The 122,640-nt window shown below is 37.5% G+C and overlaps 4 protein-coding genes across 7 annotated transcripts in view; all 4 read right to left on the bottom strand.

Annotated features, from left to right (window-relative positions):
• LOC133524329 (ATP-binding cassette sub-family F member 2) overlaps positions 1–17,061 on the bottom strand; it is a 19,980-nt gene extending 2,919 nt beyond the window's left edge. The window contains exons 1-11 of one of the 2 annotated variants that reach the window (XM_061860328.1): positions 16,937–17,061; positions 16,545–16,718; positions 10,443–10,649; positions 6,039–6,227; positions 5,461–5,604; positions 4,581–4,704; positions 3,188–3,386; positions 2,500–2,679; positions 2,158–2,298; positions 1,286–1,477; positions 342–545 (exon numbers count right to left, since the gene is read on the bottom strand). In XM_061860328.1, the coding sequence (XP_061716312.1) occupies positions 342–545; positions 1,286–1,477; positions 2,158–2,298; positions 2,500–2,679; positions 3,188–3,386; positions 4,581–4,704; positions 5,461–5,604; positions 6,039–6,227; positions 10,443–10,649; positions 16,545–16,701 (1,737 nt within the window). In that variant the 5' untranslated portion in view covers positions 16,702–16,718; positions 16,937–17,061. Of the gene's footprint in view, positions 1–341; positions 546–1,285; positions 1,478–2,157; positions 2,299–2,499; positions 2,680–3,187; positions 3,387–4,580; positions 4,705–5,460; positions 5,605–6,038; positions 6,228–7,899; positions 8,220–10,442; positions 10,650–16,544; positions 16,719–16,936 lie in introns of those variants that run through there. The other variant, XM_061860404.1, reaches the window with a different exon arrangement.
• A 6,619-nt stretch (positions 17,062–23,680) lies between these two features.
• Positions 23,681–95,046, bottom strand: LOC133522254 (calcium-binding mitochondrial carrier protein SCaMC-2). 3 transcript variants are annotated; one of them, XM_061857561.1, is made up of 7 exons: positions 94,664–95,046; positions 87,418–87,544; positions 84,911–84,998; positions 80,506–80,617; positions 26,062–26,220; positions 25,202–25,775; positions 23,681–24,079 (listed from the first exon to the last, which is right to left on the bottom strand). In XM_061857561.1, exons 1-7 carry the CDS (start codon positions 94,832–94,834, stop codon positions 23,895–23,897), a joined length of 1,416 nt encoding a protein of 471 aa, XP_061713545.1. In that variant the 5' UTR covers positions 94,835–95,046; the 3' UTR covers positions 23,681–23,894. The 3 variants fall into 3 exon arrangements, with proteins under 3 accessions (XP_061713545.1, XP_061713634.1, XP_061713692.1); XM_061857650.1 differs by lacking the exons at positions 80,506–80,617; positions 84,911–84,998; positions 87,418–87,544; positions 94,664–95,046 and adding an exon at positions 50,934–51,199; XM_061857708.1 differs by lacking the exons at positions 80,506–80,617; positions 84,911–84,998; positions 87,418–87,544; positions 94,664–95,046 and adding an exon at positions 50,758–50,894.
• Positions 36,304–40,681, bottom strand: LOC133529183 (uncharacterized). Its single transcript, XM_061866839.1, has 5 exons — positions 40,595–40,681; positions 39,447–40,022; positions 39,238–39,365; positions 38,222–38,322; positions 36,304–36,320 (listed from the first exon to the last, which is right to left on the bottom strand). The coding sequence occupies exons 1-5, from the start codon at positions 40,679–40,681 to the stop codon at positions 36,304–36,306; spliced, it is 909 nt and encodes a 302-aa protein (XP_061722823.1).
• A 5,692-nt stretch (positions 95,047–100,738) lies between the features above and the next one.
• On the bottom strand, positions 100,739–106,863 carry LOC133529418 (nuclear receptor subfamily 2 group E member 1). Its single transcript, XM_061867131.1, has 4 exons — positions 106,855–106,863; positions 104,756–105,044; positions 103,811–104,484; positions 100,739–103,489 (listed from the first exon to the last, which is right to left on the bottom strand). The coding sequence occupies exons 1-4, from the start codon at positions 106,861–106,863 to the stop codon at positions 103,307–103,309; spliced, it is 1,155 nt and encodes a 384-aa protein (XP_061723115.1). The 3' UTR covers positions 100,739–103,306.
• Between the last annotated feature and the right edge of the window lie 15,777 nt (positions 106,864–122,640).

Here is a 122,640-nt window from a genome sequence, read left to right as displayed (position 1 = left end):
ATTTATGCTTTCAAATATCGGATTCAATACTACGGCAGCTACCTACTTACGACACAATAGATAAATGACTATTAAATAAAATAAAACATTAAAAAACCTGCTTTAACCCAAAAATGCCTTACATCATTTTGGAAGAGAGCTGATTTCTAACTGCTATGAAACATAGCTAAGAAACACCGCAAGAAAACTAGCTTGCAAGAGAGCTGCGATGTCACAGACAGGCAGACAGAAAGACAGACAGACATCGGCGTCAATCATGTTACACCCCTCTTTTTCGACACAAAAAGTGCCATAAGTACGTTAATGAAGTGCAGTCAATGTAGTCCATAACGAGCACTCACCTGGTTGATGAGCCGGAAGTCGTGGCTGACGAGCACCAGCCCGCCCTCGAAGTCGTTGACAGCGTCGGCGAGCGCATCGATGGTCTCCATGTCCAAGTGGTTCGTCGGCTCGTCCATCAGCAGCAGGTGCGGGGTCTGCCACGCGAGCCACGCGAATACTACTCGGCACCGCTGCCCGTCTGACAGCTGACGCATTGGGCACACCTGGGAACGACGGGATGAAATTTTTAGACAACCTTCAAAGCGTTCTGCTCCTCGACGTCACCCTTCCCCGAAGCTTCCGCCTCCGTGCAGAATGATATCAAGCGTAAAACTGTAATGGCCAATTTTAATCCTTTGACCACCAAATATGTCATCTGATGCTCGCTACTGCAGCCCAATATCAACGTTCGTGCATACCGACAAGGTTGACGCACACAATAGGCGTGACATTCAAAGGGTTAAATGCTTCAAAAATAAAAACACTTGTTGCTTAACACTACTCAAAGAATTATGTGAGATAACAAGCTGGGAGCGTATCGTAAGAGAAGATATTCTTTCAAGTCCTTTGGACGCCAATACTGCCAGGATCACTCTTGGCCTAGAGACGTAGTGGCGTACGCTGTCAATGAAATGCTTATGTTTTTGAGTAAAGTTAAAAGGAAAATAGTACCTGCTGCCTGCCAGTGAGGCCGTAACGGCCGATCATCTTCCTCATCTCCTCTCGCTCGCGCACGTCGAGGAACTCCATCATGTAGTGGAGAGGCAAGTCCAGGTCCAGGTGCTGGTGGGAGCGACAGATGCTTACCCGGTATTACCTGCTGCCGGACAGTGCGGCCATATCTCCTGATAATCTTCCTCATCTTCTCTCGCTCGCGCAGGTCGGAGAACTCCTTCATGATGTAGTCGAGCGGCAGGTCCAGGTCCAGGTGCTGTGGGAGTGGCCAAACCTAAGCCGATATTACCTGCTGCCGGCCAGTTAGGCCATATCGCCCGATGATCTTCCTCATCTCCTCTCGCTCGCGCACGTCGGGGAACTCCTTCATCATGTAGTCGAGCGGCGACAGGTCCAGGTCCAGAAGTTCGTGCAGGTGCTGGTGGTAGCGGCCGATGCGCAAGTGGGAGTTCTTGCGGATCATGCCCGTTGTTGGTACCAGCTGGAATACCAAAGGTTATTTAGTATTAGCTTATGTAGTAAACCTAAGGATTAGGAAAGGCGCGAATCGCCATAACTGGAAATGAGAGCGGGACTTAATCGCGTATAGTTAAGTTTTATAATTACCCCCGACGCTTCGAGAACGGCATTGTTTCAGTGATCTCGGAAAATACTGGCTAAAGTTGACATCAACATCTACTAGGTGCACGACTTTTTCGAATTCCAGCACCTGGTATTGTTTTGCTATCTTGAATGTTCGAGACCACAGGGACAATGCAGTCCTCGCAACGTTTGGTATTTTTGTGTGGCAACGTACAGACTGGTATTTAGTCCTAAAAATTGGCCTAAAACATTTTGTAGACCTAATGGTTCCCTAACAATATTTTATTTTAGTTTTACCTTGGAAAAGGTAAAAAAACCGTCCAAGAGCATATCGAGTCATGCTCAGTGTAGGGTTTCGTAGATACCCGTCCGTTTAGAAGCAATTTTCATGTTAATAACTTTTGTGCAAAAATAGTTACAAATTTGTAATGGTGCTTTTTAGCCTTATGTTTGTGATTTATTTCTATCGAGCGAAAGTTTTATACTAGTTTTTGGGAATCGTATCGTGATCTAAAAAAGTGCTACGATTTTTCCAAAAGGCTTAAGGATGATATTTGCTTTTCGTTACTCAGTACTCACATCTCCATACAGCAGCTTGAGCAGCGTGGATTTGCCCGCGCCGTTGGGGCCCACCAGCGCCAGCCGCGTGTCCAGGTCTATGCCGAACTCGAGGTTCTTGTAGATCCACGGCGTGTTCTCGTTATAGCGGAATGACACGTTCTGAAATAGAATACTAGTTATAAAAACAATAAAAGGAAAATACATAAAACTTAGAAATACAAACTACTGGTCTATCACATGTATCTACCGACCAACAATTAACTAATTTAATAAATAATTTTTTTACGAAGCTCTATTTTGGCCAGGGTCTTTGGACTCCAAGCTACAGACCGTCTTTATAGAGCATGCTACATGACCCACCTGGACCATGATGACGGGCGGCGGCACCTTGCCGCATGAGGGGAAGTAGAAGTTCAGCGTCTTGTCGTCGATGACCTTCTCTGTGAGCCCCTGGGCGACCATCTTGGCCAGCGTCTTCTCTTTGGACTGCGCCTGGCGCGCGAGCTTGGCCGAACCGTGACCGAAGCGGGCGATATAGTTCTGTGAATAATAAAAAAAAATAATCATCTTCTGAAAAAGAAAATCTCAATCGAATTGAATTAAAACTATGTATTAAAAGTGTTTTAATTAGATAGACCATCTTTGACCTAATTAAATTGACAGATTAGATAATTTAATTCAATATTCATACTGGTAAAGAGCACATTATATATTTCGGCAGTTATGCGTTCATATATGCGTTCTGGTTTCTGCTGGCGGCAATAAGCTGCATTTAGCCAATTTAGGTTGATTCACGAAAGCTGGCTCGGAATTTATATCAGTATTTTAACAGACCAATACAAATCTCGCCGTAGCTCTGATGAATCAACCTAGAATGGAGGGGCATTTAGATTAGACTAAAGCGCCGCCAGTCGCTGTATGTCTGTTTGAAATAGGAATCCTAAACGTGAGACCTGGAAACAGTACCGTCGTTGTGTAATTCTTGAGGCGCATGATTGTGTCCCAATTACGCCCGTAGCAAGTCCCGCGAGTGCGAGAGAGACAGTACCTTCATGTGCGCAATCTGGTCCTGCTCCCAGTTGTACTGCTTCATCTGGTTCTCGAGCAGTTCCATTCTCGTCCGCACGAAGGCCTCGTAGTTGCCCGTGTAGTATTTGAGGCGCCGTTTGCTCATATGCACTATGTTGGTGCAGACTCCGTTTAAGAAGTCCTGGGAGTGTGAGATGAGCACCAGAATACGTTTGTAGCTAAAAAATAAAATAAAGTTTGTAAATGAATTCTAAGAAACATTATTTTGGAATTTCTTCACTTCACCACTGAAGGTTCAATTTTACTTGTAGAATTCTAGGCCGCGAGCAGACCACTAAATTACATTAAACACCTATTTATATTGTATTAAATATGAGCAGCCAGTAGGTGTCACAAAAAGCACGGATGGCTGTGCATAGAGGGGTGTTGGACTGTTGGTGCCGACACTTATGTATGGGTAGCGAAAGTTGGGTATGGCAGAAGAGGCATCAGAGCCAAGTGAATGAAGTGAAAATGAGTGTTGAGAAGTGTATGTGGTGTGAGATTACGAGATAGAATTAGGAACATTGTGATAAAGGAAAAGTGTGAACTGAACGAAAGATTAAAGATGTAGTGACAAAAATTGAGAAAGGTATGTTGCGATGGTTTGGACACGTGGAAAGAATGTATGATAGAAGGCTAACAAAGAGTGTATAAGGGAGAATTGGGGTAGACCTCTGTGGACTTTCTCTGATCAAATCGGAGAAATCCTGAAGAAAGGCAAGACCAAGAGCACCCTAAACCGACGAGTGTGCATGAGGAATGTTATGAAAGTGAAGCAAGCGAAAGAGCAATGTCAGGATCGTAGTAAGTGGGAAATCCGTGGTCTCTGCCTACCCCTCCGGGAAATAGGCGTGATTATATGTACGGTCACGTCTGAAAATATCAATTCCGACAAAGTGCCTAAAATATGTATACACTACCCTAATATATGGGCCATAAGGTCGTGTATACATATTATTGGCACTTCGATTGTGTCGATGTTTTCAGACGTGACTGTATTATAGTGTATCATCCCATAATTTGTTCATCTGTGGACACAAATAAGTAATCTAGCACTGCTATAATATTTATCAAACACCTTGTACGTTGACAGATTTCATCTTAATACAATTTTGCAAGAATTAGCGTTTTAAGGTTATATGGGAATGCTTATATGTTAGTGACCGTGAGGCCCAGCCAAAATGACAATCGTAATTTTAACAATGTATGAAAAAAAGTCACGTGACTTATCGTAGCATTTGTCATCCTCATTTTTTTTTTATCGATGTACGGTTATCATGTTGGCTAAGCCCTCTAGTGACCGCGACTTGTCTTCCGTGGGTTGTACGCTACATTTTGCAGTAGAGGTTAACCGTGACGAAGGCACTTACTGTTTGAGCTCCTCCTCGAGCCACACGCACGCGTCCAGGTCCAGGTGGTTGGTGGGCTCGTCCAGCAGTAGCAAGTGTGGCTTCACGTACAGCGCGCGTGCTAACGCTATACGCATACGCCACCCTGTTTACAAAATGATACGTTATAGTTAGAGTTAGAACCCACATTCGAACCTCGAAATCTCTCGAGTTGAAAATGACTTGATCTTACTCGCAGTGCATCAGTAATCAGTATATAAATTTAAGGTAGAGTTAGAAATTTCAAGTTGATATCAACACACAACACATTTTTTTTTACCACGACGATGGCACACAAGCATACGGCTCGCCTTTATAAATCTGTACACTCCTTTTTAGGGTGCCGTACCCAAAGGGTAAAACGGGACCCTATTACTAAGACTTCGCTGTCCGTCCGTCTGTCTGTCACCAGGTTGTATCTCATGAACCGTGGTAGCTAGACAGTTGAAATTTTCACAGATGATGTATTTCTGTTGCCGCTATAACAACAAATACTAAAAAGTACGGAACCCTCGGTGGGCGAGTCCGATTCACACTTGTCCGGTTTTTTGCAGAAACTCATACTGTAGACCCTAGAGAAAATCTCGGCAGGTAGCATATTCCACAGCCTTGGAGGAACTTGATATTTAAAGTGTGAAAACAGCTCGAGTAAATATGAAAATGTGTTGTTACAATAATAGTTTGACCAAGCCGAAAGAAGTGAAGAATGCTCGCGCTTTTCCAAAGCATAATCTTAACTTTGTGCATGTTTGTGATATTACGTAAGAACTATCAACCTGTCCCACTCTCTTGTAAGAAAAAATAAGACACCGTCGACTAAATCGGCTTATGTAATAAATGAATGGCGCCTTAAAAGTGTTACCTCCGGAGAAGTCTTTGGTGGCCTTCTGCTGCATCTCCTTGGTGAAGCCGAGACCGTTCAGGATGTTGGCCGCGCGGGCTTGCGCCGTGTCCGCGCTCAGCTCGTCCAGGCGCTCGTACACGTCCATTAGCTGGTCTTGAGACTCTGCACAACAAATTATCAATGGGTTAAGGTTTAGTCGCGAGAGTTGCATTAACATTTCGGGTACGCAGGCGCCTTCAAAACGTTAAATGCGCAGTGCTGAGCGACAGAGGCGCATATACAGCATACATTATATTACGATGCTCAGCGGTCAAGTCTCGATTAACCAATAAGCAAAGTAAACAGTTGCTTACAGAACCAAACTCTCAAGAATCAATCGAATCTGATGGATGAGGCGGTGGATAGAGGGTACCTTGCCTTCGTGTAAGCCAGTTTAATAAATTTCAGAGGAAGGCCAGAATTGCGGCAAAAATGTAATTTGTTTTAAACCGTTAGTCTAGCTGGCTCCTTTATGCATCTAATATTTTACTTTATACTGCTGGACCGTCTTATTATAATTATATATCGAAAGAAAGGCGGCAGGCCGGATAAAATACCATCGTCCTCGCAGTGCGCCAGCTCCTCGGCCAGCTTCTCCAGTTTGATCCGCTCCTCGTCGACCTCCATGACGCACTGCAGGGCGCTCTTGTCGGACGCGGGCATCTCCCGCGTCAGGTGGAATATGTCGATGTGCTCCGGGATGGGGACCTCGCGGCGGCCGAGAGCGGAGAGAAGCGACGATTTGCCTAGAAACGTTGAAAACGTTAGTTACGATTCAAATACTGACAGGGTATTAACCAAATATGGTTTCGTGCCTATTTATTGCTATTAACCTTTGTTAATCCTATTTAAATTCGTGACGCCCTAAGTCAAAGACGAGTCCATAAATGTTACTCAGAACTCTCAGAAGATACTCGTAGAGTTCCTTTGAAAGTGTGCCATGAAATGCCGTAATACTATTCTAGCTGTAGACTTAAAACATATCCTCACGTCCTTGACTTTGAAAATAAATAATTCATCAGTTTCTGTCCGTTGTAAGTCCACCCTACATCCTTTAACCTTTCATATGTATGTGTGTGGTTGTGGTGTGATGGTCAAAATCCTGGGTTCAATCATCGGTAGAACTGTATGAAGCAGAAAAAATGCAAAAAGATGACCAAAAATTCAATCAGGATCCTTATCCACCATGACGCATGAGTTTTCATCGCACGGTAAGATTATAAGGAGCCATGGAGTCGATATTCTCATTTAAATTAAAGACATACTCATCCTCCTTTGCCTTTATAAACATCCTAAGCATCCGCTTCTAACAAAAAATTACGATTATAAATAAAATGTAATTATTATTAAATTAGAATTTCATAGTTCTTGCTGTATTTCAACTTATTCACGTAGTTGAACATACCTACTATAATGATATATATTTTTGCGATATATATCAGCATGTACATAGTACTATATAGGTATGAAGCTGCGTTTCACGCGAGATAATTATGAACTTATTAAAATTACAATTTACCACAATTTCTATAGGACGATCTTTTCAAAATGATGACATTCCACAAAATCACTGCAGGGCAAAATATGCCAAAATTACTGAATAAGTATCTTACCATGCGGTGTAAACTCCGATGCCTACTTATCATACACAAGAGGGTAGTAAATTCCAGTATTATAAGGCGGTTATGGTTTTTCAGGCACTTGCGTGAAATAGTACCTAACAAACATATACGTTCGAAATATTAATAAGATAAATTCGCTAAGCACAATTAGATTTTTTATCAAGGTTCACTAAACCATATGCAAAGCTTCTCATGCACGCATGTTGGAAAGGACATGGACAATTGAAAATAAATAGCTAAATTACTTAATATTAATATGGTTATCTTAAGTTTGAATTAACAGAGGACGCTTGTTTAACAACAAAAAAACTGCCGTTAATGAAGAGTCAGCAGATGATGAAAGTCATATTTCTGTTATTCTGTAACACTAACAAAACGCCTCTTTACGTAAAACAAGCGGCAGATATTTGTAAAACTATTATTTACAGATTGGCAGAGACTTTTGGCAGTTTAATCTCCCGAGTTATATGGACGGCGCGTCGGGGCCACTGCTGTATTACATGGCACTATAAGTCAAAGAAGTAATTGAAATACAACACGGCTGGCTTGCAATGTTTGTAAACTTTATGAATGGCCTGGCCTCGTTGAAGTTATGTTAATTAATAATTCTTGTACTAGTGCGTGTTACTGATACTAGCTACCAATACAAAAAATCTATAATTGCTTTAATAATGAAACAAGGACGTTTTCGGTACAGACATCTGCGAAATGATAATCTACTTTTCTTTATATACATAAATATTATAGAATTAAATATGACTTTTACGTAGGAAAAAGTTCTTAACATACTGCTTACCATTGTTACTAACTTGAATGAAGGAACTAACTACTTTCTATTCACTGAAAGGTTTTTATACAAGGGTACTCAAAAAAGTTTTCCCCTTCGTCATGGCGTGACGCCGGGCGCGACCTTTGCATTCTACCTGATTTTAAATTGCTGTTGTCCTAATCTGTTTGAAGGAATGACTCAAAATGAAATAGAATAATGAAATTTGGAACGAATACTTTAACTATTTCACAAGGCCATATTGCCTTAGTTTCGCAATGAATTGTCAGAAGGTTTCGTTGTTGACCTTTGGTGTTTTTGAGCAGATTGAAAAAAAAAACACTACAATAATTAAGCAAAAAATTTTTCTCTCGGCCTCTAAGTGGATATTTTGTGAAATACTAACGAAATGGATTTTGAAATAGTAAAAAGTGTTAAAACAACGCGCCGCGCCCGGCGTCAGGCCGGCGCGAAGGCCACTCGATAACTGAACGCAACGCCGTCACGGCCCGCCTTAACTACCCACAAACCAGTGACAAAACAAAATGCATCGCTACTGTACAGTCTTAGCTGCACTGTAGTAGCACACTGTGTATTAGACCTTAAATAGCAAAGCATAGAGCTTAAAATCCAACTATGCAGTTGAATACTTAGGGAAACTTCCACATTGCGATACAGATTTCTAAAAAGTCGCAAGAGCCAAAACATATCACACAAAACTAATCATTATTACCTATCTTGTAAAGTTCTATCTACGTTAAATGTTATTGGAGCATTAGAGATTACAAATACATACATTTGAGAGGAAAATTCCGAAAAATATTGCGATGCCTTACAAGAATGTATTATTCAACATTCGCTATGCATTACGTTCAATATTTAATTGTTTTGGTATAGAGACATCTATTTGCTTGCAAGTGATGACGCGGGACCTAGATACATTTATGTGTTCATACATACATACAAATAATGGACAATAAATAAAGTGAACCAGAATAATTTGAGTTTTACGCAACGTAGCAAACTTAAGGCTGCAAGAGGAGTTAAGAAGGAATTAATGCTATTGGTTATGTTATGTGGGCAAGACTTCTACTTGGTTTATTTTCTTCGTATTACAAGAAGCTGTGGTGGCCGAGTGGATATGACGTCCGACTTTCAATCCGGAGGTCGCGGGTTCAAATCCTGGCTCGTACCAATGAGTTTTTCGGAACTTATGTACGAAATATCATTTGATATTTACCACTAGCTTTTCGGTGAAGGAAAACATCGTGAGGAAACCTGCATACATCTGCGAAGAAATTCAAAGGTGTATGTGAAGTCCCCAATCCGCATTGGGCTAGCGTGGGGACTATAGCCCCAGCCCTCTCGCGCATGAGAGGAGGCCTGTGCCCAGCAGTGGGACGTATATAGGCTGAGTTATTATAGTTATTATTACAATTTTTAGCAAAAAAACTAGTTAGTATGTTAATTAAATGTTCATGTCACATCTCATGTTATTTCAGAATGTCGTTTTAAAATGAGCGCGTAACTTCGATTGATTGACGGCGGCTAGGCTCGTGTGACTTTTAAATGAGTCCTTCGACCGACGAGCCCAAAGTGATGAAGGCGAGTAATAGAAGGTGATGGATATGGCAGTGTCTTACCTGAGCGAAGAACTCGCGAACGCGAAGCGGCGCGGCGCGGCGCGGGTGAATTCAATCCATTGATACCTATGGAAGTGTCCTACGTTGACGATCTCCGAATGCCGTTGGGTCGCCGCGCCGCGCCGCGTCGCATTCGCGAGTCATCGCCCACGTAAACCGCGCTGTACGACGACCTATTTTGTCTACTTATACGTAATTATATATACTGGTATTATACGTAACAAATCCATTAAGTCCGACAAGACAGTGCCGCCGTCCGCAGTTAAGCTTGAGCGTGTCCTATAGCTCCGAGCCACAGAAGGTGATGAAAAACGCAACCTTGAGATCAGCTAGCTAGGATGGTACCGCATGGTACAGTCGCGGATTTTAAATTGTTGAGCCATTTAGGGTTCAAGCTAATTTGGTTGTCAATCCTAACGGTATTTGTACTGTAACGGTATTTATACATTGTACAACATGAATTCAAATAAAGGCCTTACTTAAATGTCCCATGTAAAGTAAACCCTAAATGGCTCAACAATCAAAGCCACCGTCCGCAGTTGAGCTTGAGAAGCGTGTCCTGGAGAAGCCTTAATCCGTAGAAGGCGACGCAAAACACGACCTTAACGTCTGCTAGCTATTATGGTACCGCGTGGTACGTACCAAATCCATTAAGCCCGACAAGGCCATCCCACCGTCCGCAATTGAGCTTGGGAAGCGTGTCCTGGAGAAGCCTTAATCCGTAGAAGGTGACGCAAAACACGACCTTAACGTCTGCTAGCTATTATGGTACCGCGTGGTACGTACCAAACCCATTAAGCCCGACAAGGCCATCCCACCGTCCGCAGTTGAGCTCGAGCAGCGTGTCCTGCAGAAGCTCTGATCCCTAGAAGGTGACGCAAGACGCGACTTTAACGTCTGCTAGCTAATATGGTATCGCGTGGTACGTACCGCATCCATTAAGCCCGACCAGTCCATATCGCCGTCCGCAATTCAGCTCAAGCAGCGTATCCTGGAGCAACTCTGATCCGTAGAAGGTGATGGAGAAGTTCGCGATCTTGATGTCACGAGAGCGAGGGTGGACGGCCAGGGAGCCGGTGCACGAGCGGGCTTCCGAGTTTATCCTCGCTTCCTCCTCCAGCTTGAGACATAGCGCCTCTGTGGACAAAGGACACTGTTTAGTCTGGAGTCAACGAATCGTGAACATACCCCGGTTTGACGGGTGGGTGGAGCAACTTTTTAGTGTCACTCGTTGCTATGGTTTTTTTGTGTGCCTTGGACAACCGCTCTTGATTAACACATTCAGTGCCAGCGCGTGCTACGCGCTACGAGCGTAGCCGATAACATGGAAAAATGCGTATGTAGCGAAAAGCGACTACGAACTGAGCGCCCGCCTGGCGGGTTGCTGGCAGTGAATGCGTTAAAGCAAGAAATATTACTTTGCTAATCCGCGAGAAAATAACGTGTTAGTCAATCAGTGCTAACCCGTAGAGGCGAAACACGTGTCGAGTTTTGTACTTTTGGTGGTGGGTTGTTATATTTATTTGCGTATTTATTTTTGCGGTGGGAGGGTGGGAACATTAATTGCATGTAAAAATACGCAAGTAAGTATAACGGGTTAGCACTGATTGACTAACACGTTATTTTCTCGCGGATTAGCAAAATAATATTTCTTGCTTTAATTAGCATGGATTTCCGCAAAGTAACGCCTGATTCTATTAATTAACCGCTCTTGATTTCTTGATTTTATGGTATTTAATGTATCAAACAAGCATTTTCAACTTCAACTTCAAAAGTCAGTATACAAAAAATAATATACAAATATCTAAATATAACAAACATCCATTGAATTTTGAGCAAGAAATAAAATAAATACAGTTGGTAACAATTAATCAAATATCAGAAAATCAATGTCAAATATCACATACAAACAATTTTAACTGACTATACAAAACTTACTATTAGTGGAAGCCATACGAGCCCAATTTCAAAGAAAAACTGCAAATCTATGTACAGTTTAGCCATTTGGCACACGCATACTAGAAGTCAAAACAAAATTTTTGACCCGCAGTTCCCAAAAAAAATTCCTTAGGAGGGGAGTGCCAAGTCATTTTTTTTTGTATAGATTTTTTTTCACAAACCTATCATGTGTGGTATCCTATGAAAGGGCTTTCTGAGGAGATTCTAGAAATATACCACATTATTACATTTATTAAAAGAAACAGCGCCATCTATTAGCAAATTGTCTAATTAATTTGCGCGATGTTGCACATATGTTGGTTTTTCGAGGATAATTCTCTATCATGTGAACCGATTTCCAAAATTATTCTTATATTTGAAAAAAAGGTGTCTTTGATGTAATCCCATAGAAATTTCAAGTGTTATAAACACACGTAAAGTTGGTTAAATCGCAAACTAAATTTGGAAAATGGTTTTTGTTAATGAAAAAAAAAGTTACCAAGATAGAGGTCTGAAAATATTTTTATAATTAATTGAAATTAAACCATTTTTAAACTGCGTGCACGCACCCCAGTAGGCCTGCGGCCACATTTTAAGTCATCTTATAGAAATAGACGAAACACAATAGTAGTCTCGGCTTTCATTTATTTCGTATGTGGGCATATTTTAGATGTGGCCATGTAAATATTTATGCAGAAATATTTTTTTTATATAGTTTAACACTGATTTACTACTTATAGATACGGGGAACAATTGCCTCTCCATACGTAATCGCATGTGATTTGCAATACATTGCGACATTTGGTCGATCGATTCATTTCGTTGCTATTACTGAGCCAGCAATTTGTTATCTAAAATCGCAAGCCATTTGTTGCAACGTCTGTACAAGCAAACTAGATACGATATTAACAGAGTAAACAGTTAAACACTGTTCAAGTGACGTAAACCAATGAAAAAACTATATAGTTCATAAGATTTTTACAAAGTTCAATGCCCCTATGGGCTATAGAAAGTTTGTCACGGCAGACTGGGCACATGCTGTGCACAGTTGCATTTCTTACAAAAACTACAGACAGCCAACTATCTTGCTTTAGATTTGATAATAGATTGGCTTCAAATGTCATCTTGGTAAATAGTATTTTATACAATCGTGATATAATAGAGAGCTTTTCAGTCGAGTACCGTGTTTTGGCAACGAAACTTGCAGAGTTGCCAAAGTGGGGTACGAGATTGAAAAGCTTGATATAATCAAGCACTATTGTATACAACACTTTTTCTACGAGTCAATAAAAATAATACTTTAAACTGATAAAATCATACATGTAAACAAGCCAAAATAATACAGCTATTTAAGATACGCGAGCAGCCGCGATACCTTCATACTCGTACGCGCCCCGGCCGCCGCGCCGGGACCCGGTGGAGTGGTCAACGACACCTTCTCGTTACTCATGAGGCCCTGGTACTTGCTCCTTGCTAAATTCAATATTTAGACAGTTTTTTCTCGATTTTGGCCACCGTAGCCTATGGAGACTAACAATCAATGGTAAGCGGTTTCCGTAGTCTATGGATGTTGCTATATTAAGGCTGTCACATGTGCGTTTATGACTTATGAAGCAATTGAATCTACTATACAACCTAAAATAATTAATTTGAGCTATCGCTTTGTTTCGTCCTCTTGACCGCGGCGAGCTGTGATTGGTCCATTTCATTATAGTTGACTAAACCTATATTATAGTTGAGTTGGGAGCCCATACATGAAAAGTACCCAATTACAGTTTGGTATACGAAATCATAATTCAACCATTACAGTCGACGAGTACAAAAAACGTTTAACCTTTTAACCGCTTAGAATTTTTCACCGAGCGTGCTCGTGTCGCCGCCGGTACGATGTTTTGTCTTGTTTATCAGACAGCGGCGAAATGAGATGGATATTGTATGTCTTATATGAATATCAGACCTCGGCGGTAAAAACGTTAATGCTATCCGCGTTAAGAGAGAATTATACCATACAAAAAGAGAAAACGTTTTTCTACTTCTAAATATATTCCATTCCTCATGATTGTTTAGTATGACACAATGATAACCTAGGTTTATAGGTTTCCTTTTTTTTCGAAATATACGAAAAAAAAACTTTTTTTTAAAGAGAACCTATAAACCGATAGCTCTAGTGTTGAGTAAATGTAATTAATATCTTCGTGCATATTCAAATTATCTCTAACTATTTATGTTATCAAGTTTTCATACGGAATCGAAATGTCTAAGGAAAAATTTCAGTCTGCCAAGGGAACCCCTACTGCAAGTATCCAATATGTACATTTTTTTTTTTTATAGTTTATTGTTGGTATTTTTTTAAATCAATTAATTTAGCTTACGTTAGAAGATAGTTCTTATTACTTAACTAGGTGCAAGCGAGGAGTTTTTTTTTTTTTACTTTTAATAAAGGGTAAACTGCAACAAAAACATTGCACCTGCACCCGAAACCACGGGGTATGATCATCATACTCTCAGGAATGTAAGGTTAGGCAAATATAAATGCTGGGCAAAACCTGTAGCCGTATTTGCAATAAAATTACCTGTTAGTACCAAAGCCATAAAAAATTTAAAGGACCCCATTAAATTTAAAATCTATATTTATGAACCCCTGCAGCATTGAAAGATCTACTAAGAACTCTTAGATCTACTTTTAAATCAGGTAACAAGTTTCCAAATTTACTGCTGGCATAAAACTGCAGGGGACTTTCATGGACAGGGGACAGGGGGACATGATAAGTTCCGAAGAACTCATTGGTACGAGCCGAGGTTTGAACCCACAACCCGTGTGCAAGTGGCACACTTTTACAGCTAGGCTATCAGCACTCTTACCTCTGTTCCTGTTCCATTTAATAATGATTTCAATTTCATTGGAGGTAATTTGCATGAGTATTAGGACCATGGGATGTGGAGGGACATGACCACAAGCCTCCAATGTTAAAATCTGATTCAAAATAATAAATTAAATTTTATTTAATTATTATTTATTTGCACGAATATTAGGACCACGTGATGTAGGGGGACATGACCACAAACCTCCAATGTTAAAATCTGATTTAAAATAGCTACTGCAATACAATTGCAATGTCAACTGTATGCAGAAGCTTACCATGTCAATAATTCTGTTTGCATCCATTCAGTACTTGATATATAGATTAGTAAAAATATATATATTTTTATTTATTTATTTAAACTTTATTGCACAGTAAAAATATACAGTTACAAAAGGCGGACTTAATGCCTCAAGGCATTCTCTACCAGTCAACCTTTGGGCCAAACAGAGAAGCAAAGTTGGTGCGGGGTATGTAAATAACACTTTAAACTTAATTTACAGTACTTACTAAGTTAATATAGGTACATATATAAATGTAAAATGTAGATAACTATATACAACAATAATATATACATATAATATATACCAATAAATAAATAAGTATATATATACATATACCTGCTACCAAATATACTATGAGTATTCTTAATCTTGAAACTTTTTAGAAAGATGTTTGCGCAGCTTGCGCTTAAACGTGAACTTAGTCTCGGCTTGTCATATGCTGAGAGGCAGGTCATTCCAGAGACGTATCGTTTGCACGGTGAAAGAATTGGATATAGCGCTGGAATGATGATGGGGGACAGCTAGAACGAGTTTACGAGCGGTGCGAAGTTCGCAACCTGGCCGAGCAGTGACAATTTAAATTGTGATCGTAAGTAATCGGGCGCCACTGGGTCATATAAAATGGAGAACAGTGTGCATAAACACTTAAGTCTTCTGCGCTCACGAATGCGTAGCCTGTTGAGTTGTCGGCGAAAGGCGGATACGTGGTCATACTTGCGAAGGCCATAAATGAACCTAATACAGTTGTTCAGTACTCGGTCTAGCTTGTCTAGAAGTCCTTGCGTCACATCAGTGCAGCACACATCACAATAATCAATAACAGGTAATACAAGAGCTTGAATAAGGAGAATTTTAGTATAAATCGGTAGAAAATGCTAAAATCTATACAGTGATCGCAAGGTGTTGGTAACTCTTCGGCACACATCAGACACTTGGGGTTCCCAGGTTAGGCCACAGTCAAATACCAACCCTAGCCACCATTTTTAACTTTTGTGGAAAAAGGTATGATACTGTTTTCAAAGAGAATCAGTGCAATATGCGTGAAATCGGTTTGTAAGACCAGGCATGGATTCCCAATAATGATAGCCTGACACTTGGAAGGATTTACAGCTATTCTGAAGTCTTTAGACCAGGATGAGATGTAATTGAGGTCCTAGTTCAGTCTCGAGATAGCCCCGTCCACGTCATCAAACCTCGCCTGGGTGTACAGTTGTAGGTCATCGGCATATAAATGGTAGGAACACTTCATTTTGGATGTAATCTAATTAATAAAAACAGCAGAGGAGAAAGTATACCACCCTGAGGGACGCCCGAAGTGAGGTCGCACCTTTTTCACTAAACTATAAGAAAAATTTGGTTTCCTAATATTAAGACATAGATTTTGACCGTTTGATCAACCTGTATTATTAAATCCTGTATCATAAACAAGTATTTGTTACAGTCAACATCAAAGAGATGTTTCCCATTTTCACCTTATTACAAAGGAGTACAGTGCAAAAGTGTAAACATATATCTGACGTGAACTGTACAAAAAACACTGCACTTTGCACTCACAATTTCACAAAAACTCACTAACACAATGATTTGCCTCGATTTGCCTCGTCGCCACTATTATATTGCGATATAATCGCCGAAATTCGGGAGAGCACACGGGAATGCCTACCTGACAAATCCAGACTGGTTTTGTAGATGTACCCTCCTATTTCATTACACTATGCATTTCATTTAATAAGTGATCCAAGCTAAGCTGGCAGCATAATGTTAGTATAGTAATTCAACTATACACTTTTAAACTCTTACCTGTATCATGAACTACATTTGACCAAACAAAACAAAATATCGACACGCGATCTAGGAAGTTGAACTGAAGAATGAAAAGCATGTATCATTGTGTCAAGCGTGACCATATATAGAACAAGATATTTAAGAGGGTTATACCACACGCGTACCTTCAGCCGTCAGCTCTCTTGACTCCTCCTTGGCGGTGCCGTTGGTCGCTGTACCGTTCTCTTCGGAGTTCGTCACCCGAGTTACATTCTTTTTGTTCCTATTACTGGCTGCCTCTTTCTTCTTCTGTTGTGCTCGCTTTTTTGCGTCTGAAGGCATCTTGATCCGAACCTAAGCTGAAGGAAAAAAAACATTAATGCGTCACCAACACATGAGTGTAATCATAAAAACGTTAAAATTCACTCCACTGGAATCAAACGTATCACTCCACGGTTTTTTCCATGGGTACCAATTTTCCAGGGTCACTTGGAGGGTATATATTGATTCGTAACTTCACAGACTTTACTTTAGCAACAATTATAGTGTCAAAGGCTTTTAAAAATAATCAATTTACCGAAATTATTCTATAAGATGATAAGCAAGTCGTCCGCGTCTACACGTGCTGCTATGAAAAGGAAGGAAGAGTATTGAAAATTTGAGAGGTGATACCAGTCGTAAATTAAAATGTGTACAAATGACAACGACTCATTTGTCAAATCGCAGCTGTTTTGCTATTGTTAGGATTGTAATGTTGTTGTAACTGATTTCACTAGAAAATAAATTTGGTTGAAAAGTACATACATTTTCGTGTTTTACCTCAGAGTTAATTGAAAGCTTCCCCATTTAGCAAATGCGGCTAAATCTTTCCGAATTTTGCAGATTGTGGCGCAATCCACACAAGCTGATATTAAGCACCACAATCTTTATCACTGAATATTGTCTATGGCACGCAGTTTATTGATATTTACTATACGTATATTATTAATATTATTATACTTTTTCATTGATATAACCACTGACGGAATATTTTGTCGGTTCTTAGTAAAGAATATATAGTCTGCAAAACCATTTCCGTCAATAGAAAGTCTCAAAAAAAAATTCAATTTCTACTGACAAACTTGTATGACCGATTATAACATACTTACTTTACTCTTTGGAATATAATTTCTATGTAACTTTGTACCATCCGTTATATTTTCAGCTATTTTCAGCATGGAATTTGGACACGATGTGGAATTGGAGTATGAAAATTTCGATTATCTGTGGTGAGCTTTTGATTTGGGCCTCCGCACAAAACGTAGTGATTATATGCTCTTTGCTCCGCACTCACCGCATATCTGAGGGCCTACCGCGAACCACGTTCGACGTGTTGCCTCCCTGTCACACTTACGTATGAATTTACAAGTGGGACAGAGAGGCGTGGTTCGCGGTAGGCCTCTTGGGCTGTAAGCGCGAAAATCGAAGTTCGTCAATTGCGGGCATTTTTCTCTGTCACTCTAATTACGTCGTAGTGAGAGTAAAAGAGAAAGATCCCCGCAATTTGCGAATTTCGGTTTTCGCGGTAGGCCCCCTGTCTGTGTCTGCGGATTATGTGGGGAAACTGCAGCGTTCGGGCGTTCTCGGCTCCGTTCGGCTCAGGAGGCTTACCGCGAAAATCGAAGTTCGTCAATTGCGGGCATTTTTCTCTGTCACTCTAATTACGCCTTAGTAAGAGTAAAAGAGAAAGATCCCCGCAATTTGCGAATTTCGATTTTCCCGGTAGGCCCCCTGCATTGCTGCAAGCAATTATTAGGGTTGGCCAACATTGACGTTCCTTTGCGTACACAACCTCTGTATTGACAACCCTAAATAGCTGAAAGATATAAGTCATACATTAGAAAGGGACAACGCTGTCAAACTTCGGTTTTGTAGGAAGTTTCCTTTCTGTACGGTAGTACTAATATTTATTCTGTGGTCTCGCTTACGGCACGGCGAGGGTGTATAATGAATAAAGAGCAAAGCGGCGAACCCTGTAACATAACGCAGGATAAGATGAGGCCATGAAGAATGAAAAACTACACAAGAAATATTTCGAATATGTTTATTAGGATGTTAAATATTAACAGACAATAGTGAATTACAATAAACAACAAATAATTTTCTTCAACGTTACAGAATACAATACGTTGTATTCATTAGGCATACAAATTTTGTCTGCAATTAGTGACCGCATACATGATGATTTTTTAAATTTTAATCCTGTTGAATGTAAAATTTTGACAAATTTAATTACATCTACATACTTAATATTTGTATTAAGGATTAGGTGATCAAGTTTTAACAACAATGAGAGAAAATTTATTTAGGTTATTTATTGCGAATATTTAGTAAGACAATGGACAATAAAGTAGTACTAGTAAAGTTTTTACAGATGCAGTTATTTGAAACAAAAATCAAATATGCCTCAAATTGTTACTCGGGAGCGCTGGAGCTGTATACCGAAGTGATACCGAACGAGAGGTGAATTATGCATATTATATTCCTAGCCCATTTTAGCGGACAGTTAGCCATACGAATTTGCTAAGGTAATTTTAGGAGGTTTTTCATTGCAAAGTTACGTTAAACTCCTCGGCAAACTTCGATTTTCATCGGCTACTAAAATTCAGAGACGTGTCGTTCACCGTGGGTACAACGGATTTCCGTGAGCATCAGTTTGTCAGTAGTTTATTACCTGTCTGAATTAATTCTGGAAGTTCCTTGAAACCTTCCAATGCCAATTTATCTTTCTGTTATTATAAATATCCTATCCGGAATTCCGTTACGTCTGCGGTGAGCTTAACCGCAAACTTTAGCGTAACGAAAAGGTTCTCAAAGTCCTTCGTTTAAATTAGGTACCTACTTTAAGTCCGTAGCAAAGTCACGAGGCTTTCCCTAGTTTGATGGTTAAATTGTTGCTTACATCTGCTATTTCTTACAAGATGAAAATGTTGTCAAAGTAACAGCACGTACGCACATTTAAGCCTAGAGCCTAGCATATCTAATACAAAACGACACATAATTTGTTGACTAGCTACCTAGCTACGAAATAATTACATCAAAAACTTTGACTTGACGTCAAGATTCAAGACTTGCCTAAAATCTCGCTACCTGTCCCTTTTCTTATTTTCAGCGCCTTTAGTCGTTGTTATAATTACCTAATTGTGATCATGGAACATTTTTTTGTAACGAGAAGTACCAGTCTCCATGCTTGCGGAATAAATTCCGATACCTATTGTCGATATAATCTGAGTTCCAAAGACATGTACCATAGACAATATCTGAATTTATTCCGTGACAATTGAGGCTCGAACTGTATTTTGGAATTTCAGCCGATGTGTACATTAAAGCAAGGGAAAAAAATTATAAACTTGTTTGCAATCGTTTTAAAATTATTATGCTTACTCCAATTAGCGTTATTTACCTTAAAATCATATAATTTAAAGCGGCTGTATAATATATATTTAGGTTATTTTTGAAGGCATGCCGTGGACATCCACCACAAATTTTAAAAGTACCCGTTGAGTTTGGTTTGGTTTCTATCTAATCGATATTTTAGGCAAGTCTAGTATGATTATAAGGGACAAATTTATCTTTATTACTCCTTAGCTAAACTAGTAGCACGCAATTACGAATCAGTAGAGTAATTGCGTTTTAATAGCGACGGCGGTTTGTTCATTTAATTTTCAAACATCTATATCATACACAGATCGTAAATGGCGCTTACGCTTTTATTGTAGATTTGGCATGAAGATGGGTATTCGTTCATTCGTAATCGAAATCACATTATTTCGCAATTACCCTGCATTCATTGCAATTTAAGGTAAATCGGGAGAAAACATATTTGCAATATTTTCAAAGGTGAACGTCACACAGGGCCTATTCCACAAAGCTAGAATTTTACAAGTTTCCTTTTATAAACATCCTGGATTTATAAATAGTCAAGAGGCAGGCATCATGGCAGTATTAAAATTTAATAACTATGTATTGAATAACTATAATCTAACATTTATAGCCAAAAAAAATATTGAAAGCCCCAAGAATGCTTTTAAAAACTATTCCTCTCTAGTATAATTCTAAAGTAGTTAATATTGTTGACTGATCATTATCGAAATATATGTAGGTATACTTACTATAAATAGTCGTCGCGGCCTTTGTTTTATAGTTTAATAAAAAATAATTTAAATGATCTGATATCTTAGACACCAGACGCAATTTCGTAACTGCTAGGCAGTATTCCGTCACCACACACATTCCGGCCGGAATCCCGTAGCGTCTGTGGGAAGCCTTAAAAGTCAAATCAAAGTCAATCTACGCTATGCACTATACTCACTATAGGGACCGTACGCGTTGGAGGATCTGCCATCTTGTGGCCTGAATCGGAACAATAAACATGTACATTCACACGTCACGTGTTTTCTTATGCATAGTAGGTTTTGCCATCTCGTGGGCTACATCGGAACAGTAAACATCACATTTACGCCTCGCACCAAAAATCTGACGGCTCCTGTGCTGCCTCCTACAGTTCATGCACGCTCCCTATTTCTTGGGCATTTTATTGAAACTTAAACGCTAAGACATCCGTAATTTAATAGGAATAATAATACTTTAACAAAGTTGAATAACAAATGGAATCAGGATAGGTATAGCCATTTTTCTAAAAACAAATTGACCCATAAATAATATTCCTAGAACTTATTCATCCTGGGGCTTTCATACTTATATGTAAATGCTTAAAAACGATTAAATGTGGAAAATCACTGTATATTATTTGAAAGACTATCTAATATCAGAGACGAGTCAATTATAAAGACTACTTATGTGCACACAAAGTTGCATCCTTCGGAAATGTATAATATCCAGATGACTTCACTTTAGCGATGTCTCTGAGCCATATTCTGACATATTGTTGTTGTAGTACCCGTCTTTGCTTAAATAATAAAGACAGTTTGCTAGGCAAACTCCCACCACGGACTTACTTTAAACATATGTACAGTCGTCATCAGATCACCGTAGCGGCCAAGGTATTCATAAATACGTATTATTAGGACGTTAACACATTGAGTGCTGGGAACTCGCTCGGCGGGTTCTTGTTTGTAGTCGCTTTCCACTACAAATCGGGATAATGCTGGGATCGGCTACAAGCGTAGCGCTACGAAAACGTTGGCAGTGAATGTATTAAAGTGCGTGTTCAGATATTTTTGAGCACCTTATCTGATAGCGACTGTATATGAAGATTATCATTTTACATGGAGTTCTCAAACAAAACATGTATTGTAAATTTTAGTAAATAGGTAAATCGAGTCTCCCCTTTATGCAGAGAGACTTAAGATATAGGTACAGATGTAACAGAAAGACTTCAGAGCTAGAGATAAATATTATAATACTTTAGTTTAAATAAGAAGGATGCATTCTAACATGGAATCTGGGACTCTAGATAATTATTTTTTAGTATTTTATTTTAAGTTTAGTATTATTTATTTTTAGATTTAGGTTTTAAGTTTTATAGTGTATTCTACAAATTGTATTTTCATGGATTAAATTTAAAGTTTCCATATCTATAAGTAGGTAATATATGTCGTTTTTCTTAGGCAACCTAACACTTACACTTTTGAAAATGGTTCGATAAATAATCGAATAAAAAGTTACTTTACTCAATGCCTATCTAAAGTTTCAAATGCCTATGAGGCACATTAACATTTAAACGAAAGTTGAAATGATAAATTGTGAACATAATACATTGTTAGGTCCATTGAATGGAGTTGTTTATGTACTGTAATTGTTATTAAGAACTAGTATTATTAAGATCGTTTAAACAACTGAGACGGATCGAATCTTGTGACATATCCTACGCGCCTTAGGGCGACCGCTTGCTGACGCGGTTGCACGAAGCGGGTGAGCGGGTTAACGAAAAATAATATGCACAACGCCAACTGGCGCGGACCCATGCGGCGGATATTACCTACAATGGTGCCCGCTCCGTGCACCCGCGCCAGCTAGCGGACGCTCATAGGTCCCTACAGCCTCTAGTCTACGAGCAGTTTCTAAGCTTTTCCATGTGGAGATTTTTCAAATTTGGAAACCTTCTAACGGCACATTAGTACGAGTTGTTTATGCTCGGTGAGGCATTATAGGTCCTTGTATTTAACTTGTCTCTACCGAATTCACAGCTAGATTTTAGGGATTTTTGAGCTTTTGCAGCTCCGTAATTGTAAATTCCTTAAATCCTTCATACCTTACCCTAATCACAGCTCACACATTTGACATGATATTTCGTCTTGTGATTACTTATATTATATGGACATTGAATAGCTGGTACGTATGTAGTTATTTTTTTTTTTGTGTATTTTCGACGATTTTCTACAGTTACTTATGTTTCTGTATGAGAAAATGTTCGAACGCCATTTCTGTACTTCTATATGCGCATTCAGAATATTAGAAGATTTATATTTGTTATATTTTTTTATTAATAAATATCCTGATAGAATAGCAGGTTAGAATAATCGGGTGCTTTCTCAAACATCCAAGTAAATTATTGTGAAGATAACTTTCCGACGACTTGGCAAGCGAGTGTGGAGGCGTCACTATAAGAGCGTAGTCGCATCGACGTGTTGCCTCTCTGTCGCACTTGTAAATTCGTACGTAAGCGTGATAGGGAGGTAACACGTCGAACGTGGTTCGCGGTACCCTCTGATATTGGATGTAGGGTCAGCATAGTCAGCACACTACAACAAACATTATGCCTGCACATACGAACACAAACAAATATTATCGGTCCAACTGGGCAAAAATCATCGGAAGCGCCTTTCCGATATCGGATGGCGCCCATGAGAAAAATAGCTTCAGTGCTATATGACATTAAGTACGCGTTTTTGCGTTATTTTATCGTTTTCCTTCCGTGCGATATCCGATATAGGATCGGGCAATGTAAAAACGCTCTAAAGGTAAAATTCGTTTGAAAATACATTCATAGTGGCGTAGCCACACTTTGCCGCTGTCAAGTTTGCGCAACTTAGCTGGGGGTTTATCTCCAATCATATTATTTGAATATAACACTTCTTTCGCATGCTCCGTTATACTTGAACAATTCTATAGTCAGTTCCTATAGAATAGAAAGCTTGGAACAGAACCTCTAGTGTAAATTTATTCGATAGCGTGACGTGACGTACGCGTTTGTGTGTACTAGCATTAGGAGGGCGGGACGCTAGAGGTTCAATAAGCAACACAATAATAAAAATGAAGAAGAGACTGTAAAAAGCCCTAGTTACGCCAAACAAAAAAGGAACTAAAAAAAAATCAAAAGTAAAAAAAATTACGTTATTTATTATAATCACAGATGCTACCCAACCGGGCCGGACAAAATGCAATCATTAACTCATCATAGCACGATGCGTACTCAAAAATGGAATATGTCACATACATAGAATAAATAAGACTTACATACAGCTATATACAATCAAATGCAAAATTTGCTAATATGCTTAAGTGATAACTCAATAATAACGTTCCATGCGTGATCACGTCATATTGACGCCTAGGGATCGACTGGCGTACTCGTAAACGACGTAGGAGATGGAGACGGCTGGGATGACCTTGATGAAGTTAGGGGTGATACCGCGGTACAGCCCGCGGACGCCTTCCCGTTGGACGATGTCTTTGAACACGCCGCGCATCGTGCCTTCGGCTACTTTTGCTGCTTTTTCTGAAACAAGGATTAGTTATTTGTTTTACAAGGGGGCAAAGTTGTTGTTTAACCGCTCGTGCTAATATTGATACCCGAGCAAGCGAAAGATTCTAAAATTGAACCACGAGCGTAGCGAATTGTTTGACAAGTGGAATCTTGAGCGTTGCGAGTGTTTCAAAGCACGAGGGTTAAACAAACTTTGCCTCCGAGTGAAACACAACATTTTTCACCACACCAACGCGAGGAAAATACTAACTATGAAATACCAAAAACAATCAATACAAATCAAATCCAAATGAACTTAATTAAAAATGTATCATCCAAAATCATCATTTGAAAGTCAATTCTACCAGCTAACATAAGGAAACGACTCAAAATTGCATCTGATTACTTTGCCCCACATGTGGATAATATGCAACTTTCTCATTCGATTTTGAACAATCAATAGGGCTTTACCAGTTGGTGTGGTGAAAAATCATTGGTTAATTTTGTAGAATTTTGTCTCGCGACAACTGTGGCGTTCCACAAAACGATCCGTTCTGTAATGAGAAACATTGTTGCTCGAGAAGAGATCGTAGAATATACTAAGATATTGTTGCCTTCAATCTTCCTTCGGTGTTAACACTGACAAGGGTGGTTGTGTGATAGTAGAGCTATTCTAATTTCTATGGATACTTATTCGAACTGATCAGGCCGCGTAGCCAACGTTACAATCGTTAACGCTCCGTAGCGTAGCGTAGTCATCTCTCTCTATCACTCTTCCATATTAGTGCGACTGTGACAGTTACGTTTCGTTCGCCACGGAGCGTGAACGATAGGGACGTTGGCTACGCGGGCAGCCCGGCTACCACGAGCCAGCGTTTGATATTTACGTTAGCGTCTGCGTGAACTCGATCGCAATCTATATCGCACCAATGCATTAGTGCGAGCGAGATGGACTGTGATCGAGTTTACGCAGTCGCTAACGTAAACGTCAAGTTTCGACTCGTGGTACGGCCATACCGCTACCTAGTGAAAACAACGCTCTCAGTAAACTTTAGCAGTATGCATTTGTTTTTGTAAATTTGTGAGCTCATCAGCGTCAATTTTACAATGCATTATTTCAATCAAATTTTAATTAATAATTTTCTGTATATATACCTTGCGCCTGCAACCTAGTCCTCACGAGCGCCAGGGGGTACGAGCACACCTGCCCCAGCGTGCACGACGCACTGCCGCACGCCAGCAACAGCAGCATTCCCGGCTGCCCGTTGTGATGATACTTATTTATGTACTTCTTCTTCAACGTCTCGTAGACCGCCAAGTCTATCCCGGCGTACGGCACGATCCCCAGGATATTTGGAATGTAGCCTTTATAGAAGCATCTGAGCCCCTCGCGAGCGTATATTTTGCGCGCGGCGTCCATAATGCCGCTGTACTGGCCGGTTTTTCTCAGCGCTAGTCGCGTTTTGAGGACCTCTAGTGGGTAAATGACTGTTTGGCTGATTGCCCCGGCTGTAGCGCCGGCGGCGAATCGCTCATATATCTCTAGAGGCTGGTTCTTTCTGTCGCCGAGTATTAGACGCTTGACTTGCTCGTAGGCGGCGAACTTGATTGCGGATTCTGGCGCTATTTTAATGACGTTGATGCCGTTTCCCCGCCAAAGACCGGTGATGCCGCCCTCGCTTATCATTCGCGCTAAGCACTTGCTCATGCCTTCTCTTGTTGGATTCACCTGGAAAATAAGATTCGGAGTGAACAGTGGTTGAAATCCAGTTGGATTTGATATCGGCCGTCCAAACCCACTATTATTATAAATTCTGAGCTTTAAATGCTATTAATTATTCTGTAATATCTGTGAATTATGGGTTAAAGAGAAAAGTAAACTCAATTTTGACTTTGAAAAAGTTTAATCATTTTAACGTTACAAGTATTTCTTCAGAATAACGTTCACAATTACGTCCCAATGAGCATGTCCCGTCTTACATCTCAATAACATACAGAAGCGAGCTGTTAGTTACCTGCAGGAAAACTTTAAGTCGGTCCAGAGGCGCCGTACAGGTCCGACTGAACGCTCCGGCGATGCCACCCGCCAGCAGATGGCGCCACCACTTGCCCGTCTGGAGTTCGCTTTGTGTGAAGTCGTCGGGTACGTTCATGTCCTCCCCGATGTCCAGATACTGAAAGCAGAAGGGTCTATTTAGTTTATGGTTGCCTGGTAACATGGACTATTTTAAAGATACAACCCGCTCAATTTACAAATATTGAAATGATCTTGCTACCGAGAGGAGCTTCGTAAGAAGTCTTCACAAGTAGGTACTGTAAATACCTTATGTTATGCTTGTCTAGGACATCTGGTTGAACTTTTAATGTCCTGCAGTGACGTGTAGTCTTGTATAAAATACTCTAGAAGGAACAAGTTTTCATGGGTAATTATCTGCAGCTGATCGTGCAAATTTTAATGATATGAGCGAACAATGACACTCTTCGTATAACTCGCGCGTTTGCCAAAACGTTAAAAGTACTCTATCCGTTCTACGCTCATGAGAGAATGTGGAGTGAAGAGAGAATGTACATATTTTACTAATTATTATATTACTTAATCTACTAGTAGTGACAGCTAAGAAGCCTAAATCTACCTATGCCTACATCTTATTACCGTAACATGTTGTGCAGTTATACCAAAATGTTGTGTGCTGAGATGGACTGATTTCGTGATTTGCTCTTTATTTTATTTTCCTGATATGGTTCGGCTTTCGACAAGGATATGCGTTAATATTCCATTATTATTACGAGTATAAAGCCTGACCAGTAATATATGATCACGCGCCATATTGCCGAATTTCATTGGAACTAAATTTTTAATACTAAACTAATCTGTCACCCTATACATGAGAATAACAGCGCCCTCTCGATAATGATCATAAATTTCTGGTCGGGCTTTACCTATGTAGGTATAGGAGAATTACCAGTAACTGGCCACTTAACGAAATATTTAGTTAGTAGCCAACAATTTCATAGACAAACATGGTCTAAAGAATCTGTACGCATAGCCCGTGTGCGTGGCAACATCGTTTCGGACGTGAAATAGACTGTTTACCTCGCGCGCGACATGGTGTCGCAACGCACAAGTGCTAATACCTAGTGTCGCTGTTGTTCTAACCTTTCATATGCGTGTGGCGGTTGTGGTATTACGGTCACGTCGAAAATACCATTACGAAAAATGTGCCTAAAATATGTATACACTACCTTAATGAATGGGCAATAAAGTCGTGTATACATATTTTTGGCACTTTTTTCGTATCGATATTTTCAGAAGTGACTGTACATATCTAATCACAATCCTTACCAAACACAGACAAAGGGTTAATGTAACCGCACTGTAAGATTTTTTTATTTGTGAAGTGGCCAGCTATTGGTAGGTAGTGATTATTATTTTACCCTAATACAAAGGTCTACATGTTGTTCATACTCTACATCGTTATCATCATCTTCCTCGACAACGTAAGGCTCGTCCACTTCGGGTCTGACGTATTTCATTTGTTTGAATTTAATATTGAAATTAGTCCACGCGTGGTACAGAAGCCGCTCCGCCTGTGAGAAACTAGGGTCAGATCCTCGGCAAAATTACTTAAGGCCAGAGCGCGACCGGCTGCGTGTTCGTAGACGTGCCATGGACCCGTGCACGCACACGTCATGCAAGCGGTGTGCTGTCTCTGATAAGGCTCTGTGTTTTAAAACGCGCACGTGCACATGCATGATTACGCACACGCATCCAGTGTGCACGGGCCTTTAACTGGATACCCAAGCGATAAAGAAGTAGTTTTGTCAACTGTGAAAAAACTTATAAAGCGTCACTTCTTTAAGTAGTCGTGAATATACGCTCACGCACGAAAAGTGATAAAGAGAGATGACGCTACGCTGCGGAACGTTAGCTATTGGTATGTTAGCTAAGCACCCTGAAATCGAATCTAAGTCGTAACTCAAATACTAACTGATAAGTCCTGTATAGAAACTTGTTGTTGTTAAGTTTTTGAGTTTATAGCTTTTTCTCATGGTACATGCAAATTATACAAAATAAAAGACGAATAAACCATTTTATTGGAAAAGTTTTCTAGATACTAGTATAATAATATTTTCTGAGTATAGTATTTATGATTCGCATAAAGCAAGTCAACGACCGAGCTACTCGTACAGCAAGTATCTGCTACATTTCAAAGTGCTTTACCCAATATTGACACTGCAAGCTAGCGAACCAAACAATGCAGCAAAATTTTATAGTTCTCTGTCAATATTGACGATTGAAACGACTAGCTAAAGAAGTGACTGATTCTACATATTGAATTCACATTGAACTTCATTTACGTCTCTGGAGAAATGTGTTATTACCGCAGTCTCCTTTAATTTGTATTGACCCATGATCGTATGTTCCAAGTCAACGGTGAGAGTCAGCAAAGCAACGTAGGTCTGCCAAACCATGGCTTCGTGGTATCCTGTATAAACGATAATTTTTAACACTAATTTTCCCTTGCTAATCATTATTTTTAATTTTGCCCACCAATGTGCGATGCCTGAGCATGTTTTCAAGACTGTTACTTTGACAGATGTCAATTTACAGCTGGCATGAAAAAGGAGCTGGGAGTTTGTATATGTGATATCTACTAGAGTCGGACCACTTTTAAGTTTTCATGATTTTTTTTTCATGTCAAGTGACAATCCCCTCCAGTGAATCGTATAGGGATATGTATATGGAAGGTAGAGGTAAGGAATGAAATATCCATGTTGTACCAAAGTGTCCGTAAAAAAACCTTAAATACGTGGCGCTACAATACCTAGAATATTTGAAAAAAAAAAAAAAACATAGACAGCGCACTTCACTCCCGTCAATAACGCCTAGGTTCTTAGCTACTCTGCAGAGTTTTGGAACTATTATTTAAAGCTGACAGCTGGACACTTTTGCAACAGTCCTGCCTATGGAGATTTCATTCATTACCTCTACCTTCCATAGATATGTACTTGGAGGATTTAACAACTTGAAACGCCTTGTCTGTAATTTTCTGTACAAAATAGTCTGCCGATTTTTGCGGGAGAGGGGCACGTCAAATGAGATAAACGGCAGTCCATACAATACCTATGACCATTGGCCGAGGTTTTCGACAGAAAGGGAAGCTCTTAAATGCGACTCCAGCTAAAATATGTATGCATTCTCACTGCCAAGATTGTACAAAGTTATAGTTCCTTTTTTAGCATTAGAAAGAAGGTTTTGACTTGACGTTATCCTACCACCGGTTTGGGAATATTTAAGTACCCAGTTAAAATATCATTTGTATTATTACGTCACTCCTTCGTCAGATTATTAATTGATTTTCAAGATATAATATAATTTCGAATCATTAGACACAACACAAAGTTACGTATCCGCACTTAACCGTATTATGTATGTATGCCATTAGTCATTAACGAAACATCCGGAACGTCGATCTAGCGCGAACCGGTTCCATCCAGAAATGGAAAGTGGACGCCAGACATTGGCGAAATTCTTTCTTTCGTGTTAAGTAATTAGAAAGTTATGAGAAACGTTTCGACGTTAGGTACGTGCAGAGGGCCTACCGCGAACCACGTTTGACGTGTTGCCTTCCTGTCACACGTGCCAATTTACAAGTGTGCGTGTGTTGTGGCAAACGCAGAATGTTAATGTACTGAAGTGCACGCTAGACTTGGACCACGTTGAAGTTTCACACAGTGCTACGTCAAGTACGAAGTTGAAAGTACATATATTATACCCCACCTAGCGGAATGGCACAAACATTAAACCGATATGATGTGTGGAGTCGGACACTATATGTCCTATCTTTAGTACTCGTCTTGAAAACAGCATGGTCCGACTTCACACATCATATCGGTTTAATGTTTGTGCCATTCCGCTAGGTGGGGTATAATATATGTACTTTCAACTTCGTACTTGACGTAGCACTGTATGAAACTTCAACATGGTCCAACTCTAGCGTGCACTTCAGTACATTAACATTCTGCGTTTGCCACAACACTATTATTTTCCAAGTAGTCATATTGCGCTTATGAACGTCAAATAAAGCTACTACGTCAACTATGGAGTTTATAGGGTTGTGTACGAATTTTTACTGCCAACTTTGTGCAAAGTAAGCGTGGCCTGAGTCTAAAACTACATTAAGACTAGCTGGCATCTTGGTTCGGCATATCTGATTTACTAGCAAGTACAGTCATCATAAGAGTTCGAAATATTCCTGGCTGGCACACCTGTGATTTCTCAAATATTGTGAGGTGAGAACAAAAAGATAGTCTAGTCAAAAAATTTGACCTCTCGGTGTGCCTTGTAGCTTAATGCTATCACACTGAGTAAAGCTAAAGCCAAGAAGGTGTGAGTACTAAAAAAATGTTTTTAAATCATTCTAGTCTAGTGGTTGATTGCGTAAGTACATCATTCAGTTCCTTACTAAAATAACGTCTGTCATTAATGTACACGAACATCTAGTCCACAAAAAAAACGGTTTAATAATAATTTTACGTGGTCCGTAAAAAGTCCCTGTCAGAATTAGGTAGTTATTTGCTAGTATTATATAAAATATTTATAAAATGATGGAATCAGAACAATTGAACATTAATCAGCTCTGCGCCACAAAAGGCGGACTTTGCACAGTGTCACACATGCGGATGTAACGGTACCTACCTAAATGACATGGTTTGATATATCTACGTTAAACGAGCATGTAAAAGTATTTGGTATTATTTAAATTTTTCACAATTTTAATTGACATTTCAAAAATGTTTCAAATAATGATTTTATGGACCAAATTTAATGAACATCTTCACAATTGTAAAAATATGTAACATATTTATACTGTCCTTAACTGTATTAATAATCCATCTAATGTAATTTAAATTTTGACGTGTAATATGTAATTGAGTATGAGTATTTTTCCTTGGATTTAAGACTAATACTTAATGCTTAGGCTTTACGCTTTCACCCATTCTTTTCTAACTTAGTTCGGGCCTGTCTGGACGGAGATTAAAATGCTCGAGTAATAAGTCAGTTTTCAGGTGACTGAAGCAAACTTGATAAAAGGTCCGAGAGTATGGTACTCTCTCTCTCTCTCTCTCTCTCTCTCTCGTTTTTGGTAAGTTTTGACAACGGTAACAACTAATATGATAATTTGAAAAAAAAAAAAAAAACTGCGTAATTTCATACATACGTCTAGTATCAGTCAGTACTATACTCAAATGCACCTTTTGGCTTTGAAAAAATAATAATCCAGGTACAAACAAACTCGACATTTCAAGACGAAAACCGTAAAACTCAAATGTTCTAAGAATTCTGAAATCACAATGAACGGCTCTTTGGCTTTCCTAAATTTGGTAATTTTTACTGTGGGCGGTTCGTCATCTCAACATATTGGCGACCTCTCTGTTTGTTGTTTTCTATATCATCATCATCACTTTAGTCTCCTGTGTTAGCATCGGCCTCTCTTCTTGTACGCCAGTTATCCCGGACCTGGGCTAGTCTCTTAGCTAGTCCACCCATCGACTTAACGGACGCCACGCCAGGCAATTCTTTGGTCTGAAAGCGGCCACCAATCCGATAACACTTAGGTCTACCTGCCATCACTCTGCCTGGCAACATGTCCTGCCTAATTCCATTTAAGCTTGTTAATGACGTTTTCTATGTAGAGACTATGGAGTGTGGAATAAAAGGAGGAACATCTTTATGTATGAAAAGTGTCCATCAAAAAACATTAAATAGGTGGCGCCACAATACATCGAGAACAAATTTGTGTCGGTCTCGTAGCCTTGTCGTTAGTGACCCCGACTATGAAGCAGGAGGTTCCGGGTTCGAATCCTGATAAGAGCATTTATTTGTTTTTTATTTTTCTAATATTAGTTCTTGAGTTATGGATGTTGTCTTTGTGTATAATTATTTATATATCAATATATTATTATATATATCATCATCTAGTGCCGACAACGGGTTCGCTTATCGAGCCTACCGTGAGAGTACATCGATCTGTGTAAAATGATTGTATAATATTTTTCTTTTATTTGTTACTTAGAACTTTTTAACAATTATATATTTTGTTATAAAACTTATCTAACAATAAATAAAGCACCAACGTTAGTTTAAGATTTTATTACATGAATATAAAACTTAAATATAAAAACAGTTACAAAACAATACTCACAAAGTACATATAAAAACATGTGGGAGTAGTAAATAGAGGCAGATATTGTGCCTGGAGACCGAAGAGTTGATTAGAATAGAATAATTTTTATTCGTAAACAAAAACAAGACACATTAAATTACATGATATAACAAGAAAAAAGAAAGTATAAAGTGCCACGAAATGGCCGCATCTAAGCATGTTGCTGGTGGCTTCCAGCGCTGATCTTCCGATTAGGAGTTGTATATAATAATCGAAACTTCGTATACGATTATAAGCATAATGTAGAACATGCTAATGCATGCCGTCTGTGAGAAAATTGTGGCACGACTTTGTCTGCGACAAAGGAGACGACACATACATAATAAATAAATTAATAGCTTAAAAACACTAGAAAATCACGCTTTTATAAATGCACGTAAAAACAAAAAAGGCTTCATCATCAGACCTTGAAACCTAATCCTGGTCAAAGTTTTCAACAAGACTTTTCTAACAAATCCAAACACAGCTATGATACGATGTTCCATCATGAAGTTCCAGTTCATATCTTCCGGCTCCATCATCAGATCAGTTCGACAGTACCATATTATTGTATTGTCAACAGAACTGCATACAGCTGCCAATTTTCATGACGCTACGATCCTTGGAAGATGGTTAAATTAGTTACCTTAGATTCCATTACATAGTTACATTCAGGTCGACCTAATAAAAGCGTATTAAAAACGTAGCCTTAGGGTGCGTGTTAAGAGCAATAAGCATGTCCAGGGCCGCAGAGAGAGAGAGAGAGAGAGCAACTGACATACTATACGCTCCGCATGTCCAAGACTACCGCCTTCTGCATCTGACCCTTGATCCAGCCACCTAGCGAGAGTCTCTGTAGGTGTTGCTCGAGACTCTTCGCTATTAGACCGCTCGCTGACACGACTATATCGGAACAATGAACGTTGAATCAACATCCCACATAGCGGTTAGCTCGTGCTGAGCCAAGTCTAGGTACTTGTTGAACGGATTCTCATCATGGGAGATGGTGACGTCGACGAGCACGACCCGACGCTGCGATCGGTCTATCAGCATGATGCCGGCTTATTGGCTACAGTACTGTTTGTAATGATAGATCGATCCCAATAGAGCGTGGCACGATTATTTTAGAGAACTGGCGTAGGTGAATACTTGTAGTATGGCACTTCGCGGTTTACAAGAATAAAAGAAAAACACAAAGAATGACAAATTATTGTCTTAATAGCCATTGTGTTATCGAACGAGCAAGCGAAGCGAAGTTCTTAAATTTGACGTGAGACCGCTGGCTAGGGGCACGTCCCGTCCCAGCATTCAATTCAATTCAAATAGTTTAATACGGTATAAACGTACAAGTCAATTAATAAAAAAAAGCAATAAACTTTACACACTATTAATAATATATTTTTTTAAATTTTCGATAGACTTAACATGAGCCATCAGACGATTGTCTATCACGCAAGAACTTAAGTTAATTAGTTCCAATTTAAATGAAATTAGGACAACGTGTAGTTGAGGGCATTATTTTACAGTCATTAAATTATGAGCTGGCTCGATCAAAGGGTAGGGTAGTAAAGCTAGAAGGCCTAAAAGCTAATTGTGAGGGGTCTTGGTATACTGATCAACTCCTTTGCAAGAAAGTAAGCGTGGTCATAGTGTAAGTACATATTAGGTAGGGTAGATGAACTGTTGTCTGGTCAATTGTGGTGGGTCGGTACGCGGAAAACTAGGCGTCATCAATGGTTAGATTGAGTTGGAAATCAAAACATGAGTGTGCGCGGTAGTTTTCAGCGAATGCGAGGTCTCAGTTCGGGGCTACTAGTAATTAAGACAATAATTTGGCATTTTTTCTGTTCGTTTTCGTTTTGATTTTGGCTGCATCGTAACGCTTATTTTCATATTTTGCCAGAAAGTGAGCCCGCATAACTACATACATATCGATAATTTTTTTTGTTAAATGTTTAGAATGGTTGACACATCCAACTTTTATCAATGATTCCTTTTGTAGTTCTAGAGTAATCCCACTGATCGTCTCCATATTTGTTAAAGCTTTGCTTATTGCTCTTAACACACATTTTTCTACCAGTTTGGTGAGATTGAATAAATCTTCACTAGCAAAAATTAACCCGCCGTATAGATCCATTTTGTTGATTACATCGTTCCGCAGTAGGAGTTTTCCCTCATTAGGACTCATCTGTATTAGTTTTAAACAAATATTACATTTGACGTTCTTTCGCAACTTGCGCACAATGTAACCCGCAATATATGACTGAACGGCGTCACTGGTTACAGCTTCATTGTAGTCGTGGTCTTGATCTATTGAGGAACCATCAAGCACTGGCTCAGCATTATCCACTATATTGTCGAGACTTTCAAGCCATGCTTGTTTATCCTCGTTTGAATAAGTTACAACATCCTTAGCTCCTAGTAAGTTCTTCAGCAAATCCTCGCCGGAAACATTACAACCTTTTGGAGGCCGTATTAGGGAAAAACAAGACGCCAATCGGTAAACTTGTGCAAACATTTTAGGATCAGGGTGATCGTTCCCTCCACACGAATATCTCATGACGGAAAAAAATCTCTGAAAACAAGTCAAAATTAGTATTCAATCAAAATAGTACCCTACATACCCTACCCTGTAGGACCTCGGGCCTCAGACTATCTCCATACCAAATATCATCTAAATCGGATCCGCGGTTTAAGCGTGAAGAGGTAACAGACAGACAGACTCACTTTTGTATTTATAATATTAGTATGGATATGTTGCTCCAAAAAATATTTAGCATTACAGTAAGTACTACACAGTGCATACTGTGAAATTCATAGGTATCATTAACTAGTAAAAAATACAAAAAAATAAAAATATTAACAGAAGATTCCCGTTTATCCTTCGCCTCACAGAGACTCATACACTCTCACACAATTTCACCCAACTGTTTACAATTACATCGCATTTCAGTTTTAGGAACCGCGACGTGTTGATGTCTTCTTGATCAGGAATTAAATGTAGCTTTAGACATTGACGCGACGAACAGGCGTATATAAGCTGGGCAATTCGTTAAGGGCACTCCGAGTTTCCTCGCAAATTGAAACAAGCATGCAGTAAGTTAGTCCACAGCCCAAAGTTACCTGCGCCACACTTCTAATCTAAAGAATTAAACCCATAAGCACCGATACATATACGGACTGCATTTAACCATAGATATATTCTCATATTTTTATTCTATATTTTTGTACAAGAATCGCAAAACAGCTTTCTGAACTTTCTCCAAAAGTAAGGCAGCATACATGATGCGGATTCCATACGACACATTATCATATTTATTGGATAATTTACCTCCAACGGATCTTGAGATAGGGTTGCTGTCATCAAATACTTGTAATCACATGTGACATTTAGCATATCCAAAATTTCAAGTGTTGCGCGCAATGTAACTTTCAAGCCTATTAAAGTACTCCTCGACACAGGTATTTTTTTTTCTAGCTTTTCCCAATCTCCAAGAAATTGTAAAAAATTCCAGGATTGCCTGAAAAAAGTATTTCTTCATTGAGTAAAAAAGCTTCAAAGCTATACAATGAAACATTAAGAGAAAAAGGGACGGCCGCTTCTCCACACAAACGTAGTCAGTAGTAGAAATACACGGTGTAACACGAGGAACCCGAAGTGTATTCCTGGGGGCCTACGCCGAAAATCGAAATTCGCAAATTGAGGGGGTCTTTCTCTTTTACTCTCACTAAGAGGTAATTAGGGTGACAGAGAAAAATGCCCGCAATTGACGAATTTCGATTTTCGCGGTTATAGCCCTGATCACATTTAAAGACTAAATGTTGTTAAAAAACATCTTCGTACACATTCCATACACATTTTAAAATGCTCCTAACTTTTATACTAACTAAAAAGCTGTGTTTGATACAAATAAAATTGTTTCAAAATATTTTCATAGAGTAAAATGCGACTACGTTTGTATGGTAGGGCGGTATCGAGGCGGCGGCCGTTCACTTCCATTTTAATAAAACATTATAATTTTTTCACTGCTGTAAAACTGTTACAAGTAATTATTTATCTTTGAAACCTACAAATTCAAATTCGTAATCATATACTTTGATCGACAACCATTTCTTACCTTTCTTCGACTGCATTTTTCATTCACGTACAGAGCATCTCTTGGTATACGCGAAGACATAGCTTGTATCAAATTAAATACAAGACCAATAAATTTTTGTGTTGGAGTTGAATCTTTCAATTCCTCGCAATAGGGTTGATAGTGAGCCATGGCAACCGAAATTTCGTGACCAAACACCTGTTATTATAAGTTATAAGATAAGTTTTGATGAGCCGAAAGTCCTATGTAACAATTCGGACAGTCACGTCTGTTTCAGGATTGTTTGGGACCGGACATTTTTTATGACAATAAAATGTCTGATCCCAAGTGATCCTGGAACGCAGTGAATCTTAGTCCCATTTTATCGATGTAAATTTATAATTATATTTATATTTATTACTTCTGTTGCAAGAGGAACATTCATTACTTGAAAACCTTTCGGTTTCAAATGCGCTGGTGTTAACTTGTAAGCAATTTTCAAGTTAGGCTGACAATAATTCTCTTCTTCTAATACGGCTTCCCAATGTCTTTTTTTCACAGTTCCGTAAGGGGTCTAAAAAATCATTAGAATGAATTACTTTTGTCATACCTATTATATATTTTTAAAATTATCATTACTCTTAATTAACCTTGAACTCTTGTAGCTTATCATCCAAAGTAGATGTTCGAAAGCATTTCACTAAATGATTAAAATCAGAAATCATCCATAATCGTCGTGAGCAGTCACTAGGGTGTTCACAGCTAACAGTGTCTTCATTTACACCGAATATTTTCCATACTCCACGGTTCCAAGGTGCACCGTCCATTACGACAGCATCAACACAAATTCCACTGTTTTCCATGAGTACAATACATTCTAAAATTAATTTATGCAGCGGATCGCTTTTGCAGGAATTCTTGGACAGAAAGCAACCTAAGGCTTGAACCCATCTACCTCGAAAAGGCACAAACTTGAAAACCAAAGCATGGTCCGCTGTTGTATTTTTTAAATTATCGGGAGTGTGTTGCCCCAGGTCAACAAAACCATTAAATTTCATGGTTTGAGAATCAAAATAAACGCCTTCACTTAATTTCATTTCATCCACTAAAATAACCCCTCGCTTTTCCTCTTTCTTCATCGCCTCACATCTTTCTTTTAAACTAAAGAAAGTAGAGGATTGGAATCCATATGCAGAGCAGCTGATTTTCCTGATGAATTTATTTAATGTTGGTGTCGAAGGAAGCGGTAAAATATTTCTTTTACGTATAAATTCATACGTATTCCTGCTTTTTATACGTATCAACATACACTCATAAATCCATTCTAATGTATATCTACGTCCTTTTAAATTTTTCTTCTTCGCGGCTTCAAAACATGCTCTCACAGCATTATGAAAAGGTTCTGGTAATTTTAAAATAGCTGCCTGCACTGCGGTATCCGATTTCTTAGCACACTCTGATTTGGCCAAATAAATTTTCTCTCTTAGTCGGATATTCTACAAATAATTATAAAAATAAATAAAACTAGCCGTTAGCGATCCTGCCTACGAAGCCGATGGCCCTGGGTTCGAATCCTGGTAAGGGCGTTTATTTGTGTGATGAACACAGATATCTGTTCCTGAGTCATGAGTGTTTTATGTGTATATAAGTATGTATTTATCTATATAAGTAATTAAGTATGTATATATCATCGTCTAGTAGCCATAGTACAGGCTTTGCTTAGTTTGGAGCTAGGTTGCTCTGTGTAAGATTTCCCCTAATATTTATTTATTTATTTTATATGTTTTTGATAAGACTTACCATCCTCTTCAGACGTTTACATTTTTGTACTAGATTTGAAGCGCGCCGTTTCACAGCTGACATTTTTTCTAAAAGAGTTGAAGTGTAATTACGGTTCTGCAAACGATTTCGTAACATGCGACAAGATTTACATCTTGGGTACTGTTGATTTCTTTCGTAAGTATCATCACCAACAATCACACCTTTACAAAATCTGAAAATGGGTGTTATTAGATAAATTAATTTGTACCCTGTATTATTCTTCTCTACCATTGTTTATGTAAAATAGTGGTTTGAGCAACAGGTACATAATAAGGGTTCTTAAAATACAAGGGCAGTATCAAAATGAGACATAGACGAGTTTTAATAGGATAGGCACAATAATGAAGACCTAGTTAATACACCTCTGCACACAATTTTTTTACTAAGAAAATAATGACAAATAAAAACAAAGTTTGGCCTAGAAGTTAGCCTTTTATTTTAAATACAAATGTTATATTATGGAATATATTTTGAAAAGCGCTGGTGGCCGAGTGGATATGACGTTCCACTTTCAATCCGGAGGTCAAATCCTGGCTCGTACCAATGAGTTTTTCGGAACTTATGTACGAAATGTCATTTGATATTTACCACCAGCTTTTCGGTGAAGGAAACCTGCAGAAGGATAACATCGTGAGGAAACCTGCATACCTACATCTGTGCCCGCATTATGTGTATGTGTAGCCCGCATTGGGCTTGAGAGGAGGCCTGTGCGCAGTAGTGGGACGTATATAGGCTGAATTATTATTATTATTCATATTATGGTTTGAATAAGACTACTGCAAAGCTGTTTTATTATGAATATTATGACCTTAAGGCCAATTAGATCCACACTTGCGAACGGGCCCGAGCAAAAGTCGTTTTCCGTTTCACGAAATACATTGTTAAATATGTTCTGGTATTTCGTGTAACGGAAAATATCCCTTGCACGTATCATCGGGCCCGACTTCGGCTCCCGATAGAAAGTAGCCGGCGGTCGGGTGAAGGCGTTCAAATGAAGTTGAGTTAGATATCACTATCAGTCATTTCGTAGGCAGATTGAAGTGGTTCTGGTCTGGACTTCTGGAGTAGAAAAATAAATTAAAATTACTTATTGTCGTCAATCTGAGTGCCAACGCACAAAGGCCATCTTTCAACAGATTTTAAGTAATCATAGGTGTTGTCATATGAATTAATTTTCTCCTTTATTGGCAATTCTTCTTTATTAGTAAAAATGACCTGCATTCAAATAGTAATTATGTTACGTTATAAATTAAAATCATGCCAATTGAATTTTTTGTTACATTAATAAACACTTACAGTGATTGATAGATCATCGTTTAAACGTATGTGATGTTTAATCTGCTGAGTTGTTGGATCCATTCGCATAAATTCCAGCCCATTTGAATTTTCTGCATGTAGCCAAAAAGGCGGCAACAACGAAAATGCCCGAAACTTTATTTTAAAAATCTCTATTGGGTTTATTGTTATATCAGTATCCTGATATTGACTGGTTGGTTCTGCAAAGTCATGTTGTATCATTTCACAATCCATTAAATCATTAGAAGATTTTTGATCGTCTGATAATTCCTGTTGCTCGACATTGATTTGTTGTTGCTTCTCCTTAGATTGATTGGGGTATAATTCTACAGATTCCTGTACATGAATAATATTAGCTTGGAATTCTGGTATGGGAATAAACTGATGCTCCATCGTGGGCAAAGCTTCTTCCTTAAGCGTTTTTCTTTGTGTAGGAATATATTTGAGCTCTCCTTTAATATTAAACTTTTCGTACATATTGATATTTTCTTCTTTAAAATGAAGATGACAAATATAATCAGTTGCTTTTAATGCAATTCCTAGCGACTTTTTCCAATTTTCTAATCGTGCCGGAGTCTGTGAATTAATATAAATATGAAGAATTGTTTGACGTAAAAATGTTAATTGATTAAGAAAAATTATAAAAGTAACCAATGTTTTTATACGGTAGATGAAGTGTTTAATGTTGTTTAAGTCTTAAGTATTGTTTCTCTTGTTATTATTTAGTATTTAAATGTTGCCGTATTTTTAGACTGATATTTATTTGTTTACTTGTAGGTTCTTTGTTGTTGTTTTTCTCATGTTTTTCACTTTATATACATATATTCAAACACAATTCTGTATTGTTCATGAATAAAGATACTATGACTATGTCTATGACATTAAAAATACTTTATTAAAAAGTATTTTACAGTACATATGGTGCTACTTACCTGCACACGTGCAAGAATGAGCACTTTCCGTGCATATGTCGAAACTTTAAAGAGCCATATCATATGTACTGTAAACCGTTGTACGATACACGTGCGAATAGGTAATTCGCAACTCGTCTCGATTTAAAACACTACCTTCGGTCGTGTTTTAATTTATCACCACTCGTTGTAAATTTCCTATTTTCTGCACTTGTATCGTAAATAACTATCACATACCGTTGGTCGGAAAAATGATACGGACTTCATAACATTTTTCGTCTTACGCCCACTTTGGCAACTGTTTACGACGCAAACTTTTCCCATTTTTATTTTAACGAATTATATCCTATGTGACCGGTGACTTTGCCCCAAGGCCTGGTAAGCCCCGGCCCGGGCGGCTAGATAACAGTGGTACGATGGGTACTGAAAAGGAGCGGCTGGTTTTACTGCACCGGAGCTAGCACATAGGCCCTAGGAGGGTGGGCAAGACTTCAAATCCACCAAAAAAGAAATCCTTAAAATAAATATTTTAAACTTTGTTATTCAATTTCTAATCACTGACAGCGCACTTCACTCCGTCAATAACGTCTAAGTTCATGTCATGTCCTTGTGTCTCCCTAGCGCCACCGGAGAGATTTCGAACTATTATTTATAGCTGACAGCTGGACACTTTTGCAACAGTTCTGCCTATGGAGATTACCTTCCTTATCTCTACCTTCCGTAGTAGAGACAATTAACCTTGCTGCAGCCTTCTTAGCACATTCGTTACATTGAATCTGTCACTATCACTATGGTCATTTCGTGGGTGTTCTTGAAATGTCAATGTCAGTTCTACGAGTATAGAATGCGGGACGTTGATGTGACTTGAAATTCACAAAATGGAGATGGAAACTACTAACAGAAGTTGAAAGTAGTTGAGAGTAGATGGACCACACAGAATAAAGTATAAACTCTTGTTTAACAATTATTTTTCAAAAGAAATAGATATGTTTTTGACCGATTTAAAGAAACCATGACACCTAACTTCTCGCCAGCTCTTAAATTAGTGTATAAGTAGGTAGTTTCGATTTAGAGAGGTAGCGTTCATAGAAGTATATAAGGAAAGGACGGAAATATAAAAAGATCCAATAATCTAGGCTCTGACTACGCTAACTTTGCACAAATTTGGCAATAAGAATGCATACACATTCCTATAAGCTCCATACTCAACGTAGTACTTAGCATGAAAACTTAGCATGATCCAACTCCTCGGCAATATTGGTTAATGTATGTGCCATTCCGCTAGGTGGGATAAGTAACTATGTATCAAAGTACATAATTGGGTCGCTATTGCTCATAACCTCGTTTGTGGAGTTCTAGCCGACCAAATTCGACACTGACCCCAATAGACAACCTTCGCAATGCCGGCGTTATGAAACTATTGCTTCAATACAGCTTGATAAAAGTTACGTGATCGATGATAAAACAGTTTAGTAAACAGTTTTGTTACAAATGGTTTTGGTTCTGGTCTAATTCGGTTACCCGGTTTTTTTATTCAAACTGGAACAATAATACAATCAAGATAGGAGGGATCGGACTTTAGTTAAGTCTCAATTAACAAGCCATCGTCTTAACAAAATATTAACCTTTTGAACGGCGTATGTCATAATCAAATAGTTACAAGCCAAGGTCATGGGCGTAAGCGGGACAACATAAACCTTAAGGACTTGAACCTGACCTGACAAAGTTATTGACATCGAACGCCATAATACTTGAGTTCTTGTGTTCTTGGCGCTGTGGGCACAAATATTTTAGGCGTTTTATCGTCCGAAGATTTGAGAAAATATTTGAAAATTTGAAATAAAGTATAAGTTTATGAACCTGACAATGGCAAATGATACCTACAGTTTCGAACGCAACAAGTGCTTCTCAATTAGTTAAATATACCTAAGACTCAATATATACATCTTAATAGTTCTGTGAATTGGCAACGCGTTCGGTTGATACATGAGTCATTGCGTCATTGCACGAGACACACTCGTGACATAACTTACGAATAAAAAGTACATGTAGGTATAGCAGTGGACATCCCCAGCGTTCTTAGAGTAAAACATCAGTAGGTATTATTAAATGATATTTAGAAGTACATTATTTATATTTATGACGTTTAGATCGATTGTTCTCGCCTGTTAAGTTTGCTGACGATTAAGATATAAGCGAGATGTTGTTCTGTCTCTGTAATGATATTGAAATGTCACCGCCGGTAACGTAGTACGCGTGCCAAGAGTTGATAGGATCAGTAAGAGTAATAAATCCATTGCGATCTAGAATGAACGATGTACGCTCATTGTGGCGTTACCGTTGTCTAAAATTAATTGTCGTACGTAGTTAGAGCACGAATCGATATCAGTAGACTGTTCATACAAATCCATCGGTCGGCCTGTCAGTTATTTGCAAAAGCTGAAAATCGCGAATAACTGACAGGCCGATATCGTCCGGCGAACTGGTAATCAGTGGGTCCTTTTACACCAATATTTCGAATAACAGTGTATGGCGTGAAAGGTTCTTATAGGAGGTCAAACTTTGCACGATTTCATTCTAAATCTACTTAACCCTTTGACCGCCAAACTCGCCCAAGACCTCAACTGACGCGAGCGGCTACAGCCCAATACTAACCTTCGAGCATTCTCACAAGGTTTATGACGACGCGCCGCATACGGTAGGCGTAGCGCTCAAATCACACACAAATATGCATGCTTTCTAAAGATGGTCTGATTCTAAAGAACTCCAACCTCTCTAGATTTGGCTTTAAAATAAAAGCGGGCGCAGTGGCGGAAAGCTCCGAAACGTAATGAACATAGTCTCGGTAGAGAGTACCATTAGGCGTTGAAACTTTCGGTCCGTGAGGCCCCGGCGCACACTAGTTTTTTGCAGAAATCGCGAAGCGTCTGGTTGACGTAACTGGTGACCGAAGAGCCGGCGGCTTCTTCGCACAACGTATCAGTATTGCGATACGAGTACAACGAGGAAATGCCGCCAGCATCCTTGGTACAATGCCTCAAGGACCTATTTTAGATTTAAGCTACTGATAGTAATCCTCTGCACATATCCATTATGTATATTGTTATTGTAAATAAAATCATTCTTAGTATTAAATTTGTAACAAACAAACAAATTACAAAGTTTCATGTACGAAATATGTATTACTAAACTAACCAATTGATATAACTACGACATCATTGATAAGTTTATCATATTTGTTGTACTTTGCCTTCTCATATCGGCGCGGCGCGTCACTTACAAATTCAAGAAAAGTCTAAAATATGTAATAATGAATGTTATAGTAACGCGTAGTTATTTGAATGTAATCAGCGTTATCAAGATACTTTTATCAGTGGGCGACATCTGCATGACTGGAATATGATGAAAACTTGAAAACCAAGCGGGGCAGAATATGTTCTGAATTTGGAATATGTTTGTAATAGAGCAAGATCCCAGAGCCACCAGACCTTACTTATTTTCTCATGACTAAAATGTATGGTATAATATAGTGTTCGTATGTACTTTTAATGTCTGCATACTTGCTATATTGGCCCGACGGCCATTTGTCCGGTACAAGGTGCTAAAGGTAGGTAAAAATATTACTAACTTTTCTTAAATTCTCATGGCTGAGTTTTATGTATGTTTCAGAAAATATTGTTAAAAATTGATAATCAACATTGCCAGACCATTTCTGCCGGCGGTAACTTTTACCAGACGCTTTAAAGCTGTCAGAAAAATATTGTAACTTAACTTATCACTTATTGTAACTTGACTTATTATGTCTGTAAATAGATAATAAAGATATTTTACATTTTTTTTTATATTCACACTTCTAATTTTGATATTGATACTCAGGGAACTAAAATATACATAAAAATAAGCCATGAGAATATTAAGAAAAGTGAGTATGATTTTTAACCAACCTTTAGCACCTTGTACCGGACAAAAGCCAATATAGCAAGTATGCAGACATTCATGAGAATTTAAGTAAGGTCTGGCAGCTCTGGGATCTTGGACTATAATTCTGTAGACGAAAAGCTTAATTTCCACCGACACCGGCGACACCATACGTCATTATAAACGCAATATCTTGATAGATTTGGCATTAATGATGATATTAAATTTAAAGAAATAATTTGGTCCGATTCTGTTTGCATAACTGTATTTACTTATCTTGTGAATAGTATTTTAATCAAAATTACACATACTTAATCTATGTCACTGTTCCAATTTAAATAATTATCTAGATTAATTTCAGTGACACGTGTATTTAATAAATCTTTTCAGTAGACATATCTTTATGTAATAAGTATAGTAAAAGGTCACAATAACATTTAGGTAGGAGCGGTATCCGACCGATTTTATAGATAAAGCCAACGTGACGTCTATGAAACATAGCTACATTAACAATAAGTATAGAAGAAAATAATGGAGGTACATATTACATTTAAACGTGTGTCTTTTTTTCATGAATCTATCAAATACCGGCTAGCATCAAATTATTCGTTGCGTTTAGACGGGATTACCTATTTAATAAAAGTCTTATACGCAAGTGCATCCCACACTTAGAGTCAGACCAAGCTAACTCGGCAGCAATTTTGATGGCCCAGTCGGTGCAAGTGTTCATCCTCATCATCATCATCATATCAGCCTTTTATCGCCCACTGCTGAGCATAGGCCTCTCTTCTAGTGCGCCACTTATCCCGGTCCTATTTTAAACGTCATAATTCCATAGAAGTTTGACGTTTAAAATATTATGACGTTTACTTAACACTTGCAGTGTCTGCGTTATCAAAATCGCTGCCAACTTAGCTGGGTCTAACTGTATGTTGGTTGCAAGATAGGTAACTATACACAGTCAGCTGCAGAAGCCATCTGGTAAATTTATTGTTTAAATTAAGAACGTGTGTAGATCATTTTGAACACCCAGACCGCTTAGCCACTTCTGGTGCTGTGCCGATAAACGTGCGACGGTGTTGCAAGTACATATGGGAATTACCTATCAGCTTTTGTTTTTGTACTAGACTTATAGGATAGGTGGGCATTACCAATATGCGTGGTACTTAGAGCGAGTGGTGGTCAAGCCCGTAATAATTAACGGGTTTTATGTGAAGTACCATTACCATCCGGAACACCACGCTGCGCTCTAAAACTCAGATTATAGATGTAGCTCGAAAAGCGGCCAAGTTAAAGTGCCCAGCCCAGTCCATGTCTGCCGCATGCCGAATGATTTGTGGGCCAAGATAACCACGGAGTGGGTGCCCCACGAGTCAAACCGGGGATCCGGCAGACCTCGTCGGCGATGGCGGGATAACTTAAACTCCTTTTTGAGAGACTGGCCAGTCGTAGCTCAAAACCGGGACGAGTGGAAGAAGAGGAGGGAGGCCTTTGCCCAGCAGTGTGACACAATAGGCTCGAAATAATACCATTACAGCGCGTTTTGTTTATAATAGATAAAACCATTCAAGCATTGCAGTATGAAAGAAATATTTAACATGATTAACACACAAAAATACTATAAACTGCAGTTACAAACGTGCAGCATCGTCATGGGCGTCAATTATCTTCAAATCTTGGAACGTAAGGCCATTAACACACTTACAGAGTGATCAACCTCGGGTAGCCACAAGCCTTATTGACCTTAAAAACAGTGTGAGACTAGGTAGGTATTTGATACCTATCAATATTTGAGTAAGTTTATCTCATAATATTTATAAGTATTTACTTAGTTGGTGAAATACTGGCTAGGTCGTACGCGTGTTTACCCCTTAGTTTAAAAATGTGAGTCACTTGTACCGACTTGTTTTCAGTTGTTTTAAAGTTATGTATTTGTAATTCCACGAACACTAATCCTGCTATGTTTTCCTGTCAGTTATCGGAGGCGTAGTTTCCCGCGCGCTGCGCGGACGCTTGACGTCACGGCGCACGCGTCGTCGCTGCGTCACGCGCAAATAGGGCTGTCACGAACACTTATATATTTATTTGCGTTTATGTTTTACACGTCGCCTGTAACAATTAGTGTCTTTTTGTGTTGAAGTTAATGTTGACAGTTGTAATATATTTATAATACACATAACATAACTAACAGTAATTCGAAAGAACTTACATGTTATGGAATTACCTAACTGAAGTAAAATAAAAAAAACGATTACGTTTTAATGAATTATTTATTTTAAACGAAAGCATACTTAGAACTGGGGATTTATAAATAATTAATTTTGGGAAAGTAATCATCGTATGTATAAATAATTTACAATGCATACTACTTAAGCGTTTTACACTTGCAAAAATATCATAAATTTTGTTAAGATAAAAGTACGCTAATAGTATGCTTGTTTGTCGTGGTATAAAAAAAAAGTTGTGACTTATCAGTTGTCTGGGAGATATTTGTAATAAAATAAGGCGTATCAAGTCTACCATTTTGAATCTGACAAACGTGCTAATACAGTGACAATAATTAAAAAATTTGGTTATGAATATTCCTTTTCCTCAAGGTTCTTTTTAATCAATATACATAAAAATCATCCATACCAAAATTTCGAGCAATCAAACATCATTTAGAGGTCGCTTTAAATGTAACAATTGTGCCCTACAAAAATTTATAAAAATAAATCAACTGATAAATAATTCTGCTTTGGAGATGTATTAATGGCTTTTTAGGGTTCCGTAGCCAAATGGCATAAAACGGAACCCTTATAGTTTCGCCATGTCCGTCTGTCTGTCTGTCTGTCTGTCTGTCTGTCTGTCTGTCCGAGGCTTTGCTCCGTGGTCGTTAGTGCTAGAAAGCTGAAATTTGGCATGGATATATAAATCAATAAAACCGACAAAGTCGTACAATAAAATCTAAAAATTTAATTTTTTTTAGGGTACCTCCCCTACACGTAAAGTGGGGGTGAATTTTTTTTTTCGCTTCAACCCTAGAGTGTGGGGTATCGTTGGAAAGGTCTTTCAAAACTAATAGGGGCTTTCAAGAAACATTTTTTGATAAAGTGAATATATTCGGAGATAATCGCTCCGAAAGAAAAAAAAAAATGTGTCCCCCCCCCTCTAACTTTTGAACTATAGGTCCAAAAAATATGAAAAAAATCGTGGAAGTAGAGCTTAAGAAATACATTAAATGAAAACTATAGCGGACATGATCAGTTTAGCTGTTTTTGAGTTATCGCAAAAAGTTTTCCCTTCATAGTAAAAAGACTTACTTTAATTACGTACTGATTATGCAAATTTGCCTATTTGTTTAACTCGGGTGAAAGGTACCATTTACTACACTTTAAGCTCCAGTTTAGCTTATTGTGACGGAAGAGTAACTACGGAACCCTACACTGAGCGTGGCCCGACATGCTCTTGGCCGGTTTTTATATCATTGTATTTAGTAGTCATAAGTATGTAAAAATATGCCAGCCTGTTTATATTAGATGTTTGCAAATCACAAAATCAAAGCGACCACAAACACAACAAATGAGTACAAAGACACATAGATACCATTTCATAATAGAATAAAGGAAACCTTGTGGAGATAAAATTAATTCCACTTTTTTTTTATCCATAGAATGTTGGACAATCCTAACTGTGACAACCCTGCTTATTATTCCTAAATCAAACAACGGTGATTGTCGTCATTTTACGTCTGGAAATACAATAGCTATTAGTTCCGTTTCGGATGAGGAAAAGTTGGCGCAAACCGCCAATTATTAAGTTAATAGCATTCTAGAATAGGTGAGCGGTTCCAAAGTAAGGAAACACCGGTGTCAAAACCGACTGGTCGTTTTGTATGAGCTGACCGGGGACAGAGGCTTTGAGTATAACATAACCTATATTTGAGTTAAAACCGTGTAAGATTCTAATGACGAAAGGAGGCGCTGGGATCTCACGAGGCGAATGAGGGCTTCTAAGAAATTTACAATCTTGTTGATTCAGTATGAATTTGTGATAGACTCAATACTGATAAACAAAACCAACGTGTTTTTTTAAGCTCGAACTGGACTATCTATTCCTAATATCAAAATAAATTACTAACACTGTCTGTTACCTTTTCACCGAATTCAGATAAAATTGTATGAATATATTTTAAGTGTTCACATACAAAACGTTTACTCGCTCTAATTTCTTTGTATAAAAATTTCTACCGACGAAAATCAGTATCAGACTTAGATATACATATGTTGCTTGACTGTTCATGTGAATTTTCATGTTATTATCTGAGAGAACGAGATTTGCATAATCAAATCATAAAAACTCAAAAATGCGCGTTTTCTCAGAGATAAAACCTAGCTAGATCGATTTTACGCTCCCGTAAACCTCCATATAACAAATTTCTTCGAAATCGTTAGAGCCGTATCCGAGGTCCCGAAATATATAAATATACAAGAATTGCTCGTTTAAAAGTATAAGATTTCAAAATATCGTTTCAATAAACCATGCTATGTTTATAAATCAACGAACAGCGTGGTATGCAAAGAATTACCTAATGTTACTTGTCTGGGTCAAATACAATATTTGGTAGACTATAGAATTTATTTTGCGTTCTTGATACAGACCTGTCAAACGGTAGTAGGTCTTGGCGCTGCATTTATTAGTGCCCTTTTCGTTATCTGATACTGTCATATTGGAGTTTTGATAAGTCCAAGAATTTGTTTATCGGGCTGGGTATGCGATTGGTGTGCTTTTGGGTGTGATATCTATGTGTCTATGTATGTATGTACACTATTGTTGTACCCTGGTCTAAGCGTTAGTTTAACCATGGTTGTGTTTTCAAGCAAAAGGTACCACATTGTCGCTTGCCATAAGGACGCTCTGACAGGTTATTCGTACTCGTATTCGTAAACAAAGTAATACCTTTTGCTTGAAAACTTCACATGTGTACCTAATGTTCTGTACATGTTATATGAATGTACGCACAGGTCTTATTAAGAATTGCATAAGTACAGTCATGGTAAAAAAATGGGAAATTGTTTTTTTTTTTTTTTCAAATATATATCGAGAAAATGATATTTTAATGACATGATTGTACTTTTTACCGCTTATAAAATCGCATAGCATAGCATAATAGTCTAAAATACATTTTACACTGTTTGTATTAAGTATGTACACTAAAAACAGCTTCAAACTGTTTTGGCAATTTTTTTCTACGCTTTCTTCTCTCCTTAAGACGAAAATGTTTTCTTCTAGTTTAAAATTTCTTTGAATCGCGGTAAATGTTTAAACAGCGATTGTGGTAGTAATTAGTCTAGTTATTATTTTTCATAAAAAAATATACTTTCTCTGATTGGTGGTAATTTTATTATCTAAGTAAATAAGGAGATCAAGGATATGCCATACTAGGGATTTTTAACTCGTTAATTACAAAAATTCGCTCCATAGATTGATTGGATGAATGCAATATACGTAAGTACCTACAAAAAAGGTTTTTTACATTTGAAACATTATTTAACAATAGTAAAAAAAATGTGCGAAAAGTAGAAAATTTGCAACGATCGGCGATACATTAAAACACGACCATAGGGAGTGTTTTAAATCAACACGAGTCCCGAATTACCTATTCGCACGTGTATCGTACAACGTTTTACCGTACATATGGCCCTTTATATGGTATTTTCGACATAGGCACGTAAAGTGCTAATTACCGCACTGCCCTTATAAAGTACCACCATATGTACTGTAAAATACAGATTATTATAAGTAGGTACATTAAATGTATTGCATTAATCTAAAACGCGTTTATATCTCTCGCATAGCAACACCGAAGCTTAATTCTAGAATAATCGCATACACGCAGCCGTTACTAATTTTACTAATTTTTTTTACATCTCGAACGCTCCATCATTCTCTCGTCCACCAAATGTCATGGTCCTTACTGTTATTGACATAAAGGCGATTATGGCTTGCATTATTAATTTTAATGGTTCCTTAGGTCGACCCGTTTCCCTAGCAACAGTCCGCACCACGTGGGCATAAGACATTCCGCACGAGAATAAAAGAGCGCGGGACACTTTTGTAAAGAGCGAGCTAGATCCTGACAGTTGCATTGATAATTTTCACATTACAGTTCCGTATTTAGTAATGCAAGAATCAGACATATTATCGCCGGATCCCTGGTGCGCCGGGTGCGGGACAGTCCCATTCCCCTATGGGCTCCATACAGTGGTAGCTGGTAGGTTAAGTGTGTAGGTTTAGGTATAATTTTTAGGCTTAGGCACTAACCCTTTTGAAACTGTTTTTTACTAACAAAATGTATGACTGTGTCACAGTTACATGAAATAAATGTTTTCAATTCAATTCAATTAGCAGTGGCTTGAATGCTTTCCAAATGCCACAGGTGTCATATCTAGACAGCTCAAGGCTAGAAAGTGGTGTTGGAATTCTAAATGGTTCTCGATTACCTTTATGATCCATTCCCAAGCGTCGTAATAAGATTCCATATCCATGGTGAAAGTCACTTATAATTTCTAATATCACTATGAAGAAAGATAGTATTCTAGAACGAAGTGACCGAACAGAAGTCTAGACGCAGACTGGCACTAGCGGGCCGCTAATTACTAATTTAGAATGCATTTACCTTTGCCAAACATCTTCGGAAGACGATCAGGAAGTCCTCGAAGACGTCGCCCGTACCGACCGTAAGCTCCTCCAGTTCCAGAGACATTTCGATATTATCTAGTTTACACGAGTAAATAAGATAAATACTATTAAAATTAAATTCTATGATCACAGATCGTTTGCTTTGGACTATCAGATCTTATAGTCTATAATACTAATTTAGCTAGGAGTGCGGGACGCGAAACGCGTTCGATTCGACCAGCGAACGGTGTCACACTGGCCTGGCGGTCCTCGTGTCGGTGTTTCGTCATCCTTCACGGATATTATTGCAAACACTTCCCAACTTCAACGCTCAATAGAACCACTGTGTGCGCGCTCTCCGATAACATTAAATTAATACGGTAACAGTTACACTAGTTCGCCTGGATGTTGAACTCGCCAGCGCTCGGTAAGCGAATCGGAATGTGACATGTGACACGAGTTTGTAGAACTGTGAACCGCATGGCAGCGGTGCGAGCCGACGGGCCAGTACCACGATACCCGTCGACTCTAATTAAACGAGCAGTCAACAGTAAAACTGGCGCGATAAGCAGCCGTCTTAGTGATACAGTGGTACAGGCATAACAGCTGATAAAGAACGTTCGGTCAGGACAGGTTCACTGGGGGCTCGGCTGCGCGAATTGCGATAGCGAGTTTAGGTAGCAACGTCGGTTGGATTGGATGTAGACGAAGGTGAAAGCGATATGAATGTTATATCTTCTAGAACGGGGCACTCAACCTCTTGCGCGCCGAGCCCCTAAGTGAAGATTCTATATTCTTAATTTTTTGTCGTTCATTAGGTCAATTGTTGTTCATTTTGCCGTTTCTTTACGCCCTTCTAAGGGAGCGCGCCTCACCGTTTAAAAACGCGTCAGTCGATGACGAGCAAATCTAACCTTTAATATCAAGACATTACGAGTCAAGGCACGCGTCTTCGCGAATGACGCGCACGATTTCAGTATTTAAATGAGAACTATACTGCAATACTGCATATAACAACACCGAAAATTAAATTAAATTGCAATCAATATGTTAAACACTAAAATACATTGGCTACAAAACCTTAGGTATATTACATTTATTTATTTATTTAAATTTAATTGCACAGTAAATAATACACACAGTTATAAAAAAAGGCGGCTTTAATGCCACACCGCATTCTCTACCAGTCAACCTTTAGACCAAATAGAGAAGCAAAGTTGTTTTTAAATAAATACATATTATTGGAGACATTCTTAAACAGATCGACTTAAGACCCAAACTAAGCAAAACTTGTACTCGTACTGTGGATATTAGGCGACGATACACATACGTATATAACGTAAATATACACACTTATAAATGCCCATACGCAGATTTGAAGTTTGAACCCGGGACCAACGGCTCCATAGGCGGGGTCACTATCACTACTCACTAGGCACTACTCACCGGTCGACAGTTGGGACATGTCAGGGTATATGATGTTTCTGAGGAATGCACTTAAGTATAATGTCACAATTGTTTATACTGTTATGACTATTCACCATATCAGATCATTAGACAATATCAAATACAACAACTAATTAATAATTAAATTTCTAGAGCTGACCAGTTCTGGGTAATTATGTAATTAATGATCTAATAATTTTTTTTGTTGTTGTATACAACACTAGAGGAATCATCGTTTACGCTATTAAGAGGTGGTTAACGAAAACGAAAATTGGAATTGCGGATTCGTAACTTCTTACTCCCCTATTCATAAACGTCTACTAAAGTTGAGAAGCCGCTAATAATCGTTTGTCCCTTTCCGACGTATTGGTATGATGGCAAGGGACAAACGATTATTAGCGGCTTGTCAACTTTAGTAGACGTTTATGAATAAGGGGGTTAAACTTTATTGGACAGGCCTAAGGTCTAGCAATAATCAGTGTTAGTGTTACAACAAAAGATTTTACTGGACTGCGAACTATGTATGTATTTGCGTCGAAAAACTATTAATTAACTAAGATTTTAGTTGGTACCTACTTAGGTTGAAATTCAATATTCATTCTTGTATATACTATACGCAAATATATTTTTTATTTGACGGGAGGTGTGTCCAAAATTAACATTGTATGTGTGCACTGTGCACTTAACTTATGTGTATTTCCATAAAAAGTGGCCCATTATTTGTGGTAAAAACATAAATACACTGGATAGTAAAACGAGATAATACTACCTCCAAGTCAGGATAATTTGTCACATTTAGGTTTCCTCCATCCGTCCTTAATTGACTTTCAATAAAAACAACACGAAAAAATATAATAGCATCAAACAATTGTGGTTAAATGTATTGTTCAACTGTAAAAACTGGACAGTTTTGTTCGGTGTGGAAAAAGTTAGTAATAAACTTTTAGTCGAAACCATCGTTTCCCTTACCTTCCATTCCTTTCTAGGTAGTTTCACTGAAAAGGGACAGCCGACTTTAAGTCTTGTTCAGTGAAACATTTCGTCACAGGCGTTCTGGCATCGTATTCTGTAGCCTTGGTTACATCAGAGAAATGCGGAAGTGTTATTTTTGGGGCTGCCGACTGACAACGCACGAATATAAATCGTTAAGTAACAAACAAGCCAATCGATGCGATTAATAATCGCGTAATCGATTTAATAGTACGAAAACGGATTCTGTAAGCGGCAATCTATTGCGCCTAGGCTAGGCACTTCGCATTTTCTTACGAAAATATGGCTATGCAACTCATGAAGAAACTCATATAGGTACGTATATTTTATTTAATAAATTACTCAATCGCTCAACGCTATAATAGCAAATTATCAATGTAAGGCTTAAGAAATACAATACACGTGCTCTTTGACTTGACATACGCCCAGAACGGACGTAATTCTAATGCGTTGTTGATCGAAACGTGACCGCGCACGCGCCTATAGAACTATCTATGACTAGGACTATCTCTCACGTGTAGTAGTAAAACACATCAAATATGTAGTACATAATAGGTACACCCCCCCTCTCTCTCTCTCTTGTCGAGGGATCACTTCCAACTAACCGTTAAACAGCAGAGAGATACATAAGACACGGTGGAAAAAATAAATATTGTATATATGTCTTACATTAAATATACTTAATCAACCGAACATGCTTAAAACTACGGTCAGTCGAGATTGACAACCTCACATAATGGAAAGCGATAGGCGATTTACATTGACAGTAACCGATTGATTGAGTTAGACCAAGCTATTAAGTTGGCAGCGATTCTGATAGCCCAGACAGTGCAAGTGATTTTTTATAGAAGTTTGAAGTTTAATGCGTGTTGAGCTATTTATGAGCACCTTTGGCTCTGATATATCTGATGGCGACTGTATGTCCAATCTTAACTGCTCTAGTTTCGTAGAATTTTAAAACAGGCACTCATTGTAATGCCGCTAATAGCATAAACATTGGCACAGAAAGTATTTCAAGAATACGTAGGCGTAAGAAAAGAAACTACAGGTATTTATATTTGTTAAATAAATGTTACTCTTTCTGCTAACGGGGAATTAAATAAGAACTGAATGTACGTTAGCTATTCTTAAAAGCTTATATGTATGCCTGCATGTATGTTATTATGTTAGTGTGAGTCAAATCTTGGAAGCTAAATTTGACCCACTTCCCGATTTCCGATTAAGCTGAAATTTTGCATACATATGTAAATCGGATGACAATACAATATTGTATGTAATATATGTCATCACATGGAACTGATCTGATGATGGAGACAGGAGGTGGCCATGGGAACTCTGTGATAAAACAACGCAAACGAATTGTGTTTGAGTTCTTAGAATTATCTCGGTTAGATATTAGTTGCCTGTGAAAGAAATGATCATTCAGCGATAAAAGTTGTACCAAAAATGATTGTTTTGCCAATAACTCAACTCACTTGAAATAAAATGTAAAAAAAAAACTAACAATGTCGGACCAAGAGGCCGATTTATGAATTCATAATGATTAGACATAATGAAATGTGATGTTACAGTGATATTGCCTATTCTTCGTAGTTCTTCTCGTGTTGAAAAGGACTGCTGCTGCTGGAGTGTACTTTTCTAATGTTTTTATTCCGTGAAGTGTAAAATAATGTAATTAGAACTAACGATAGTCAACATCACTATTATTACTACTACGTCGCTTACTAAGAACATTCTATTGACACCACGGTTCGAGGAAGAGATAATAGTTAAGCTAGTTTAAAGAGTTTATTTGTACAGCTTACTCGTAAATTGTAGGAATGTGCATTTGGTAACCAGGCGAAACATTCTTTTGTTACCGAATCTAATCTATGATATAACATATTGTGATTATATAAATTATGGAGTCTGTTTTTTTATGATATAAGAGGAAAACGAGCAGACAAATCGTCTGATGGTAAGCGATTACCGTTGCACATGGACACCTGCAACACCAAAGGGGTTGTAACTGGGTTACCGAAGTACGAAAGTACGTTCTTTTCTTGAAGTTTTCGTGGGTTACGGAAGTACGTTTTTTTCTTGAAGGTTTGAAGACTTTGAAAGTTGTATCGGTCCGGACTTCGTAAAAACCGCGGACGACAGTTCATTCCACATGGAGATTGTGTTTCTACAAGGTGTAACAAAGATGGTGGGATCCGTTTAAGGACATATTCTGTATCGTATCCTGATTAGGAAAAAGTTGAAGAAGAAAAATTTGGACCACTTATTTACATCCTGTGTTACTATGGAGTCTGATTTCTACGCTAAGTTTGCTCTTGGCAGCGATAATGTATGGGAGTGCTATAATTGACGTAGCACTTTCGTGAAAACTTAGCATGGTAGCAGTCTGGCTTCAGACCATAACAATCGGTTCATAATTTTTAAATTTGCTTAGTAATTGAATCGAATGCATCGGCATTATTATGCCTTAATACTTCTAGAACCTTACAGAGCCAAAATAAACGAATCTGATTCAGATCTCATTAATGCCATTCATAAAATTCCGAAGCACTCAAGTAAAAGCTGTCGTTAAAAGCACTTATTGCCTGGACGTACGATCGAAATTTCCTTAATTTGTGTGAACATTGTTTATTTTGTAACTAACTCATGCATGCTGAGCTCATCCGTCCGCTCTTCAAGCGCTTTAATAAAATCTAGACTCGAGCAGTTATTAGTAGTTTAGTGTATAGATCGAAATTCTAGAATGTGAATTAGTTGTTAGACATAAAGAGACGCGTAAGGCACACGTCCGACCGGGGGCTTAGAAAGCGACTTGCTCTGGGCTACGAGTATTTACTCTCGCAACAACTAGGGTTGCCATACGTCCCGTATATACGGGACTGTCTCGGTATTCAAGTATCGCTGCCCGTAATTTTCGCCCTCCCGTTTTTGTAACGTATATCAATACCGCTGCAGAATATAATGCAGAATACCTGTATGTATAAATTAAATTCCATTCCAAACAGAGACTCTTTAACCCCTTGTTTCCTCTCCTATATGAGTTAAAGTAAAGCTATGTCTATGTGAATAATATAACGTACTTGAACAGCTAATTCTTGTTAGTTTCCAAGTAAAACGACATGCTGAAACAACAAGAAATGTCTGATATTCGTTTTCGTGGGGGGTGGCTTTTTGGCGGTGGATTTTAGTACGTTATTTTCTTTAATTAGATGGGGTCAAGGCTTCTTAGACAGCGCTATAACAAGTAAACTCATAAGAAAAAGTGTGATGCAATCGTACACATAACACGCCCTCAGTGACTTTACATGCGATACCACTTTACAGACGAGATAAGTTTACGCGAATCACTGTTTTTGTATTTTCGAGATATCAGTCTAAAGTGCAGTTAGCAGGTCATTTGTATGACCGATCCGGAGTTGCTAAATTTGGCAAAAACAAAACGTAACAGTCCTTAGCAATTGCAATAAAAACACAAAATTAAATTAGACCAAGGAAATTAAAGTATAGTGAAACGAATCTTCATGCATACAGTTATTATATCAGCAAAAAGTCATAATAAAGGAAGTGCATTTGCATTCAATATCATATTCATTATTTAGTACGATAGCTTAGGTAGTAAGTTAAATATAGCATTTGCAGTTATCACCATTACTAAGCAGACAACTTGTTCATACAAATTACAGACGATTTGGTGTATCCTAGTGTAAAATCGTCACAAACTAGTTTCAAGATCAAGCCGTCAAAAGTACCAGGCGATTATAATGAACAAAGAGCACGAAACACGAGCCAATGATAATTAGGTATTACGTAACGATGATTGTTTGGTCACGGGCCATTTGACGAGGTAGGTACTTAGGGTGTGACCGGGTAGCACTGACCATTAGCTACAATGTACTAATGGAAGCAGGACCGGTCACAAACAACGTAAGATGCGTCTAAAATTAGTAAATATATTAAAGCAGCAATTAGTTTAATTATATAATAATAATACAGAGACAGCTTTTCATAGGTCTAATAAGGTTTATAATAAAGTGTGTTTACAGGTTGATTAATAACCAGTTGTTGCATACATGAATGTCCAAAACATGCTTTCGAATATTGGAATGTTTTGGTTTGGATGCGAGTTGGAATAAAAAGATAATAGGTGCGATTATTGGGAAGAATAGTTACTGTATATATTTGTGGCGTTCTATTTGTCATAAGGACCCTTTAGGCATGCAATGTCACTTTGAGTAACTAAGTTGCCTAGTTGCATTGACCTGATTGACCAAACATCTAATTAAACCACGGACTAGATACTTATGATTAAGAATGACATTGTTATTATTAACAGTGTAATGAGAAATTAATTACTTAATACGGAAATTGTAATGGAACAAATGAATGCCAACATAATTAATGTCATTCTCACTGGTAGAGTCTCATCCTCAATATAACATTAAAACAATCGTGACGTCAGCAAGCTGCACACCTGTGTGTATAAAGTGAACATTAACACCTTTTTCGCCTGGCTTGACTAATTGACGTATGTGACAGAGACAACTATTACTATAAGCCCTTTCAGAGTTAAACTGACTGTTAGCAAGTGCATGAGCGTTGCGCGGAACCGGCGAGATCCAGTTTGGCATTTGACATTTCGCAGAAGGTACTGGATATGTTTTTCTATAGTTTGCTCCATTTTGGGAGAGTCGAGTGTCTGGCGACCGAGTTCTCTGCACACTGTACAGTCACGGACGTAAATTGTTGAACCATTTAGGGTTTACTTTACATTGGATACGTCATAGCGTTAGTATTGACAAGCAACCATGAAGACGAAAACAAAAATTAAAAGAGATAGCTAATTTTGTTCTTTGCCCCACGAGGCCGATTTTGAGATAAAATTTCCAGAAATAGATATTTCGTATGAAACTAAGCCAATTACCGGTCTGTTCTGGGCATCGTTTTGGCAAACAAAATGTCAAAACCTGTTTCATGTATGCAGTCCAGACTATCTACTTCCGTAAGCTTCATGGATGGACAGAATTAAGAAAAAAATAGTAGATGATTTATGTTGATTATTGTATACTACATCAATACTAGAAGAATATTATTTATAAAAGTTATAAAAAACTACAGATTGTTGGCATAAGTTTAAACAAAGGAAAGATGAGATTAGGTCGATGGCATTCAGCCATTTTGTCAGTTGGCGCAACCGCAACTGGTATAAGTACCTTATCGGGTTAGTAAATATACGAATAACCCGATACTTAGTATCACAATTATAATAAATATTGAGGCGTGTAAACGACTAGTGTAAACTTGAGGATGAAAAAAAAATTATCAGCTTTTTCGCTTGAAGTGGGGCCTTACAAATGCAGGGGTTACCTAAAACGATGTAGGTGCCTATGATCTGTACAGAATTCCCTCGATATTAACCAGGATATCATTATCCTGACGACCAGGGGCCCGATTCTGATTTTATTTTCTTGTTCTGAAACTGTTATGGATTTGATCCATCAAAATGCCACTGTTCACGGGCGACAGTATTGAGACGAGCTTCAAGCATCTTAATGTCAGTCAGCGACATTTACAATGATTCGACCAGTTCCTTGTTCGTTGTTCATTAGTGTTTATTGTTGCCTCTAAAAGGAAACAAGTACTTACGCAGTAAAAAGTGAATGGTGTTAACCACACACGTCTACCAAATTTAATAGATCGTTGATAGTCGTTTGTCATTAGAAAGGGACAACATTTTAAAGAGGATTGCTAAGTTTTAGCAAAAAGTGTTTTATTTTTCGCTAACCTATATGTCACTTTTAGGTTGTACAATGTACTAACCTATTAAACTCTTAACAACAGGTTAAACTAGGAGATGGACTTTGATTTCTCTACTCAAGATTTAACACGAAATCTATTAGGTACCGTATTGGGTCGACTGCATATAAATATATACAAGATTTATGAGTTAAAATATGAACCTTATTTATAAAGTATAGTAATGCCTGGGATTCCCATAATATATTCATATCTAGGGTAAGCCCCAGACCTCCTCCTAGAGACAAATGGATTAACGATCAAATGTACGTCGAAGAGGGAAGCCATATTTGGTACACTGATGGTTCCAAGAAAGGCAGTGATGTAGGATGTGGGATCTATGGTGAGAGACCTAAGTTCAGTGCTAGCGTCAGCATGGGCACACAGGCCTCAATCTTCCAGGCAGAAGTCTACGCCATCAACAAATGTGCGGAGATTAATCTGGATAGAAACCTAAGACACCAACATATCTACATCAACTCAGACAGCCAAGCTGCTCTTCTGGCACTAGAATCCCTGGAGTCAAACTCGAAACTAGTCCAGAACTGTAAAACTAACCTAAATGCACTGGCTAACTCCAACAAAGTCATACTTAGATGGGTACCAGGGCACTCCGACATTATCGGAAACGAAGAAGCGGACGAACTTGCTAGAAAGGGCGCAGACACACCCCTGGTCGGCCCAGAACCGTTCTGTGGAATCACAAAACGGGATGCATATTCTCTGCTCAGCAACTTAGAAAAAACAAGAGCAATCGATTGGTGGAAATTCGTCAAAGGACAAGAACACTCGAAAGCTCTAATCAAAGGGTTCAACAACAAATTTGCTAAGGAGCTCTTAGAGCTCAAAAGACATAAAACCTGCGCGGTGACCAGAATATTGACTGGACACTGTAAGTTGAACAAACACATGTTTCAAATTGGGAAGAAACAAGACGCGACATGCAGGTTCTGCCATGAGTCAGAGGAGACTGCAATGCACATTCTCTGCTCCTGTGGACCACTAATGTCAAAAAGAAGTACCCACTTAGGGCGGCACGTATTGCAACCCTATGAGGTACAGAACATTACGGCCCAAAGAATCTGGAATTTCCTGGATTCAACGGGCATCAGTAATGAACTTTAAAGGGCTGTCACAATAGATCACTACCTGGTCGAAGTGGCACTCAAAGGCCCGAAACCCCAATAATAATAATAATAAGCCCCAGACCGAGGAATTCGACAAATATTAAATAACAATTATGAACAACAATATAGGATAATTTTCCTTAACAAATGAAAGTAAACACAATGAGTAATAGCCTCCATTACATTTCTTCATAAATATATACTTACAAGTACCTATTGTAAAATGATATTTCACAATCACCTAATGCGGTCCAGACGCTATCATTAACTTATATTAAACCCTATTTGGATTGATCTTAATTCCCTCTCCTCATTTTCAACCTAGTATAAATAAAAATTTATATTCTATGAAGAAATCTCATATTCTCTCTCTTCTCGCTTCATATTCTCATCAATAAAATAAAAAATCTAAATAGTTCAAAATTACCAGTGGCAGGTATGGTCTGCAATACTATTAGCTTAGCATCTTTGTATACAAACTTCTATGCAGGGCGGGGGGTCAGTTTTCTCTGCAGCTGACTGTACATTAACCAGCAGAAATAGCTAACCGAGCAAGGTGTTCCAAATAATTTGAAATAACGTTTTAGCAACACTACTTTTAGCGATAAAACCGCTTGCTGTCTGCCTCTACATTTAATCAATGGTCTCTTTGAAAGATACAAATTTTTCCTGAGGTGTGCGAATAAAGAGTATTCTATCTACATATTTCGTTGCAAAAAGAATAGGAACCCGCTTAGCTACTTTTGCAGCGGACTGATAGCATGAAAGTTGAAAATATGGCAGTGCGATATAATACCAAGATTCTTGAAATTTTATTCGGCCATAATCCCAACCCGAAACTCATTTTCGCACTAGTAATGCAATTGGCATAGGTGTGTCCATCACGTGCATGAAACGTATGTATAACGTATGTGCTTACTGTATGACGCGACGCGCTAAACGACATGTCAATGACATGAACACAGTTACTATTTGCTGTTGAATAATATAGTTGCCCGATAAAGGGGAGGAAAGTTTCTTTATCAAGTATTTGCTTTTGGACTGTTTTTATTATACGAAAATCAGAACATTCGCACCATAGCTTTGCGCTCGTTGGCGACTGCGAAAACTCACTCAACAGTAGTCACAGTGCAGTGCATATAGGGGTTTACGCGGAGGATCTTGTGGTCTAAATTGGAAACTTAAACTTCACGTTATACCAAGTGCTGCCTCATACAATTCACGCACTCTACCTTGCCCATTGTGGATTCTGCCATCTTGTGGCGTAAATTAAAAACTCCAGCTTGACATTTACATTTCGCGCCAATAAATAGGGGGCTCTTATGCTGCGCTCTTCAGTTCTTGTATGGCTCGCAGTTGTAAGCACAACGTTTCTAATTGACCATAAGTATTTACGTATTTGCAATATGGTTTAAGAGTTTAATATTTTGATTTTTACACGTTTAAATCAACGGCAAATATTTACACCGAATAAAAACTTTAAAAGGTTTAAGTTGGGTCGATAGAAAAAAATCACGAAAATGTGTTTAATTCTCACATATTTTCAGTTGTATATCGTTACCCTGCAAACCATAGCAGTATAAGTTGTTTGTGTTTTGCATTTGTCGCGTTGAGATCTGCTAGGCATTCCCGGAAGCTGGTGGCACAACATCCAACATTTTTTTCTGAGGAAATAATTTTCTATTAATGTAGAAAATTATAATTATTTTAGCATGCAAGTAAGGCGAAACAATAGTTAATTAATACAATTACTTATGACTGCTATATGGTTATGGTTGTCACTATACAATATAATATGTATCATACCATCTAATAAATACTTTTTTCTGAGTAAATTACAACTAACTGTTTCTTTGAGGCTTTCTTAATGCCTAGGGAAACAGTTGTTCATTAACAAAGATTAATTATAATATTATCGCGTTTCGCTAATAAACATTAGCGAAACGCGATTGAACTATGAACCTTGATTTCTAGTTTATAGCTAAGGCAATAATGATAAAATAATTGGCATAGCATGGTCTTAATAATTTTATTATGTGTGTATTTTAATAGTTATTAACAATTTATCGAATGTCTAAAATGTGTCTGACCTACATGCCAAAAACCAGGCCAAATTTTGTGCTTTTGAATTTGGAACTTTCTTTTATATCTATTTTATAGTTCAAAACTCCATTTGAATTTGTACTTGTATAAGTACGCCGGGACTTGCGAAATTAATAATTAATTATGGCTTATGGCGCTTCAAGTAGTTATCCTATAGGAAAACGAGGATGTATTAATTATCGCCTACAAGCCTCAATTAGCTATTGATCGTTTGTGTTAGTACAACAGGCCGTTATTGCATCTTTTCGCAGGAATACCTACTGATAAGTTACCACTTGCCCAAAAACGACAGCACCACTACCAGAGAGTCGAGCGAAAATGACAAACTGCAAACGCCAACCGATAAGTAAACAGAGAGTCGAGCGAAACATGACAAACTGCAAACGGCAACCGATAAGTAAATGACAAACGCAACGAAAACTGACGAGATCTTTGACATTTCCGTACAATGGAGTTTGCCGGTCTAAGTATTTTACAGATGGCGCCAGCATAGCTTGCCCTGTCAATTCTTAGAATTGTGTCAAATTATAGTTTTATTTTTGGAATATTATGGCCTGGATGCCAGCCCTATGAGCCAAATCTCAAAGAAAAAAACTAGAAAGAGGCAAGCTATGATGGCGCCATCAATGCAAATCTTTGACAGTTGCCAACCCCATTATTTTTAAGTTTTATTTAACGTTTTCTGAAAACGATTGTCAGTTGGCTAGCCAAATCTCTTTTATGCTCGGTCTTTTCGTGTATGTATTTCATTTGCTTTAACATAGATTAAACTACGAGACAAATCTAGAAAATAGCCGTACGCTCGCTCCCCGGCGTCAATTGAGGCTTGAGGCTGAGGCCATGCTAGACGGACGGGGAAGTGCCGCGTCACATTGTTTATAGTGGAATATTCTGTGGTGTTATTCTCTTATTTACGTCTAGCCGGTCGCGAATAATTACCCTACGAGTATGGCCCTTGGATTGGAGTGCTCAAGGTTACTTATAGGCTGAGGTCAAGTCCGAAAGACATAAGAGTCTCACGAACCCGCCGAAATAGCCGCTTTCATACAATCCAAGTTACGCTCTCATTACACAACGAACACATGCTTAAATTACATAAAAAATGACATGAACATTTACGTATCATATGTATATGTATAATACTAGTTTTCGATATAGGTATACAAAGAAAATAGAGCGAGTAGAAGTTTTGTATGCAACACTTCTATGTTACCACCACGCAAAATAGGCGCGATAATATGACGTCGAATTGCGGAAACCAAGCCCACGAATACCTATAACCTACTCGTATAACACTTCTATGTTACGTCGTTTTAAAAAAAGGTCAGCAACTAGGCTCGCGTTACTCTTAAATGTACAAACAATTATAAGTAGATCACAAAATTGTGTATTTCCCATTTTCTGTGGCCAGCATCAATAGTATCGTATCGTATGAAACAACCGTATCTACCACCCTCGATTACCTTTCTAATAAGTGATACATATATCTCGACAGTTTGCGTTCAAAGGTATCTGCAATAATCGCTCGCGACCCATAGTTAGGGACATGTTGGTATAAAAACATATATGTTTTTGTTGAGCTGCCAGATAATGAATACCCTTGACGCAGTCTGTTGTGCTACTTTTCATGCTGAATGAGCAATTGATATCAACACTAAATTATGAAAATTTAAAAATTCTACAAGAGGCTAGCTTCGTCTAAAGTTTTATACATAATATATATTCATATCAAGATTTTTTGCTAGCTAAACATCATAGGCGTCGTTAACTTAAGCGTAGTTATATTATTGTATTTAATAAACGTGTTTTCTTGATTACTGTACAATAATTTTATATGACCACAGAAAACTACGAGTATTATGTTTCGCCTTTGTTTATTTTCATAACATTTCAATAGCATTTGTTCTGTTATGTCAACCAGTAGGGCTAAGATGGTCGGCTCTTTATCATTTGTCACCACGCCTGTCACGTTCTAACAAGTATGTAAGCGCGAAGTGACGGGCATAGTGACAAGTGATAAAAATGGAACCATGATGCCACCACAGCCGCGGTATCATGGTCTCGTTTTTATCACTTGTCATGTTATGCGTCACTTTCGCACTTACATACTTGTTAGAACACGACAGGCATGGTGACAAATGACAAAAAGCCGACCATCTTAGCCCTACAGGAATCGAATAAACTACAACCAAAAGCATGGTTTAAATTGCATTTTCTAACTAGGACGGCTATAATTTATGTAGCAATATAACAAGTCAAATGCGGCAACAATCAACGTTGTCCGAATTCAATTTCATTTCAATTATTTCTTTATTTCGTATCAGGAGATCCAAATCTACTCCTCAACCTTCCTCAAACTCCTCGCCATTGGTCAAGCACGTATTACATCTGTAAACTTCTAGCTGTATAAAATCGGGTTATGTTCTGCGTTCCCATCTTGAAAGAACTTATTTGTTTACACCGAGTGACTACCTTGCTTCCAAATGAATTGCGTCGGCGATGTCTGAGGTTAATAATGGTTTAAGTTTAGGTTCTAAGTCAAGTATAGATGTAGACGTAGATTTCATCTAAATCGGTTGGGCGGTTATTGATTCCCCATACAAACCTACATCTCCCTTTTCACTTGTAAGGGAATTTTTTTGGGATAAAAACTATCCTATGTCCTTCCCCGGGAATCAAGCTATCTCTATATCAAATTTCATCAAAATGGATTCAGCGGTTATTGATTCCCGACACAAATTTCCATCTCCCTTTTCGCACTTTTAAGGGATCTTGACGACCGGTCTGGCCTCGTGGGTAGTGACCCTGCCTATGAAGCCGATGGTTCCGGGTTCAAATCCTGGTAAGGGCATTTATTCGTGTGATGAGCATGGACATTTGTTCCTGAGTCATGGGTGTTTTCTATGTATTTAAGTATTCATAAATATTTATATATTATATATATCGTTGTCTAAGTACCCTCAACACAAGCCTTATTGAGCTTACTGTGGGACTTAGTCAATTTGTGTAATAATATCCTGTAATATTTATTTATTATTATTTATTATTTATTTATTTATTATATTATTAAGGGATGATTTTTAGGATACAAAGTATCCTATGTTCTTCCGCGGGACTCCTATACCAAATTTTTACTAAATTGGTTCAGCGATTTTAGCGTGAAGAGGAATTAGTTTTTTTAAAATAAGTATTTACTTTGGAATGATGTCAATATGATACCATAAATGAATTCGGCATCCCCGTTTTATACGAAAACGATGCCAATCTTTGCCTACTAGCTTAAATGATATAGATATTGAGATAAAGTTGAGAGGTTTAAGAAAATTCTATGTAACTATTGAACCGCTCACAAAATTTCACGAGATTTGTTTGAGAATTGCGACCTGTAGAGTAGAACATCCGGACATTTAATAAATTATATTATAGTTCTAAACGAAAGCCTTGCGTTGTTTACAACAAAACAATAATTAGTTGAATAAATAAGTTTGAGAATATAATTATATGTCAGACATATTTATATTCATATTCATGTTTGTAAACAATAGGTTTTATCAGAATAATGGTTCCTATAGTCCATTCATTCTGTCTTTCGAATCGTAGAACGTTCGAGTGTTTAAATATGATAAATGATAATGATATATAGTAATTAATTATTAGCAATTACTTGGTCGACTGCAGAAGGAGGATTCCATTGGTGTCAATTACCGATTAAAGCTACTCTTTTATATAAAACATACATATAAGTATAAACAGTTTGATAGGAATATTTTAAAATAAGAAATTATTCCATGTAGGTATGGTATGATAACGATATAGTTCCAAGTTATTAATTATTTGATGTAGGTATATGTCGCAGCAAGATGGCTACGTGAACTAGCTGATTAGTCACCTAGGCCGATAGAACATCACTCAAAATGTAACAACAACTTGGTGTACTGAAAGTCACTCAGACAAGTGATTTAAATGTAACCTAAAAAACTTAAAGAAATGAAATAATATAAGATAAAATAAATGAATAATAGATTTACAATAAAATACTAACCTAACGGAACATCAAATTCATCTGTGTCCAAATTAACTAAATGACTACACGACGTTCAGCAATCTGGTTAAACGTTGCGATCAATGACTTGGCTGGTTGTTCCTCAACCAACTAATTAGCTGGCTAATTTAACTCCGTCTAAGCTAACTCTGCGTCGACTTTGAAGTGACTAAGGGTGGGAGTGCTATAAACATATTTGCATAGTGGTTTGACGAATGGCGGCACCTACACCCTACACCCTCTGCAACTGCGTAAAGATTAAGATAGTTTATTTTCCAAGTAGGCATATTACAATGAGCCTATGAATGTCAAATAAAGCTACGACGGCTATAAACCTATACCTGTGACCCGAGAAGATTTAAATCCCTATCCCAATATGGGACCAGCAAGAAACTCGGCGGGACACATATTTTAACTAACATGCATTAAATAAATAAAAAATACAATTTAAATTAATAAGGAATTAAAAAAAAACAGAATAACATTCAGTAGACCCTTTCGTATAGAAATTTGATGCACTAGATTGCTAATGCAGGACGTCATCATTGCCAAACATCCTTATCCATGATATAATCGCTTATTTTATAGTATGCTCACGAAATGAGTTTTTGCTTAACAACAGTTTTGAATTGAGAATCTGTGAGCTTGGTGACATTTTATTTCCCAAGAACAACTTTCTTGTTCTTGAGCCAGTCTGTAAGATTTTTTTCTAAGGTTTCTTGTGTTTTTTGTAGCCTTTGGCTTAACAATTCGTTGGGAAATTGTGGAAGGTTGTAACATCATTATTATTACTTCATAGTTAGTTTAGTCCGACTAACGTCTAACTTGACTCAACCAACAACCTATATAACCTATCGATTATATCAAATACGAGGTTAAAAGCCTCATACTAGCTGCATTCAGTCTCGTAGTACTCAATTTTGAACCTTACTCCCAAATGTCAAAATCCAAAACGATTTAACCATGTACCTTAATTCGGGTCGTGACAGTACAGTCGGTCACGCAAATTCAAGGTAAAGGGCGCGCATTGTTAAAAATTGAAAGGGAAGAAGGCTCGTCTTTACGCCAATACGTTTAAGGTTTTAATTCCCTTGGAGTTTGTATAGTATAGGTGTCCGCCGAGGTGACCATGTGGGGTTTCTAAAGGCGTTCAAGTTCAATCGGCTGCTAAGCCGAACGACACTGCATAGGAATATGAACAAGCACGTGCGTGGAAAATTGTGAGGCGCTATTGAAGCTCAGCGGGCTTACTAGGATAGTGGAAGTGGACAACCACTTTGTTTCATGGATATATACATTATTACACAGATTAATATTATCAATATTTGCGTCAAACTGTTTTGCTTTTTTTGATATTTATACAATTAGTTAGTTGGGGTCAAATCTTGGAAGCTAAATTTGATCCACTTCCCGATTTCTAATTGAGCTGAAATTTTGCAAAAATACATATGTAAATCGGATGACAATGCAATATTTTGATGGCATGGAGCTAATCTGATGATGAAGATAGGAGGTTGCCACGGGAACTCTCGGATAAAAACAACACAAACTAATTGTGTTTGGGGTTGTTAGAATTGTCTCAATGATTATTAGTAACATGTGGAAAGAAAATTACAGTTAGCGATAAAAGCTTGTATCAAAAATGACACATTTGTCTAACACTTACTGTTTTTTAAGCGCTAGAGCTCTTTAAACTTTGCCTAAAACGGCCGGGTCGTCTAGGCCGCTAAGATAAGCGTTGTTTACCAATCTGATATCAACTATCCCAAAACGCAAAACAGTCCAACACCGATAATTTCATCATCATTTCGATTTCAAAATTTGGTAACCATTGGTTAAGTATTGGGGGAGGAAACAGTCGAGAACGAATCTACGATTTTTGAGATTTTACGCAGGATATTTCGCCTAAGCTGCAGTTGTCCTTATTGGTCTAATTTCAGGCCTCCGTCAACGCGACAGACATATTCACCAAATTCTCAAAGCTCAGCACTATTATGCGCTTAAAATTTATTTTTGGCAATTTTATCGTAACACACATGATTTGCTTATTGCCTTGACCGCTAAGGCGGCCTAGATATTGACCCTGCGCGATACCGGACTTGAACCAAAGTACACCCATGACATTCGTCCAGTTTTATACGACCCTTCAGTATAAAACAACTACGCTTACTCAGAGCTCTAACCTATACTGGATTTTATAAATGCTGAATAAAAAGCGCTGTCAATAACACGCCAGTTATCGTACTTGTAAACTGGATGTAATGTAAACATGTATGGGTTCAGCGGTCGGATAGTTTCATATTATGTTACTAAATGTCGTGGCAACATTATAATAATAGTAATATCGGGAGATAGTTATAATTTGCCTATAGTTTGGACAAAGAGAAGAGTAGTTAGAGAAAATTCCAACGCATTCCATTAAATCATTAAATTAATCCAATTTTGGCAAAGATTTCTTCCCCCAAAATGGTGTATCACTGATGTACTGAACAACTCTCAACATTATTTTCTCCTTTTGAATATCTTTCTTATCTTATAACCAGATATTTAAACATATATATTTCATGGAGTGTTTTTAACTAAACCTTATTTCTGTTTAGCTTGTATTGATTGCTTCGAATTATTTAAACTAGTATAATCACTCTCCCTAATAGGTCACAGGGATACTAGTATTATTGACCGAGCGTTGGCGAAGGTCTTCGCTTTAGCTTGCGCATGAATGCTTTCGTATTTCCGGATGTTCTTCTCTGCAGATTGGGAACCCAAACAATTCTCGTGAAATGTAGTTTATTTTTTTGGAAAAGGTTCTAAATGGCGGAGTTTGGCATAAAGGACTTAAGGCTATAGTGAGTTCGGTGTGGTAATGACACTAATGACTCAACGAAGTATTATATATTTTACATTTTTTAAGCTTAGCACGAGGTATACAGGTCACAGAGCTACTAGTTAAAACGTTCCATTCCTACACGAGTATAGGTACATACGACATACAGTCTGTTGTGGACAAGTTGTAAGGAATGCTAAGGAAGCCCCGTGAATAATACATATGTGCTCTGGGCAGTCTGGTCTCGCAGGAGGAGCAAGGAAAACACACCGAGTTTAATCTAGCTGAACTATCTCCACGTGAATCCTCTAATAATACAGAAATAAGTTTAACATCTTATGTATATTCGCCAGAGGGTATCAGCGCCATTTATCAGGACATTAGGTAAACCAATTTCATTAAGCATTTTGTAGTCACGGAATTTGAAGATTTATCACTTTTCGATTCTATGTAATGGCATTAAAGTTTAAAAGTGACAAACCTTCAAATTCCGTGACTGTACACCCCGTTTGACCCTCACAGCCTAGCTCCTGCTTTCTACTGCCAAAAATGTTCAGAGCTCGAGTTCAGTCGTACATCCCTACATATATATTTGTATGGAGGGCTGCTAGGCTAATAGTTTTGCTGACTGTACACGTCTCCTACAACTTCTACATGCAGTCTACGACCATAAAGGCGTATTTGACATGTTTCTGATGCAATTTGATGATGTAAAACATATAAAACTTGCATAAGCTTTTATGTATATTAGGGATCAAAGGTCCTTCTTTCAAATAATATAATATGATTCTCAGTATAGATATAAATTCCGGTGTTTTAGTGATTTTATTATAAAAGTTTTGTCGAAAACATAACTATTCGCCTTTGTACTTTGTAATTAGTGTTGTATATTTTTCTGTTTATTATTTACTTGTTATGTGCACTAACGTGTTATCGTTCATCGCAAATTATCAACGTATTATTTTATCTACACACATATCATAAACCTTATATGATGCATTCAAAATCCGTAAATAATGGCCAACATTACGATAAACTATTTTGTTATAATTATAACAAATTTCTTATCTGTGATAGTGTTGTAATTGCTTCATAACTACATCAAAATCGAATTGGTTATGACAGTTAAATTTGGAACATATCTAAAAAAAAAGCAATTCGATTTGACCTCTATTCTAATATCAGTAGAGATGCCTTTTTGTTCGAAATGAAATGTCAATTGCATACAAATTTGACAAATCTTGCATGTTAGTTTGTATCCAATGATACGGAAATAGGCCCCCGTTTCTAGTTTGTCTCTGAATAAAAAAAACCTACGGATGCGTGACATGCTTGAAAAAAGGTTTCTTAATTTTACCGCCATTTGACGTACAGTTTTTCTTTTAAGTAGTTTTAAGTATAAAATGAATTTGTTTTGTTGTTTTTAAAGTAACTATAAAAGATTCGTGTAAACACCACCACATATCCTCGAGTTCCGCCAAGAGAGCAACGATGCCCAAACGTTGGTTGTAATTCGGGTTAGTGAATATATCATAGAAAGTTTATAATATGCGCGTAGATAAACTAGTGTTTGTAACTGTACATAATTAGGCATTTAAACACTCGTGTGATCCTTTCAAGAAACTCACTTCGTTCGTTTATTTTAATGTCTTATGTAGCAGTCACATAAACTACTATTATTTGACTGCTAATAACTTTGTTATGCAAAATATTTTAACTTGTTCTAACTTGTAAATTTGCGTAATTCGATATTGGATCAATTTTAACTCAGTGTTGACACAAACTGTTGTACAAGTAATTAATTGGTCGACTGTACAGTGAGAACAAAGACTCATATCGTCATAGGACACGGTATCGAAGCCAAATGACGATCGTTCTATTGTTTAAAACAGCTGTTTCGCCCAGTAACGAGATAATACTGCATTCACTTCATAACAACTACAGTTACACGGAAAAAATAACCTTATTACATTCTGGCAGGGTTACAATTAGCTTGTTTTGCACTTGCTGGTGGCAAAGTCACGTTATGGCTTCATGGGAAATGTCAAGGGTAATATCAGATAGATTCGACTATCTGAGCTTCGACGTTTTGTGTTCAGTTAGTTGAGCAAGTTGTGAAACACATTTGTTTGCGATTCGTATTTATAACCTTTAAACAATAGCTTTAACGTGATTTTTGCCTGCTGGGAGGAAAAGCAAAGTTTTATATGCCACAGGCGTAATTCGTGGGAATCTAGGTTGGTTGGAATAGCGTTATACCCTTGGACTACCTACGGTGGAAAATACCCAGAAAAACAAAGTAGCTCCAGCGTTCCATACAAATTTTTCGTACCAGACGGTAAGCCATACGTTTACAACGACCATTGGCTACAAGACGGTATCTTTTTACGGCCATACTGAGTTATCTTACTGTATCGGAGGCCCTTGCAGACACATACACTTCGACCCAACGGGATCTTTTGTGTAATCGCCCCCTCAAGAGCTACCTTGTACCTACTCAAGAGCTCTTGCGGCCATTTCCATGTGTGAAGTTCAAGGGCAACGCTTTGAATTCCTTCGGTTCCAGAGCTATACAAAGACACGATTAATTCCATTACAGTATCCTAGCTCTAACATCTATTGCACGTTGCTACAAATAACCACGAGCGAGGGCTCAAAGGGCACTGTACCTGTTATTTGAATCAATCTCATCTCGTCTTGGCCCTATAATTTTAAATTGCAATATCAACTCCTGAATGAACGCTTCAAACTACCTTTATAAACTGCACGTTCTTGCTCCGACCTTTGCCCGACTGTGGATGCTTAAAGTGATGGATGGTCGAAGGCGTAAACGGTTTTCAAGATTCAGGCAAACCAGAATAAAGTGTGATCTCCTGTTCTAAGCCTCCGACGTCAAGTAACATAGGTATCGGCACTAGAATTAAATTTTTGAGAAAGCGAGATTGTAAAATTAGTGTTCTTTTTTCATACCGATAGCAAGTTGAACCGCCAACTCCAAGATGGACCGAAAAGTTTCATCAAGGTTTTTTTTTTAGTTTCATATCGTGCGTTGAAGTCACATTCACTCATTCATTCAAAACTGTTATTGCGATTAGTACTCTGTGTAGCTGTGTGTGTAATCAATCATTCATCTCAACTCTCCTGGCGATACCTATACTAGGGAGGAAATTATAGTAGACTTGACCGTTGGTGAATTAGGTCAACTGGATCGTGATCAATTTTGAACCGTATCTCCTCCGCTTAAGATGTTGTATCATGATTTTAGGCGCTTCAAGTGGTCTGGCCCCTCCACTCGTCGTTTGCGTCAACAACGGGCATGTCACGGCGTCATCCTTGCGACGCAATACCTAAGGGGCTTGTCAGTAACCACTCTAATGCTCTTCAGGCGTTATTGAGCCTGACTTTCATTTTTTGGAAACGTGCCAAACTTGCAAATATGCAGCGAGCGTATGTATACTTCCTCTGCCCATGTCACACAGGAAGGGGATACTGCCCCTGCGGGCATGGGACTGTGATTTGGAGAATTCTTCAGTCCGTCCGTCAGTTAAATACGCCCAGCCATTTCTACAAAAAGAGTCCACAAAAAGTCGCAATAGTGAATAGTTAAATTTCACTAAAGACTGCCGGTTACACCAAACAATCTGTCAACGTAATGATCATTTTGATCAGCTTGAATAGTTTGACAGTTCTCTATGGAACAGCTGCCACCGCCATGTTTAACGTTGATGAGTTCCTAGAGTAGAGCTATACGCACTAAGTGCTGCGGAGGAAGAGGAGTCCGAAATATTTTAAGTGTTTCTAATGGAGACAAAAATTTCGCACAATGTTTTATCATTCGGCCTAGTTTAAAGAAAATTACGCAAAGCTATTTCCCTCATCTTTCTCAAATCCAGGGCACAAATAAGCGCCGACCGTTGACCTCAATGTCTAGATGTCCTGCGCAATTCGTTGCGACTTTGGCAAGCATATTAGATTAAGAAGAGCCTATGTAACATTGTAACTCAAGGCTGTTAGAACATTTATTAGTTAAAGCATTACAATTGGTTCAAGGGATTTGGAGTGTTGGGTGTGTCGTTTTGGATACTCGTATTATTGTTTATTCGGTGAAGTGGAGGCATCGTTCGCAGCTCATCGGATAGGGAATCCTAATAGTTAAATAGAACGGACGTTTATATAAATATGCTGCAAATAGATAAATGAGCCGAAATACTACTAGGAATTATCTTAATAGAAATTGTATACAAATTTTGTTTAGAAAGACAAATTAGTAATTAAAAGATAACATTTAATTATTTTTTATGTTTTCTGCAATAGTCTTTCATCGCCGCAGCTAAGTTTTCACGATAACTATATTAATTACGCCGATATTTAAAAAAAAACATGGGATGTCCCAACAACAACTGCGTTACTTTACTAAAACCTTATATTTTCTTAGAATAAAATGTGGCAGGAAGAGCATTGCTTAGTGGTAAATAACAAAAATCTTTTGGAGTCTAAGTATGTTAAATGAATATTAGAGAATTATATTTCATTTTTAGGGTTCCGTAGCCAAATGGCAAAAAACGGAACCCTTATAGATTCGTCATGTCCGTCTGTCTGTCCGATTCTGTCACAGCCACTTTTTTCCGAAACTATAAAAGCTATACTGTTCAAACTTGGTAAGTAGATGTATTCTATGAACCGCATTATGATGTTCACACAAAAATAGAAAAAAAACAATAAATTTTGGGGGTTCCCCATACTTAGAACTGAAACTCAAAAAATCTTTTTTCATCAAACTCATACGTGTGGGGTATCTATGGATAGGTCTTTAAGAATGATATTGAGGTTTCTAATATCATTTTTTTCTAAACTGAAAAGTTTGCGCGAGAGACACTTCCAAAGTGGTAAAAAGTGTGTCCCCCCCCCCTGTAACTTCTAAAATAACAGAATGAAAAATCTAAAAAAAATATATGATATACATTGCCATGCAAACTTCCACCGAAAATTGGTTCGAACGAGATCTAGTAAGTAGTTTTTTTTTAATACGTCATAAAAATTTAAAAAATTTTTTTTTTTCATCAAACCCATACGTGTGGGGTATCTATGGATAGGTCTTCAAAAATGATATATAGGTTTCTAATATAATTTTTTTCTAAACTGAATAGTTTGCGCGAGAGACACTTCCAAAGTGAAAAAATGTGTGTCCCCCCCCCCCGTAACTTCTAAAATAACAGAATGAAAAATCTAAAAAAAATATATGATATACATTACCATGCAAACTTCCACCGAAAATTGGTTTGAACGAGATCTAGTGAATAGTTTTTTTTTAATACGTCAATAAATTAAAAAAAATTTTTTTTCATCAAACCCATACGTGTATCACGTGTGTATGGGGTATCTATGGATAGGTCTTCAAAAATGATATTTAGGTTCCTAACATCATTTTTTTCTAAACTGAATAGTTTGCGCGAGAGACAGTTCCAAAGTGGTAAAATGTGTGTCCAAAGTGGTAAAATAATAATAAAAATAAAAAACATTTATTTCAGACCAAATTGATCCATATATGGTTAGTTACAGCGTATCTTAATAACTATGTTAGTAGCACAGTACAAAAACAAAAGCAAAAAATCAAAATAAAAAAATAAATAAAAAATAAAAAAGATACTTGTATGGATATTACAAGTATTGCCAGGGACAAGCAGGGCAGAGAACCTGCTCTACTTGGCCCTGCCAATCGCCACTTCCACCCAGTAGCGAGTGAGAGGAGAGTCACTCGCTACTGGGTGTTGTACAAAATGTTGAACAAGATCTAGCAAGTAGATTTTTTTTTAATACGTCTTAAATGGTACGGAACCCTTCATGCGCGAGTCCGACTCGCACTTGGCCGCTTTTTAAATTATGCTAATCAATTTTTGGCCAAAATGGTAACGCAGTGGTTACTGTAAAACAGTTGAAATAAGAGAAATTAAGAAATCTATTAAATGTTATGTATTACATTGTAAGTTAATTGTATTATATTTGAAAATAAGTGTAATTTTCTCAGAAGTTACCTGAAATTTTTGCGTCAGAAATTGATTCCAATTTGAAAAGGGACAAGTTTCTAGGCATTAGAAAATTATTTAGGCCCAAATAGTCAACAGGAAAAAAATGGTGGCACATGTGACTCGTTTTCATTGTTATTATTATTATTAGTGATGTAGACAGTACGGGATATATTGTTTGCCTTTATCTGTCACTTTGAAATTATAATCACTATATAAAACTTTAAATAACATAAATAACAACACGAAGTTACATAAACTATAAATATATTATGTGCCTGTACTGTATGCATATTCATTAACGGTTAAAGATAATATGTTTAGGAAGGAAGTGTCAACTAGTTCTATATTTGAACACTAGAGTAACACAACCTATACTAGGATATCATGTATTTACTGTATTTAGCAAGATTAGTTAGCGGTATACTACTACGCCAAACAAACGGGCATTACGATTGTTAACTAAAAACAGTCTAACAATACATTGGAGTCCATTTTGTCATATATAAGACAAGTCAATAATATTACCTTTTGTGAACAGTGCGTTTGGGCTACGTTAGCTAATAACTAATAATAAGTTTTTGTCAAAAATTTCATGTTTGATACAAGTTTTTATCGCTGGCTGTATTTTCCTGTCTACAAGCAACTAATACTCACAGAGACAATTCTAACAACTCCAACCACTATTAGGTTTCGTTGTTTTGTCGCAGAGTTCCAATGGCCACCTCTTGTCTCCATCATCACATCAGCTCAATAGTACCAACTTACATATGTATGCGAATTTTCAGCTTCATTGGAAACCGGGAAATGGGTCAAATTAAACTATCAAAATTTGAACCGTACAAACATAGATACATATTTAAATACTTACACTGCAAGTTAAATAACAGCTAGTATATAACAGAGAGTAAAGTAAAAATTATATGAATGTACGTCAGATATTCCTCTAAGAAAGACAATATTCTTTATTGCACCAACAATTATACATTTTACATACATGAAAACAGAACCAGGTAACAACAGGCGATGTTATTGATAAAAAGCGATCTACTACTTAAGTGCAATTTTATAAACTTTTTAGCATTAATTACTATTTTTTAACGGTCTGCTGGAACTAAAGACGACAATATTGGAAAATATTGCTATATTGCTCAATAATTTAGGTATTGTGAGATTAAGGGATTAATGATACCCCGTCTATTAAAACTTTAAAATTTTGGTATTTTGAGAAAAAAAAACTAGGCATTCTGAGATTCATTCACTTTGACGCTGCCTCTTTTTGAAATCTAGGAATTTTGGTAAATGGGTAAAATAAAATAAAGGTACAATTTAACCAAAGCACCATGATATTTTAGATATACCGATAACCCACAGCGTATGGCGGTGTATACGTACAAGCTATGCGTGCTTTCATGCTCATACATCGAAGCGACGCGCGAATTCGCATCAGTGTGATAACCGCGTATTACTTGGGCTTGTTATTTTTAACAAGTCTTGGCCCGTTTAGCCAGCAGCGTAGTATCCAGACACACCCATCATTCAATCATTCAATATACGAGCGATCAGTCACACTTATACTGAACTTTATATCTATCTAGTTCTTTTCATGTTACAAAATACGAGAGGTAATAGAGGTATAATGAGTAAGGAGTTAGGCAGGGCAGGAAACCATATTTCGTGATTTTTCACTGTCAAACATCAGTAGTCCTCTTACATTATTTGCACTCGACTTCCGCCCACTGATTATTAGGGGGTAAGTATTGAAAATGTCTGATAAATTATTAAAGTCAAGGCCATAAGTAAAATAATTAGGTAGGAACAGACGATTTCATCGCTAAATCTACTCGATCTCTTAAAGACTTAGTGGGATTTAATTTTAAAATACCATCTTATAAAGTCACCTTTCTGTATTTTTTCTACGAGCAAACGGTATCTCAAGATGACTTATCGACCCACTTGATACAAGATATTACAAAGACCGAAATGGAAACGACGAGTACCATATCACCAACGCTCTCATTTGACGACATAACCTTCCCCACCTACCTTCCAATATTGGCTTTAGCCTGCATAGCCGGCTGATTATAACTATTCTTCTCCCATCCCAGAGCGTGTCACTCCCCACAAAATTTCGTCTCCTGGTATGCCGGCTAGTCCGGAGCAGGCATGTTCCTGGCTCGGAGTGGGGCAGTCTTATCTTGTCTAAGCAGAATTTCTAGGAGTACAAGGTGGCAATGAGGCTTGAATTGAGGATTTCTTATAATATGGTCGGTTAACGGGTTAAGTTTGTTTAGTACAGCCGCCATTTTTACTTACTACGCGCAGACACACCCATCATTCAATCATACACTATTTTAGCGATCAGTCACACTGATACGGCCCGTCAACGCAATTGGACTACTTGATGAATGATGCCGCACTTTGACCATGTCACAATTTGTTGGCTCTAGGGTTACTTAGGGAAAATGGAATATGTTGACAGTCCGGACATATACCCTGAAAATCCTGACATACACTGATATGATTCTCGCCCATCAAATCATTTATTACAAAATCGTTCGTGGACCACTAGCCCGTTAACTCGCTACCATATGCTGTGTTTACAGTAAAACCTTCCCTTTCCTTTGACCAACGCCAAACATTTATTTGTTATTAAAATATGGCTATGAAACCTAAAGAAATAATCGTTAGAAATCAAAAAAATATCTGTAGAAATCGCTAATGAGGTGCCGGCTTGTTTTGATTGTCCTACATCTCTTACCCTATCTTTGCAAGATTGATAGTTTATCTGTATGTTTTTTTAAATTAAACCTATGTAGTTGAAGTCTACCTAAGACAGCTGCTAGCAACGACGCACGAGTACTACTTTCTTCACTCGCCCGTGAAGAAAATACTCGCTTATCGCTGATTGCCGTCCGTCGGACTGTCGGGCTGTCTAGAGGAGTATCTTATCTATCTAGTCTCTATTCGTACCTATAGCCATTTTACAACGCCACAGGGGATGGTACGATGGCAGTATTAACCGGACAAACACTCTGCAAAGCAATTTGCCTGAAGTGGACGCTTCAATTGCGCAATGTTGTGGATGGCTGGCAAACAAATATGTTTACGACCCGTTACAGCGTACTATCAAAACAATACGGTATTTATTTTGTATATCTATGTAAACAACATGGAAAAGTGATATCAGAAATAATGACGATTTTATCCCAGTATCATTTTTACCTTACACATTAAAATCTTGGCTATGATTTGCGTACATAAAAAACTACCAAATGGGAAGACCTCTTTGTCATGCCATCTGGCCATAGCCGAAACCTTCGAGGATTTTGACTCTACCGACAATTCTAATAAACTAGTGGTTCTGTGAGCTGTAGACCTCGCGAACCCCCATCAGCACTATTGAAAAAAATCCGAATACTTAGGGCAAAAAAAAATATATATATCGAACTTACTCATCAGATTTCACGAGAATCTGTTGAGAAATGCGACCTGTAGAGGAGAACAACCGGACAGCCGGACAAACAAAAGCATTTTTACCCCATCTGAAACGGAGTCCGTGCTCGGTAGGTAATGAATAGGTATTGGTTTGAAAACCGCATACTTTTACCTACCTTACTCAACCCAATGCTATACATGGGATACTATCAAAAATACCACCAAAAATCAAAACAAGTTAAATACACGAAGCGTGTAATATTTTGCATGTTCAAGTTCGCAAATGCAATAACTGACAAGTGATAACATATCGTCGGGACTTTGACCTTCGCCGTGACAGTTACAGATGGTAATCCGCTGTCAAGTCCGAAGCGGAAATAGATAAGAATTTGTATACTTAGATTGATATTTATAGATGTGAAAGTAACTTTGTCTTAGAAAAACGTGGCTAAACTAGCCGATTTGGTGGGATTTTGCATATAAAAAGCTTAAGCATAGGCCACATCCATATTTTAACGTTGACCAGTTCGTTCGATGTGGTAGCTGATAGTGGAATCGCCACTTTGGAATAAAAATTAAAATATGTTTATGACTAATACGCGGTTTGACTTTGAACGCGTGTCAAAGAAGTTACTTAGTATAGTCACGTCTAAATATATCGATGCCAAAAAGGTGCCAAAAATATGAATACATGACCTTATAGCCTGCATATTATGGGTGTGTATACATATTTTTAGCAGTTTCCTGGTATCGATATTTTCAGACGTGACCGTACGTATCCTAAAAGTAGTAATACCTTTGAAATGAAATAAGCCACAGCAATAATACTAAACTGAACATTGCCGTGACTTTATTTCCAGGCGCAACGTTATTGAACCACTAAATCGCTCAAGACGCCGTATCATAGTTATCATGTAGAAATAACACGAGTATTGTTTCCTTAAATTGGCCCACACAAAAAAACAAAGTGTAGTTTCTTGGAAGTAAAGTCTGGTTAACGTATATATGACATTTCTAATATAACGAACTTTGTCCTTGTCCTTCATTTCATTACATCAATAGTAACTGTGAATCGGAGTGACGTCACTCAACCTTCGATTCAAACCAAAGTTCTGCGAATCAACGCAGATGATCTCATGGCTTTGTTAGATCACCATAATGGGCTACATTAGTCGTAATCAACATTGAACTGATTGCTAACATATTGTAGTTGAAACTTGTAGTGGCCTAATATTAAGTTATGCATGAAATGTGGTATATTTTTTACAGTTGAGTTTTTAATTACGCAAAAACGGCTGTAAAACAAGTTTTACGCGGACGATGTTAGTAAAAAAACTTCCCCGTTTATAGGTACTCCCAAAAAACACAAAGTTACTGAAGGTTTCATTTTAATAACAAAAGATTTTGTTACTGTTACGCAAACATTTCTTTCGGTGCATGTTTTTATGAAAGTCGTTATGCATAGTGAAGAAGAACCGCTCCAACGCGTTCATTTTGAAGCCTAGAACTGTTGCCCAGCCACATTGTCATTTTACTGAGTTAAAATGTCCTGATATTAGAAAGCCGGTCCTACCATCTAAGGCTATCCTAATGCGTCCTATGTTTATTTTAACGTGATATCACTGTCCGGTTTTTGTAATTTTACCAACGGCATAAAACATTATGTCTAATGTTTATAGGGCCTTATCCTATCACTATCACGCTTTACGTCTTTCTCACGCGAGGCGGTTCGTTTGTTTGCCCATAAAATGGCAGGAAGTCGTATAGTAAAGTAAGGTACTCACAGTAGAATGCCTCCAGAAGTTGATCAAGGCGTGGATGTCGGTGGCCGGAGCCAGCAGCAAGTAGTCCCGCCATTCGTCGTAGCTGATATTCAGACTGCCGTCCTGGTCCATCCTGCGGACAAACTGGGAAGAGTGAAGAGACCGACACTGCGTTCAGGTGGATTAGATGTATCTACTATTTAGGCTATGTAAGATGAATTCACCACGTAAAGGCATCCCGATACTAATTTAACATGAGAGAGCAATCGCTTTTTTCGGTTAGTGTACCCTAATGGTGGCAAGTAGGGTGGTGCGGCTTGCGGTGTAGCAGTACTTTGCAAGCATAAGATCGCCTATGTGGGGTAATAGCGAGATATCATATATGATATATGCTTCATTTATGATGTACAGGAAGCTGCATAGTTCATAAAGTTTCCATGCAAATTTACGATGTCGCGGTAGCATGGCTTAAAAGTACTTACATATTAAACTCATGAAATTTTGTATGTATCTTAAGTTTGCAGATACAAAAGCTGTGGTAACATCTTTTAACAGTAATTGCATAGGTACACTTAAAGCAGACAGATAAATATATATGCTTGCACAATCGAAATATTGTAGCCGATTTTACCACTATTTGTATAAAAAAAATAGGAACAGCAGAAGCAGTTGGTGTAAGTTCTATACAAAGAATACCATAGGTCTAACACAACAGAGAGTCGGTGAACCGTTGTTATACAGTTTGTTATTATGGTTTAGCTATGTACGGCTGAATGTAAGCAACAATTAGATACTTAAATTTAGTCCTAAACCAGCGATGGGCAAAGTACTGCCCAAGGGCCAGCTCCGGCCTGCGATGGGATTCTATCCGGCTCGCCGCCGATCCTTCGAAATAATTTGTATATGACCAGCGAGATCATAAAAATGCATTTTTGCTGCAATTCTGGCCCTCCTCTGAAATGGCCCTCCATGAAGAAAGTTTGCCCACCACTGTCCTAAACCCTGTACTAGAATTACTTAACTACTAAGTACCTCACCAAATATCTAAGTTAGGTAGTAGGGTTGTAAACTCCATTGTATTGCGGGCTTAATGGCGGCCTTTAGAAATAGAACTAACATACTTTAACAAGTTAGATACTATGCAAGAAGCATTTAATTTTCGTAATATATTTTTTTCAATTACTGTGCTTTTTAAGTGATGTGAGGGTGTTTGATGGGATTGCATAATAATAGTACATTATTGTCGAGGTAAGGAATGCTGTCCTTTGGAGGCTTGAGTGTTAAGGTATCGTAGGTTTACGAAAATGTTTTAAGAATTTGGACTACTTTCGAGTTTCGATAATTCTAAATACTTTAAGTTTGTCAAAATGTAAGCCGATGTATTCCTATCGCATGATTCCAGTGTTCAATGACAAGGACAACGATAGCGATAGGTATGTACAATGATGTGTACCACAGGTGGAAGCCGGCTACATGATGACTTACCACCAAAAACTAGGCCACGCATCTTTTCTGAAACACCAGTACTTGATTACCTACATTGTTTACATTTTGTAGGTAGATGTCAATGTAATGAAACGACGAATAGTACGAGTAAAATGCACGCATGCTGTCCATACAGCAACTGACAGGTCTGTCCATGGTCAGTTAAGTGTTGATATTAGTACATAGCCGACGTATTTAATTGTGTTTCAATGATAAAATCGAAATCCTCTCCTTGGAACAGCCACCAATAATAATTATCTTGCACAGCGAGTCACGTGGTAAAGCCATATGCGTGTCATGGGTATATTTTTACGGGACTTGTTGTGCATTATTATGATCAAATGATCTGTGATATTGAAACAAAAAAAATGTGGGATATAAAAAAACTGATATACTAACATGTTTTAACTCTACAAATTCAACAATAATACAGTTATACTAGATTTGTTTTTAATTTTTATCATACAAAAACCATACACATGCCAGATTGATTTTTCTTTTTTTTTCATATTACAGGCGGGTAAATTGCTTGTTCACCATCAATGTGGTAAAAAAGGATTGGTCTTATACCACAGTACGTATGTTAGAGTTTTTGACTCTCCTACTCGTATTAAATGGCCTTATGCGTGGTCTTTGCATACAGAATATTCTATTTTAGTATGAACTAGATAGTAATTTCATTGGCCTTGGCAATTTACCATGCAGACATTAACTCTACCTTAGAGCCATAATAACTAAAGTCAATTAGTTTGAAACGCGAAAGAAATCCTTATTGTTAATAGCATATGTCATAAAATTGTGTAAACATTCGTGTGGACTTACGTTAATAAAGCTCTCAGGTATATATTATCGTGCGCGTGGTCTAATTTAAACAGTACTTAAATTAAAATGTACTTATGTATAGAAAAAATTGAGAATATTGTTTTCTTTGAACCGATAAATATAAAGTAATATGAACTATAAATGGGCCGATTTTATTTTGTTGTCGAATTTATTTTTATCAGACTTCGATAAAATTTAGATGATAGATTCCGTATTTTGTACAGTATGAGCGCAATTTCGCCCTCCCTCCTTGCATCGTTTTCCTCATCAGTCATCACTGAGGGTCGTGGCTTCTAGGGACCAGCTTCAATTTGACAATCTGCCGCCACCTCTTTCTGTCTGTCGAATGCAGGGCACCGTGGAGCGTCACATCAAGAGCTGAGCGAAATTGGTCTGTCCACCTCATTCAGCTCCTGCGTGTCGGCTTATCGTCTTCGATTTTACCAGTAATTCCACTATATATACTAAAAAATCTTCCACTAAGTTACGAATAAGTATGTGGTATTTTCGTAACTCAACACTCAATGGAAAACTACACTATTACATTTTTATCAGGACACTCTTAGATTTCCTATTTATCCCGCCCAGTATGACGAGCCCTTCAAACCGGCCAAATGTTATTCAAACATTAACAAAAAAAATCGGCCCAAATGCATGCAAGTCAGAGACATTAAAATTCGCTGTGCAGAGAAATAACAAAAAATCGAAATGCATGTAAAGTATCATTGCTGTTTTTATATATTTATGTCAGATCAGTAAGGTCTTGTTCACCGTTGCCCTTTCACAACGTTCCGTTCAAGAGAAACTTTGATGCATATTATTGCATATAGGTAAATGGTGAAGGTGTACGCTGTACATAGCCCCCTACGCATCAACCGGAGACCAAGGCCTAAGACACCCCCACACTAGCGACTCTAATGTTTTCGTAGTAGAACGTGAGTCTTTTGACTCTAAATTTGAAGAACGTGACTTGTTTTTAGGAGAATATGCGCTAAAAAGTTTTTTTTTAAAGTCCCGAATTGAATCGAATCCCGAAATGAAGCGCATCTGAAAAGGACTCGAGCCTCCGAATAAAGACTCCGTTACATGAACACAATGCATTTAGAATTTTATTGTTAATAAAATGAGAGTTTTCTGAAAAGGACTCAAGCCTCTAAACAGATTCGGGTCTGTAACAAGTTGAAAATAACTAGAGTTTCGGTTTGATTTTTTTTAATACTACGTCGGTGGCAAATAAGCATACGGCCCGCCTGATGGTAAGCAGTCCCCGTAGCCTATGTATGCCTGCAACTCCAGAGGGGTTACATGCGCGTTGCCGACCCAAACACTCCACACCCGCGTTGAGCTCTGGCAACCTTACTCACCGGCAGGAACACAACACTCTGAGTAGGGTCTAGTGTTGAGTGTGAGTAGGGTGTGTGTATTACCTATATGAGTCTGAAAAATACAGTCGAGCCTTGTCTTTCTGCTACTAATAGCCTATGGTCTTTTCTTCTACTAGTATTTAGATAAAACCTACATCATTGTTGACGGAGTCCATATTCGAAGGCTCGAGTCTTTTCGAGTTACGCTTAAAAAAGACTTAATAAAGGACTCGACCCGACGACTTATAAGAATCGGAATTTAGCTCGGTCTCGTAAAAAAGATGCGAGTTCTTCAAAAAAGTGAAATGCTCGAGTCTATATGTACTACATCCACAGATGGAAACAGTATTACATTTTATCTGTACCATTCTGCCGCATAAGACGGCCCTGTACATTGGCTGTTTGCCATGAGAGTGCAACCATATTGTGTGTTGACAATAGTCATAGTCATAAAATTAAAACTGGTATACTTAGCCAGTTGAAAACTATTTTCGGTCCTTTTCATTTCACACTCTATAGATCATATTGACGCTCTAAATCCTTGATGCGCCTTCAAAAGAGTTGGAAAAACACTCTAAATTACTTTTACAGATAACGAAGGAAACTTTCTTTTTGAAAGTGGAAACATTTCGATCCCCGTGGCACGCGTCCGCGCCAGTTAGCGGTACTCATACTATTTTTCGTAAACCCGCTACGTGCTACCGCGCCTGCTAGCGGACGACCTTAATAGTAGTGAAATCGCATTGCAGTCTAACCTTTTTAGCAGGTTGGTGGCTTCGTTCCTTCCGACGGCTATCCCGAGATCGGCAAATGCAGATATGAGCTCCTCCAGGTCCACTTTCCCTGTAAAAATAAAGATAAGATTAATATTAACAACAACACCAGCCTTTATAAGTCCCGGTTTTGGTTACAGTCCTCTCAAAAGTTGTATTGCCTTAATCCCGGGGCTTAAGGCACGCACTAGAGGCCTCTCCCCGGAGATATTAGGTTAAGGTTTAAGTAAATTATGACACTAACACAAGTTGTAAGTAAATTGTACAGTGTTGTAGTTGTAAAGTGTATTGTACTAACAAATTATGGAACCAGAGTCCGAAACACATTTTTTAAAAATTTTGAAGTGAAAACTTCTTTAGCGGCGCTGTGCACTTTTTTGATGGGGAAAAAATATGAAACTCGCGACAAGTCACGTGACCGACAGGTTCGTCATATTGAAAATTCGTAAGACGGACACGTGACCTGATCGCAAAACTCCATGATGGTTCTAGTAATGATGATGGTGTAAGAGTCGTTGAAATTATGGATGGAAGTTTGATTTTTCTGAGATAATTTTTTTAATGTTAAATAATTGTAATAGTTCTGAAGTGTACAATTTTTAATGTAATATAAATTGTCATGTTTGTGTACGATAGCGCTATAAATGAATATTGTGTTTTACCATATAAATGATAGTACTTTTATACTGATAATTAAAGCAATTCGTGCAAAATTATTCTCTAACCATTCCAAGATATCAAAAATGCACAACCTTAATATTCAAGTTTTCACTTCTGCCGGCACTCCCGGAGTGCAATCCGTTGTTTTTTTTTACTTAAAGTAGTGTATACATATTTTTGGTACATTTTTCGTATCCGATATTTTCAGACGTGACTGTACAGTGTGCTGCGAGATTGCATGGTGAAACTATGAATGAATTCATTGATAAAGTAGCCATGCACTTTTACGGCTGAGGTAACTATATCTCGCAAATGTATTTTTATTTCGCTTCAAGGGGCGCAAAAAAAGACTGGAAGTTTTACACAGAAGTCGAGGGCAAAGGCTAATTAAGTTATAAAAGCAGTTAATGATTGACATAAAGATTAAAAACTCTCATCTATCCTTTAGCGTTATTTTTATTTAACTTTAAGGATTTATGTTTTCATGAAACAAGGCATCATAAGGCTGTCGTATCTTTTTGTGCCTAAAACCAATAGATTTTACTTACTAATATTCGATTATTATTGTTAGTGTTTGAGCGGTTGACGTCACCACACATTATGTATCTAGTCCCGTGGTTTATTCATAATCATAACAATACATTATGCATGCGCCTGACAACATCGAGATGTCCATATGAAAGTAAACGAAGCTTGACGTCCCGATAAATCCTTGGTATTGGTACCAAGGTTTGGTTATGCAATGATAAAATCTGTAAAAATGTTAATTCAAACTATACTATACTCGTACATATATAAGAGGCATTCCATGAACTGCCGCGTTCGAATGTATTTCGTTTCGTATATTTTATCCAAAAAAAAATCAACATTTCAAGTCGATTATTATATTACTGAGTTTTTTTACATCCATTGTGGCAGAAAAAAAACTCGTAGAGTCTACGCAGAAAGAAAAGAGTCGCACAGACTCTATACCTGAAAATAATGAGAAAAAAAGCATTTATCAATTTCTGGAATAGAATGGAACAGAACATTCATTATTATTTATATAGGGTGGCAAGCGGGCAAAATGCCACGGGCTCCTAGCCCGATTGGCGCCCCCATTTCACCGAGAGTCCGTGAGCGCAGGATCCCGTTGCCCCCATTCAATGAATTTGGCACGTTTAGTTCATCAAGACAGAAAGGTGCAAGGTGCAGAATGCGAAGATTGGCAGGTCACATAGCGAAGATGGACTTTAGCCACTGGGCGAGACGGACATACGAGTGGAAACCCTCCAACACCCGCGGTCAAACCCGAATGAGATATTAGGACAACTGTGAAAAAGCGGGCAAAAACCGGAGGCAGATGGCTATGAATCGAAAGCCGTGACGAAATCCTGAGAATCATGTTATATGTTCAAAGAGAGACATTTTAAAGGCTGCTATAGATAAGATAGATGAAATATCACCAGGACTCCAAAATCTTCCTAGCATTTTAAGAAGTGTCAATATGGTATAGCTGGAGATCGTAAGCGAAACTGGTAGAATGTTTTTTGCACAGATGTGCAGATTGCGGAAAGTTTGCAAATAGTTGGAGAAATTCTTACGATTTTCTGGTAAATTATACAAGCAATAAATAAAGGACAGCTTCGCGATTTTGGAAAATTTATGCAGTCATTATGGGAAAACAGCAGCTGCAAGTTCGTGATGTCACTGGCAAGTATATACACGAACATGGGTCTTTCCTTAGGGGGCAACTACACAAAAGATCCCTATGGGTCGAAGTGTATCCGCAAGGGCCCCCGGTAATCAGAAGATAAGATAAGATATACACGAACAGCTGTGATACGCACCATCTTGGTTCTTGTCGAGATGGGAGAACTGCAGCCGCAGGTTCTTCTCGTGCTCGCGCACGTAGTGTATGAACTCAGAGAGCGTGATGTCGCCGGCATCCTTGCCGCCGGACTTTGCCAGGAATTTCTGGAACAATAAAGTAGTTGAGGTCAGAAATGAGAAGGCAATAACTTATGAGGAATAACTGTAGCGTGTAGTACAAGCGATTTTTAAGTCTCAAGATCTGGACGAATCATTAGACGTGACGTGACAGGTCATGAGCACCCTGAGATTAAGGACGCTAAGGGAGATACCTTTACCAGTTTTACCACCTACCTATACTTAATAGTATAATACACCAGAAAAAACAGATACCTAAACATTGACATATATCGTATAAACTGGTGGAAACGATACATACTAATTAAAGTCAATTCTTAGGCGAAACTTGCATGTATGCAAGCTCGTTATAGTCCTACTTTTAGTGTTGGATAATAGTGCTAGAGCATGTACATATTATAATTGGTATTTCCTGCGCATTTACGAGTACCCAACGTATCGACAAATAAACCACATACTTTGTTCCAGTGATATTATTAGTACGCCGACACAGACGGCCTAAATTTAGGTCACTCGCAGGACACATGCGTTCACCTGCTATTTAGTGCAGCTAATGGTAATTTTCTTCAATCATTAAAGAGAATCGATAAGTTGAGAACTCAGCAATGTATTGAAAACCGATGATGAGGCTTTCTCGAGTGCAGCCTACAATCGGTATTGGATATGGTCACATCACTATAGCGCGGCAAGGACTGACAGATGAGCATCGCGGCAATGGCGGCCGTAGGGGAGTTTTCCAAGTTATGTCTGCTTTTATTGTATCAAATCCTTTATTTGATGATGATTGGTGTATTTAGTTTAACAGTATAAAATCTTTATCTGTGGTAAGAGGTTTACTCGGCCTATGCTAAAAGTATGCCGAAATACTGTTCAAAAAGCATGTCAATCTGGTCCGCATGCCGCTCCGGTGTGTGAGTGAGTCAGAACTATGCACATAATATAGAGTTATTCAAGTTAGACTCTGACTACGCTAACTTTGCACAAACTTGGCATGAAAAATGTACACATTTCCGTATAAAAATTCCAAACTTCACGTAGCACTTAGCATGAAAACTTAGCGCAACATAGTGTAACAGTGTCATATAAGCTTCATATTTTCATAGCAAATTGCCACACTTTGTCAGGCCCAAGAGTTAGGCTGCGTTCCCACTATGTTGTAACGATACTAATCCTAATGTAAACACTTCCAACTAAATATATAAGCCACGAATGAATGATTACCATTATCGTGTCGTCTGTCGTGTAAACACTTGCATTTAAATATGAAGGCTACGACTATTCATCGTTACGACTTAGTGAGAACGCGGCCTTAGCTTTGTACACCTCTAGAGCTGCCATATTCCAGATATTTGATTTATATCTTAATATAAACGCGAAATCAAAAGGTCAACTAGCTAATTTCCATTTCCTCGCTTCAGCAACTCTCATTCCGATTTAGCGTAAACTCGGAACATTTTAATTGGCAAGTCGATTTCCGATCTTAACTAGTTCCCAGTGCGTTCAGTCGGAAAACGTTAATACACGCCATTTTATACCCACTGCTGGTGCATTTACCCCGATCAATACGTATCATATCAGTACTTTGAATCTAAGAATATAAAGCCTAGAAACCTAGTTCCATAAAACCGGCTTGTTAAATTGCAACCATGAGCCAGGAAAATTGCAACTATGAGGCAAATGCAATTTTTCTAAAATGTATTTGTCAGTCTATTAGAACTACTTATACCATAGGTGAACTCTCTTTTAGGACTGGCGAAAGTGTGCCATGAATACATGTGGCTCTAATAGCTCTAGACTCCTTGTATTTTTAGATTAGTCGCATTTGACCCATAGTCGCCATTGCCCTGACTGACCTTACGGATTTTCACGTAAAATATGCTGGTCTTCTAAAATCTGTTAACGATGAAGCCTATATTACCCGCGTCATAAAAATTAATAAAAATGAAACTATTGACACCTCATCCGCCTAAATCGGCTCAGCAGTTTTGATTTACGGTGGAACATATGACTCAGACATGCCTGCATACATAGACTGCTAAAATCATAATTAGGCAAACTTGACGCGGCCAATGATAATCCGTATGACAGTTCCTCGATTTCACTATTGGATTGACTAAAAAATGTGTTAAAGTACCAAAAAAAAACAAAGACATATCACATTGACAGTTACTCCATACAAAAATGAATATACCTCCAAATAATTAGGATAAGTTCTAAGATAACTTATCATTTATACTATTATTGTACTACTTCTGTTGTTTCTCCAATACAGTAAATAAATAAATAAGATCAGAATGACCTTTACAAAAAGCAGCCGTTCCGTGCACTACAGGGAAAAACCAGTGATTCAGGAGCCACGTTGATTAGTCTTTAAACACTGACCACTGACGCTTTCTCTTAATGTTGCTCCGCTTCTTACTCGGGCGAGTGCCGCGAACATCGAAATTCTAAAATCGTCTATGCATTCTAACAATAGAGACGGAAATAGACGAAACTTCGATTATACTTTAATTTTCGACGTTCCCGAGGCCTAGTCAAATGAAAACCGTGTAAATAAAATGCCAATAGAAACTGGAATCCTGATGGGTCGAATGTTGAACCTTGTGCCAGTTCTTCGAATTACAATTCGTTTGGGTTTCATTGAATAAAGTTATTGAAATATGTAATATGACTAATATGTAATATGTTACATGATGTAGTGCGTAATTGTATTCCATCGTATATTCTCGGAAGCGTTCATTTTGTCATGCTAGTTCAGTCAATGTCAGTACTTTTTGTACCGAGACTGATTGAAATAGCAAGACACGTTGGTAAGTTCCCGTGAAAATACGATGAAAATTATTTGTGCACTACATCTGTATTTACAGTATTGTTATTACTTAAATGTTATGTTTCAAAATAAATTAACTTTCTAAACTTCCAAAAAAATTAGGGACAGTGATATAAAAATTTACTGTCACCGCTTTCACTTTTCAGTTGTCAATTGAAAAAGTTTTGCGTTTGTCGACGTTCGATTGTAATTTTGGCAGGCCCCAGGTCTGTCCAGGACCTTTCCATACTAATGTCACGAAAATAACAGTCCCAAAGACACACATGCACCATGGGCGTTATTAGTATCCATTGGATTTAAAGGCACTTAAGTTAATTATTTGATTAGTTACGCGCCTGGGTGGATTTATCTCAACTGATATGTGATGTACGTAGATGCAGATATATTATGTTTGGGTGAATTATTATTTTGTATATAGTAAAGACCTTCATTGTGCTACTATTATATCATCCTAATGGAAATTAGTTAGTCCTACATTTAAACAGGGAGGGACTATGTACCTAGTCTAGCTGTTTAAGGATTTTAGTTCATTATATCCTCCTTTATAAATCTTCTTTGAGATTTTCTTTAAGATATTGTAAAAAATAAGAAGTACAGTCAGCATCTAAAGCAGCGCATCTAAGTGCCAAATCGTATCTGCCATTTTTAATAGCTTAACAAAAAGAGATAAGTCTTTATAGGTAGAACAAGTAGATTGTGACAGATACATTTGAAAGCAAACTGTAGAGATGTATCTCTATATGGAAAAATATTCGAGGTTTGCAGATTATTTTGGGGCGTTGTTTCATACGCTACGATTGATGCGGACTGTACATAATGGTATTTTATGCCTGCAGATCACAAACATGCATTAGTACTAATTACTCAGCTCTAGCTTGGCTGCATGCCATATTCTCTGTAAGTCTAAGAACTGTTATTACTACGTACGGAACCGGCACAGAAAACCAGTATTTTGCACCATGAATTGTTGTTGTTTTGACAACAATCCATGGTGAACAAACATGAGGAGCGTGAATCTCGCGACCTAAACGCTTAAGCGCCATGAATTTTAGGTCAGAGGGCCTACCGCGAACCACGTTCGTCGTGTTGCCTCTCTGTCGCACTAGTAAATTCTTACGTAAGTGTGACAGGGAGGCAACATGTCGAACGTGGTTCGCGGTAAGCCCTCAGGTCGTTTTGGTCGCGTGGTTCACGTTCCGATTGTGACTATTGGTATGGCTTCTCCATAGAAATAATAACTCAATGGTAAGTCTGCGCTTAGCAACTGTTTGTCTGTGATGTTGACACAAGTGGAATTACTACAAGCGCATAAATAGGTAATGCATGATACAGAACAAACATAAAAAAAAATTAAATTCATTTTAGCCATTGACTTGATATAGAGTCAGTACATTTCGTGTTCCACACGCCACGACTTCATATGAAGGGCAATATTTGATATGGCGTTGATGACAGTTTATTTCTTCAATGACGTGGCGGCGAAACGCTCAAATCTTGTATATAACAATATAACTAATATGAGGATGAAACAAACATTTTATTTACCGTAAAAATAAACACCCAACTCTAGTAAAATATCAATACCAGTACCCCTAGTGTACATTTATTCGATAGCGAAACGTGACGTACGGATTTGCGTTAAGTCTCATTTTGTATGGGATTTTGAGTTTCCAAAACGTCCCGTTTGGCGCGCTGTTTCTAAATCCCATACAAAACGAGACTTAACACAAACGCGTACGTCACGTTTCGCTATCGAATAAATTTACACTAGGGATACAGTATTGTTTTTGGTTATGACTGTATTTTTTCAACTATTTATAAAATATTTAGCCTTCAAACTATGACATTCATATAAGAGATTCACACCTTAACCAGTGGACACCGAAAATACACCTTCCTAATACTGTGCCTCAAACAGAAGTTTGAGTTAGGACCATAGTTCGAAGCTTTAGGACTATAAATGGGTACTTTTTGACTTTGGTTTGGGTATATGGTGGTTTTAATAATATAGTTAATTTGATTTGTTACCTATTCCGTCATATTTTCATACTAAATTAGACTTTTATGCTGACACTTTGGAACATACACACCACAAACATTAAACATCCCAATGTTTAATGTTTTATGTATATAATATTAAAAGATAATGTGTCAAATTTAATTATAATATTTATTTTTCTCAAATGAATAAAATTAAAAGAAGTTTGAAATTTTATTACACTGGAAGAGTAGATACTTTTAGTTATGTGCAATGTTTCTTTAAGTTTCAAAAAACTAGTCTATCATGTTCTTGAGTTGTTATGCAAGAGTACAGTACCCTTCAATTGACTTCAACCACTGTGATTGACATCACAAAAGTGTGGCTTGTTTCAATTAAATTATAAAACACATTAATGCTTAGATCTTATCATAAATAGGGGCTAAATATTCTCTTCCCTTTTATTATTAACAGAGAATTGTAGTGATGCAAGTGCAAGCAGGGTATGGTCGAGTTCACAAATATCTATACAGGCCAATATTCCAATAATAAATTTACACAACCTTATGGTCACTTTCTTAGAGGTGTATTTTTTTTACCAGGTTGGAAGATCAGATGGCAGTCGCTGTTGTAAAAACGAATGCCTACGCCAATTCTAGGGATTAGTTGCCAAGCGGACCCCAGGCTCCTATGAGCCATGGCAAAAATGCTGGGACAATGTGAGCAAGAAGAGGTCTTTTTTAAATGTTGGCTTGTAATATAAGTTCATATGAATTGTTTGTACTAAGAGCAATTGTACACATTAAATTAACATCATCCAAAATACTTTTACTAATTTCATGGTTATAATATACTTAATAATTTATTTATTAATAATTAGCAATCTTGAGGCCTTTCTCGAGGGACTGTATCAATTTGAATCCTCGGTTTCGCCCGATACAAAAAAATCACAAACATAGGGCAAGCATAACAAGACCAGATAGTCTTAAGGAGCTCATTACTGGCTGCATGGCGAGGAAGCGCAATGATGGACATGTGTTGGGAGCAAGAATACCATCAGAGATTAAAGCCACATAACAGGCCAGCATACACCGGGCCCAAAATAGAGTGGCTTGGAGAGCATTGGTGGTGTCCACAGTCATGGGACATAGTGGAGTAATCATCACTCATGGCACACTCATTTGTGAGAGGGATACTAAATAATTATTATACCTCAGCATTTTTTACTTTTATTTGTCCTAAGCAACTCTTGCTTTACACACCTTGATGGTTACATAGTTTTGAAATTATAATAGCAGTAATTAGTGAAACTGGTAATTGAGCACAATTTGCAGCAGGTTCTAAAACCTGATGCTGAACTGTGTTTCATAAATAAATAAATATTGTAGGGACATTCTTACACAAATTGAATTGTATTGACTCAGACTACAATATATATAACATACCAATACTTAAATAAATAGAAAACGTCCATGACTCCAGAACAAATATCTGTGGTCATTACACAAATAAATACCCTTACCGGGATTCGAATGCAGGACCATCGGCTTCATAGGCAGGGTCACTACCCACTAGGTCAGACCAGTCTTTCATGATTGTTTTTATATAATTAATCTGTGACATTGTGGAGTAATGCTATATTAATTATTAATGTGTCTAGGCAGCTGCCTAAACATTATTTTGTCTAAATCACTTTCAAGGCTGTATATTTTCAATATACCCTACTTTGCATAAGAATAACAAATATACCTAATCTTTCTTCTTATCATAGATTACCTGGATGAGATTTTTGGCTAAATCTTGACATAAGATAAATCAATCTATTTATCAAGTCGATGTCAAAATATTACAGTTCCGACAGTGAGAAAATTAGGCTGCTTTCTAAAATTAATCAATAATTTAACGTTGTTGTAAAAAAAGTATAGTTATTGAAATTTATAATAGGTTGTAAAAAATACGATACATAGATAAAGAATGATAAACATAAGTAGCCACTAGCCAGCCAATAGAGCAAGAAACTTGAACATGAAGAACTTTCTACAATACAAAGAATTTCGCTTTTGGCACAAAACATGCAATCAGAATATCTATTTGTAAAATTCTATTTTCAAACTGTGCAAATTATAAATGACATTATGACAGTTGCTATTGTAGGTATATACGTGCGTTTGTATTGTTACTTTAATTGTTAGTTGCTACTCCAATATATATGAATAAATTAGAATGAGTCATAACTCGAGTGAGCCACACGTGTCGGCGTTTCGTCAGGAATAGCGATGCGAGGTGAAATTACCGTTATTTATTCCATAAACCATACAATAAAAAAATTAATTCTAACCTCTGCATAACTTCGGTTAATGTGTGGAGCCAGCTCCTTGAGCGCGACCGACAGGTCATGGATGTCGATCTTCCCATTTCCGTCGATGTCTAATTTAGCGAACACTTTTTCTAGTCTTTCTTCGTCTTCTTTTGGTAATTCCTCTAATTCCAACGGTGGATGACACTGCATAGTGTCTATCGTCTGCGTAAGTACTTGTTAAACAACAAGATAGTGATATATCTTCGGAGGTATTGGTATAGTCATACATAACTCTAGGTTAAGAGAAAATTAATAAATTATAAATCATTTTTGGAAGATTCGCACTCGCTTTCCGACAACAGCGAACCGTTGACAGCTAGACGGAAGGACTGCACTGCGCACCCACACACACTACTAAATTTTCCTTGTTCGCTAAACACACACACATCCCTGACGGTACATTGGCATGAGCGTTTTTAGGTCATTTACTGAATAAATGCGCCATCTGTCGTGGCTGCATTCCAACAGACAATGTTGCCTATTGATTTTACTATATATTATTTATTTCAAATGATGTATAAGTCATTTTGTTATTTCAAAAAAATAAACCCGTCTGACAATCAGTATAATTGAATCGTATGCAATAAATTATTTTGCAGATTATTAAAGCCATCTATGAGAGTGCTATAGTAAACAGTCACGGCCAGCAGCGCCATCTTGTGATAGTTGTCAATATGATTAGTTGCCTCCTACCATGTTCATTCTAAATGTAAGTGTAAAAAGAAATATAAAGATGGCGTTTGCGACCTCAAAAAACGACTGTTCATGTAATTTTAAATCGTTCTTTGAACCACTTGACAATGCACTGTATCCACACCCATTTTCAGCACACTGTACTGTATCTAAACACATTGGATCTGTAAAAAAATCAGAGGCCTTGTATTAAACTCTTATGCTTCAAGCAAATTAAAATTAGATTTGTCTTGGTAAGTTTTGATATGATGGCGGTCATACTCGTAACTGTGTAATTCTTAAATTGAACAACGCTGGCCTCATGTATAGAGGGTTTAAAAACAGCCATTTTACAAACAAATGCAAATATTTTATGTACCTATGTCAATTTGCCTCCGATTTTAGGGCTCCTCTACACGATGGCCCAGCGTAGGCCAGTCTAAGGGACGCGGCTATGCGGTGGAATGAGATAGCAATATCACTTGCTCCCTCTAACGCATAAATGCGTCCCTTGGACTGGCCTACGCTGGGCCATCGTGTAGAGGAGCCATTACATATCGTAAAAAAACAATATGTAATTTTTCGGGTAGTTATAACATTTATTGATTAACCAACCAAATATTTTTTTATTATGTTTGTCTTGTTACAATAGGTACTGTAATAATATGTAAACTCCAGAACTTTTTAAGTATTTACCTACTATCTTCCATCGGGTTACGTTTTCCAGATGTCAATAAAACACATGATGATGATGAGACATGTTGAATCTCCAGAATTTTTTGGAGTGTTGGAAATTGTGCTTGCTTTTTGACTTCTAGGGAATTGCCTGGAAAAAGTGGAAAGCGATTCATGTTTAGCTGCTAATGTACATACGTCCTACTAACCGGATGACGTACTAAACGAACTGCCAATTTTAATTATGTTTTTCATTTAAAATAATTACTTACATCATTACGCATCGCGACAAACCTAACAAATCCAAACACAATTACATTGCTGTGTTCATCATCATATGAGCTCGATGGTACCCCAATATTTAATTGGGGTGTAGCGGAGAGTTCCAATTCTCTCTCTCTGCAATCTCTTTCCTAGTGGCTCCAAGAAGCTGTAGTCACAGCGGCCACAGCCACACCCCGAGCAGCCACGTCAGTGGGCTAAACGCTAAACCTAGGAAAGGGGACTACATCCACGAGCAGCTGTGGAGTATTTCACGGATGATTCCCGTGAATGTAAAGTCTATATCGACTTAAACCTTCCTAAATGTTGATGTAGCAAGGTAGTATGGAAAACCTTAAGGGCGTTAGTCAGAATCCACTTAGTGGCTTGCGGCCTTTCCACTGCATCCTGACCTTTGCCGATCGTACCGGTTTTCCGGCCCATTGGGCCACAAAGGTAAGGACGAGTGACGAGGACTTGCACCCGCGCAACCGCAGGTCCACTATAAATAAGATCACGCGCAGATGACTTTGAGGTCGCCGTCATCGAAATCGATGTGGAAGACTATACTATACTTAATTGTCAACAAACTTACAAAAATGTATGTGTGTGTATGTTACTTGGCTAGCAATATTTAACCCGAACTAAAATATTTAAAAAGCCGAAAGTCACATATCATCCTGCTAACTGTAGGCACCGTACTCCCGTGCGGTGCGCGAAACAGAGCTCGGTTGACAGGAAGAGGGTGAAATTTGAATTACTAAATTTGACCCAAGAATAAAACAAACGGGGTGAGCTAAATAAAACCGTTTAAAAACGTCGTTGCTCGTCGCTGTAACCGGATTTGACGGACGGATCTTGTATGAAATTCCGTGGTTAAGAGGATAGAATAGCTTTTCAAATCTAACGAAATAAAGGTAATTTTTCTATGAAATTTCATTTCGGGAGAAAACGGTTTCCACTAACTAAATCTTAACAAATCACTTTGATTTTGATGTTGATCGCTTCAGCATACAATATTAGATTTTTTGAAAAAAGGAATTGTTTTGCAAATTTTGAAAAAAAAGAAATCCTGTAAACTTAGTTCCTCATTTTGTCAATAACGTTCGTAACGTAGCGGTACGTATGGAAAGTTCGTAATATAACGGAAAATGTTATACGTTTTTTGTGCCAGTTCGGGATTTAGTAATTATTTCGGATCGAGGAGCTCTTTAAGTCAGCCAAATTTTACTCAAATCTAAAGAATAAAAAACGTAAAAAAAAACCATTTAGGTATTCTGTCTACAATGAGGATCTCTTCAAACCAGCCAAATTGTATAGGTACATATCTATATATTAAAAAAAAAACAAGATTATTAAAATCACCCAATAAACAGCAGTCAGTAAAACGAGTGAATTCATCAAAGCGTCATCACGTGGTAGACAGTATTACGGCCCTTTGTTTGCGATGAGCCCTCCGTTGACGACAGACCGACAGACATGTGCGTTTGCTCTATATTGTGTCCAAATCCCCATTAATCTCAAACTTTTATGAGCTTTTGTTCACCCCCTTTCTATTTTTTTTCCAACCTTAGCCTTAAAAAACAATCAAAGATAGACCCTATTTCCACCATTGAAAGTTCATTTTCAATCGCAGCTAGTGTGATCCCAATGCCAAGCTATTATGAGGGATACTGTATAAAGAATAGAGTTGGTTTTTTAGTGGATTAGGAGACGGGGTTAACTTTTGAGTTTATAGACTTTCGGTCGCGTCAATTTGTGAATTGTCATTTTGACATAATAGCGTGCCATCCCTAGCTTATTGGTCGAAACCCGAGGACAGTCTTACAAATACGCTTCGGTCTCGTACTCCCGCCGAGAGTCTGATAAGGATGGAGATAGAATAATAGAAATAAAAAGCTACTTAGCGAAATATGGCTTTATTATTGAGTGAATTTGATGAAGTATAATAGGGATGGGCTTTTATTCAGACGTCAGATCGGACGTGATGTTTTGAGCTGACTTTATTGTCACGGATAAGCGACCCTAAATATCTGTGACCGATTTTGTAGTCATTTTTTGTCGGTATGTAATTATTTCCGTTAACTTTTTTTGAAAGGCATAGGGTTTGTAAGAAGTCATTGGGGCAAAAATTGTATGGAATTAACCAGTACGTAAGTTACATGACAAATATAATGATTAAAAATAGATAGTCCAACTAAAAACGATTCTGTATAAGTAGGTGAGTACCAAGTTACTTTTTGATCATATTACATAAAACCTAAGCTTTTAATACGAACTTACATACGATATTTTATTTGATATTGACAGCCGCTTTTCGGTGAAGGAAACCGGTCTAATCCCTGTAAGGCCTAGATTCCCTTCTGAGTTGGACCGTTAGATGGCAGTCGCTTTCTTAAAAATCTACGTCAATTCTTGGGATAAGTTGTCAAGCAGACCCCAGGCTGCCATGAGCCGTGGCAAAAAGCCGGCGCGAAGATGATAATGAATAAGCTCTTATTTCCATATTTTTTTAAAGTAAGATATTAAGAATAATAGTAGATTGACGTAACTATGGTGACAAATTGACAATGTAACACGGCTGCCGAGACCGAAGATGTCCATGAGTTTTGTTATAAAACTTATAAGTTATAAGACAACGCAATCTCATACATTATGATGAAATTAATAAGTTGTTACAAAACTTTGGAGCCGAAAGTGATTTTACGATTCCTGAAAAAGTTAGGTATAACATTATGGGGTATAAGTAGTATTAAAACAAGCAATTAATTAAAGTTATTTATTTATATCACTAGCTATATTTTAGTAGATGGTCCGCTTATGTACTGAACTAAATTATATTATAGATAAGCCTATTATGTACACGATAAATGTATGTATTGCCCTACTTCTCTACTATAAATATCAAATTTTTATCTAATTTTTAACGTTTTCAATACCTATTATTTATACAGGGTGACATAAATTAAAATACTAAATTAGTACAGTCAGCATCAAAAGTAGCGGATCAAACAAGGTTTCAAAAGTATCTACCATTCTGTAACAGCTTAACAAAATGTGGTGGTTCTATATGTAGAATAATTAAGACGGTAAAAGATATACTTTTGAATGTAAATTTTAGAGATTTATCTATATTTGGAAAAGTTATCCGGAATATCAGATACTTTTGGCGCGTTGTTTCATCCGCTACTATTGATGCTGACTGTACATACTTATGACTGACTGCTACATCTAAGGCAAGCGGTCAAGAAAAAAAAAACACTTTTACAACACTTTATCGTCGCTTTCTGAGTCATAATTTTTTTATAGGGTTAATGTTAATAGCTATCGTTTTTAGGGTTCCGTACCCAAAGGGTAAAAACGGGACCCTATTAATAAAGCTTCACTGTCCGTTTGTCTGACTGTCTGTCTATCACCAGGCTATTACTACATTCTACGAGAAGTTATTATCATTTCTTAGTATTTTCTAGCTTTTCGTCGATTCTTCTCAAAACCGTTAGTCGTTAAGGTGGTTAATGAAATAGAAATTTCATGATCGGACGGATGAAGATATTGACTACCTCTACCCTCCATAATATTGACATTACCATCTACATTTGATTATTGTGACGATTTGCGACTTTGACATAAAACCACAGTGAGTCATCAAATTATATGGCTATTGTACACAATGGGCCATCAAACTCGCCCACTAAGATGGGCAAGCGTGTAGGATGGGTGATGGCGCGGCGGGATGGCGATGAGCCACGGTGTCTGTTTTTTGTCCACACATCAAGGGTAGTGGGCCAGCGTTGGTGCGTAAGCATCTACATGTGGCCCATTCCATAGTTCGTGCTCTCAATCATCGCACAGCCATATCGCTGGTCTAGTGCTGGGCCATCGTGTAGAGGAGCCAAAACATTCTTACTTACGTGTATCATGTAAAATGAGCTTTAGCCAAAAAATTGGTATTTAAAAATGCGGCATATTGTTGATTAATCTAAGAATCGTTTGCGTTTGTGTATAGTTACCATCAGATGTATCGGAGCAGCCGAGGTGCCCAAAAATATCTAAACACGCACTCTACCGATACCGCCTGCGCCTAGACAGTAGAGGCGTTTTGCCGCTCCGACATTTATGATAAGTTCATACGTTTGTTTTTTGTTATAGTTTTAATCTTTTTATGATATTATATAAAAGATGTATAAGAAAAAAATCTTTATAATTATTTGTAACGTATTTTCGGAGCATCTTGTATTATAACTGGAATTTAGTGATACAGGCGGATCCATGATTCACAATTCAATACATTTTACATATCGCAGTCATACTTAAACCTATTTAAAATACTTATCATCACTTGAAAGAAAATACTCGCTCTATTGTAAGTACACAAACAACAAAAGACAAGAGCTATGTAGTTAATTTGTGATAAGGCAATTTATTATACGAAACCTTATATAAGTACATATCTAATAAGTAGTCATTTAAATACCTACTAATATTAAAAATTCGAATGTATCTTTTTCTGTCTGTCAAACCGCTGAACTGATTAAGATGAAATTTGTTATAGAGATAATATGAGGCCCGGGGAAGGACATAGGATGTCACTAAACCTTCATATAAGATACTGATAAAATCACCAGACCAGCTAGTAAAGGCTCTCTTTATCGTCAAAAGCTGATGAGAAATATGCATTTTATCCACAAGAGTGGAAAAATATTTTTATACATGAGTTGTTTCCTTATGGTAGCGCTGAATAATATTTGCGTTCAAAATTTGATTCATATGTTTCACGGTTAGTATTCTCGCGTTTGTGTGGTGAAAAACTTTGTGTTTCACTCGGTAGCAAAGTTTGTTTAACCTTAGTGCCTTGAAAGTCTCGCTATGTTCAAGATTCCACGTTTAGAATCACTTGTTAAGCTCGTGGTTGAATTTCGAAATCTTTCGCTCACTCGGTTATCAATACTAAAGCAACAACTTTGCCCGCGATGTAAATCAAATACTTAAGTAACTATTATATGTAGGTTTGCTTTCAAAGCCAGGGCCGGATTTAGGGGAGGGAAACCGGGGCTACAGCCCCGGGGCTCCACAATAGAGACATCGGAAAATTTACCATTTTATTTGGAAAATAATTTGGGGCCAGGGGGCCTCCACTCGTTTATTGCCCGAGGCCTCCAGACCTCTAAATCCGGCATTGTTCAAAGCTTTACCTAGTTGGGGGCTAGGTCGATCAGTGTAATTTATTTTCTATCGTGAAGCATTACTTTTTAGCCTTCTTGTCAAATGAACCCAATAACATATAGAGTTCCATGTGATGAACGCTAAATACGCCATAAGTTATTTAATACGATATACCACTTTTTACCAAGATTTCTTCTTATAAATGAAAGTAACTTTTAAATCATAAACAAGTCTTAATTTAATGTTCATAATTTAATGTAAACCTTTTTTGAATCAGTAAATAAATAGCATTAGCGATTTTATAGGATACTGAAAAATCAGTAACTTGGTATCAAACGAAAAATTGTAGGTACGTTTATGTAAATACACGTGTGATTTTCTTTATATAGGCACTTTATTTTATAAGATACATACATATTAAAAGTTATATTTATATAGCCGATCCAAGCAACGAGAGTCGGCAAATACTAGGACTTCAGTACCCCTAGTGTAAATAAATTCGATTTCGAAACGTGACGTACGCGTTTGCGTTTAGTCTCATTTTGTATTGGGTTTAGAAAGAGCGCGCCAAGCGGGACGTTTTGGAAACTCAAAATCCTATACAAAATGAGACTTAACGCAAACGCGTTCGTCACGTTATGATGTCGATCAAATTTACACTAGGGGTACAGAACGCTGTAGGATATAGGTATATTAGGTATGGTATGACTCAACAGGTGGTCTGTTGCGCGAAATTTAACTTGTTGGGAAGTGACGTGCTGATAAATTGAATTGGATTGATATTTCGACTAATTAATATTGCCTGAATGTAGTCTAGGAAACTGTTCCTGACTCCTAGACTAGTTCGTATTGTCTGTAAAATCTAATAGATGGCGTATTTGAGGACGAAATATTGAGGTAAGGAATAGTTTCTGTTTGCTGTTTTGATTTGTTTGGTCGTAATATTGACTACAACTTTAATTGAAATCGATACAAAATAAGTAAATTTATGAACTCAGGTCTAAAAGTCTAACAAATTTCTTAAAGTACCTACGTAGTTATTGATATTTCAGCGGCCATTCAACATAACCTCAAAGCCAAACGATTTTCTAATTTTGAGTATGAAAGCTACTCCATAACTTATTCATAGTTGCTGCCGTCAGTTAATTTAATTAGCTTCTATTTATTCCTACATTTGGGATTGTTCTTCTCATCTGTTTCAGTATTTGAAATCGCTCCTAGTTGGGTATGAAGTCCTAGTACTTTTTTCACTGGATGCTGTGTAAATCTTTCATCGTTATAAAGCTTTTCATAGCTTTGACAACTATAATAACTGCTTATATGCAATTTTAACTTAAGAAGTTTTAAAAATTATAGTATTAGCACCAACAACTCCCTAATTTTCTAATCTGACTTTCGAAAATGTACAACACATTCAAATATGTATTATTTTCATTTACTCATAAAATCATTATTAGCGATTGATTAGCGACGATTATATTATTTGACACAATATTTCGTATATTTCTGAATTCTGATAAAAATTGTGGCACTACTATTCAGCACCATAGCGGATAAAAACCATGATCATGATGAATAACCATGTCTATGGAGATTTCCCCGATACAAATCAAAGATGCTCCTGCAGTGGCAGATTTGTTCTAAGGCCCAGTAGGCCCAAACCTAGAGCGGCTAGATATTAGGGGCGGTAGCCTACTTATACGATGGATGTTGAGAAAGGGACGGCTAGTACTCACTACAGGGCCTAGGGACCTAGGGCGGCCAACACTGCAAATCCGCCACTGATGCTACTGTAGTTGCATTAGAATTGCTCATCATTCTGAGTCATACATCAATTATTGTAAAAGAAAGCTACACGGTATCCTTTCCCGTCCTATACATGTCGCTGATTATCCTCTCTATAGGAATGTCTCCAATGGTGGCTCTGAAGAACAGCTCGACGATGGCATCGCTAGGCACCCGCCGCATGCTCGGCAGCAGTTGAAGGAGTTGGCTGGCTCGGGATGTGTCTAACGGGTATGTCCTCAATGTGTACTGGAAAAGAAAGAATTTCTTAGGAATGATGACCGATTATGTGAATTTCGCGAGTGCAGCTGCAGTCGGTGTAGGAGATGGTCACATCACTATAGCGTGGCTTGAACAGACAGGTCACAAATTGAATGTGTTGTGGAAGTAAAGCACTTTTTACTTTAGATATTTTCTGTAGTTTAGTAGCGATTTTAGTACATAAATTCACTTTACACAATCAAACTAATGAGAAAAGTGAGTATATTAGCAAGTGTCAATTTATTTACTGTAGAATTAGGTCAAAGATCTTTGGAGACCGGTTAAGAGATTAATCTAAACTAAACTCACCTCATTGAGAACAACTTGTGAATGATCCTGCAACGCAGCAACCGCAGGCAAGTCCTGTAGTCTTCTAAAACCCTGGCCGTCCTTCTCACCCACTGTCCTAAATAAAGCCACGGCCCTCAGACACGCAAACTCATTGCTATCCGGTCGCAGCTTCGCCACTTCAGCTAACACTTTCTCGAATTCCCCTACTTCTTTTTCAACAGCGGTATTCTTGAAATTCATTAACACTTTTAAATCTAAAGGGTATAGGAACTGAGCCGCCCCTATGATGAACAGATCTCGCCATGATTCCTCTAATAGAAGCAGTCTATCGGGTAAGGATAGAGACGTGAACGCTGGAACGTTCTTTGCCCATTTTACGTTCATGAATAGGAGTCGCGCGGCAGCTTCGCATATGGTTTCAGGTTCTGATGGCGTTAGAAGTGATGGTGTAATAGGCGGTGGGGACGGAGCTTTAGGAGAGCAGTGGCTTATAGGCATCAAAAGTCTGTTGTACGCGTAAGGGTGAAAGAGAGTCAAAGGCGCAGGCGGCATCATGGTGTGCTTCGGTAATGCTAAGTCCAGGGCTGGAGGCGTTATGGTGATGTCTGGTGAGGGCATGGCAGGGTCTTTGAGGAAGAGTGCCATTTGTCGGCGGATGGTGGAGTTACGGGGTCCACGCTCATGCTGGACTGCTGTTGGGAATTAAAAATAATGATGTTAAGATACTGTTAGACCTAATGTTAATGATAAGGCAATGGGGTTAACATGTAATCGCGCTACATTTAAAACAGGTGAGCTTTCGTACGTTCAAATGCCAGGTTAACGCTTATTTAAAAACAAGTACCCTTGTTCATTTATTTGGAACTTGAAGCTCATGGCAGAGAGCGGTAGTTTCATTTCTTACTATCGTGTTCTCATTAGACAGCAACTTATCAATGGAAATAATGAACAAAAGTATCTCACCATCTTTATTCATCCCGGCATCCAGACACTTGGAGAGCCTGCACGCGCGGCATTGGTTCCTATGCGCCTTGTCGACCAGACAGGCGCCCGGGCTACGAGCTTTGCACGCATAACGGCGGTCGCGGCGCACGGAACGCTTGAAGAAGCCCGCACAACCATCGCATGCAAATACGCCGTAGTGCTTGCCCGAGGAGTGGTCGCGGCAGACAGCGCAGGGCACGTCATAGAGGATGCGACCTGGAGAGACGTATTCGTTACTACATTTATAGATTTGACAGTGGAAATTACCCTGACGTCAGAACATGGAAAAGCACTATGCGTTCAGATCTGGTGAATGCCTGTTCCTCGTACTATTCAACCGATCTCATACTTGCTAGACGCACCATAATGGTACCTAGTTTGCAGACGGTCGCATAGTTTGTCTATAGAGTGCTTGTTAGAGTATCATAAAATGACATTGTTTGCAATTCAATCGTTTTCGTTTATTTGCCATTGTTTCAACTAAAGGTTAATCTCATTCGGTAATTAATATCGAAATTCTTTTGTTTCTATAGTTACAAAGTTGTCCAATCGTCCCTAGTCCTTTCATATCGATGACACTTCTAACTAAACGTTCATATTACAAAACAAAACCGAAAGCCCTCAAGCTGAATCACATAACGGTCATAAAAGCTATAAATCAGTACTCAGTAAAAGTGTCACAATTATGTGACCACGGGGGCACACGCTCCGCCCTAACGCGCCCCTTCAACAAACTGTTCTTATTTTAAACAGACGTATGTCACTACGGAACCATTCACACTGGCATACAACATCGGGCGACGCGTTTTCGCATTGGGATTTTTTCGCTTTGAATGCAATTTGAAAGGCGCGGCTCACAATTAGAATGCGCTTTTAGTTTTCACAATCTTGGGTATTTTGATTGATTGCCGGGCGTTTTGGAGCGTCATTGGTGAACTGGGGATGGTAAATCTACAATAATTAATAATAAAAAGATATTGATTACTATGGTACTATGATTTATAGAATTATCGATTTCATTTAAACAGGATAATTTCTGTGTTGCATTCTTTTTGTATGATGTTAAAGTTCAATTTTCGAGTATATATTATTTTTATGCCGTTTTAACTGGGTCGCGTTTAAACAACTAAGTTCTTAAAACGCGTTTTAAATGGTTTTAATTCAGCAGTTACCTCTGAAAATCATTAGTTCAATACCGTCTTTAAATCCCCATAATTTCAACTCGCCAAAATCTCATCTCCGACTTTATCCCAAAAAAGTCATCCGAGCTTTCATTCAACAAATTCCAATGCATTTTTTCAACCTCATTCGCTCGCAAACACGGTCCCACGAGCAAGATAATACGTCTTTATAACGACGAGTATTTAGGCAAGTCACAAAGGCATCTCCTTTCAATAGCATCCGAATAATACGCACTTGCACGGCAGGAAGCGCGGTGTCTGGTTCAAAAAGAAAAAAACTACCATAGACAATCCTGAACCGACTCGAACAATTTAATACGTCTTAAGCAGGATAATGACAGATCGAGGATAACTTGAAAAACCCTATAACGCAATCGTAAAACGACCTTGACGCTTTATATTAAAGTTTAAAATGCATACCTATTAAAGCTTATCGCGTTGTCTAAAGAATCCGTTTAAAACCCGATAAATAAACGTTTTTGGCATTCAATGGTTATAGAGTTTATTTGAATTTGATTTTTGATGAAGTTATGACATCTGCCGGTCTTGGTTCAATTGTTGTAAAGAGTCAATAAATATAGTTGAGCGAAAATAATTATTTAGACCGATAATTTAACAATAGTATATTGAAGTGAATTGAAACTATGTTACTACCAGGTCAGAAAGTTTAACTAGGCTTGACTTTTCATATCTTATAATATTCTACCTATAAGGATATTTACATATTCAATATATTTAAACTCATTATTTAATATATTTAAATAGTAAATAATTGCCTACTTTATTCTTTTTCGTCCTTTGTTACGCAATTTTATTATTATTTAATCGGCCACCGATCCCTATTCATTTAAAAAGGTTCGAAATTTTAAAACGTTCATTATTAGCCCATAAACAAACCCTAATCATACTTGTCGATGGTATCATCATCACCCCGTGTGACTGGTCACCTGTGTCTCAACATTGCGTGTCAGATAACAAACTTATTCGAGCCAACGGACAAAAGCAGAACTAACATCCCCTACGTACTAATTTCATACTAACTACGGCACACTAGCGCCGCGATGAGTAGTGTTAATAAATTTGTAATTAGTAAACTAGGGATGGGTTTAAATATTTTTAAAATTTGGATGTGGGAACATCTATCGCGTGATATTTAGTGGCTGATTGCCATTATGACTGGTTGTGAGAGAATTGCCGATTATTAATGTTGCATGATACTGCGTGGGATGTTTGCACCCTTCACTTTGTAGGTTGGCACTTTACTTATTAGTCATAAAATTAATTATTGTTTAAAGTAGATAATTATCTATTATACTGTTACTGAATATGATTTTTACATTAGAAACATAAAGATTTGTTGATATTTCATTAATGTAATGTATAGTAAAAAACACGGTTTCATTACCCACTGTTCTATTCTTTTACACCTCTATTAGTTTACTACTTCAGACGTTCCTAACTAGCCCAAATTTTAAGTACCTAGAGTTAGACCATGATAAGTGTGCAGTGATTTTGATAGCACACGCAGTGCAAGTATAATTTACACGTCATAATTTCATAAAAGTGCGACGTTTAGAATAACGCACAGTAAAATAACAGTTTTATATAAAAAGCATCTCTAGATTATATTACGATAAAACCACTTAGGATATATTACGATAAAAATTTGGTTAGCAAACATCCTTACTTAGAAATCCTAGTTAATTTGTGATGCTGCCCGTTTTTTAAAAATACATGTTTACGCTGTAAGTTCGCAATTCGAAGTTCGAACACTAATGCTATTTTTTCATTATTACCAGAGACAAATTAATTGTTTCCTGCCTGTGAGCAGTTGAGAACAATCGAAAACAAACGAGAGTTGTCATCGGACAGATGCGCTCGTGGGAATCGATGGCAAATTAGCCCTCGGAGTACGCATCTCGTTATCAAGGGGTAGTGCTACTGGCCCTCATAAATTAGCAGCTATATAAAAGTAAACTTATTTACTATTGTTTTATTTTATATGTATGTACTAGCTTCTCCTCGCAACTTAGTCGGCGCAAATGGATGGTTTTCATGAAAAAGCGAGTTATTGCATTTATACGAATTTTCAAATTTGGTATTTCTAAAAACTACGTTAATCGGTTTTGATGTACCGAGTCACGTCTTAAGGTACCTACAGTACCTTAATGTATAGATATTTAATTTATGTACAGAATTAATAATAACTATTATATACGGTTATTGATTTAAACTTTTACAATATATTATTAGTTTTACACATTAATAATAACTAATAGGGGGTTATTATTAATATTTAATTCTAATGTTATTATTTTACTCATATCGGAAATCGAAATTAAAATTAAATCGATCAATAAGTAGGTACTTACTCGAAGTCGGCATTGACTGCATTTCCATACTGGCTGGTTAGCTAAAACAAAAAAGAAACAATTAAAAAAGTTCACATTAAGTTTGGTTCACACCGTGCGAACCAAATTGAAGAAACCGCAAGTGCACTTGAAAATAAGAAAATAATCGAAACGCAACAATTGTATTAAAAATAAGTCTTTTGTTGTGTTCGGCATCTTTAAAGGACAATGGTAAGTAGTGCTCGTAGTTAGGTGGTGCTAGTGTTCGCGACCATGGCAGGAGAGCACTTCAGACCCTAACTTAGCGCTGCTCGTGTGACCGATTGATGTTTCGTTGTTTAACAATTAACGTCTTTTGGCACTGCTTTGTTACTTTGTGGTTTTCTAAATTGAAGTCTTTATTTTAAGAATTGTATGCTTATCAGGTAATGTGAAAATAATTTATTTTGGAAACATGTTCATAACTGCTTTAATCCAATCATTATTTTTGGTCGACATTTTCTAAGTTAGCATATTTATACCTAGATTAACTTGGAAAAAACCTGACAAGTGTTTAATTTTTTTTTACTAATTCATAGTTTTCAGATTTTTCCCTGTATTTTTAATATAAGACGATATTACTTGCTAAATTTCATAGTTCGAGGTCAACGGAAAGTACCCTATAAATTTTGATTTATATGAGAGTGTCGTCGTAGCCGTATTTTTTTTTACGTTAACTTAGAAGTTTAATTTTTTCACAGCTTCAAGTGACTGTAGACCTGGGTATATGGTTTTAATTTCAACACGATACATCTACGCGTTCCCGAGATAAAGGGTCTTGCCAGAAGACGGACGGACGAACAGACAGACGGACAACAAAGTGATCATACAAGGGTACCGTTTTATCCTTTTGGATTTGGATACGGAATACTTTAAATATTATATGCAATTGACATGCGGATAAAGAAACCGACTAAGATTTGACAAACAATGAAAGGTTCACTAAAAAACACACAAAACTTTCTCGTCTTAAGAAGATTTTGTTACTACTTGAAAGACCGCGGCGCGAATTCCTCATAAATTCTTTATTCAAATTCAGAAGCAAACCACAGACGAAAGTAATGTTTCTCCGAACACTAAGCTTGCGTCAACCGGTAGCAGAATCAGTCGGCCGCTCAGATGTTTGCAAAAACATCTCTCTTTTACCATTAAAGTTTAAAATTTGAGTTTTAACAGGTAATTAGGCCTGGATAATCCTCAGCGAGGACAAAAGCTGAACCATAGGCCCGGTGGGACGCAACAAAGGAGGGATAATAACATCGCAAAGTCGGTAGCTTCTGCCAAAAAAATGGCGTAAAAACTGTTTTTGGTTGTTGGCATTGTGATTTCACGCAGCTGGCTTTGAAAATGTTATCTGTTTATTGGCACTGACCTCTTGGTGTTTAGAGTTATATGCGAATTTGATGTACTGAAACTACGCTCAAGGGAAATATTGGTTAAACAAGGATAGGCACAAAAGACGATACAGATGGTATAGAACTTCTATTCATATTTTCTCCTGTTTTTTCACAAATATATAATCACCATTAGGTAAGTAACATATATTATGTAGTATGGCAAACCTAGTAAAAATAACAAAGAAATAGATACTCATTCCTTTCTTTTGGGTGCTAGTACTAGCGTAATAAGACAAAGACAATATGATTCTCTCAGTCTGTTTGAAATGACACAGTCCCTGGCCAAACTATAGTACAGTTATATTCAGGTTGATTATATATATATATATATATATATATATATGTGTTTGACATTTTTTTTAAACTTCCGAACTTACTTTTTATATTTCTACAGACGTTTTTCTCTTGAAAACTCTCGTGGACAAATTAACTTCCAAGCCGCGGAACCGCTACGCATTAACGACAACCTTAACGACTTCACAAGTAAGTGAAAATTAATTTTAACATTAACCAATGCTGTTTATGGTTTTCAATATGGATTTAATTTAACGCTAGGCGTTGGGAGGAGATTGCAGTTGCGTCATAATATGAGGTTGATTAGATATTCGGTGTTAGTTAACAAGCTGTTAATTGTTCTATGTTAATAGATGAAATATCTGCACAATAGGGAAACAAACAGAATATCATGTATGGTCATGTAAAAGCTTACCCAAATCGACTTGAATTTAAATGGTTACTACCTAGGTGTATTTTGTAAGCCGCTACTTAGTTCAGACGTTAAAATTAAATATACAAGGTGCTCGTGAGCATTGCGAGAGATTTTAACGATGCATTCCTGATAATATTTAGAAACTAAAATATCCTTTTTTTTTTTGGATTAGGCCTAGTTTCAGAGATAATTAATTTTTTTTCGAAATATTTTTTTCGTCATAACTCGGTACCTATTTGGCTGCGGTATTGCCACTTTGAGGACTAGTCTGGACATACCTATTTATTGACATCGAAATAATTAAAAAAAAATACATTCATGAGGCTACCCCCAAATAAAAAAAAACTTTTTAGTTTATTTTAGGTTAAGTTTTTATTACAAATTTGTTTGTTTTATGTACAAAAAAAAAAACAAATAAAAATATTTCTTTTTGGCCTTTTTCACAAAAAGTCATATAACATTTTTTGCTTCTGTTGACATTAGGACTGCACCGTTAAAATTTATCGCAATGCTCACGGGCATCTTGTATATGCAGCCGACAAAACGTCCCACTTTGTCGCTTGTCATAAGGACGAGATTTGCTTGTATTTGCAAGCGACAAAGTGGGACGTTTTGCCGGCCGCGGTTCATATACTTTTAGGTGGGTGAGGGCACTCCATTTATGTCCAGTACCGGTCGAAAATACATGACCTTCAGGTTCTTGCGGCAAACCTAATCCTAGTTGACTACGGAACCCTAAAAAGGTTTGCCGTAAAAAACCGAAATTGATATATTTTTGGTCGTTACTGTAAGTACATAAGTAAAAAAAGAATTTTGAATTTAGTAAAAATCTACATGTGGCACATTATTCGATAGGTGCGTAAAAATAATATTACCATCGCAAATAACGTTTTTTGATTTAGCGAATACTATCTTTTGAATCAGGTGTACAAAAATATGAAATGTTATATATGTACACCGTGGCCAATTAAACCCGACAGATTTTAACCACGCATGCCTGAGGTCATACGGAGCAAGTTTTGCCCATATTCGCCTAAACCAAAAACTTTTTTTTGCATTTTCTGCACACGACACGTTATTCGTTTACCTTGGTGAAAAATATTACAACTACAAAGGAATGTTTTTTATTAATATTTACAGATAAAAATTGCGAGTTTACTTTAACACTTTAATGTCTGTCAGAAGGTATGTCTAAACTGTCGTGTATCCATAAGGCTCAAATAGCGCATAGCGCGCATAGATTATGACAGCTAGTATATGGGTGTGGTTGTAAGATGGCGAATCTAAGATAAATATAATATTCTTATTTAAAAGCAAACACTGATTTATTGTAGAAAATTACTGTTTAATCTTGTATGTTAGATTCGCCATCTTACAACCACACCCATATACTAGCTGTCATAATCTATGCGCGCTATGCGCTATTTGAGCCTTATGGATACACGACATAAACCAAGTCACATAGTGGTAGCATCACAGCTAAAAAGGCGTTCTCATTTATTACAAACAAATTTTCACAAAAATTTACATCATCTCTAAAACCAGATCAAAATCAAGAAAATTTGTATGACATTTTAGTCTCTAAATGCGATCAAGAATACCTACACCTCTAAAATCTGTCGGGTTCAATTAGCCCACGGTGTATATATTCGACTAAAGATTAAACACTAAGATTCCATGTTTGGTAATGATAACAGAAGTTGCATTATAATCGTTTTCTTATAGTATAGGTGTACTATAAGAAAATATTAATTTACAAATAAAAAAGATAAGATAGGTGGGCACATACTAACGGACCTGGCACGGAAAAGTAATCTCGAGGTCTTTATAAAAATAAATAAATAAAATAAAATTCGTGTGAATAAAATAAAATCCATATACCTATACAACTTATAACTAAATTACATTAATTAAAATTTAAAATTATAATTAAATCGAATATACAATAGTTTTAAATCAAATGAATTAAAATATATTAAATTAAATTAAATTACAACCTAAATAGAAGCCGACCGAAATATATTATATAATATAGAAGCTAAACTACAGCCCCAAAAAGGTCGATGATCTTTTGACTAAAATTTCATCTCATTATTAATCTCAAGTTTCATTTTCACTAAACAATATGGCTTTCAATAGTCCTCGAGACCCGCATACTCCACTGGAAGCAGTTGACAGTAGACCCACCGCGCTGTCGCCTAGGAGGTCTGCCGTAAATCCAAAAACTTTAGGAATGCCTCCGTTACCAGTGAAGTATATATAGTCCTCCTCATCGTTTTCGATGACGGCGACCCCAAATAAACACATTATGGACGTTGTCTAGCATGAGCCCTAATGTGGCTGGCCAGGCCGAACTTGCTCTTAAATACTCTATTGCACGCGTGACAATAAAGTTGGCCAGCTGCGTTGAACGTGTACACGTAGGAGGGCTTTGGTCTCTCTTTCCGTAACCACATACATACGGAAGGAACTCTGTCGGTCTGTTACGCTTTCAATTAAAGTTAATAATTATTATTCCACTTACAATTCCTCGTCAAAATAACTTTCAATATATCACTATATCACATAAGTTTCTTCCAAAGTCTAGAATTATTGAACTTCAATAACTTTGTCACTAAATCGCCCGTTGCATTATTCACAAAGCACATTTCATTGTAATCTTTAATGTAGGAAATAATAGATGTATACATAAATAACCAACTTAAGTAAACTAACAATCAAGTCAAATTTAAACAGCACAGGCATGACAAAAACCAAATAAATCGAAGTGTTTTAAGCGTTTGTGATGTTTTAATACACTAAATAAATTAATTGATAAATTATAATCGTGTGGGTAGATGGTCTTGAGTTATATATGCCATTACCCTCTTTATGCCATATGTTTTGGTAAATGTCTGCGTAGCAGTGGGGTATTTATTATATATAATTACAGTGTGTAAATTAGGGCCTAAAAAGTATATTGAGATGGATCTTACTTAGAAATACAATGAAAATGTTAACTAAAATAATTCGACCCGCAATGTAATACAACACTCGTTACGTCAATGCTTGTTGGCAGTTACTCTTAAAAAGCTCGTATCTCGTAATGTCATGTCATATTAAGTTTCTCAATGTTTGCAGTACATTGCGGCTTGGTATATAACAATAATAATAATTACGGGGTTACAATTAAGGGTAACTAAAAAAAACTTTTTAATTAATATTTAAAAGGATATATTCTATATCTGGTTTAATCTATTGCCCGTATTGGGTTTACACACTAAAGCGCTGGTGGCCTAGCGGTAAGACCGTGCGACTTGCAATGCGGAGGTCGCGGGTTCAAACCCCGGCTCGTACCAATGAGTTTTTCGGAACTTATGTACGAAATATCATTTGATATTTACCAGTCGCTTTTCGGTGAAGGAAAACATCGTAAGGAAACCGGACTAATCCCAACAAGGCCTAGTTTACCCTCTGGGTTGGAAGGTCAGATGGCAGTCGCTTTCGTAAAATCTAGTGCCTACGCCAAATCTGGGATTAGTTGTCAAGCGGACCCCAGGCTCCCATGAGCCGTGGCAAAATGTCGGGACAACGCGAGGAAGAAGAAGATTGGGTTTACACACTAACGTCCTGTGTCCGATTTAAATATGTTGAAGTAGATATGGACGTGTTATCCACAATTATCATAAACTGTCGTAGTTCATTCTTCTATGAAGCGTTCAAAAACAGTAAATTACCGTCAATATAATCCGTATATTTATTTTTGCGTATAACCTCGATATTGATTTAATAATGAATCTCCAAAAAACAAAAGAATTTGATTTGAGTGTATTATTCCAAATATTACTAAAAATACTCAAATTTGTGTCAATATAAATCAGTGCTGCAAGTCATAGATAAGTATATGTTATTACTGTATACCTACATTCAGAGCCCCTAGTGTAAATTTATTCGATTTCGAAACGTGACGTACGCGTTTGCGTTAAGCCTCATTTAGTATGGGATTTAGACACAGCGCGCCAAGCGGAACGTTTTGGAAACTCAAAATCCCATACAAAATGAGACTTAACGTAAACGCGTACGTCACGTTTCTAAATTGAATAAATTTACACTAGGGGTACAGTAGTTGTGTTCACTTTTTTTACAAGTTTAGCTTTACAACATAAAATGAAAAAAAAAATTAATGAAGGAATGGAATGTTGCAATTAGACTAGCACTTAAATAGTTTGTAGGTTTCCTAGTTTAAGTAATACTAACACGATATGGATTTTTTAAAGTCTGAATTGAATTATTGTTATTTTATTTATTTATTTATAAATACTTTTTTGTAATCTTAGTTTAAATAAATACAGTAAGATAACATCCTTGATATATTTTTATTTCCAGAAATAATTTATTAAAACTAAACTGACCATTAATTATGGAGCTTCGCTTAAGCGTTGTCAAAATTAGCTATAATGTTCCTTTTCTTTCCTCAATATCATTAAATTCAACTTCAACATTGATCGGCGTTTTTAGGGTTCCGTACCCAAAGGGTCAAACGGGATCCTATTACCGAGACTCCGCTGTCCGTCCGTCCGTCCGTCTGTCACCAGGCTGTATCTCATGAACCGTGATAGTTAGCCAGTTGAAATTTCTACAGATGATGTATTTCTGTTGCCGCTATAACAACAAATACTAAAAACAGAATAAAATAAATATTTAAGGGGATATAAAATAAAGATTTTTAAATAATGGTACGGAACCCTTCGTGCGCCAGTCCGACTCGTACTTGCCCGGTTTTTTATAAAACGGTTGCAGTTAATATTAAACATTGTTTTCTAAGTCAAAGGTACTATTAATATGTCGATGATTCACTAAATGATTTAATAAATTCTATTGGTTTTTTTTTCATAAAATTCATAGTTTTTTGTATATAAACATAAAGAAGTTGGGCCTTACAATGGCTTACATGGGTTAAGTACAAGTACTTATTTAGATGCCATAAGGCACTCTCAGCTGTTTTTCTCCAAAGGTCATCCGACATTCGATATCAGACCGGACAGTGTGAAAGCGCTCTAATACCAGTCTAATATGTATCTTGTCATATGCTACTGATATTATTTACTGCGCTGGTGGCCTAGCGGTAAGAGCGTGTGACTTGCAATCCGGAGGTCGCGAGTTCAAACCCGGCTCGTACCAATGAGTTTTTCGAAACTTATGTATGAAATATCATTTGATATTTGCCAGTCGCTTTTCGGTAAAGGAAAACATCGTGAGGAAACCGGAATTAATCCCAACCAGGCCTAGTTTACCCTCTGGGTTGGAAGGTCAGATGGCAGTCGCTTTCGTAAAAACTAATGCCTACGCCAAATCTTGGGATTAGTTGTCAAGCGGCCCCAGGCTCCCATGAGCCGTGGCAAAATGTCGGGACAACGCGAGGAAGAAGAAGATGCTACTGATATTATTCTGTCTGCATTTTTGTGTTGTATATAATGTGCATGTTTGTTGAAGTGTTGTTTTGTTCTTTCAATTAGGCACGCAGAAACAGATTAAATAGTGTGTAATGTTGCATATAATATATCCTAGAGTGTATAACTACCTCTGGATTAGTATAGGTACCATATGTTTAATGAATAATCCTCTAAAATTAACACAGCTCATTAGTTTAAAAAGTCCTGTCAGAGCGAAGATGCGGATAGGAGTATAAGAGAAGAATAACTTACCTAAGAAATGAAGGAAATATTAAAAAAAACTAGTCTTACAGTGACCGAAGAGCTGGCGGCTTCCTCGCACAACGTATCAGTATTGCGATACAACGAGGAAATGCCGCCAGCATCCTTGGTACAATGCCTCAAGGGCCTATTTTAGATATAAGCTAGTTGTGGTAATCATCTGTATATATCCATTATGTATATTGTTATTGTAAATAAATACTTTTGTTAGTCTTACATAATTTATGTTACCATACTTTTATATTTATTAGCAAACTGTAAGTGTTCCTAGTTGACTACGAATCCCAAAAGAAAAGCTGTAGATATGTCTAATGATGATGATTCCTATTTTATTACTTTTTCATATCGGAAGAGGCTTGAAGGAGTGGATTACTAGACACAGACGAGATGCTTTATCTATCTCCTCACAAAAGACGTCTTTAGGATGAGATACATATCTTGATGTTGCCATGCGATTAGGGCATTCAATATCGGACGGATCTCAATACCGCTATCGAATTCCGGAATGAATGCCGGTAATGAAGTTAACAGTTTAAAATATTTTTAAGGTAAAATAAAATCAGTCAAATAGTCAATGAGAATCGACCGCTTTTGATATTTCATATAATCAAAACATTTTCGGTACCAAAAGCCGTCTTTTTTCATATTTTGATACCGCTTTCGATGTTAACAATTTATAAATCTTGTTAAGGTGAAATCATTCAAATAGTCAACTAAAATCGTATATTATTAATATTTCGTTTTACATCTACTGTTTATTAATATGTATAAGCTAAACATTTTCGTAACCAACAGCCGTCTTTTTTCATTAATTTTGGAGTTTGAGTTGTCATTTTTTTGTGTTGGACGACCGGTCTGGCCTAGTGGTAGTGACCCTGCCTACGAAGCCGATGGTCCCGGGTTCAAATCCTGGTAAGGGCATTTATTAATATTTGTTTCTGAGTCATGGGTGTTTTCTATGTATTTAAGTATTTATAAATATTTATATATTATACATATTGTTGTCTACGTACCCTCAACACAGGCCTTATTGAGCTTACTGTGGGACTTAGGCAATTTGTGTAATGATGTCCTATAATAATTTTTTTTTACTAAGTAAATGTAACTAAGAAAAACCAATATTGGGGTTTCCTATATTTCGATATGGATCCTCTTCAATTCCGGTATAAAAAATATCACTAGACCCTACTCATAGTGTTGTGTTCTTATGTCTATGCTTTTTTGCCACCGACGTAGTATAAAAAAAATGGTAAAAATCGGCCCGATTTTGCAGTATTCCGGTATTTTGCCCTAAACGCGATAAACGCAGCATAACAGACCCGCGTTATTTGTTCCGTAGCACTACGTGGTGCTACGTGCTACGACGTAGCCTAAATACGCTAAATACCTGCTGTTACTACATTCTATTATTATATTTATATAACTCTCGCGTCAAATGATGGTCCTTATGACAAGCGTAGCTGTCACGTAAAATTTTTATATATTTTTTTGGAAGTTCATAAAAATACAGTAAAACATATATTTTTTTTTTCAATTAAGCCCAATCAAAAGAGACTTGAAGGAACCGTAATAGGGACCATCATTCGTGACCGGTATAGTTTGGTTTAAATGCACAGCAATACAATTACATTCATATCCACTTATTCATAAAACTCTACAAGCCTCAACTGGTTAATTTATGTGTTATCCCTTTCTTGCAAATACATAAATCAAAAGGTCAAATTAAGAGACACGATTATTAGGTAATTGAACCTTGTAGTGCGCTTATGAATAACGCTAATAGTATTCAAATACATACTAAATACATATAAGAATGCGTTTCATATAAAGAAAGTATTTAAATAGGTACCTATTAGATCACTGGTCAACAAAGTGTTTGCGCAGTAATAATGAGTTGTAATATCAAGAAGTATATTCATCCTAGTAAAACATTCGCTAGCAAAAACTCGCACTGCCTTAACAAGAATTTAAAATAATTACATAATTATATATATATCTAAATTCGCAATTTAATTAAAAGTAATAAATACTTACATGATCAAACTTGGGACATCACTAAACTCACACTAAAGTTTTCGCTACAAGCAAAATTGATGAAGTCGCACTACTTAACTTTTCCAAAAAACAAATTCCAAATTCGAATTGTTCAGGTTTTAATTTATGTCCGATGCGCTAACGTAAAAGAAAAAAAAATCACGCTACTAAATTCCGAATTAGAATTAGAATTGTTGTGTTTACGTCAGAGGCGGTTGACTGAGTGACGCTTGCGCAGCGCTCGGGGATGACGCAGGGTGGGGGTCGGGATGATAAGCTGATTCGGGAAATGGGCTTATAGCGTTGACTGCGAATTTTAGTTTTTATGTATTAGTTGTTCTGCTAGATATAATTTGCTTTTAGCTTTTTGTATGTTAGTAGAGTTAGTATTTAATAGTACATTACGATACAAGTGCGAAAAATAGGAAATTCGAAACGAGTGGCGATAAATTAAAACGCGACCGAAGGGAGTGTTTTAAATCGACACGAGTTGCGAATTACCTATTCGCACATGTATCGTACGTTTTAGAGTACCGACATATAGCCCTTTAAATGTTCGACATAGTTACGTAATATGGTAAAGGTGCAAAAAAATATAATATTAATAACATTCAAAGTAAAAAGTTACATTAAGTACAGTCGCCATCAGATATATCGGAGCGGTTCTGAACACACACTCTAACGCCTTGACAATAGAGGCGTATTCAGATATTTCTGAGCGCCTTGGCCGCCTTAATATATTTGACTGTACATCTAAATAATCTCCATAGTTTACTACCATTGTACGAGTTTAGTATAAGGTGTCCATTTATTGGAAGGTGGCCAGTGATAGCCAATTTGCCGTATCTAAAACAAAATATGAATGTACTGTAAAATTTATTGTTACCACGCTTTTATTGACCACGGTAGGTACATTTCTTTGCACATCTACGTATGTCGTATGAATTACTTAATAGATGCTGTCGTATAAATATTTCTAATGAACTCAAATTTGATATCGTTGATTTTCGTCAGGTAATAAAGCAAGTTATGTCGGAAGAAAAAGGTTAGAATTAAGCTTTAGGTACAAGAACGAATCCAAAAATCCCTACTTATAAATATAAATAAAATATAAATTCTTTTTCTGTCTATCTGTTACCTCTTTACGCTTTAAACCGCTGAACTGATTTGGACGAAATTTGGTATGGAGATAGTTGAGGCCCGGGGAAAAACATAGGATACTTTATCAATCATCATCATCTTCCCAAGCAGACGAAGTCGCGGGCAGAAGGTAATAAATAAATCGACATACCTACAAGGTAAAAAAAAAACATCCGTTTCCGATTTCGACTGACTGGTATTAATTGACCGCTGACTATAATAGCAAACATGGTATTGTTGAAATCGCAAACGAAGGGCTTGAACAGATAATAATATCCCATTGGCATTTAAAAGGGCCAGTTCCTCACTCAAACAATAACAAACTTACGTCCTTACGCAATCAAGGCTTAAATGATACGGTGCCATCTTTGAATCTGTTCCACAATTGAATAGCATGACGTCATGTGCGTGCGGCGCTGTGATTGGCTGACAGTTGACATGCAAGGGGAGGCGCTTTTATTTTTAATTTATGGCCACTTGGCAAGGCACAGATTACCCTTTGTCATTCTGACTCTAGGGTTGCTTTTGTGACCGGCCAGTCAGTGATTTGGGAGTAAAGATATGATATGATATAATGCCATAAACTATCGGGTCAAATTATAAACGGTAAATTATTGTCGTAGTTCTCGTTCAGCTGTATTTATTAATTATAAGATTTTGTGTTATAAATATCCGACGCTTTCCTCTTCCTTCTATATTCTAAAGCAGTGTTAACCATTATTCAATTTCGCAAATTTTATATTTCGATGTGTAGTTGTTACTCGTAATGCATAGGGTAGGAAATAATGAAAAAAAAGAAAAGTAGATCTAAACATTGTTTTATTAATAAGATAGAAATGTAATAATTTTACAAATATAATTTAAGTACACTAAAATGCATCTACGAAGACTAACCGTCTAATATATTTTGATCTACATAGAAAGTCTTATGAATAAACTGCATATTGAAAATAATACAAATAATGCATACGAAAGATTTTTTTTACATACATTAGTTCTTGAAAACTAACAATGCTATAACAAACATAGCTTGTAAAAAAGCGTGCTGGGCGGCGTGCGGAGCGGCAAGCAGACGCCGCTGTCGTCCAAAACAGATCCATTCAAGTCTATACAGTCCGCGGGCTTAAGCCCATATTTAGCGTCTTTTGAGCGTCAGCGTCTAGTCAGAGCGCTAAGTAAAATGGCGTCCCAGGCCGCGTAGCCAACGTGCAAATCGCTTACGCTCCGTTGCGATCGAAACGCAACTGTCACTGTCGCACTAATATGGAAGAGTGATAGAGAGACACAAAGCGTTTCGTTGTCGTAGCGATAGCGATTGTCACCTTGGCTAGGCCGGCAGCTCAGTTGCGCCAGCGTTGCGTCGAGTTGCAGCCATATAGAGTTGACTAGACGGCGACGCACGGGACACGCTAGTGTGGGTTGGTATCCATTCCGCACTTTCCGCAGTTATCTTTCGCGGAGCAACTGTGGAGCAATACTGTGCAACAACTACTGAATGAATGATGATGATCCATATGACAGCCCCTTCAAGTCGCCTCTGGTTGGGCTTTTTTTTAAATCTTATTTATTTTATAAGCCATAAATCACATGTTGCTAAACTTCCATAAAATGTTTAAGGTATTAAACAATAACTTTGCCCCGTTGTTAAACAAATCGGTTGGTACAGTACATTACATCAGAATATAATGTCGTATCTAAATACATGTACATATATGGATAACGACTAGTAAAATAATTTCGTAGAATATATCATTTAGGAGCAATATTGTTATAACATTGATTACAATATGGTTGTTTACCATACCTACATTACATGCTATTACATATCTATTTATATTTATCTATATTAGGCTCATTCTTGCAGGAATATACCTAACTCAGTCATACAGATTACAGAATACATTTGTGATGCTCATAAAACAGACGTAAATTATCTAATTTTAACATAGCTTTTTTATATATTCAAGTCTGAATACACTCTTTCTGTCGAGGAGAGTAAAATAATATTTATACAACTCAAGTGTGTCAAATAAATAAATATTTGGGGACCCTCTTACACAGATTGACCTAGCTCCAAACTAAGCATAGCTTGTACTATGGGTGCTAGGCGACGATATACATACGTATATAGATAAATACATACTAATATACATAGAAAACACCCATGACAAAGGACCAAATATCTGTGCTCCTTACACAAATAAATGCCAGGACCGTCGGTTTCGTAGACAGGCTCACTAAAATGTGATTAATTTGATTATCTAGGTACTTAAACTTAAAATATTTATCGTTATCGTAAACAAGACTTTAAGATACACACGTATGTCAGAGTATAACACTTCAAATCACAGTGGTGTGACATAAGCAAGTACCTACATTTAATTACTGCTCCACATACTAATGTAAGTACGCTAAGCAGAAAGAATTCCGTATATTGACACGCCAGGCCGCGAAGCCAACGTGCATATCGTTCACGCTCCGTGGCGAACGACACGCAACTGTCACAGTCGCACTAATATGGAAGAGTGATAGAGAGAGATAGCTACGATACGCTACGGAGCGTGAACGATTGTAACGCTGGCTACGCGGCCTGTTCCTTTCCTTTCTATCGTACGCGGGTACTTGCTGTCCCGCCCATGATGCCAGCGGTATTCACACTGTGCGAGCGGGACCTCAATATAATTTTGCGTTTGCGATAGATACGGGTCAGGCGGGTCAATGTACGAAATTCTCTGTGCGTAGCGTCCTTACTTTAGAGACAGTAAAAAGCAATTTGATTTGACCTCATTTCTAGTATCAGTCGAGATGATGTTTTATTCGAAATTAAATGTCAATTTCACGTTGTGTGATCAAATATCGCAATGTTGGTTGTAACATGCGGTCACTGTATGTATGTAACCAGTGTTAGCGGCGTACTTTTACTTTTTTCTTATCAGAACAAGATACCAAATATGCTCTTAAACGGATACCCACTATTTTTGTTACACCTTATATAGGTCTTATACTTAATACATTTGAGTTGTATGATAGTAACAACCTAACATGACAATCCTTTTAAGCGGCGGCCTTGGGCCATATTTCAATTAAGTATTGTATACTTTTATATAATCGTAAGTCTATATGGAGACCTGTTCTCGCAAAGGCACATCATCACACTATAGATATTTTGTAATGTATACCACACCAAAGCTACAATAAATATAAAAAAAAAAAATGTCAAAAAAAATATTTTTGTTACAAGCTTTTACCGCTGACTGTACTTTTTAGGGTTCCGTACCCAAAGGATCGAACAGGACCCTATTACTGAGACTCCGCTGTCC

This window comes from Cydia pomonella, chromosome 1, assembly GCF_033807575.1.
Source record: "Cydia pomonella isolate Wapato2018A chromosome 1, ilCydPomo1, whole genome shotgun sequence".
Lineage (NCBI taxonomy): Eukaryota > Metazoa > Arthropoda > Insecta > Lepidoptera > Tortricidae > Cydia > Cydia pomonella.
The sequence above is the reverse complement of the archived record's forward strand: the minus strand, read 5'-3'. Positions and strand labels throughout refer to the sequence as shown.

Excerpts from the sequence above, each read along its gene's own strand:
- LOC133522254 (XM_061857561.1), bottom strand. The coding sequence starts at position 94,834 with ATGCAGTGTCATCCACCGTTGGAATTAGAGGAATTACCAAAAGAAGAC. Across the intron at positions 87,545-94,663 it reads TTAACCGAAGTTATGCAGAG|AAATTCCTGGCAAAGTCCGG; the intron begins GTTAGAATTAAT and ends TTATTGTTCCAG. Across the intron at positions 25,776-26,061 it reads GACTTAAAGTTTTCCTGCAG|GTGAATCCAACAAGAGAAGG; the intron begins GTAACTAACAGC and ends CTTATTTTCCAG.
- LOC133529183 (XM_061866839.1), bottom strand. The coding sequence starts at position 40,681 with ATGGGAAAAGTTTGCGTCGTAAACAGTTGCCAAAGTGGGCGTAAGACG. Across the intron at positions 40,023-40,594 it reads TATCATTTTTCCGACCAACG|ACTCCGGCACGATTAGAAAA; the intron begins GTATGTGATAGT and ends ATTAATTCACAG. Across the intron at positions 39,366-39,446 it reads ACGATGATCTATCAATCACT|GTCATTTTTACTAATAAAGA; the intron begins GTAAGTGTTTAT and ends ATTTGAATGCAG.
- LOC133529418 (XM_061867131.1), bottom strand. Across the intron at positions 104,485-104,755 it reads TGCCGGGATGAATAAAGATG|CAGTCCAGCATGAGCGTGGA; the intron begins GTGAGATACTTT and ends AATTCCCAACAG. Across the intron at positions 103,490-103,810 it reads CACAAGTTGTTCTCAATGAG|TACACATTGAGGACATACCC; the intron begins GTGAGTTTAGTT and ends TTTCTTTTCCAG.